This window comes from Rhipicephalus microplus, chromosome X (genome assembly GCF_043290135.1).
Source record: "Rhipicephalus microplus isolate Deutch F79 chromosome X, USDA_Rmic, whole genome shotgun sequence".
In the NCBI taxonomy this organism is placed as follows: Eukaryota; Metazoa; Arthropoda; class Arachnida; order Ixodida; family Ixodidae; genus Rhipicephalus; species Rhipicephalus microplus.
In genome coordinates, this window is record NC_134710.1 from 26,738,903 (window position 1) to 26,883,081 (window position 144,179).

At 42.7% G+C, this 144,179-nt stretch overlaps 3 protein-coding genes across 5 annotated transcripts in view; 2 read left to right on the top strand and 1 right to left on the bottom strand.

The window, feature by feature from the left end:
• The first annotated feature begins 13,682 nt into the window (after window positions 1-13,682).
• Window positions 13,683-33,586, top strand: LOC142774954 (uncharacterized). The gene is made up of 6 exons (XM_075876091.1): window positions 13,683-13,744; window positions 13,862-13,943; window positions 15,958-16,062; window positions 17,005-18,109; window positions 18,349-18,807; window positions 33,265-33,586. Exons 3-6 carry the CDS (start codon window positions 15,986-15,988, stop codon window positions 33,457-33,459), a joined length of 1,836 nt encoding a protein of 611 aa, XP_075732206.1. The 5' UTR covers window positions 13,683-13,744; window positions 13,862-13,943; window positions 15,958-15,985; the 3' UTR covers window positions 33,460-33,586.
• Window positions 33,587-50,531: 16,945 nt separating this feature from the next.
• On the top strand, window positions 50,532-116,588 carry LOC119175750 (armadillo-like helical domain-containing protein 3). 3 transcript variants are annotated; one of them, XM_037426703.2, is made up of 25 exons: window positions 50,532-50,671; window positions 51,092-51,200; window positions 51,307-51,363; window positions 51,744-51,809; window positions 51,887-51,967; window positions 53,210-53,317; window positions 56,355-56,447; window positions 62,194-62,268; window positions 62,344-62,430; window positions 63,041-63,097; window positions 63,776-63,819; window positions 65,986-66,046; window positions 68,591-68,643; window positions 73,240-73,315; window positions 75,298-75,373; window positions 79,433-79,531; window positions 82,037-82,095; window positions 82,927-82,992; window positions 84,059-84,189; window positions 86,270-86,358; window positions 93,537-93,746; window positions 101,936-102,011; window positions 109,910-109,988; window positions 115,334-115,450; window positions 116,461-116,588. In XM_037426703.2, exons 2-25 carry the CDS (start codon window positions 51,129-51,131, stop codon window positions 116,551-116,553), a joined length of 2,025 nt encoding a protein of 674 aa, XP_037282600.2. In that variant the 5' UTR covers window positions 50,532-50,671; window positions 51,092-51,128; the 3' UTR covers window positions 116,554-116,588. The 3 variants fall into 3 exon arrangements, 2 of the variants coding, with proteins under 2 accessions (XP_037282600.2, XP_075732207.1); XM_075876092.1 differs by having other exon boundaries at window positions 50,535-50,675; XR_012886589.1 differs by lacking the exons at window positions 115,334-115,450; window positions 116,461-116,588 and having other exon boundaries at window positions 93,537-93,763; window positions 109,910-109,925.
• Window positions 116,589-133,546: 16,958 nt separating this feature from the next.
• LOC119175752 (chitinase-3-like protein 1) overlaps window positions 133,547-144,179 on the bottom strand; it is a 28,562-nt gene continuing 17,929 nt past the window's right edge. The window contains exons 5-8 of the mRNA XM_037426704.2: window positions 143,705-143,822; window positions 142,949-143,134; window positions 141,317-141,439; window positions 133,547-134,108 (exon numbers count right to left, since the gene is read on the bottom strand). Coding sequence (XP_037282601.2) covers window positions 133,962-134,108; window positions 141,317-141,439; window positions 142,949-143,134; window positions 143,705-143,822 — 574 coding nt within the window. The 3' untranslated portion in view covers window positions 133,547-133,961. The remainder of the gene's footprint in view (window positions 134,109-141,316; window positions 141,440-142,948; window positions 143,135-143,704; window positions 143,823-144,179) is intronic.

The window sequence follows — 144,179 nt, forward strand, 5'->3', positions numbered from 1 at the left end:
AAGCTGCCGGGCCACAGTCACAAAATGTAGTCTCTCAAAGAGCTGGCAGAGTGAAGGTTGGGAATCTGGAGTTTCAAATCAGTTTCCTCTGACGTCTCCATTTTAAAAAAGGCTATTCCCGTATATCATATAAGGTTCATTTGTAAAGAAAGTTCATATACAATGTCTAAAACCTGTATGCCAGTCCTGAACACACAAGGTGACTGCATGGGGTGCCCCACAAAAAAAAAATAATACTTAAAGTGCCCCTAAACAACCTCTGAAAACAAGAACGAGTGCGTTATTTCCTGCCGGTGTTTTGCGTCTTTGCGAATCAATTTGTGACACCAGCCGTTTCTTCAAGTGACGTCAGAAACGAAGTAAGCTCTCGATTGGTCGATATACGAGAGGTATCCGTTTGCGAATTGTCACCTGCGCTGCTTTGCCGTGCCTTCGCATGCCCGGTCTGCCTTCTTTCGCATCGGCTATCGTTGCCCGACAAACTGATTTCACTTTCTGCGTTTGCGACTGTGCAAGCGGGCGGAGATACAGCGTGCAGTCAAATAGCGTGAAATTATGGCTTGCGCAAAGCTTACTGATCCCATTTCACGTATATTTAAAGACTATAGTCTTTCTTGGGGACCTTCGACGCAAAAATTTTGGTCTTTCTGTCTGTCTGTCTGTCTGTCTGTCTGTCTGTCTGTCTGTCTGTCTGTCTGTCTGTCTGTCTGTCTGTCTGTCTGTCCATTTGTCTGTTTGTCCACCTTTAACGGTTTTGGGAACTCTTAACAGCACCACCCGATACTCCAAACGGCCAACCCCATGTGCAGCGCCCACCGATGTTGCTCAAGGTACAGCGTTAATACTTGTGCGATTGCCAAAAGCAATTATTCCGCATAGTTGAGGCACCATAACAACACGTGTATACTCTGTATGTGCGTCTTTTACTAAAAAAGGCATACATGAGCAATTATAAGCACCGTAGCGTTTATCACGCTGCGCTGACCATGCAACGCTTGCACGAAAAGGCGAGTGTTTCCAACGCTTTGCTAAGACGACACGGTGGTGGCACCTATATACCCGCCGCCTTGTGTTCAGCCTACGTCGTCTATGACAGCCAACGTCGGACAGCCAACGTCGGGCAGCCAACGTCGTCTATGAGGTACCTCTCTCCTGCAAGAAGACGTACATTGGACAAACGGGACATTGTCTCAATCAGCAACTTGGCGAACACGTTAAAAATCATCGTCTAAAACAAGGCAGCAACATGGCACTCCATTGCAGCACGCGCGGATGCATGCCAGAGTTCGGAGACTGCAAAGTCATCGGAAGATACCCAAGCATGCACAGTCATCTTATAGACGAGGCTTTCGCAATTAAACTACGGGGCGACACATGTGTTAGTGAACCACCCATAACATTATAAGCAAAGAAGAAAGTAACTGCCTCTCATGTGCCCAGGTGCACACTTAACATTGTATCTTGTCGATGAACAAGTTTTACACTTCGCATCGTCACTAATGGCTTGAAAGCTCACGTGACTTGTTACCCTGTATCTTTCCCTCCATGTTGCATTGAAGCAATAAACAGTCAGTTGTTAGTCAGCGCTCCTCCTGTCTGTTATTTCGTCGCACTTTGTTTCTTCTAGTTTGCGCTGTTATTACCTTTTACCATGTTTGACCAACTATAGCCCAACGAAACACACTTCTGAGAAGCGTGGAACTCTTGACAAAGTTGGCATAAGGCAATGTAATGAAGTGTATTATTTTGCCAAAGACAAACAGAAAAACGAATGTTACTAATGTTTGTATTGCGCCGAGCGCACCATTACTATAGATGGTTCGGTGTTTGTAAACAAACCAACTCGAGATGAATGGGCTACCCAAGAAGACTTCGGGGCGCCACTTGCGTTAATGCTTTTTCAATGGTCCCGGTGGTGTTTTCGTGGCGCGTTTGAGTTTGCTGCTCTATTATTTCTGGTGAACGTCTAGCGGCTACATGAAGGTGCTCGACGTAGCGCACGGGAAGTGCAGGTGTGGTCACTGCTGCAGGTACCACGGCTGACGTGGCCCACGTTTGCCGTGCGAAATATTCCTATGGCGGTCCGATGAACCCGTCCCCCTGCTCCGTGTTACCTCTAACAGTGGCCACGCTTATACAAACACAAAATGCATAGAAGTTTGTCAAGCAACTTAATTGGGCCAGTTGGTTCTGCCTATCGACGATGTGGATTCGCTTTGAAGACGCGACAGGGAATTGACAGCGCGCACCTGCATGTCTTTTCCCTGTCCGCGTCTTCAAAGCACACCCACATCGTCGACATGCACGAGAAGAGTTGCTAGATTCATCGTGAAGTTGTTCAATTCAGCTTTTCGACTGGCCTACTGAAAATCTGTATCCTGTCTAAACACGAACATATTTGTGTTTTTGTCTAAGCACACAACCTCAGGATAGAACGCTTATTTCTTCACCTGTGTCACACCGGGCAGTTTTTATATAGAGATCAGCGGCGATCGGAATCGCTCGCTATTCGAAGCGTTCGTCTAACTGAGAAATTATGAAATGTACGCTTATGTGGTGGCGTCAACTGCGGCTGGGTCATGCGAACTATTACGGTTTACTCACGAGTAAGCTATTCTTATTCATGAATCAAAGTTAAACCCATGGTGCACCTAAGGATATATAGTCCATGTTCACACCAAAAGATAAATGAGCTAGAATGCGGCGATGTTTATTGGTGGCAGAAAGATAGGGGATGAGTCACTTGCTCGCACAGATGAGAACCCACTCGTCGGCGTCACTGTCGAAAAAAATCAAATGCAACAACAATAAAACGTGAACACCACAACGCACACTGTGCACGTGGCGATTCATATTGGGCGTGGCTATATACTTTGTGTTCCATGTTATTTCGAAGGGTACACATCATTGATGTCGCTCAAACTATCAAGAAACACTTTTGCGGTGCATTTAAGTGTTAGCTTCCACGTTTTTCTACCCGTTTCAAGCATCGGTGCACTTATCTGACATGGGTGGAAGATGACAGCGACCCATGTACTCCCGGTAACTGGGAACCTTCGACTAGTCTAACGCCTGAGTATCGCCTCTGTGCCATTAATCTGTGCTGATCTTAACATTGCCTTTTATGAAGTGGGCAAAATAAACCTAGGCGCTCTTAATGGGAATCTCGCGTGATCACTGCAATGCAGGCGCTCTTTTTGTCGTCTCTGTCGGAAAACGGAACGTTTTGAGTTCCATCTAAAATTATTTCAGGCTTGCAGAGTGCATCCTGACTTGACACAGCTGTGCTCGAGCTGTGAGCGCTTCATAGGAATAATTTCATCCGCATAAAACATCAAAACACAAGCGGGTGCGGCCAGCAACAAAGGCTAAAACAACGCGCTGAAAAACCTTTCTGCGTACACGCTAAAAACTGCTGTGAGGACTCGGCGACGTAGACAAGGCGGCGATAAGGCGAAAACGACTTTAATAAATAGGAGCTATGGCATCAAGTAGTGAGGGAGCCCACGCGCGCCTAGGAACGACTACGAAACGGTGTCACGGCTCGATCAACATGTATCACAGGGCTGCCAGATAACTTGCTGTTTCACACTTTTAAGGCCCAACGGGTTGGAGCTGCCAGCGACTGGTACCATTCGAGGAGCTGCCAAATCACATCGTGGGAGGATTTAGAGGTACGTTTCTGTCATACCTTTGTCGACCATGGCTCCAGAGTTTATGCGACAGGCCATCGTCTACTCTCGACCGGAAGCATGGCGGCGAAAACAGATGACGCCCCGGGTCTACAGAAACCAGAAGTCGTGCCTGCTACAACTCCCAAAGGACACAAGCTGAACAGGAAGTTTCCAAGGGTGGTTTTCCAATGAGCGCAGAATGTTGCCAGAGACCAGCAGGCACTGGCGAATTCTTCTGTTTAGTTGTTGACAATAGGTCACAGTGAAAAAAATTCGGCATACCCCACGCATTGTGGGAATCTATTTCGTGCGAGTTGGTCAGCGAGAGCCCCAGGTCTACATATATACTGTGTTGCGGTAGCGTGTGCTTTAAAATTTTTCGGGCTATGCTACTCCTGACCACTGAATAAGCGTAAAGCAATGTGCCGATGAAGTTTCAAAAGGATCACTGTATGAAAAAAAAACAATTTAAATTAAACGCAGCGCAGAAAGCGCACCCCAGCTGTTTACGCATTTCAGAAGAGTAAATCGACATTCTGTCCACACACATTACGGATTGCGTAATTAAGAGTTGTTCAATGCTTCCAACCCATTACAAAAGACTCACTACTAATTTTTCATGCTCCTCAGCTGCGGAATCAAAGTTTCTCTGCAGCACCGCGTCAGTCGCGGCAAGTCGTCTGTCTACCTTCGATTCTGCAATAAAATAGCATTTATGGCACATCCACGCCAAATTCCGCGACATTGCAACACTCGTTTGGGCACCTCCGCCGACGCCCATGCTTTGCGCGCCCTATTCTAAAACACACACACACACACACACACACACACACACACACACACACACACACACACACACGCACGCACGCACACGCACACGCACACGCACACGCACACACACACACACACACACACACACACACACACACACACACACACACACACAGTTGAAACAGGTGCATTCAAATAGGCATACTCCTTATCAGACAGATTTATAGAAGTTTCACCGATGCACCCTTCTTTTAATCTACCTTTCTTTTAATATGCCAAGCCTCCATTATTTTACGCCCTACTTCTGATAGAGACGACGTTTACATCTCGAAAAACAGGCTCACAACAGCACTCCGAGCAGTGCACTGGCAAATGCAAATCCGCGTACATGAACAGTGAACGCTACTGTTCTCTTAATCTTATAACTTCCGCTCTCCCCGATATAAGACCTCCCGAAAGTTAAAGGCACCTTATGCACAGCACCTATACAACCCATGGTACATACTGTTATTTTTCATTGTGTTGAACATGACACCGGTTTCTTAGTGGCATGCTAGCAGATTCCTTCCTTTCACTCACTAATCTGCAAACTTTTCACAGCTTGCGTGGTGCTGAAAACGCTACGCATACACCGATTGATTGATATGTGAAGTTTAACGTCCAAAAACCACCATATGATTATGAGAGACGCCGTAGCGGAGGGCTCCGGAAATTTCGACCACCTGGGGTTCTTGAAACGTGCACCCAAATTTGAGCACACGGGCGTGCAGCATTTTCACCCGCATCGAAAATGCAGCCGTCGCAGCCGAGTACCTTAACCATTAGACCACCCTGGTGGGGCCACTACGCATACACCACACTTTTTCCTTATCTTCTTGAGACCATGCGAAAGGGTGAACATAAGTAATAACTGCTGGTGATTGCTTCTCCTTGGCTTTATTACCATTCTTCTGTATCGTCATACCCTCCTCATTAACTGCACACGATAGCTTGTTGCAGATCAAGGCTGTCACATGGTCACAACGCCCTGTGATGTTAAGCCTTTCCTCCTGCTTTTTGAAACTGTCGTGTGTTGTATGCAAACATGACATCTTCAAAGCAAAAGAGCCGGCCTTTTCGTTTTATTTTCATTTTCCTTGTTGCACCATTAAAAATTACGCACCCGAACCAATTCACCCAACTATCAGTTCAACTAATTCTAGTTGCCGTATACACACCACTTATTGCTAAGACATGGATACCAATTCTATTACATCAACCAGTTGAGCTGTAAGCAAGGTATACCCATTCAAGGTATGCAACAGCGATTAGCCGAACGACACAATCGAGTAAGTGACCCTGAAAACCGACTGAAAAGCTATGACGTAAACAGTAAAAATTTAGCGAGTGTCCAAGTAAATGGCGTCTCGCACGTTGTGACCGAGATCATTAAACTATGTTAGCAGCTCCGGAAACTAGTGAACACACCCGTGACATGAAATTAAATTTATGAAACCATGAGGAGAGTTCGAGAACATATGGCAACATTTGCAGCTCATTAGTCCCATTGCATACGCGCAGTTCATTCTTAAACATCGATGACTTCAAACTACTTTCTAATATTTTTTTAAACACACACATATTCTAGTTCCGCCGAGCGTAACTCGGCCTCGAGGCAGAAAGATCGGTCTCTTCTCAACACACGCTAGCAACGCGCCGGACGGTCTGGAAGGTAAATGACCGCCACCGCCCTATGCTGCCCAAACGCAACCTACTATTGCAGTACTCTGAAATTTTACCATGACTGTACTCTTCCTCAGCCTCATTTTCATTTCCCACCTCTTGCTATACTGTACGACACACGGCCGTAACACTTTATCCCCTCCTAGTTTCCTAATTAAGACAACATTAGAATTAAATCAACTAAAGGAACAAGCAAGATTTGGAACAGGCTACTCAACAATCGAGCACATTCATACTATCAATCAGGTAATAACGAAATGCTCAGAATATAACCAACCCCTATACATAGCCTTCATAGATTACGAGAGGGCGTTTGATTCAGTAGAAATATCAGCCATCACGCTGACACTGCGGAATCAGGGCGTCGATGAAGTATATATAAACATTCTGGAAGAAATCTACAGGGGATCAACTATTACCATAGTACTTCATAAAGAAAGCAACAGAATACCAATCAAGAAGGGTGTAAGGCAGGGGGACACAATCTCCCTAATGCTGTTTACCGCGTGCTTACAGGAGGTTTTCAGAAGCCTAGAATGGGACCAGTTAGGGATAAGAGTTAATGGAGAGTACCTTAGTAACCTGCGCTTCGGCGATGACATTGCATTGCTGAGTAATTCAGGGGACGAATTGCAACTCATGATTACGGAGTTAGACAAGGAGAGTATAAAGGTGGGTCTTAAAATTAATCTGCAGAAAACGAAAGTGATGTATAACAACCTCGGAAAAGAGCAGCGCTTCGAGATAGTTAATAGTGCACTTCAAGTTGTAGAAGACTATGTATACTTAGGGCAGGTAATAACCGCGGAGCCGAACCACGAAATTGAAGTAACTAGAAGAATAAGAATGGGGTGGAGCACATTTCGCAAGCACTCTCAAATCATGACAGGTAGATTGCCACTATCCCTCAAGAGGAAGGTATATAACAGCTGCATCTTGCCGGTACTTAACTATGGAACAGAAACCTGGAGACTTACAAAGAGGATTCAGCTTAAATTGAGGAAGACGTAGCGAGCAATGGAAAGGAAAATGGTAGGTATAACCCTAAGAAACCAGGAGAGAGCAGAGTGGATTAGGGAACAAACCGGGGTTAAGGAAATTATAGTTGAAATCAAGAAGAGGAAATGTACATGGACCGGGCATGCAGCACGTAGACAGGATAACCGCTGGTAATTAAGGGTGACTAACTGGGTTCCTAGTGAAGGCAAGCGGGTTAGGGGGAGACAGAAGGTTAGGTGGGCAGATGAGATTAAGACGTTTGCGGGTATACATTGGCAGCAGCTAGCACAGGATCGAGTTGACTGGCGGAACATGGGAGATGCCCGTGTCCTGCAGTGGGCGTAGTCAGGCTGATGATGATGATGATGATGAATTTCGTCGCTCTCGCTTATGTGTTCCTTATCCTCACATGGCTTTCGCACTCCCTTCCTATATTGTATTGTACACAGCTATGTTAGGCTCTACACTCCCTCTCGTCCTTTCTTTCCTCCTCAACACCACTTCGCTTTGCCATTTCTTGCTATACTATGCTACACATGGATGCTCTTTACTTTACTGGCCTCATCCCACGGAGGAAGGAAAGATAGGAGAGGGTATGCGCCGCCGGCGCGCTACGTGAAAGGTGTGGCGGAAATGACATCATGGCAGCCATATTCACTGGGCACAATGGAGACGTTGCTATGGTTACGTGTTGCGCAGTGGAGCTGCTCTAGCAGTGAGCGGCCACGGCTGATGGCGGCATGTGTGCATCCCCAGGTCTTGTGCTGAACCATGGCGGACAATATCCGTGCTCTGCGCCGCGTTATTGGTTACGCAGTGTTCTCCTGGCAATTATTGTACTGTTACCAATGTTTACAAATCATTTTGTCCATCACGGGGTTTCAACAGTGCGTAGAACGGGTCCATATCCTTGTGTCATGCGGCGGATGACGCGGATTAAGCATTTAATGTTTAGCGAAATCACGTTGGGCACCATGACGAAGTGGAACGACGACGAACTCCTTGCAGGTCAGTGACGGTTGAGCAGTGCTCCTGCTTGTGACAACGGACGACGCCGTTGAGCCCAGTAAGACGCAATGAGGACCATTTGCACATGCGTAGTTTCGTGTTGTGTGTGTACAGTAACAACTTGCAGGTGCTATTAAAACGCTTTTTCTGTTCCACTTCGTATACTCTCCTACTCCCCCCCCCCCCCAGCATTGCATGTAATCTCAACGTAACAGCAACTGCGTTCAAGTGTCACTTGCACCATGCTCAAAGTCACCCCGGTCGCAGAGTGCTGACGCCGGTGGGTTTCGCGCGTAACACGGACACAGTGGCCGGACGCTGCATCAGCCGCGTGGCGAAATGCAACCGTTGAAGGCGCACGACCGATCGTGTTGTCTGTACAGTTGCTGAATTAATGACGTGAAAACACTCGCCGTTGTCCGTGCATCTAGCGCGCGTTCTCTTGTACTTGCTGCGTTGTTGGTGAGCTGTTACTCGCTGTTGATACTCGGACGAAATGATTTCGCCGAAGGTGTCGCGCTGGCCCAGAGTGTTGAGCTCCGTTTCATTAGTTTCAGATCGTCACGACACGCGCGTTGCGCAGCCCAGGTGCTTTCTGAGCCGGAGAGAGAGTCGTGCCTTCTGCTTTACATTCGGATGTGAACAAGAGAGGAGAATTTGCTCAGTCAATATGGCCAACTTCCGGCTTCATCGTGGCTTTACAACGAGTGACGTCAGGGCCTCTCCTACCTTTCCTTCCTCCATGCCTCATCCTCACATCTCTCCTCCTCAGCCCGATTTCCCTTTGCCATTCCTTGTTAAACTAGGCTAGACATGGCTGCACTAGACTATGCTGGCTACTATACTGACCTCACCCACACACATTTCTTCCTAAGCGTCATGTACCTTTGTACTTCTTTGTTATACTATTCTACACATGGCTACGCTATACTACACTGGCTACTATACTGGCCTCAGCCTTACATCTCTCCTCCACACCTTCGCTTTCTTGTTATACTAAGCTACACATGGCTACATTGTACTATACTTGCTATTATACAGGCCTCACTCAGACATCTCTCCTCCTCACCGTCACTTCCTTCTGCAATTCCTTGTTATACTATGCCACACATGGCTACAGTGTACTATACTGGCTACTATACTGGCCTCGCTCTCACATCTCTGCTCCTCAAGCTCACCTTGCCATTCCTTGTCATACCATGCTACACATAGCTATACTATACTACACTGCATGGCTACTATCCTAGGCTAACCCTCATATCTCTTCTCCTTACCGCCACTTCCTTTTGCCAGTCCGTGTTATACTATGCTACACATGGCTGCAATATACTACACTGGCTACTATTGGCTGCGAGATCGAGCCGAGTCGCCACCTGGCGGCAACTGGCCGAAACGGTGAAGTGTGGATTGCTCTTTGCGTCGTCTGATAGCCACGTTGTGCTTCTATGTGCGCGTACCTCATGCATGTTCTCAAGGTGTGGTTTGTCCGGTCATTTCAGCGTGAGTGTAACTGTTTCTACGTATGCCTGAAATGATGTACGAAAGCATTTGCTCTTGCTCGGCTGCTAATGAGTTGTAATAAGATCGGCGAGTGCAAGTATCCAGAGTGCTGTTTATTGTCGTCGTACCCCCATTCACCAGAATAACTTCAGAGTGGGTGCCGCTTTCTGTTTCAAGCACATCACAAATTCTCTTGGCATCTTTCCGAACAATAGGACTATTAAATGCTGAGTGATTGCAGCGTGTTATAGCGACATGGTTGTTAAAAAAACAAAAAAAACAGGCTCTAGGTCATGCACTTGCGTGCTGTAGATAAGTGTACAACTATGGCACTGTTGTTTATCGAGAAGCCTTAGTTGCGTTTATCTATCTGGCCCTGGTAACACTACATTGATATTACTATCACATGAACTGTGAGACATCGGTACTTAAAAAGTACTTAAAACGAATTAACCTGCGCAACTGTTTGTTTGATTTAAGAACGTTTCAAAAAGCCCAGACGTTGCAAATTATTTCAGACGGCATGCCTTATTGTCGTAAAATTTCTCTGAAAACTTAATCTTTTTACCCTGTTTTCAGCGTTTGTGTGGCATTGTTGATTAATTGATATGTGAGGTTTAACGTCCCAAAACCTCCATATGATTATGAGAGATACCGCAGTGGAGATCTCCAGAAATTTCGACCACCTGGGGTTCTTTAACGTGCGCCCAAATCTGAGCACACGGGCCAACAACATTTCCGCCTCCATCGGAAATGCAGCCGCCGCAGTGTGTGGCATTGTTAGTGACTGAGGGAGGACAGTGGTCTTTTTTTGTGCAAAAAAACATGCTTGTTCCTAACTAGGTCTTTGTATAGCACCGTCATGCACGTGATCCCTCGAAGAAAGCTTTCTGCTGAACTCTACACAAGATTTCTGCCCCGCCGTGGTGGTCTAGTGGCTAAGGTACTCGGCTGCTGACCCGCAGGTCACGGGATCGAATCCCGGCTTTGGCGGCTGCATTTCCGATGGAGGCGGAAATGTTGTAGGCCCGTGTGCTCATACTTGGGGTGCACGTTAAAGAACCCCCGGTAGTCGAAATTTCTGGAGCCCTCCACTACGGCGTCTCTCATAATCATATGGCCGTTTTGGGACGTTAAACCCCACACATCAAATCAAATCAAAGGTGTGATTCTGTGTGAAAGCATTAAGAGAGTGAAGCAGGCCAAGCATCCCTGTGAAGGGCAGAATGCGCTTTACTCGCGGGTAAAGTTAACGTTGCATAGGCGTCGTGCACTGATTCAGTAGAGAAGAGCGTAGATATTACAGTAAACTGTAGTCAACGCATTTTATCCGCCGACAATCGGCCCAAACCACAAGCAATGAAGCGCCGTTGCATTTATTTGTATACACGCCGCCGACCGCCTATCCACACCTGCGCGGGGATGGTGCTGCCACCTATAGCCCTATCTCGCCGCGAATACTGGTCTCACCCAGACAACTCTCCTCCTCACCGTCACTTCCTTTTTCCATTCCTTGCTATACAACGCTACACACGGCTACATTGTGCTTTACTGCCCTCACCCTCCAATTTCTCCTCCTTACCCTCACTTCCCCTTGCCATTCCTTGTTATACTATGCTACACATGGCTACACTATATTACACTAACTACTACGTTGGCCTCCCCCTAACATCTCTCGTCCTCACCCAAACTTCCTCTTGCCATTCCTTGGTATACTATGCTACGCATGGCACACTATTGTACACTGACTACTATTCTGGCCTCACTTTCATATCTCTCCTCCTCCCCCTCACTTTCCTTTGTCATTCCTTGTTGTACTATGCTACACATGTCTACACTATACTACACTGGCTACAATACTGCCTCACCCTCATATCTCTCCTCCTCATCCTAACTTCTCCTAGTCATTCCTTGCTATACCATACTACATATGTCTACACTATACTATACTGGCTACTATACTGGCCTCGCCCTCACATCTCTCCTCCTCAGCCTCACTTTCCTTTGCCATTTCTTCTTATATGCTACACATGGCTACACTCTGCTATGCTGCCTACTATACTGGTTTCGCTGTCAGCTTTCTCCTCCTCAGCCCCATTTCCCTTTGCCATTCCTTGCTATACTATGCTACACATGGCTACACTATTCTATACTGACTACTATACTGGACTAGCCTTCACATATATCCTCCTACCCTTACTTTTCTTTGCCGTTTCTTGCTATAGTATGCTACACTTGGCTACAATATACTATACTGGCTACTATATTGGCCTCGCCCTCACACCTCTCCTTCTTAGCCTCTTTTCTCTTTGCCATTGCTTGTTATACTGTGCTACACATGGCTGCACTATACTCTGATGACTACTATGCTGACCTCACCTTGACATATCTCTTCTTAAGCCTCATTTACTTTTGCGATTCCTTGTTATATTATGCTACACATGCCTACAGTATACTACACTGGCTACTATACTGGCCTCACCCTATCTTCCCCTTGCCATCCCTTGTTATACTATTCTGCACATGGCTACACTACACTGCACTGGCTGATATACTGACCTCACCCTCACATTTCTCCTCCTCAGCTTCATTGCCCTTGCCATTCCTTGTTATACTAGGCTACACCTGGCTACACTACAATATACTGGCTACTATACTGACCTCACCCTCACATCTCTCTTGCTCAGCCTCATTGCTACACTATTCTATACTGGCTTATACTGGCCTCACCCTCACATCTCTTCAACTCAGCCTCATCTCCCTTCGCCATTCCTTGTTTTGCTATGCTACACATGGCTACACTATACTATGCTGGCTACTATACTGATTTAACCCTCACATCTCTCCTCCTCAGCCTCACTGCCTTTCTCGACTCTTGTTGTACTATATGATACATCGCTACGCTAATCATGGTTTTTTGCCTGCGTGATGCCAAGGGACATGAGAGCGTACGACAGCATACGAAAGCCCGGGCTTTTAAAGCACTTAAAAACACCAAGCAATAAAAAACTGCACTAAAAATTAATCCAGAGGCCTCCGTTGGGCGCTTACAAGGGCACTTCTTCAGGCTTTGCACCTAGCCTTGAATGAGCCTCATTTTCAGTAGCTTCCACAGCATTGTCAGTTATGTTGTTCTGTCCAGAAAAAGTCAATGTCCACCGATCGACCACAGCATAGCAAAGTAGGTCGCACTGAAATGTAGTAAAAAAATATATGCTCTATATCAGTACACAAGGTTCATCGCCCAAAAAATACGAACACGCATTCAATTGACAGTCTTCTGCTTTCTTCTCTCTTCAAAACCTGCCGTCCGTGGACGCGTTTTGTACCCCAATATCCACGGGAAAGATTTCTGTTTCTGGAAAGCGTAGAAGACAAAGAAGGTGAAAGTGAGCCTTCTCACTTTCTACTTCTTTCGTTCAGAAAATTAAACATTACTCTTAATTCTGAAAATATCCTTTTCGTAGGGCTTTTTTTCTGGGCCACAGCAACAGGAAAGTCTGCGTATCAGTTAGTGAAATTCTCAGATGCACAAGAATGTTTGCTTGTTAAGTTATTTTAACTGATGAAATTCTAGTTGTTTAGAATCACCATCCATTTATTCATTTCAACAGATCCTTTAGAAAATTCAGCCTGGCAACATGGCTCTTCCACCGTATCTTGTTCACTCGTGTGAGCTGGTGGGCTGTGTGTCCCAGCGACGCCAATGAGCATTCCATGCAGCGCACACAGACACCACTTGCGTTCATGCAGGACGTGTATCGCATTTGGGCATTACGCCAATGAGCGTCCATTGGGTGAACAAGACAGGGCGGAAAAAACGTGTTTACAGTTTCGTTCGATAGGCGGCACTGAATTTCAAAATGGGTGCACTATTAGTTCTTTACCTTCTTTATTGGTAAGTCACCTGATGATTATCCTCTTTTATATTCCCCAGATGACTTAATAATTAGTTTTTCTTCATTAAAATTTGAAATTACAATTTCCCCATTACAATAACCACTGGTTTATTGGTCCATCCCCTGTAGTGGGTACGAGCCGCAGCATTTAGGAACAAGCAAGCAAGCAAGGTGCGTATAGTCTTGGATAAACATTCATCTTGCTTTTAAGAACTACGAGATACGCTTCTACTGGGCAAAAGTTTTGACCTCTATTGTTTCCATCACTTTGTACGTCCTCGCATGTAGAGAAGCGCCGTGGGCGTTCGAGGGCGTGGTCGGCGCCTCGTGACTTCTGGAGCCCGTATGTCCGGCTGGCTTGGACAGAGCCGTGAGTACACACTCAGCGTCTCGGACGTCAATCAGGGCACAGTCCGGTCTGAACGCGCTGGTAGGCTGTGTGGCACGAATGCCTCTGGGTCACTTGGAAGGTCTTTGATATCAGGGGTTTAACGTCCCAAAACCACCATATGATTATGAGGGACGCCGTAGTGGAGGGCTCCGGAAATTTCGACCACCTGGGGTTCTTTAACGTGCACCCAAATCTGAGTACACGGGCCTACAACATTTCCGCCTCCATCGGAAATGCAGCCGCCGCAGCCGGGATCACTTGGAAGGTCTATAGCACTGCGAATCGGATGTGCGACATTATGCCTAAACTTGGGTCATTACGAACACTCGGGGTGTTCAAACTACTGGCTCTCTGCCATGTCAATGCTCCGATTAGTTTAAGTAAGGTCTCGATGAGTTTCAGGATGTTAATTGAAAGCGCCCCCATCGGCACCTCCTATATGACTCTTTAAGCTAAATCAGTTCGAGTAACTTCTACGGATGCATAATGAAAAACATTTGCTTCCATCACATCTATCTGCGACAGGTTTTAAACATAGACAAGAAAATACAGCCCGGAGTGTATTTGAGGTCATTTTCATATCCTATATGGCCTCTCCCAGTAAGCAATTCTCATATGTACGGGGCGTTTTTTTTAGACGACATATAATTTTATTTAAAAGAAAGGCTTCTATGAGAGTCAGGTTCCAGTCGTAACTCATCGTGGAGGCGGAAATACTTTGCCGCCGCTAAAGTGACATATGAATGAATAATTAATAAAACTCGCTAAATTTTCAGTCATTTACTGTTGTTTATATCGGAAAGTTGTAGGCTATCACAAATAATACCCATTCTTTAGAAATCACAGAAATGACAAGTCATGTGCGATATTCATAATAGTATCTTTCAAAAACACGAACATTGAAAACTCTAAAGCTTTATTTCCCTATCTTTTGAAGAACTCAGGATGGGCAGTTTAGATCGGGGCAGTCTTCACGAAGTTCTGATTTCTCGGTCCGCTAGCCAATTCTGGTGCTCGGTATCTAATACCGTTGCAACGCGCCTTTATTCAACTTTCGTCACTTCCTCTTCCCAGGATGTTCCTGCCTGACATTTCACAGCGGCCGCACACGCTTTCGATATCATTTGCAATCCGATTGCGTTGCGCGGCGCACGACGCTTAAGATTTTTCAAAGATGGTTTTACCATAAATTGTGGCAGCGTACAACTTTCAAATGCTAACAATGACCCACACGTCAATAATGGAAAAGTTATTTAACAAGATTTTATTAATCGGTTAGTTCAATGTCACTGTAGCTGCATGCAGTCAAGTACTTCACTTCAGCCAAATGACTGAAGCTTGTCGCACTTTTGTGAACGATTCGCGTTGCCTAAAAAAGAAGCGCCTGTAAATATGCAACGTGAAAAGATGAATAAAATACATAGGCAGGAGACATTGAACGGGACATTAGGGCATACGTTGTGTTGTTATGAACTTGTTTTCACTGCCCAGTTGCGGTCGGCGTTGTTGAGTGTGGTTGGTTGTCAAGAGCGCTTTGTTGCGCGAAATTCTCCAGCGCGTTGAAGCGTTGAATATCTGGGCAGTAGGTATGGCGCGTAACCCGCTAGTTCTGATGTCGCCTCGGTTCGTTTTCGCCGAGAAGTGTGTGGCCCAGCCTGCAGGTGAAGACATTGCAGCAGCTGCAACTGCAGAGTAACAACAACAACAACAACAACAACAACAAGAATAACAACAACAACAACAACAACAACAACAATACCGCGTGAGCAAGACCTGTACGAATAATTATTCAGACGAGGGGAACTGCGTCTATTCCTTTCACTTTGTTTCAGGGTTCTGTTAGAGTTAACCAATGTTTGTTTCGGCCTCTGTGCTATTTGTGCACCTTCGAAACGCATGCGTCGGCCTCTCCGCGTTAGCCATCGTGCGTTCTTGAAAAAGAGAGACTGCATATTCCCTGCAGGGAGTGCTCACTGGTTCTTCGGTTCTGCAGTTTGAGCAGGCCCCACCGCGGAGCGAGAATGGCGGGGTCGGACGCGGCCGCCGGCAGTTCTCTGGCGCCGGGGCTCCAGGACGTGGCGTCCGTCGCCGAAACCACGTATGTCCCTCCTCCTCACCCTCTCTCCTGGCCGATCGAGGGCAAAGACCTTCTCCGTGCGTGTTTACCAACGTGCGCCTCATGCGCACTTTGGTCGGCTTGGCGTCCCACATTTCACGCGCGCGCGCGCGGGCACGCCACTGGAGGACCAGAGAGCATGCCTCCTTCGTGTTTACGAAAATCGCGCTGGAGAGCTCTTGCAAGGAGCCTTCGCTTCACGAACTTGAGTCGGCCCTTTACGATCACGACACAGTAAAGCGCTAGTCACTTTTCGCTCAGAGTATCGGTGATGCTTCTTATTTACATTTTAAAATAATTTTGTGCAGTTTCTGAGACCGCTTGCTTAAAACATCCGGGATGAACGAATGTTTTTTTTTCTGAATATACCAGCGCGGTAAAGCGCTGCCGTGCTGCGAAAATGTTACAAGTTAGAGAAAAAAAAGAAAGAAAAGAGCGATGCTGCACTGTCTGTACGAGCGTCTGTTGCATTACATGAGTTAAAAGTGAAGTCTTCCCTTTTTCACTTGAACGAAAAGCCGACGCTTATTCGGAAATGTCATCTTCGACTTTTGTATCGTGTGGTTAAGTTATCTTTCATTATCCTGATAACGGAATAACTGGGACAGTGGTCTAAAACCCGACTGTATCATCAGACGCATTCATTAAGGAATGCACTTCTCTCATAGGTCGCGTGTTCAGGGAGTCACATTGAACTAGAAAGCGTGGAAAAGTGGCGTCCGCTGAAATGATAATTAAGAGCAGCTCTTCAGACTACATTTTTTTTAGTCTGGCTCGATTGAGTTCTATCGGACCCTGGCATCTGTCACATGTCTAGTCAAAGGAATACTGCTACCGAAAGGGTGTGGGTGAAATGGGCTGTATCGCTCGTATTTCAACACGAATCGCTTGTTAATCGCCTTATGTCATGCGCTGCGTATGCAGGTCAGATTACAAGACAGTCGACAATTCTGGCCTTGAATCGTCATTCGTAAAAACCGTCTCGCAAAACTACAACACGGAGGAGCTGCGTAGGATTCTCGGTGATATATACTGTTCCACGGTGAACTCCCTAAACTTGGAGGTTATTCAGGTGTGGCTGCGTGTAGTCCAAGACATTCGCGCTTTCTTGCTTGCCCACGAAGATGAAGATTACCTGCAGCTGTGTTCAAAGTCGATGCATCTCCGCCTGACGACATGCTGGAATGAGATACTGTACGCCATCATTGGCCACGTTCGGCACGCTCCAAGTCTCCTGGGCCAGGACTTCCAGGGATCCGCTGGAAACAAGAAGCTTACAATAGATAGCTGCATGGCCTGTTTCTGTGAATTTTGCAATGAAGTTGGCCTTACCTGGAACAATGGTGTCAATGACATTTTGAACCTTATGAGGGACCTTCTCACCATTTTGAAAGATAACTACCAAGATGCCTCAATCGTAGAGACGTGGATCCGGCAGGCTGAAGAGTCACAGGTTAACATAACCAGCGCATGCACGGAGTTCCAGAAGTCGTTCAAGGTCCTCACGTCGCTGGTCGATGAAGAACAGGTTCCTTCTGAAGCCCTCCTTATGCAAAAACTATTTACCGTATGTACGGGCGATATGCGCCAAAGCTTGGAAATGGAGATGATATCGCAGTTGCAGGATGATGTTCTTATGTCTGAGCGCTGCGTGTCGAGTGCCGCCGTGCTGGAGGCGAAGAAAATAATGCTGAAGGTATGGAACGACACAGTTCGCAAGCTTCTGGCGAACTTCACGCACACGTGGGCACAAGATACTCGATTATCGGTGACTGATGTGTACATTACGGCACTCGAGTCTTTCCACGGGTCGTGGGCTCGCATTTTGTGCAGCGTGATGGTGGCCACGGACCTACTGGAGAGCGACTTTATTCGCATTGAACTCGAACCCGCCACGGTGAAGGCCGTGCAAGCAGGAATCTTAGCCGACTTGAGCCGGGAGACGGATCTGATGAAGGCACCGCTGCCAGACGAAAGCGGAGGCTCGCCATCATCGGAACCGTTCCCGTTGGTAGACCCCACGTATTGGGTTAGTATAATTTTCTTTTCGCTATTACTATCTTAGGCGTGATAATATAAATGTTTACATCTGATACTTCTGTCGCATTAGGAGCACTTGCAAATAATGCACAAAAAGAACATAGCAAGCATGTAAAAATAAAAGCATCCGTGATGTCTACCTTGCTGATTTGATCAAACACACAGGTGTGCTGTATTCTATGTCGTCTCATGTTTACGTCTCTTTACATCCATGCCACTTTCATGTAGTACAAGAGCTGGCTGTCACTGGCACATGCCGTGGAACAGTGTGTTCTCAAGCTGGGAGACCTGCTTATTCGCCAGGACAAGGCAACCTTGAACCAGGTATTCCTGAGTCGCCTCTACCAGGGTGCCGCCAACTGCCTGGAGCGCTACGAGCAGGTCTGTAGCCTGCTGCGCCACTTCGTCCTTTACGAGGCCAACACCAGCACGTGCATCTGGCAAATGAGCCTCGCCTGTGAGGAGCTCCAACACTCTGTGAATGAACACTTGGCTTCGGTGGGAATAGAGCCTATTAAGCTACAGGTCGTTCAAGAGGAACTCGATGCCCTGAAGGTTGATCTCCTGACCAGGCTTCGGGACATGCGTAAAGAGCGAGCCTTTCCCGAAAATTACGTGGGGATTTTTCAATCCCACATGACGGAATGGCTTGGCCGACTTCAAGTAGCCACAAAAGACTTCCATCAGGTAAGACACTGTCGTCGTGTTTGAAACCTGCGTGTATTGTAATTTCGCATTTTGGCATTTTGTGTTGACGCAGCAGCGATCATGGCAGTCAGCGGGCATTGAATGTAAAATATGTTCGTTTCTAAAAAATTCCCTTCGACAGAAATAAAAGCAGTTGATAAAGCTATTTCGAAGGTATTTTGACAACTCTCAATAACACGAGAAGGTAATCGCTTTCTAACGCGGCAATCGTCACATTACGCCAATTTTTCGTGGATGAAATATACAAGCTGAGTCACAGTAAATAAGATTTCTAGTTTCACCGCAACATGATTGAACTCGCGATGGGGCGTGTAAGAAATCTTTACCGGTGTGGCAAATTGCACAGCCGACCACGACCAGTTCCAATGCGGATTAATTTTTCCAACACTAGTTGACTTCCCTTTGCAACAAGCTTGCATAAAGGAGGCAATGATAACTAAGAAATGCAATTCGGTAGCAGGTCCTATAACTATCAAAAGTGACCGTGTGACACCGGTATACAAGCTGTATAGATGGTCAAGTGTTTATCGACCTCTTTACCACCTCTAAAGCCGAGGCACTAGGTTCGATTCTAATTGTCATCGGGCACACTACCTTTTTTTTTTCTGACGGGAAAATGGTTACCGCGCAGCCTGGCGTCCAGTAGTGAGGTCACCCTACCAGTGGTACGGGAACATCTATAGCACGTGGCTTCTCCATTCCGCTCAGTTCTTTCATACCCCCTCCTCCCTCCAACGACTCTTCATCTTACTCTGCTACAGGTTGAAGAATAAGTCACTTTTATGACCCCCAACCATAATCTCCACTGAGGAAGCGAAGGCGAAAATTATCTGTATGGGCAGTGAAGCTCCCCTCCTGGAGGCATATAGTGACATAATAGTCCAATAACTCCTTGAATAAAGAACCACTTAGATACAATCTTTTGTTAAACACTCTCTATATGGCGCCTTACCATTTCTAGCGCAGGCACGAAATTTGCAATTTAGTTCGGTGATGGCCCCTTCTGGATATCTAGCGTCTTCTCGGTCTTCCGTTTCTGTACAATTGCGAGTATCTTTTATGTAGAACATTGCAAACTGACACATAATCCGCCTTTTTTTTTCATTGTTGTAGTATCGATTCAATGTTCACCTCGGTTGTTTTGTGTGGAGACTACCATTTATCGTCTTCCGCATATAGGTTGAAACTTAAATGTGTGCTTGCATTTTTGCATTTGTTTTATCCGAAAGAAAGCATTTCGTAAATTGGTTTTCTTCGCCGCATGCATGTGACCCATGTCTGTGCCAGCGAGCTCCTGCTCTGCCTTCAGTGTTATGGCGCTCTTTTAGGGAATATCTTTCAATGGGATCGGTTTTGCCTCAGAGCAATACACTCACATTACAGCCTCAATGTAATGAGCCTCTGTATCGTAAAATTCTTGAGATAACAAACATTTCTTTCTCATTTTACAGCTTATGCCCTTTGAAAACCGTGAATTCCTTTGTTTTGTGATTTAACGAGGTTGTCTTATACTATACTCCCGATTTAACAAACTTCTCTCGATTGGCACGCATGCACTAGGAACCTCCTTGACAGGCAGAGGAAAATGAAAATTTTAGGCCTGAGAAACAACGCTTTACATATACGACCATCAATACACAAATTTTGCCGGTGCCACTGCAATATACGCGGAACAGAATGCAGCGTTGATGGTCTGTTGTGCACGTATGAAACACTCTTGCGCTAGCCGGAGTGCCTCGGAAACTAAAGGCATAACGCTGTGACGACACCGGCCTGCTGTAACAAGAAAGTGCCATCTGATAGTAGGTTTACAAGCAGCGTTCGTCGAGCACGTTTTCTGTTATCCGTTACATGTAATCTACTTTGCAAGGAGTTTTCCAGTTTTCATAGAATTTATAGCCGCAACCTTAGGCGAAAGGAAAAACAAACAAACACAAAATTCGGGATACTTCAGAGAATTTCAGCAATGACAAAATTCCTCTACGATGACCCAAACGTGTGGCCGTCACGGTGCGCTTTCGGCTTCTGCAATTGTTTTTGGCACATGTACCTAAAGCATAGCACTTTCATTCAGTGGCGTACCAACTCATTCGCGAGAGGGGGTGGGGGTGGGGGTGGCAGACTTACCTCACTTGTCAGCCGGGGCTTCTGCGATTGTTTTTGGCACATGTGCCTGAAGCATAGCCTTTTCATTCAGTGGCGTACCAACTCAACTCTGTCGCGAGTGGGGGTGGGGGATGGCAGACCTAATCGAAGCCAGACTCGTAAATCTACGTGTATGTATATATATATATATATATATATATATATATATATATATATATATATATATATATATATATATATATATATATATATATATATATATATATATATATATATATATATATATATATATATATATATATATATATATATATATATATATATATATATATATATATATATATATATATATATATATATATATATATATATATATATATATATATGGTGTTTCTTGAAAGTCTTCCTGGATTCCGGTCGAGTTATAGGTCACCAGAAGAAGCGAACGAGCAAACGAAAAACGATGCTTTATTGCCAACGTTACGCCCCGCCGCGGTGGTCTAGTGGCTAAGGTACTCGGCTGCTGACCCGCAGGTCGCGGGTTCGATTCCCGGCTGCGGCGGCTGCATTTCCGATGGAGGCGGAAATGTTGTAGGCCCGTGTACTCAGATTTGGGTGCATGTTAAAGAACCCCAGGTGGTCAAAATTTCCGGAGCCCTCCACTACGGCGTCTCTCATAATCAAATGGTGGTTTTGGGACGTTAAACCCCACAAATCAATCAATCAATCAATCAACGGCCGGGGACCGGCCTTCGTCAGGGCATACGCGACTTATATATATATATATATATATATAATTGCAGGGAATAAATTCTTGGACGCCGGTAAATAGTATGAAAAAAAAGAAGACACACGTCGAAAAACGGAAAGGTTTCTTTACGTTTCGGCCGTGGGACCGGCCTTCGTCAGAAAGGCCGGTCCCACGGCCTTTCTGACGAAGGCCGGTCCCACGGCCGAAACGTAAAGAAACCTTTCCGTTTTTCGACGTGTGTCTTCTTTTTTTCATATATATATATATATATATATATATATATATATATATATATATATATTGATACATACACGTAGATTATAAAAACTCTGGCTTCGGTTGCCGTAGAATTAAGGGAAAATAAGTATACGCCTCTAAAAAACTGTTTATTGGTGACGTTTCCATCGGAGACCGATCTTCATCATGATTTAACCTGATTTAACATCATGATTTAACATTTAACGTCAGACCTCCGTCAGGTCTGATGAAGATCGCTCTAGTAGTTTTTACAGGCGTATACTTATTTTCCCCATATATATATATATATATATATATATATATATATATATATATATATATATATATATATATATATATATATATATATATATATATATATATATATATATATATATATATATATATATATATATATATATATATATATATATATATATATAGAGAGAGAGAGAGAGAGAGAGAGAGAGAGAGAGAGAGAAAGAAGTGTAGTATACTTAAGGGCTCAGTTTTCCGTGTTTCAACCGAAACAGTAATGAGATCTAACACACAATAATGCAAAGGAAGGTATAGGGGAAGCTATTACACCAAATTGTATTGTAAATGTGAAGAAAAAAACGTGGGTGAAAAGATAGCTTGCCGTGAGCAGGAACCAAACCTGCGACCTTCGAATAATGCGTTCGATGCTCTACCACTGAGCTACCACGGCGGCCATCCCCCCAGCCACTTTACTAGGTATATATGTGAATTTAAACGTGGGAGTGTCAGTCAGCGCCACCAGTAGCCCTGGCCGCGAGTGTGGCACACTCTTTATGAGCCTGTTTTGGCGTCACGTAGCACGTGAACTTATTACGAGCTAGAAGCTAACCAATAGTACCTCGATCGTATACAACCTAAAGGCACCAAGTCTGCCAGTCCGAGACACTCGTTAATGAAGAGAGAAAGAAGTTTAAGGGCTCGTTTTAGCACCCTCTGCTGCGTTGCAGATCTCACCACTGCCATGGTCAGTTGCTTCGCAGCCGCTGGGAACTGCGGGCCATGAGTTAATTGACGTATGCATGTGGGAGGTAGTGGCCAGATACTTCACCAGGGTGGTCAATCGTTCTCTGGTTAGGGAGTGCGTTACCGGTGGTGGTCACCAGTGAGGCCGCGCCACAGGCCTCCTAATGCAGTTCCATCACCACGTGGACTTTTTTTAATCCCGTTGGGAACTGCGTAGTACCTGGATTCGAACCACGGACCTATATATGGTGAAGTATCTGGCTACTACCTCCCACATGCCTACGTCAATTAACTCACGGCCCTCAGTCCCCAGCTGCTGCGAAGCGACTGACCACGGTGGCGGTCAGATCTGCAACGCAGCAGAGGTTGCTAAGAATCTCTGGATCGGGACAGGCCGCCATTGGAACCTGAAATTGGCAACGTTTAATGCTAGAACCTTATCTAGTAAGGCAAGCCTAGCTGTACTATTCGAGGAGCTATAGGGCAATAAATGGGATGTAATAGGGCTCAGTGAGGTTAGGAGGACAGATGAGGCCTATTCAGTGCTACAGAATGGGCACGTCATTTGCTATCGGGGCTTGGCTGACAGAAGAGAACTGGTAGTAGGGTTTCTTATGCACAGTAACATAGCTGGCAACATAGAGGAATACTATAGCTATAATGAAAGGGTGGTAAATTTCGTAATTGAACTGAATAAGAGATACAAGATGAAAGTGGTGCAGGATTATGCGCCTACGTCCGGCCATGATGACGCGTCAGTTGAAAGTTTCTATGAAGACGTGGAATCGGCAATGAGTAAGGTAAAAACACAGTATACTTTACTTATGGGAGAGTTCAGTGCAAAAGTAGGAAAGAAACAGGCTGGAGACCAGGCACCATCGGTACTAGAAATACCAGAGCGGAGCTACTAGTAGAATTCGCAGAACGCAATAATTTACGGATTTTGAATACCTTCTACCGAAAACGAGGAAACCGTAAATGGACATGAAGGAGCCCTAATGGTGAAAATAAAAACAAAACAGACTTTATACTGAGTGCACACCGAGGCATTGTGCAGGATGTGGAAGTGCTTGGCAAGGTACGATGCAGTGACCATAGAATGGTACGGTCCTGAGTTCACCTAGACTTGAAGAAAGAATGACAGAAACTGATACGCAAGAAGCCAATCAATGAGCTAGCACTGAGAAAGAAAGTACAGGAATTCAGAGTATTGCTTCAGAACGGGTACTCGGCTCTTATCGAGGAAACGAGCCTTAGAGCTGACGCAATTAATGGTAATCTGACGAGTATCATTACGGAGTGTGCAGTGCAAGTTGGAGGTACTGTAGTTAGGGCACTAGCAAGATGTCCCAGGATATGAAGAATCTCATTAAGAAGCGTCAAACCATGAAAGCCTCAAGTACAACAGAAAAAATAGAGTTGGTAATGCTTTCGAAGTTGATTAATAAGCGTAAGGTATCTGATGTAAGAAGGTATAACACGGAGAAAATTGAACACGCTCTGAAGAACGGAGGAAGCGTCAAACAGTGAAGAGAAAACTTGGGAAAGGCAAAAACCAGATGTATGCACTAAGGGACAAGCAAGTCCAAGTAAATACCAATATGAATAGGTTAGTGAGATTAGCGGAGGAGTTTTACTGAGATCTGTACAGTAGGCAGTACAACAACGACCTTAACATAAGAACTAGCAGTAACCCAGATGACACCCCACCAGCAATGATAGAAGAAGTCAGAAAAGCCTTGAAGAGCATGAAAAGAGGCAAAGCGGCTGGTGAGAATCGGGTAACATCAGATCTGCTGAAAGATGGAGGGCAGATTGTGTTAGAAAAACCAGTGATCCTGTTTACGAGGTGTATCCTGACGGGAAGAGTACCATAACCTTAGAGGAATGCTAACATCATCCAAATACATAAGAAAGGAGATGACAAGGACTTAGGCCGATCAGCTCGCTCTCCGTAGTATACAAGCTATTTACAAAGGCAATTCCTAACAAAATTAAGACAACATTAGAATTCAATCAACCAAAGGAACAAGCAGGATTTCGAACAGGCTACTCAACAATCGACCACATTCATACTATCAATCAGCTAATAGAGAAATTCTCAGAATATAGGCAACCACTATACATAGCCTTCATAGATTACGAGAAGGCGTTTGATTCAGTAGAAATATCAGCAGTCAAGCAGACACTGCGGAATCAGTGCGTCGGCGAAGCATATATAAACATCCTGGAAGAAATCTACAGGGGATCATCTGCTACCATAGTGCTTCATAAAGAAAGCAACATAATAACAATCCAGAAGGGTGTAAGGCAGGGTGACACAATCTCCCTAATGTTATTTACCGCGTGCTTACAGGAGGTTTTCAGAAGCCTTGAATGGGAACAATTAGGCATAAGAGTTAATAGAGAATACCTCAGTAACATGCGCTTCGCCGATGACATTGCATTGCTGAGTAACTCAGGCGACGAATTGCAACACGTGATGACGGAGTTAGACAAGGAGAGCAGAAAAGTAGGTCGTCAATTCATTTGCGGAAAAGAAAAGTAATGTACAACAACCTCGGAAGAGAGCAGCGCTTCGAGATAGGTAATGGTACACTTGAATTTGTAAAAGACTATGTCTACTTCAGACAGGTAACCACGGAGTCGAACCACGAAGTTGAAATAACTGGAAGAATAAGAATGGGGTGGAGCACTTTTGTCAAGCACTCTCAAATTATGACAGGTAGATTGCCACAGTCCCTCAAGAGGAAGGTATATAACAGCTGCATCTTGCCGGTACTTAGCTACGGAGCAGAAACCTGGAGACCTGCAAAGAGGGTTCAGCTTAAATTGAGGACGAGGCAGCAAGCAATGGAAAGGAAAATGGTAGGTATAACCTTAAGAGACAAGAATGGAGCAGAGTGGATTAGGGAAGAAACCGGGGTTAAAGATATCATAGTTCAAATCAAGAAGAAGAAATGGACATGGGCAGGGCATGTAGCGCGTAGACAGGATAACCGCTGGTCATTAAGGGTAACTGACTGGATTCCCAGAGAAGGGAAGCGGGTTAGGGGGAGACAGAAGGTTAGGTGGGCAGATGAGATTAAGAAGTTTGCGGGTATAAATTGGCAGCAGCAAGCACAGGACCGGGTTAACTGGCGGAACATGGGAGAGGCCTTTGTACTGCAGTGGACGTAGTCAGGCTGATGATGACAGCACAGGCATACTGTGCTCAGACCTAAGTGACCACCTACCTATCTACATTTCTATACAAAACCTGCTTCATAAAGACAAACGACCAAACTTCGCATGGTATAGATGTGTCAATGACAAATCACTGCTTGACTTGCTGAGTTCACTGAATACGCCGCCGACTGGTCACCTGTGTATATACAAAACGTTGGCTACAGCGACGATTCACTGTTCGAGTATATATATATATATATATATATATATATATATATATATATATATATATATATATATATATATATATATATATATATATATATATATATATATATATATATATATATATATATATATATATATATATATATATATATATATAGTCCAGTAGATCCTCCGTGAGCGGTCACAACGTGGTTTATTTCGACGTTTCGGCCTAGAGTCCGGCCTTCATCCATGAAGGCCAGACTCTAGGCCGAAACGACGAAAAAAACCACGTTGTGACCGCTCACGGAGGATCTACTGGACTATATGCAACGCTACGGCCACTCAACCACCATGCCTGCCTATATATATATATATATATATATATATATATATATATATATATATATATATATATATATATATATATATATATATGCATTATTATGCATTATTATATGAATTCACATACACAGAGGTCAGAGGTAACATGACGCGACGCGCTTCCTTAGATACAACGAAGTTCATTCTGTGGAATGGCCCCTTAGCCCAGTTTCGACGTCCAGTATGCGCGATGCTCAACTTGCTATCACGCCCCTCTTTCTCTGATTATGCTTTGGTGGTTAACATATACAGATACTACAATAGTGTGTTCATTAAATTTATCATAGATGTTAGTCGTCGAGATGGAGATGTACCAAGCGTCAACGAGGATATATGTGTAAACGTTAAACAGGGCTATAGCTGCCAAACACCAAAACATGCATTCGGCAAACCCACTCGTTTATCAATGTACAGTAAATATTCAATTACCTCTGTAAAGGAGCGTTTTACTTCCTCGTTTTACTGCCGCTATAGCTCTGACTTCCAAGTTATCATAAACAAGTCTGATCAGGTTTATCAGAGACTAAAGCGGAAAGAATTTTTGCCGTTTCAGTGCGGAAAACCTCCGACATGAAAAAAAATTGTCCCCGCATCTGCTTGTTACACTGCAAATGTCGTCGAAAGACTATTGTCGTGCGTCTAGAGAGAGTGAACAAAACGTTTATTCGATGTTCTGCGCAAGAAAATCGGTGATTGGTATTCTGTAGGCGCTGCGTCAGAGTGCCTCGAACGTGCAGTGAAAGTGAACGAGCGCATCGAGTCACGTCACACGTGAGCAATGAGCGCTATCTGGGAGTTATCTTGGCAAACTAAGTGCGCGGCTTGCGCGCCCGTCTTGGAGGCGATAAGGTGTAGAACGCAAGGCGACGGATAGGTGCCGCCACCGTGTCGTCTTAGCAAAGCGTTGGAATCACTTGTTTTTTCGTGCAAGCGTTGCAATATACACGCAGCGTGCTAAACGCTACGTTCTTTAGAATTACTTATGTATGCATTTTCTAGTATAAAGGCACACATACAGAATATTGACGTTTTGTAATGGTGGCTCAGATATGCGCAATAATTGTTTTTTAATTGACAATCGCACAAGTATGAACGCTGCATCTTGAGCAACATTGGTTGGGGCTTCGGATGGGGTCAGCCGTTTTGGGTACCGATTGGTGTCGTTTGAAGTACCGTCAAATTCGGACAAACTAACCAATGTACACACAAATGTTGAGACAGACCAAAATTTTTGCGTCGAAGGTCCCCAAGAAAGACTATCGTCTTTAAAAGCGTTTGGTCGCGCTCATCGGCTCGCAACCGCTTTGACAGACCAGCTGTGATGATATACCCTTTTCGAAGAACATTATTTTGTGGAAGCCGCGAATGATTTGACCGGTCCCTAAATAGTTTGCTCGTTCCAATTCGTAACTGCATCAACAAGTCACAGCAGAATAACAGCATGAACAAGTGATGTAATATTGTAGGGCCCCTATTCAGCGCTTGCCTGCTCTTCATTACTACAGCGCAACACGCGGAAACGTCGCATAGGAGACCCGCACCGCAAAGAACATACAAGGAAAATCATCACAGTGGAAATGTTGGTAAAATTTCAATGTGTTGTAACATTGCCTCGTAACATTTTCATTCTCACGTAAGAACATAATTGGGTTATTACTGTTGTGACGGAAAACTTCGCCTTACTTGTTGGTTTCTCCAGCGTGCAGTCAAGAGTGACCACTGTCGAAAGTTAGAGAGTGGGAGGGGGGGGGGGGGGCTCAGCCTTGCCATTTTTTTTCCGAGTGGATAAACTCGCGCCCCCCCCCCCCCCCCCGCCAGCTGATACGCCTACGTTTTCATTCATTTCGGGCAATTATGTGGAGCGATTTCCCACGCACTTCGGGCTTACCTCTGTGCAGGGAAATATGCTAGGATATTTTAGACGCTTGTGGGGAAAGAAATTAGGCTAGAATTGATAATTTTATGTCTCTGAATGTGAATGCTTTGGTGCAGTACGAATGTCGCTGACCATAGTTTTCAGTCATTGCGCGTATAGGCTGGCTAGCCGAGCATGCACAGTTGGTGGTGTGATGTGGTGCATTCCAAGAAGTAAACGTGGAAATTGGGTATCGAGGTTGCTCCTTTAGGGGGGGAGGGTAACTAATCTGCTATAGCCATTACTCCCTTTTGGGGGGTAATTGCTAGGGGACGAACTGTTACTTCACTCTCGTGGTTACTCCTTACCACTTGCTCTTTCCTGATAATCCTCAAGGGAGCAACAGTTCTTTTTGCGCTAAAAAAATCAGTTCCTGGCTGCTATTCTGGACACTGTCGAATTCTGCCATATTGTCAAATTTTGTAGTGACGGCAATTTAAGCCAATGAGAGAAGTCGTAGCAGCTCACTCGGCCACTTCGCATAGATCAATGGCGGAATCTGACAACATGGCAGCATTCGACAATGTCCAGAATAGCCCCCCTGATTGACTTAACGAACATTTTGAGGTTTGTACACGTATGCGATCAGCTGTGCAATTGATACAGAGACATCACATTGGAAAATAAAGTTCAGAAAGACGCTAACCACTACACCACGCCACGTTACTACGCCGTTTGGACGGAAACGTGTTTATGTAAGCACCGATGGGTCGTGTGGGCACGGTGTGAACATTTATTTGTTTATTTGTTTGTTTATTTATTTATTTTCAAGATACACCCAGTAAGGGTCCAAGCAAGAGGTACAGAAAGTACAATACAAACAGATATAAAAGAAAATGAAAGAAACAATAAGGTTAGACAATTAACACAATAAATTGACAGGATGAAAAAAATATATTGCAGAAATGAACAATTTGAAACAGAAATTACAAAATAATTTAAAAGCACCACAATACTATACATCTGAAAATTGTATTATCAGAATAACAAAAGGTGCACAAATAGCAAAGACATATTCAACAACTAATAGTATAAATAGCGTCAGTGCTGCATAAACTAGCTACGGATAATTTGTTCTAATCAGCTATGCCACGGAAAATTAAGTATTTGAAAAGGTTAGTTTTCGAGAGATACAGCGGCAAAGATTCAGCATGACGATGTCTCGTTCGTCGAGCTGCAAGTGGCTTCAAGAAAGGATCTGGACTAATGAAAAAAATAATTGTTCTTCAGCAAAAAATGAATTTAATTCTGTGAATTTTCTTCGTAATTGCAATGTCTGAATGTTATTAGCTAGCATAAGACTGGCTGGGGAATCGGTTGAGCGATATTTAGAAAAAATGAATCGGACTGCTTTAGGTTGGATTTTTTCTAAAGCGTCACTGTTTAGTTTGGAATAAGGGTCCCGCACGATACACGCATACTCCAATTTAGGATGGATGAATGAGTAATATGCTGTTAAGCGAGTGATAGGAGGAGCCTGTTTTAATTTATGTCTTAAAAAACATAGCCTCCGGAAAGCTGCCTTGCGAATGTTGAAAACGTGAGCATTCCAATATAAGTTGCTTGTTATTGTCACACCAAGGTACTTGTATTCACGAACTTCTGTGAGAGGTGTAGAATCAATTATGTATGGAAACAATATTTTTTTAAAGTTTTCTCGAAACTTTCATTATAACTGAATTGTTCGCATTTAGTTCCATTTGCTACTTGGTACACCACGATGCTACGTTGTTAAGGTTTGAATTTACAGCTCTTTGGTCGGCGTCACAGGTTATTTCGTTAAATAATACGCAGCCTTCTGTGAACAGTCGAATCTGCACGGGTGATTTAATTACATCAACGATGTCATTAATATGAATTAAAAATAATAAAGGTCCTAAAACGCTGCCCTGTGGGACACCTGAGGTCACAGGAAGCTCACCTGAAAAATTAGTGTCAATTTCAATGAACTGTTCCCGGTCAGTCAAGTAAGCAGTAGTCCAATTAATAAGGTGCGATGGCAGCTGAATCAATTTAAGCTTTTTGACTAGACGAGGGTGCGAAACAAGATCGAAAATCTTTCTAAAATCTAGAAAAATTACATCAATTCGCCCAGACTTATCAAGCACACCTGCGAACTCGTGAATAATTGTGGTTAATTGGGTAACAGTTGACAGGCCTTTACGAAAGTATTGCTGGCGGTCAGACAAAAAACTCTTATCAGCGAGAAATTGATTAATTTATTTTACAATAACATGTTCTAGTAGCTTGCAACAAAACGACGTTAGAGGAATTGGACGATAATCAGTCTAAAGTGTAGCATCACCCTTTTTCGGAACTGCAGTTACTCAAAAAAAAAAAAAAAAAAGAGGGGGGGGGGGCGCTTTTCTTCCCAAAGGAGGAAAGCACCGTTCTTGTCGTGCCGTGTGCGAACTTTTGCACCAAGCTCGTCTCTTTAGGGAGCAAAACGACTTTTTCAGATTAACTGTGCAGTTACTCCCTAAAACTTTTTAGAGTGATGCATTGGTTGTGCTTTCCAGTTCAAAAGAGGAGTGGTGCTCTTCGCGAGATAAGAGCTTTGTGCCTTAGTTGTGTAAACGTCAACACTATCACCGAAGTAGTGAGCGGCGGAAGGGCGGCGGCTGTTGCTGAAAGATACGGAATGTTATCTAGCTCGCTCTCCACAATTTCAAAATTGAAGACGTAATTATAAGTCTCGCCTGTTCTGGCGGCTCAGGCCAACGAGGAACAGAGGGTAAAGGAAGTTCTTGACAAAGCTGTCAGCCCGATTGCGTTAAGGAGCTCCTTTCGCAGAACTTCCGGCGTCGGCGTCGCTGTTTGTGAGCGAGAAATAATCATCTTGTCCGTGAGATAAAAATTGCGAGAAATGCAAATAAAATTATTAACTAAAATTTTCGCGTGTGAGTGACGATCAAACCCAGGCTATTGGCGTGGCAAGCAGTCGTTCAACCGCAACGTTACTATTGTATTTCTCTTGTAGTCATTATACTGCGTGTTTCAAATCACAAATGCCTTTACGTAGTGATGAATTCACTCTGCCACAATAATCACAGAATAACTGCATAAGCTTACACACATATATACTGCGTTAGTCTGGAAAAACAGGAATGTTTCTTCAAAACCTATCACACCAGGAGATTTGTTGAAACTTGTTTGTAAAAGAAAAAACGCTAAATTGATGTCATGTATACGTGAAAGGAGTCTCCTTAACGTATGTTGCATGGCAGAGGCGTGGAATCACGCCATGCATCAAAAGATGCGAATTTAGCTACGAGTGGGAGTTTTTAGGGCCCACCCATACAAAGCGCTCAGGCATAGTTCATCATCATCAACAGCAGAACCATCAACAAAGGGAACAGCTGCGTAGGTTCGCGGGTTGCCCTACGAACACGTAGTAAGGCCTTGGCTGATTCCCAAGAGGAATAACAATGACCTAGTGGGTAATTAACAAGTGTACTAGGCATTCAACGATACTTTGAAACGACCAGTGTTACGCGCACAATCCTTCTTTTCCTTCCGGCACAGTTAATTAGGACATGCATCGAAAACTGAAGCAGGCTAATCAGTTCACAAGGCGATGCGTTAGAGGCCAGATTTTACGCTATCGCGATATACTCTTGAGGGGCAAGCTCATACCTCCTCCAGTGTTTATTTCCCGAGTTTATTGGTTATTTTCCCGATTGTGTTCTCCACAAGGGTCGGTATGTTCCCAAAGTGCTGTTATCCTCATTTCGAGGTTCGACTGCGCGTGCGTTTGCGGTTGCACTGTATACAGCGCCGACAGTCAGAAATCGCTCAATCGACAGTATTTTCGATACAACTTGCGCAACCACCGACACCGTGACGTTATTCTGCAAGTTATGTACAGAGGGGGGGGGGGGGGGGGGTGAAACGTTCCCAGGTCACGCTCCCCATAGGACTACGTGAGATAGTGACCTGGGAACCATTGACCCCCCCCCCCCCCCCCCCGCGGTACTTCAAACTGCTGGGCGACGTTCTTTTACTTTAGGAGAACGGGCTGTCGTATTCTGTCGTATGCTGTCGTTTGTTTTGATATGATATCATATTCACTGGGAGTAACGCAGGCGAAACCGCATATAGCATAGCCACCTGTATAGGATACTGAGGCCCGTATTCACAAACGCTCCTCGACTCGACCCTTCACTCGAAACGCTCCTTGAGTGGCGTTTTTCCATTCACAAACCGCCCTTCACTTGAAACGCTTCCTTCACTTGAGAAAATCTTGGGCGTTTCCTCGAGATTTCCAAGGAAGCGATTGAGCTACCTTGAATCGTCCCTCGAGTGTGCCCCACAAAAGCCAGTGCCCGAGCTATAGTATGCTGTCGTATTATGTCGTCGTAATGCAGTCTAAAACCCGTACAACATTTGAAAAGGGGGAATCAGAACAGAAAGATAAAGATAATAGGAAAGATAGAAATGAATGGATATAAGCAGAAGTAAAAAAAAAGCTGGTTAAGAGAGAACAAGAAAGAAAGAGAGGTGAAAAGAAAGAGAAAAACAAAGAAAAACAAGTGAGGCCCCACGCTTCCTTCAGGCCTGGATCCCCTATGGCTCGAAGCTGCCCTAATTTTTTTTTTTCATTCTTATTTACCGCGATCTCTTTGCAGCGCAACAGCTCTGTTCGTGTCCTTTCACTCACTCGCAGGAGGTCCTCGAAGTGGCGACGCGCGTTGGCGACAGCAGCAGGCTGGACGAGTGCGTCGCCGCGCTGCCGTCGCACCTCGAAGAGAGCTACAAAGGAATAGAAGCCCAGCTGCAGCGCCTTTGTGCCGAGGAAGCCTGGAAAATCGACGACATCGGTATCCTGGCGCATCTTTCTAAGACGCGGCGCCACATCTAACGGCTCAAGGCGGCCCCTTTCCCACTAAAAAGGAACGAGACTGAGAAGAAAAAGAAAAAAAAATTGAGCGAGAATGGCACTCCAATACGAGAAATTCTAGTCGAGGTTTCAATGAAATAAATTTGACACGGACAGCCTCAGATTTATAGTCTGCGACGAGACCTCCTCGAGTGCATGCGTATGACGTATGCTACCATGAAGCGAACAAAAAAAAAAAAAGATAGCGTCGGTGGATGGTTGTTTGGACTCGAGTAAATGCGTCAGGGTGGTCGGGGTATCGCGTCAACGTTGCGTAATTTGGTATGGTTTGGGAATGCCTAATTGTTATTTCGTCTTTATTATTCTTATTCATTGAGTGAAGGAAAAAAAAGCGTTGCCTTCAACGAGTGGTGGGACGCTGATGTTGGGTTGTGCCCCACAACTGGTTGAAGGTGCTGTTGCTTCTATCGCATCTACTCGAGTCAAGCGAAGCGTCAAGCCAAGCGAAAGCCAAGTGAAGACGCCCTCGACTGAATTCCAAACACGTGATCCAGTGCCTACATATAGGGTGTGGCAAGTTAACGGTTGTGCAGCACGAGCAGTCGGTTTTTACTAGCAGAAACTGCCTGCGTTGACCTTGTGAGGAGAGAGAGGGGGAGGGGAGGGGGTGACAGTTGGCACGAGACGCGAGCATGCGCAGTGGGGATGTGGACGACACCGCCAACGCCGAACTTGTGAGTAGGTGCGACTTTAAAAGGTTCCGCATTTAAAAGCACCAGGTAATAAAGAAATACACATGAGCGCTACGCGCCTCCAATTAGCGGAGTATTGTTCTGAGCTATACAGAGCATGTCAGAATACTTTTCCCCAAATCTTGGAAGCTTGGCAGTTAACAAAAATTGCTTAGTTAACTTTTTAAATAGTGACTATCGAGAAAAAGCTTCGCGACAAAACATGCAGAGCTTATTCGGAAATAATAAAATTTTCAGCCGCCCCGCCGCGTTAATCTAGTGGCTAAGGTACTCGGCTGCTGACCCGCAGGTCGCGGGTTCAAATCCCGGCTGCGGCGGCTGCATTTCCGATGGAGGCGGAAATGTTGTAGGCCCGTGTGCTCAGATTTGGGTGCACGTTAAAGAACTCCAGGTGGTCGAAATTTCCGGAGCCCTCCACTACGGCGTCTCTCATAATCATATGGTGGTTTTGGGACGTTAAACAGCACAAATCAACCAATCAATCTTGTCCCTGTCTGTTTTCTTTCGGAGGCGTCCATCACGGCCAGACATTCCATGCGGAACTCGGTGAGCTGTGTGGCACGGTACTTTTAGAAAAACTGCTAATTCATTGCCAGCCGTCGCCGTCAAGATAACGCCGACACACGGCGCTTTCTTTTCTAGGCACTGAGGTGAAGCGACAGTCTCAGAAGGTGTGTACCGTTTCTTTTGATTCTCCTTTATTTAGTGCTTCGTCATTGCATGCGCCATGGCGGAACTTTTGAATTCCTCAATATAGCGAAATATCGGCTATAGTGAACTAAATTAAACTTTGGTTAGCCACTCCTATCAGGCTTCATTTATTTGTATTTGTATTTAGACATTGCGGCAACAACGAGGAAATACTTAAGTGCAACGAAAATATCAGGCCGAAATGGCTTTCAATGTGATCTTCAAGGCGCCCACAGTTAAGAGAGTCTCCTATAAACCACTGGTGTCCAGTTGCTGCATATGAATAAAAACTTGTGAAATTCCGCCAATCATTCCGGCAAAAGATGTCGCACAGTGAGTTTGATTGAAAATGGAAGGTTCATAGAACGCAATAATGCCTCGTGGGAAAGTACCCATTGATAGCCTTAGCGCAACCAGGGGGGGGGGGGGGGTTAAATGCCTTTGAAATTTTTCCAATTTTTCATGGTTATATAAACAAACGCACAAACATGTACTCATAAATGACCGGGGATTAAACTCTCGCCCCTCCCACCCAAGCAAAATTTATGATTGAATTCACAAAATGTCATAGAACGTACATGCCTCTTCTCTGGAGGGTTCCCCAGATTATGTTATCTTTGCTTTTTTTTATCAACCCCGCAGATATCTTGCTTACAACGTGCGATGAAACATAATATACTTCTGTCGAGTATCAATAGTCGAAGAAATGAACCGAGGTCTGGGAGAAAAGAACAGCCTAATGGTTCACGCTCCTGATATATAATACATTTCCTCGTGACGTGACCGTACCGGTTATATGACGTTCCTTAACCTCCTCGGTCCCTGGGTACCCAATTGGGTACTGCTGCTTTAAAGGCTACAGATCATCACATTTCGGTATCCGCGTGTTCAAAATTGTCTTGGCACAGTAAGGATGAGTCACTTTTACGAAGCTCTGAGATGTGGCACTGTGTGTTTAGTCATATTCGCAAAACAATCGAACGAAAATGACTGAGTACAGCACGAGCGTTCACCTGCGTGCTCGTGATAAGTGAAAGCTTTTTTTTTTCTTAGTTGTAGCGTGAACGACAACGTCTATAGTAGACTCTTTTTAACTGTGGACGTCTTGTAGATCATATTGAAAGCAATTTCGGTATAATATTTTTGTTGCACTCCATCTTGGAGACTTCAAAAGATCAGGAGTACGCAAATGGGTACCATCACATTTTGAGAAAACCGTTCAATTTTTCGGATTCATAATTTTTTTGCAGTTAAATTTAAGGGCAGGGAGTCAAATAACACAGTTTTTCAAAAGATTTTTTGTTGCTACATTCTTGGGACTGAGGAGGTTTAAAAAAACGTGACATCTGGTAACGTAGCAACGTCAGCGCCATTTGCCCTAAGTTACTGCTCTGTTCAGGAGTTTCGAAGGTGCAAACCCAAGGCAGCCCAACGCCCTTAATTTCCTTGGCAGAGTGGCATGGTCGCGAGGGGGGATTCTGCTAGAAAGGCGTTGTGGTGCGGCCTTTATACCAGGTATCATATATGGCAGATAGAACTTTATAGAGTATACATGCCATCAGCGTGCTACCCCTGGCTACGACATCTGTTTCGCTGCTGTAACTGAAATGTCACAGTTTTATCTGTCCGAATATTGCAGAGCTTCATGTTAGTACAATTGATTTGTGGGGTTTAACGTCCCAAAACTTGTTAGTACAATTGAGCTTCGTCGTAACGAACATTGATATAGCTAAATATTGGCTATAGCGAACTAAATAAAATTTTGGTTAGCCACGCTTGTGATGTTTCATTTATTTGTATTTAGACATCGCGGCCGCAACGAAGAAATATTTAGTTTGCTTGAAATTGAAAAGGTAGCACACGCACGCACACAAACAAACAAAATAATTATTAAAAGACAATAATCATCTACATTTTAAGGCGATAGCGTTAAAGAGCTTGTTTAGCAGAAATTTCGGCATCAACGCCGTTGGTTGTGAGCGAAAAATGATAATCTTGTGCATGACCAAAACATCGGCAAAGCTGCCAATAAAATAAATAATAAATGTTTCCGCGTCCAAGTGCGTATCGAATCCAGGCTGTTCGCGTAGCAAGCAGATATGTTCTAAAACACATGCAGTCACATGTCTGCTTAGAAATATGATGAAAGTAAACTTCCCTGCTTGACAGTGCAGTGAAAACAACATTCATGATTCACAAAAGCGTGCGTCCCGTATACAGGTAAGCGTCACAATACAACATGTAATATATATTACAGTAATATTGCGTGGTAAAAGCGTACATTACTATCGGGCATCAGAACTATGTGGTTATCATATGTTCTTTATGGTTAGCCAGCCACCCATAAGGCGCACACGTTACGGCGCATATTCCATTAAGTGGGTGCTCAGCAAGTTCGAAAACATTTCCTGCGCATAATTGCTCGTGGTCTAAAGCATATGCTACCAATTTCGCAGAATGAAGCCATATGAAAAAGCTTCCCTGGCACACGCCACTTTAAACTTCCTCGATTACATTCTACTGATCCACATCTTAAACTTATCGATTAACATATATTACAATAAAAAATATGTAGTAAGGGGTTGAAGTAAAGGTGATGTTTAAGGGTCTTCCATTTTTTTGTATTAATATGGTGGTCATCACAAAAACATTGTTAAAAATGTGGTCACATCCATCCTCAAATGAATGTAACGCACACCTTTTCATCAAACTTTCGTGTTTTGTTTTAATTTCGCTTTCATCACATTGTTCAACGTGACGCAAGGAGAAAAAGGAGGCATTTTTACAGTTGGCAAGGATAATTTCTGTTCTGCTATTGCCGATTTCTATATCTGCTGCTACAACGAATATCGGATATGACGAGCTAATTTAGCCTCCATGCTGCTTTCTTACAACGAGGTTCGATTGTGAATTAAAGCATGAAACTTGGTGCTCAAGACTGATTGATTTGTGGGGTTTAGCGTTCCAAAACCACCATATGATTACGAGAGACGCCGTAGTGAAGGGCTCCGGAAGTTTCGACCACCTGGGGAAACTTGAGGCTCAGGCTGGGGCATTTCGTCGACTGCTAGTTTTTCCAGCTGCCTTATCACTAACAGTATCGCCTGTCATAATGACACAGACATTATGATGGGCGGTACAGTTTGGCTGTCGCCATGGCTCTCACTTGGAAGAGTTATACGCTGTGACTGGGGAAGTAAGAGAATCTGCAACGATACCAAACGCGAACTATTTAGCCATGTTGCAAGTCTCGGCAGTCTCGGCGTGTTCTGTGTCTCGGCTGGCAACATTGGCTGTTTATGGCCGGTTTTGCTCATGACCTACTACACTCCTGACCTGCCCAGAGAGCACCTCTTCCAGCGCCCACGTTCTAGTTCATACCTTCTGCCGCTAGGGCCGTCACCTACGAGCGGCGTGGCGCTAGGCAGCACCTGTTCGCTGTCGTCTGCTTCAGCCATCGCTGTGGCAGTGCAAATCGTTCTTATTGTGCATGAATTGTGTATGAATGTGTAAAATATGGCAAATAAAGCGATATGATTCCTCGTCAGAGTTGGCTGCATTCGTGTGGACGTTTGAAGCAGAAATAGAACCGTAAAAAAAGCACACAAAGGGTCACAGTGGCAAGCAGACGGGAACTTTTCTACAAATGAAGGAAAATTTATTATGAAAATATTTCTTGAATGAAAACGTAGTCCAACGAGATAAAAAAACTATTGTTAGGCATTCATTGTTCACACTGAATCACGATGGTTCCAGACGATACGCATACACAAATTGCAGAAGATACGCAGAAACACAGTAGGTCGTGTGCAGAAACTTGCAGACGGCAGATAGCTGCAGTAGTCAGCTCTAATAGTGGCCGCGTGCAGTTTTTTTTTTTTAGATGAGCTGACACCTCAAATGTAAGTATGGTGTATTGCTGCGTGCCATATTGCAAATCGGAACAAGGCAAACAAAGTAAAGTAAGTTTTCACGAGTTTCCTGCCACAGACATACGGGAAGAATGGATCGAGGCAATTGGAAGAAAAGGTGAGTCTTGTGTTTTTGAGAGTCGTTTCAATTCAGAACGAGTTGCAAGCTAGCAAGAAGCACCAGGGTGCTTTAGTAAACTTTATTTCCGTGTGTTATGCTAATTCACTGAGCTAAAAAACATGAAAGCTTTTTTAAAGTACCGCGGCTAATATGGCAGGCTCCACAAATAGTGCCAAGAAATTTAAATATAGCACACAAGAAAAAAGTAAATATACGAAATCTGTAAATTATGTAAAAATGCGTAGCGGTGGGTTGCGAGGGGTTCGAGCACCCTTCCCGAAGGCTGCCTCAACAAATGCCGCCGAAATCCATAAAAAAATTAATGATATGAAATATTTACGTGCTGCCTCCACAGTTTGTCTCTCTCTGTGTGTGTGTGTGTGTGTGTGTGTGTGTGTGTGTGTGTGTGTGTGTGTGTGTGTGTGTGTTTAGCGATGGACAACTCTTGAACACTGGGTGTCACTGAAGTTAGCGACCGAATTTGGTCAAATGTATTTCTCATCTCAAACCTCTATCTTCCCATACAGCTTTGTTCGTTTCTGTATAAGCTTACTTAAGGTAATTAGAAACGTTACGCCGGTAACGAAATGTGGCGATTAACTGTTCACTCTATATAGGGCTGGCAGGCGGTCGGGTATAATGACATAATTGAAGTCCTTCGTGCAATGAGCCCATCGGCTCTGTGAGGGTTAAGAGACCCAGCCGGTGAAACCGAAATGAGGAACCTGGAATAATCAGCGACAGATACTCTATTTATGTGCGTGCTGCATCTGAGATTACATCATGCATGACAAAGATTCGTTTTGGAGAATGCAAAAGAACAAAAACCACTGAAGTCATCGTCGTCAACGGCGGAGTCATTGTACAGGTTAGAGGTTTGCGCTCTAAACCAAGACCAAGGCGCTCAAGTGCGCCTCGGTTTCGGCTCTGTCGTATTGGGTCGCGCTTCGTTACTGAGCAGCCATTAGGAAATTCAGCTTTGTTATGAAACCTTGTATAGCCAATGAGCTCTTCGAATAAAGGGCTTCAAGTATGCCACTGGACTCGACCACGTACCATCACTAAACATCAATCGACGAATGTAGTCATCTAAAAAGACATTTACAAAGGCTGCGAGAAAATATGAAAATGCACTAAATGGGTATACAGGTACTTCCCCAGAATAAAATCGTGGCTATGCTTTTTCTTAACCTCCCCATTTGGCTTGTTACATTTTGGAAAAATTAATTACAAAAAAGGTGTTATGGACTGTTATTTTGCAATCTTGCTAGCCATGCGTATACGCCTTTACCTTTGATGAAGGTTCAGGAAAGCATCGCTGGGAGCCCAGCGACCGGTCGAAGGTATGCAGCCTGCATTTTACCGCTGAAGATTACAGAACAGTGACGAAAAGGAAGATGTTGAAGCCCACAGCCGTGCCTTCCTTATTTCCCGCTTCTCCTGATCCACGTGGGCAAGATCCAATGCCGCGGAAAAAGCGGCTAAAACGAACGCAGGGGGAAACAACGCTGGCACCCATACAAGTAAAAATACTGTAAGTAAAACTTGAAGTCTAACACAACAACGGATAAGAATAATGTTAGCAGTATTCCCTTATGCGTTTAGCGGGACAATATATCTGTCATGCTTCGCTATTTTTTCGGCTTAACAGGGGAACGTCCAACGCAGATTCTTCTCAAGAAGAGCGAGCATCAGCGGAGCCTGGGGAAGTATATAGTTCTGAAAACCCAATTGAAACTGCACAAGAGGCCGAGTGGTTGCATTTTCCATCAAGTCAGGACAACATGGAGGACTGTAGTTCAGTTATACAAGGGGAACACCAGAAGAGGCCAGTGCGGCGCTCCATGACGTCGCAAACGTCGATCGGTTTGAAGAAGATGCGCTCCCTGGTCGCGGCAACTAAGACGTTGCGGCGGAAGTGCAGCAGGCTGAAAGAAATGAACAGTAATTTGCATTCACAGCTAGAGAAGCTAAAGAAAGATTTTTTCGAGATGAAAGCCCTCGCCGAGGCGAATGGCGCTCTAACGCTGCAGGTACGCAGTTACGTCAGTGGACGAATGTTATATTAATCCTTTTATATTCGCACTTAATTTTAAATGACTCTGAACATAATAACAATTTAGGAGTAAGTCAATTCTATCAACATCACCCGTACTACGAGAGGACGTCCGGTGAGCGAAGGAATTCTCGAAACTATAAGAGATTGTAAAGGTGGCGATGCTACCCTTAAGTTCTCGCGCATCGGCTAGCAGTGACGTCATACTTTGACGGCCTCAGGTAATGTCTAAGACTGCTGTGTTAGTAGATGCAAGGTCTGAAGTAGCAAGTTTCAAAGAAATGTTCTCAGCCAATGCGGCCAAGTACACAAGGAGCGACGCAACATAAAGCGACGTGCACGTGTCGAAGATTGTTCGCCAAACTCAGAACATTAAACCTAGTCTTAATTTTTTCTGTTCTAATAGTCGTATGATCGGAACAGGAACGATAGAGAATTATCAGGTACTCATTTATCAGTCTATTAACTTAGTGTCCCTATACTTTTTTGTAAGAAACGTCAGAAAGGGGAGGATGGAAGCTTGCAGTAAAAAACCTGTGAACAGGGGTTGTTCCCATTCTTTAATCGCTGTTTACACACACACAAACACTGAAAATAATCATGAACCAACTCGCTTAATCAGTAGTTTTAGCAAAGTTGTTTCGAGGCGGCGTTTCGACAAGCAGGCTTGTTTTCTGAAAGACTGAAATACAATTATAGCCTTAAGGATGACAAGTCCGCTGTCATGATGTCTGCTCGAGAGAAACTCTGTTTATAGATTTTCTTCTTCATATAAATTTACGTGACATTTTAGTGTACGCCGATGCTGGCAATCTTTCTGGTCATACGAAGGTGTAGGCCTGACATAAGGACACGGAATAAAAGAAGGTTGGTGGGTAAGCGCGCACATGAGCAAGTGTTTAAGATACGAAGGTCGGTGTGTACCCCCTTGCGTGATTGGCGCACCCCGAGTTTATTCCTTTATCCTGCGAACAACGAGTTCAAATTTCTGTCGTCGCAAACAATTAGGGACATTGGACTGACAACTGGAAAGACAGTAATTTGCAAGCTGTGTTGTGTTGGTGCTATGGGCCGATCGGTTTATGCTCGTACAGGAAGCCACGCTTGACGCACATGTGATGTCTGCCTTATAAACTTGAGCGAGCAGCATTGCATTCAAAAAGGAAGGAATGGTTTGGAAAGTGTAAGTGAACAGTTTCCGCTAGTCCGTATGTGTGAGTCGGTGGCCGGTTACTGAACATGACGCAAGTCTGAAGTTGCGCAATTCATTAATGTAGCATAGCTGCAATTGAATGTCCACGTGGTGACATGAAACATCTATTATTGTCTTAAGAGTAAACGCATATCTTTTCTCGCGATTATGAATTGTTGAATAAGGAATGATGCCAAATGCAAGGTTTCGACAATCAGGTGCACTATTCTTTGTCAGGACAGCAACAGCCTCCTTTAGTAGCGTGTGTGTGAACGTTTGCTCACTCTCCCACAACATCTAAACTTGTCTTGACAAGGGCAAGTCCAGTACGTAAATGTCGAATTGTTGGATGCGCCGGCATTCCCTGCTCTACGATGTTTCAGCGGGTCAAGCTTCCATTCTCCCCTGCACTTCCGCTTTCTTCCAGTATGTTATCTTGCGCGTGATTTACGCATTTCAACTGCCCTTTCATCATCAGGAAATGCTGGACGAGAACGACAAGAAGGCTGAATTTTTGAAGGAGCAATTGCAATGCCTGCGTGAGAAAAATCACCGTTGGAAAGAGGTGACCATCAGGCAGGCCATAATGTGGCAAGCTAAATCACCCTGCGGGTACGAAATGTTGCGGAGGTCTGGGTGCCTCACCCTTCCAAGTCGCATGACACTGAAGCGTTACATTGGCTACTGTACTGGAGCAGTTGTTTCGTCGCTAATGAAGCAAAGGCTGCACACGGAAAGCACACACTTGTCCGAACGGGTACGTTACTTCGATCAGAATTATTTACAATATGCACGCGAATAACGAAGGAAGCAGCGCACGCGGCAGTGTTTGACTGATCAAAATACATGCTAGTATAGCCGAATGAAAAGTGATTTAAAGTGAATAAACAGGGACCAGACCTGTGGCAAGGATTACTCGAACGTAAGATGTATTGTTTAAGAGTATACGGCAGTGCGCTATGTTTGCTCTAAACCCTAATCATTTCTGTTAAATTATGGGTCATGTACGGAACAACAAAGAAGGTTATTTATATAATTAACTGTCTCCGCCGATATATAACGCATGTCTGTTAACAGTGAATTCCCCCCCCCCCATTTTTTTTGTTAGGAAAAAATGGGCTCTTTGATTGTGGATGAAATGTCTTTAAAGCAAGCACTGACGTACGAAAAAAAAGGAGACAAAGTCCATGGCCTAGTCGAAATGGGAGGCCTAGAAAAAGAAGTGGGCATTCAGAACGAGCTGGCCACACACCTTCTCGCCTTTGTATTTGTAGGCTTATCAACGCACTACACGTAAGTGAATCATCACTTTGTCTATCACTATACGTTTCGCTGTGACTGAAAGACTAACCCCACCTATAGATATAAAAAGAAAACGTTGTCTTTAATTAACCAATGATGTGCTATTCCGCGACCAGGGCTGAAAGTCTGGGGAGGGGCAGGGGGAGTCGTCTTCTATTTTTTAAGGAGGGCTCCCCCCCCCCCTTTCCCCCGGCAAGTCAACTTTAGCATTGTGCACTTATTTGACAAGCACTCGAGATGAGCAATTGGCTCTCCTCCTCTCTCCAACGGAGTGAGATTTTAAGCCCAGCTGACACCGACGCTACAGAATACTGCTAATTTTTATCTTTTTCAGGCTACCCGTGGGATATTATTTCACGCAGTCAGTAAAAGGAGACCACCTGCATCAACTAACACTTGAAGTAATTAAGTCCATCGAAGAAGCAGGATTCCAAGTGGTCCGACTTGTAGCTGACAACCACGCTTCGAACAAAAAGATGTTCACCATGTTAGGGAATGGTCGTATGATGCCAGTTGTGCCGTAAGTTGCTAAGTATATATTTTTGCTCTCAGCTCGCATTAAGCTGTGCGCAATGCCTAGTGTAAATATTTTTTTATATGTATTCGCAGTGTGCCCTCAATGTATGCATGGATCGAATCCCAGCTGCGGCTGCTGCTTTTCCGATGGAGGCGGAAATGTTGTAGGCCCGCGTTCTCAGATTTGGGTGCACGTTAAAGAACCCCAGGTGGTCGAAATTTCCGGAGCCCTCCACTACGGCGTCTCTCAAAATCATATGGTGGTTTTGGGACGTTAAACCCCACATATCTATCAATCAATGTATGCACGCGCATGCATGCCGTGTTTGAGTGAAAAAAAAAACAAAAGACTTGGTCGCACAAAAAAAAAAGCCTGTATCAGCATCAGAGCCCCCCCCCCCCCCTTCTTTTTTTTTAATCAGCGCTGCCATATAAGAAAGCCGTGTCCATAACAAGATTGCTATCAACAGTACAATCGCTGTAAATAGCCCGTCTTTACAAATCAATTGACGTTACGCGTTTGCGTAATGTATGCGCACCTGCATGCGACTGTATGAATGGGTGAGTATACTTAAAGTTTCGGAAGATTTAAGGTGTAGGTAATCTCAATAAAACACACACACAGACCTGCAGGATCATGGCATGAGTGGAGAAATTTTATAATAAGGTAATAATTAACAACGCACACGTCCTTCGAATGGCTAACATTTACATTACTTTGGTAAAAAACAGAAAACCGTATATGCAACTAATTATTCACACCGCAAACGCCGCCTTTCTCCAATTTATTTATTCATTTTTTTTTGTTGTTGTTGCAGACATCCAATGGATATGAATCGGAGGCTCTTCCTTTCTTTTGACCACTGCCACATCCTGAAAAATCTCCGCAACCAGATGTTGTCCACCAAACGCGTTCTGTTCAACAATGGGCATTACTACAGCCCCACGTATTTGAGAAAGTTGCTGGACATAACAGAAAAACAGTCGTCGTTCAAGCTTGTTCGGAACCTTACGCAGAAGCACGTTTACCCGACGAACTTCGAGAAATTAAGCGTGAAGAGGGCCGTTGAAGTGTTCTCTCCACAGGCATGTATAAGAAAAGGTGTAAACCCATTTAGCGTTAGTGTCACACACTCCCAGATTCTCTGTATTCCTTGTAGACATCACAATGCGTGACGCACACAGGTCATGCAGGAAATGCCTTTTCGTTAGCTGTAAATTATGTATGCTTCCTGCAACCTGTATTACACAAAAAAATACATCTAATTGAGCTAGAATCATGCTCGCAGTTTTCTATCAGTAGTGACGTTTATACTTCTCAAATTCTTTGGCGCGCTCGGGCAAACTTTTATGCGCTAATATTACGCCACAACTCATTTTACATCATATTACGTCAAGTGAATGTTCATGCAGAAGCAGAAAAAATTTTGCAGCTTTTCGTTCAAATGAAGCAGTACAAAAACTGCCTTTTAATAGTAATTCACCGCAAACGATACGTGAATATTCATGTTAGTTTCTGGTTTATTTGCTTGTAGAACCCAAACGGAAGCAAATGGTGAAAATGTAATTCAATACGTATATAACTGCTAACATATTTATCAGTATGGTCACATAAAAACATGCACATGAGCTGCTGCTACTGCTGCTGCTAACAGCGCATGGTTATCTGAACATACAATTTCCCTTTCTTAACGAATGTACCTGCGCGTATTGCTTACCACACAATAATTACGTATCATTAGAGCTTCTATAAATATATGTTCACTAACACAAACTCACTTAAAAGTGCACGTTATTGATGACTGCAGTGCCACTTGTAACTCGTCTCACTTGCTGTATACGAACGTCCAAGCTTAGAAACCTCTCTCTAAATAATTCCGATCATTTTTAATATGTCGCGTCTCCTTGGTTTCTAGGTGACATCGGCCTTACGATACCTCTTACAATACGGCCGCAGATTTGGCATTTTCGGGTTTGAAGACTGCCTGCCAACCATCGAGCTGATGGAAATGATATTTAAATGGTTCACCATACACAACATAAGAAATACAACCTTCCACGTAGTAAGCCGGGACCAAAACAGGATGCCGTTCAGTTCCCCAGATGATGACAGGTACATTCCATTTATCCCGCTAGGTTTCATATTTTCTACAATAAACTGCTTTATTTTCAGGTTGATATGGCTGGAGCAGGAATTTCTGCCCTTTTTCGCAGCATGGAAAGCCGCGGCACCACATAAGAGGGCATTCATATCTCTTGAAACATACGAAGCTCTCCAACTGACCACAATGTCCACAGTACAGTGCACACAATTTCTCATCCGTTCAGGTTTCCTATACGTGTTGACTGCCAAATTCTCCAGTGACCCTGTCGAAGCACTTTTTTCCACCATCAGACAGCTTCAAGGAAGCAACGATCAGACAGACGCCCGTGCTGCGCTTTCATCACTGCAGAAAGTCCTCGTGATGGGAATGATGCACTCATCACCAAGCGGCAGTACAGAGCAAACAACGTCTCCTCTTGGATCGCCCAGTGCAAGGCAGGCGTCGTGCTCCACAGCAGTAAAGCAAGCCGGACAACCTCTGGAAATGCACTCGCTAGTAAACCAGAATCAAGGGTCGTCAGGCGAGTGCGCGGCATCGACATCTGCTACTATAACCCAGACGATGCGGCCACATCTAGAAGCCCTGCAGACTTGCCGTGGTGCGCTTTTCATATCTCGTTGATTCCGTGTAATGGAATGATTTACATTATTTAAAAATTATTACACACCGTCCAACAATTCCCCACTATACGATATTATGCATATATTATAAACTCTGCGCTGCTTACTGTGTTACATGCAAGCCGCGTGAGGCAGCGTTTGCGTCAGTGCACGATGTAGATGAAAACATGCTTCTCAATCAGTTATACTGTGTATGTATGTAACGATAAGTCCATGGTACAAGCAGGTACTATGGCTTACATTTAAAAATATAACATGCTTTCACCAGGCGCCCACACAACTCGACTAACCGACGTCCCTTTCCCGCAATCGGGGAAGAAATTTTCGGCGGTTTTGAATCGCTGTCATAACTGGCACACAGATGATGGCATGGCTCGTTTGCGTTCGCCTTACTCTCTTGAGATGCTGTCCCTTCCTAATCCCGTCGTCTTTCTCTTGCTTCTTCTCCTAGATTTTTTTTTATTTTTAAACGTTTCTCCCTCAGTTTTTTTTATGTTGTTGTTTATACTATTCTCCGGACTTCTTCCCTCCTGTCGTGACAAGCTATAAATCGACGCGGAAAATGTGTAAATATTATTATACCTTGAAAAAGACGGGGCTCTCCCGACGCAAACGTCGGCTGAATGAACAGTTATCTTGATGATATGTGGGGTTTAACGTTCCAAAACCACCATATTATTATGAGAGACACCGTAGTGAAGGGCTCCAGAAATTTCGACCACCTGGGGTTCTTTAACGTGCGCCCAAATCTGAGAACGCGGGCCTACGGCATTTTCACCTCCATCGAAAGTGCAGCCGCCGAAGCCGGGATTCGGTCCCGCGACCTGCGGGTCAGCAGCCGAGTACCTTAGCCACTAGACCACCGCGGTGGGGCAACAGTTGTTATCTGAAAGCGCATTAACATCCATATATATATATATATATATATATATATATATATATATATATATATATATATATATATATATATATATATATATATATATATACATATATATATATATATATATATATATATATATATATATTTCTCATATTTTGTATACGGACACGTGTCGGTTTAATCATGCATGCTTATCTATATACTGATAAAATTCTTGCACACTTTTCATTTCTACCTTCCCACAGGTGCCCCACAGCCAGGCATAAGGGCCAGCACGCTTGGCCTTATAGCGGGCTTCCTGGTGAAAGCAGCTGAGGATTGCATTACTTGCGACGACTGCATCGGCAAAATCAAGGCTCCCAGCTCATCTGGACCAGCTACTGCTGTGATATTTAATTTAGACAGGGGAGGGCTTTCATACCCAACGATCTCATTTCTTTCCTTTGTGAGCACTCTAGAAAGGGCCGCGGAAGCATTTGCGCCATTGGCCATTTCCAAAAAGAGGCCGATGGCACTTTTTGTGCAAACTGTGCTACCTGCAGTGGCCTTGAACCCTCTTTTCAGCCATAAAGGCGCTACTAGCGAGCACCGAGAAGCCATGGCGCGGCTAGTGTTGCAAAAATTTAGCCGTCCTTTCTTCTCAAACTACGTGCGGGACAAAACAGCCAAAGAAGGAAAGAGAAAGAGAATAGCCGAAAAGCCAAAATCTCGCAAGATTTTAAAAGTTTAGTTGCATGCCTCCATTGTATCATGTACGCGCCCAGAACCTTGCTAGCACATTTTATTGAACTATGACCCAAATGCACGCAGCTCTGTACGCGTACATATGTTTTTCTTTATTGCAGACACAAGCCGTCACTGTGTGCCAGCAAGTAGGATATTCTTCGAAAGTGCAGAAACTTTGTTTGAAACATCAGCTTTAACTGGCATATTGTGGCACGCATAAGTAAAGCGACAAATGTGTTTTGTTTCATTTTGAAGTGCTGTAACATTGCTCGAATCACACGCATACACTCGCCAAATTCTTTTAGCAGAAACCTTGATATCACTTTGAGGGATCTGCTTTTCATTGACAAACGAGTATAATGGCACATTTTCAGCATGTGTACGCGCCCCAACTGCGGGTGTCGCCCTTGGGCGCTATCAATCAAACATAACCACTAGTACAACAAAGGCGGTACTATTCCGCCCTAAAAATAAGTCTGTTAATGAAAACATACATTTCAAGTATGGCGATACTATTATTGAGTTAGTAAATTGTATAAAAATTCTTGGAGTTACATTTTCGAGCAATATGCTTTGAAACGATCGCATTTACAGTGTGCTGGGTCAGTTATCTCGCGTAGAGGGCACGGTGTACAGTGGCAAAACTGTTCTACTATACAAGGTAAAATTCTTACTTTATAAATGACTGTTCTGTTGGCATCTTGCTTATTGTTTCTTGGTATGAAGGACTACGACTAACACGCGCTTACAAAAACTGTACCTGATGCAAAAGACGTATATTAGAATAATTTTTTACTGGTCGTATGATGCTCGCAGAAGTGAATTGTTTCAACAGGCTGGAATACCACCCCTACATCGTCTCTACGATTTTAAGTTAGCATTGGTGGTCAGGCGTCAATTTCAAGAAAGTCGACATTATTTGTACGACCTCTCGAAACTGCAGCCAAATAATTTGTTCGAAACATGACATAAAGAAACATGGAAAATAAAAACTTCGAGAACAAACTACTCCACAGATAGGTTGTTCTACACAGTTTCTACGTTAATTGATAAATATGTGAAAGCTGGCATAGATTTCTTACTCTGTACCCGAACTCAATTGCACGATATACACATGTATAGTTTTCAAGATTTCTTTGCAGTTGCTACATTGTTATCATGGTTGCTATTTTTATTTTTAGAATTTGAACTTGATATTTTTGTAATTGTTGCTTAGATAACATTGCTAACTGTTTGCCAGTGCTGTCGTGCTAAAGGCGTCTGTGGGCCTATGTCAAGCTGCCTCTTTCGAAGAGCAGCTTTTACCTGCCGCTGTCCTTCATCAAACTATTGATGAAAAATAAAACATTATTATTATTATTATTATTATTATTATTATTATTATTATTATTATTATTATTATTATTATTATTATTATTATTAACTATGCTCGACAAGATGATGATAATGATGACGATAAAAACTTTATTGGGGTCGCAATGTGTTGCCCTCGATAGGCACATCACTGCCTTTACCATATCGTCTCATCGCACGGACATATAAAATCATAGAAACGCGCATCGGCCAGCGCTCCCCGTTCCAGCAGACAAACTCCCGTAGCGAAATTTGACGCACAATTTTTGTTGTGTAGGTCACAGTAAGAGTTAAAGCTTCAATTCCTGTGTCTCTCCTTGATATGCGTCCGTGGGCGTATGTGCATTATTCTCTTCTATCAATTGACTACAAGTGTAACACCTGTCCAGGGCGAGTGTCCAAGGTAAGTGCTCAACAGGGGCACTGCGTTTCACCTGACGCGTCCTAAACAACCTAAAATCAGTTTGATATTCTATTACCAATGAGTACATTATTAGTCAAAAGCTTTATGAATACTAAATTGAAGTTTTTTTAGGCTGGAATGGCAAAAACAACCATGCAGCAAGACATTTCTACGCAAATATACAGCTTTAGAAGTCAATCAACCAGTATAGCCTAACTACTAAAATGTAACACATAGCACACGTTAGCCTTTTCAGCAAAAAACAATCACACGTATAGGCAGTTTGTCACAGAAGCAGACGCATGGTATCAGTCCGTCGCCCTCCTGCCGGCCGCACAGTAGCAGACGAACAGGTTATAGGTAGCGCCACCTACGGCGAGCGATTGAACGAGAGCGGGGACACGCGCTCCCATAGGAACCCCGCTATCTGAACAGGTCAGGAGTGTAGTAGGTCATGGTTTTGCTCATGTTTCTCTTGCGGAGATTCGGTACCTATCTCTCGTGAAACGGTTTCGAAGAAAGAAATAGAGAAGCTCTTCGGCGCTGTAGCTTGAGAAAAAACGCCGTCGGCAGTTGAAGAAAATGCGACCAGAAAGCTGAGGAGTACGTACGTACAAGTATACTCACTGTCACTAAAGCCAGTCGTGCGTATGCATCTACGGGTGGCATGCGAAAATTATTCTTCACAAAATATCAACGACGCTTTCTGCGTCGACGCTTCGTCGATTTATGCTGTAAACCTGCCGAGCTTGATTGGAAAAGTAAGAGTGCTCACGAAATGTGTTACACCATATAAACCATACGAAATTGGCGCGCATTGCATCCACATCCTCCAGCGCTCACTTTCATGGGGCATTTGCTTCTTATAAATCTGTAGTTGGAAAACGTTTTTGCTTGGCAGCGAAAGCTATGTGCACTGCGTAAACGATAATTTGGTAACCCCATGCGTGCACTGTTTCGTAATGTGTGAATGCAAACTCGGTTGTAGAAAGGGGCGTTTTCATTCACATGTTTCCTGCGTAGTTCCTCGATGAAGGTCTGGTTTTCTATATGAGACATCATGATCGCCAAACAAGCATCTAGACAGCCGCTGAAAGAAAAGTTTGTTCAGATCTACGAAGGATTTTTCAAGGCAAGTGCTACTATGAGGTGTTTTCTTCGGTCACTAATTGTGTAAACCAAAAAATTGTCAAACGTCTTGCCCTTTTATAAACCATCATTTGCATTCTTTTATGCAGGGCGTCGATCCGTCGGTGAATAATCAAAACTTTTGGGACGAACTGTTCTTGTTAAAGGTAAAAGAAGGTCGCCGGTTGCTGCTACAGTCGAGTAATAGAATATACTTTTACAGCGCAAACATAAAACGATCCACAAAGAAAGATTTCATCACGTATGTAATACACGGTTTCATTTCTTTTGTCAACTCTGATTGTTCCTCTGAGTGTCTGTTATCTGTCGAGATGTGTGGCGCATGTGCGGTGAGGTTGCCCAGGAGGTATTTATGCATTGACATATCCCGAAATAAAGTCAGTTGTTAGTCAGCGCTGGTGTGTGTCGTCGCTTTCTTTGTGGATCGTTTTATGTTTGCGCTGTAAAAGTATATTCTATGGCTATGAACCAACTAGGCCCAAAAGAAGTTTTACTTACAGTCGAGTAACCAGCTGTTTGTTTCTAGGTCAATGTCAACTTTATACAGCAACAATTTGACAACCTGTCAGGGGAAGATCTCGTGAGACTGAAGGTACACGAAAGCAATAAATCTCTAAGGCAACAGTGCCATCAATTTCTGGATGCTTTTGTAATTGTTTTTGCTTGCAGGATACAATAAACAGCCTGTTTTATCACTGTGTACAAGCCTTGCGAAGTGACCATCGTATACGAGTAGTGAATGCCTTGCAGGTGAGGCTTTAAAATGAAATTGATTGTTAGTAGTTGTTGATTCCTTGTTCTGGCATTATTTAGCATATGCAATTCCTGTTTTCAATTGTTAGTGCAGGCTAGACAATAATTTGCTGAAACTGCTGTTTGAAGCAATTTCACCAAGTTTGAATCTGATAAGAAGACTAAAGGTTTCACCAAAAGCTATGGTGTGGCACTGGTACGTTATTAGGAAACGCAATAGTTGAGGGTTTACGGAGTATAAAAAGATAAATACTGCTAAAGTTGATTTCAGTTTTGGGACCTCTTCATACTTTAGGTTATTCTTTACTCCTCTGTATCACTAAAATAACATAGATGTGACAGCAAGAAGCAATATAGAATGTTGGCAATGTGAAATGGCTTTAATGCAAATTAGTTTAGACGCTTTTCTGTTGCGAGTTTCAAATCTGTACCACATTCTTATGAGTGTTTGCTGTACGCTGTCATGGTTTAATCATGCTTTATCAAGGGTTGGTGTCATAACTGTAGTCTTAGATGCTTTTGCTAGTGCTCCATCGCTAGCTTTACATCACTTAGGCTTACCTAGTTTTTCGCTGGTTAAAATTGTTCATCATAACTTTCTTTCTATTGTAAACATTTTCTCAACTGGTTGAACAAGCTAAAAAACAATATTTTACTTCTTGTATGCAAGGACCATTGTGCACTATAGCAGACTGTGAAAATGTGACCAAGACTGTGAAAATTTGTTACATATGTGAAAAATTTGTTACAATTTTTATAGCATTGCTACACATTAACACAGTGTCTGATTTAGTGTACTTGCATAGTCAAGGGCTCTATCGAGCAGAGGAACCTGCAAGACCCAGTACTTTGCAAAAACCTGACAGCAAATGCACCCTGGTGGGCAGCTTTAGTTTGTTACAAAGGGTAACTACTTTTAGAGCAATTATCATGAGGAAAAAAAAAAAACATCCACGTACTCTTCTCTCAGCTACAATGAAATACAAAGATAAGGAAATACTGATTGGGTTGCATTTTTATGTAATGGTGCTTCACTGTGTAGGAATAGGAGCACCAAGAACGGCTTCGGGTTATTGGGCGTGAATGTTAAAATAAATTTTGTTATCTTATTGCTTTACTATAAAAGGTTGCTGTGCACTACTGAGCCGTGCTTTGAGCACATAATTTACACAGTTGCTGAATGCTGTACTTTCTTTAAGTTTGATTCATCACGTCAACTTTGATTGCCTCCTTTCGCAGACACTGTGCGCCCTCATTCAAGGCGTGTACAGAAAGTCTCATGGGGACTATGGCTTTGATATCATCAATCTCCTCATTGGATTTGACATGGCTGAAACAACAATGCAGGTAAGTTTTAGAAAAAGATCTATTTTTTGTTATTATATTACGAACGACAAGTTTTAAAGATTCAGATGGAACTAGAGTTTTGCGTTCTGGTGCTCCAGTATTGCTGAGGAAAAAAAAATAGCAGCAGTCAAGGGCATTGATACGTCATGAGGTCGTTTTCAGGCGGGTGATATGAAGTGTGCTAACGCCGTTTGCACCACTAAAATGTCATTTTAATTCAAAATGCGCATTTCCTATGCACGACAGTAGCACTAGGAGGTTTCTGGACTGCTATTTCAGTAATCGTCGACTTAATGCTTGCCTTTTGGGTCCCTTCAAGTTCGCATGACCTTTCGTAATGGTATCCATGCACTGATTTGTCGCTAGAACAATACTGTTCACAACAACCGTGGTTTTTGAGGCCTGCTACCTTCACCGCACTTATTACTGGACGATTAGTTATAACAAAAATATTTAAATATTTTGAACCTCACCCACATTTAGTTTTGTTGCCTTAATCCTCGCCTTTACTTCTTGTGCTTTTCTACGCAGCGTGTATTGACTGATGTGGTATGATGCGAGAATGTTGCAATACCTACATGCATCGCTTGCTCAACTTTTAATTACAATTATCGTATCTTGTTTTCAGTGACTCTGGCATCAACCAATTCATGTGCCAGTACCTCATTGCATCATGACTGATAATAGAAAGGGAGATGTCTAAATATGCAATGCAAAAGAGCAGTGTTAGGACAGAATCATTTTTGCTGCCCTTGTGCTGCAGAGAGCTAGAAAAAGCCTACCGGCGTGGCTTGAATAAACATGGCAAATTCCTATGTGTACATTCTGGGAAGTCCCCCGTCGTACTCATCAAAGGTTTTAGCCCCAACGCAGTACACAAATTTTTTTAATCAAAAGTGTTTGCTGCATATGCGATAATGAATGCTGCGTTGCCTCCCCATTCTTGGCTGTATCGAACATGCATCCGGCTGCTTCTTGGTTTTAGAGTGTGCATAGAAACTGAATGAGCCGTTTCTTTAACCATACAAGGATTGAGCAGAATGGTTGCTTTGATCCTACACCTCAGGAATTGTTCTTTTCAGCCTGGTGCAAATAAAGGTAAATTCCTATGCGTTGAGACCCGTGAAGTACCCCGTCGTACTTGCGGAACATTTTAACTCCAATTCTGGATGCATAATCTTTGTGGATGCATGGACGCTCCAAAAAAAAAAAAAAAAAAAAAAAAAAAAGTGACCGCTGAGTGAGCTGCACACCTGAAGATAAACGCTGAATTGTTTCGCCGATTTCAGTTTTATCAGTCTAGTATATTGCTGCCGTGACGTTTTGGAAGGGTTCATTTACATTAAGCTCACTCAAATCTGTCTGGCACTGCGGTATCGATCAACAAACCTGTAGGCTAGAAAATTAACTGCCTCAGGATTGGAAGCAAATGCGCCGCACTGACAATGGCACAGGAGAGTCATATGTCACGTGGTGTCATTTACTACATTGCAGCGCAGCAGCGCCGCACTCTACAGGGGTTGCCCTCGAGGCCAATGGTCTTTATCGGTCATTTTGTGAGAAAATGCCATGACAATACTAGTCAACAGTTGTGAAAGGGTTAGCATTTACAGGCCTATTGACCGTTCATGCATTTTAAATATAGCTTCTATATTTTGGGGTCTTATGTATTACTTAAATTAGGGTGTAAAGATAGAGTGCTATTTCTTAAGCTGATAACCTGGGAGTGACTTTTTTTTATGGCACCAACCAAAAATTTGGGTTTTGGACTGTTACAGATTTTCCAATGCATAACCAGATTGCTGTCATAATTGCAGAAAAGAGTTCGGCTCGCTATCAGTCAATAAGCCAAAGTCAGATTTAGGCATTCTCGTAGGGTTGTTTGTCGAGAGCTGTGTAATATCGACAGTGCAGCATGCAGATAGTAGAATTAACAATGATTCACTGAAGTTAATACAATGGTACCTCTCTGTTATCCCTAGGCAGGGGAGTTAGCTGCACTCTCCGGCCTCTTGGCACCATAAAAAATAAAGGTGACATGGTTTTGTAATTAGAGGAGACATAGGGTGTAACCCTGTACTCTTGTAACATGCTTGGGGTGGAATAATCGAGTGAAATCTGGTTTTACCTAGAAACGAACAACCCTAACTACAAAGGACCCCTGGTATAGTATACTTAATTTTCACTGTTGACATTATGTGCAGAAACTTGAATATACATGTGGGGAGTCACAACATAGGTTAATAAAGACACGATATTGAAACAGTTAAATTATGTTAATTAAGTTGAGGAAGTGAAAAAAAAAGCATGATGGGGAGAAGCCCCGGCACTCATGCTCTTCAGGGCTCTTGTGATTCCTTGTACTTTTTGCACCATTCTTTTCTCTCTTTTTGCTATTCTTATTTATTCCATTAATATATTGTGCCATCTGTGCACTAAAAAGCGAGACATGAATTACTAACATGCCCAAGCACATGCTCTTTAAAGATAAATTGTGTATTTATCACCAACACTGAAAAATTCAAGTACTTGTGTGCTTCTTGTATTCAGGGACACTTCTTGTTGTCAGTGACGATTGAAAAGGTGATGTTTTATCCTGAAAATGGCTGTGCTGAAATTGAGTTTTACTGAAGGGGGCAGCCAAAGTCCCAAGTCTTGTACAGTGGCAATCCTGACTTCTGTTGTAGGTAGGCTCTGAACTGATATTGGTGAAGTAGCTTTACATTGATGGATTGTAGAAGTTGTTTTGCTCATCCCTTTAATAGTTGATGCCTTTCAGTGGTGCTTTCCAAGGCTTCTGAATGTGCTTTGAGAAACACTGGTGTATGTCATTCTTTATGTGTTCAATAGTGCAGATGATCCAGGATACCTGCCTACTGGGCAAACGGGGCGCCAAAAGGTCAATGAGGGACATGGTTTCTTTCAGTAAACCCACTGCCTGATATAATTTACTATGTAAAGAAAGCATATGCAATTTCCAGGTGTGCTCTGCTGTGGAGTTTTTGCTCTTGATCTCATTTTATTTTTTGTCCCACAGGAGCTGATCGAGTTGATTCGTGGTTTTCTGGAAGGGGATTACAGTCACAGCCTTAAGTCTTTGGTTCTCCGATTTCTGCTTGTGCTTGTAACCGTAAGTGCATGTCTACAAATTCTCTTTCCTTGGGCTTATGTTGTCCACTTGTTTGGTTCTTGTAGGTTATGTGAGACAGTTGTACCTCGTTATCATTGAAATTTTATTTGAAGATAACATAACCATGAGTAAAATATGAGGGGGTCTTATGGTAGATGACTTTAAAACTTACGGGTGCATGCACGTGCATACATGCATACGCACACATGCATGTGCGTGCATGCACGAACATATACACACGTGCATAAAACACACATGCGAAAGGGAATCATTGATATGTCAGTCTGCCTTATTTGAGGACATTATGGGTGTGAATATTACAACAAACACAAGAAGCTTTCACAGTGAGGATTCCTGTGACAAAGAATAGCTTGAGAAAAAGGAGAGTGGAGGCATGGTTATGAAACATGAGGAAAGATGGACAGACCAAGACAAGGGTTAATCAGCAAGCACACATATTCATGCTCCCTTTGAGCAGCTCCCTTTGCCACTGTATTCTTGAGAAGTTTTCATTCTGAAAGGTTGGCTTTACTGTTACCCTTAAACCCCGAGTGGCTGAGCTTTTTACAGTATATGAAGGAGGGAAATTTCAGCATGGGGATGATTTCACCATTCAGTACTTCTTATCCATTGACAGGTTGATATGAAAAGAGCCATTATATTTATTAGCTATTAAGTGTGAATGTATGAGGTGGTAGCCTGCAGCTATAAAGGAAGTTGATTCTTATTATACAGTAGCTACGTTATATGTGCTGCATATTTTTTTCATTTATTATTATTTATAAAATGATGTGTACTTCAGTTTTGGTTATAAAGGCAGGGCCCCGTAACTCACAGAAGGGCTGTTAAGGGGGTCCTTATGTCACGTTCAGTTGTATACTTCAGTTTTGTTATAAAGGCAGGACCTCATAACTCACAGAGCAGTTGTTAAAGGGGTCCTTATGTCACGTTCAGTTGTATACCAGTTTTGTTATAAAGGCAGGGCCCTATAACTGACATAAGTGTTGTTAAGGGGCTCTTATGTCACGTTCAGTTGTATACTTCAGTTTTGTTATAAAGGCAGGGCCTCATAACTCGCAGATCAGTTGTTAAGGGGGTCCTTATGTCACGTTCAGTTGTATACCACAGTTTTGTTAATAAAGACAGGGCCCTATAACTCACATAAGTGTTGTTAAGGGGCTCATGTCACATTCAGTTGTATACTTCAGTTTTGTTATAAAGGCAGGGCCTCATAACTCACAGAGCAGTTGTTAAGGGGTCCTTATGTCACGTTCAGTTGTATACCACAGTTTTGTTATAAAGGCAGGGCCCTATAACTCACATAAGTGCTGTTAAGGGGCTCTTATGTTACGTTCAGTTGTATACTTAAGTTTTATTATAAAAGCAGGGCCCTATAATTCACAGAAGAGCTGTTAAGGGGGCCCTTATGTTAGGTTCAGTTGTATACCTCAGTTTTGTTATAAAAGCAGGCCCCCATAGCTCACATAAGAGTTGTTAAGGGGCTCTTATGTTACGTTCAGTTGTATACTGTGGGGTCTGAAGTTGGTGAGTGCCACCACGCTCTTGGAGTGAACGTACACAGCAGACGCGGTCGAAACAAACCAAACAACACATATTTATTTAACTGCTTTTTGATTGATGATATCGTCAGCTGAATTATTATACATCACTCGTGATCAACACGCTAAGACATCTTTACACTATTAAACAACACTCAACAACGACATGACAAACAAGGTGGTGTCGTCAACGCCTGACTCACCACAAGGGCCCCTGACGGACGGCCCGCGGTGCCGTGCACCGGGGTCCCACTGCGAGAGACAACCGTTCGCGCCAAACGCCACCAGCCGAAGAGACTCGCCCGATTATCTCCTGCCGCCAGGAGTCACCGCTGGTGCTGCCAACCTAACCCCTAACCATGATGATGATAGCGGTAATCAACACTCGCGAACACGCCACCGGCCGCTCAATAGTTGTGACTCCGAAATACGGCTTCTGAGCGAGACACGTGCACTACGCGGCGCAAACAACTTTACAGGGGGTGTCAGCACCTTCACAGTTTTTCAGTTTTGTTAAAAAGGCAGGGCTCCATAACTCACAGAAGAGTCGTTAAGGGGGCCACCTTATGTCACTTTCAGGTATACAAACACTAGAGCGCATAAGAAATTAGTTCAACGGCGGCAGAATAGGTTATTTTATTCAAACAAGTGGAGATAGCATGAAACAATGTAAGTTAGTTTTGTAAAAGGCAAACGACTGGCGTTCTGTTAAGGTCTGCGGGTAGTTTGTTCCAAAGATGTGATGCGGTATGTGTGAGTGTAAATGATCCATAATTTGTGCGAAATTTTGGAATGGTTAAAGTACTGGAGGTAACTAATCGTATCGGCTATGGGTTGTTTTGGTAATTTTTGCTGAAGGACACAGTACAGGTTTCTGCATGATTTTCTACAGCGATACGAGAACGTGGTAATCAATGTAGCTTTCACAAGAAGAATATTAAGTAATGGGTATTATGCAAATGTAATTCAGTCTGTCCGTGTTAGAAAGAGAATATTTGGTGATAAAGTGGTGGGGTTTGTGAGTCTGTAATGGTAATGGCGTATGTACATGATTATCGAATGTATGAAACTGATATAAAGGGTGGGAAGGGTGTGCAAAGGAAAAAATTAAACACAGTTTATACAATATTGGTATTTTCTTATATATAGATAGTGCTTCATGTATATGTTTATGCCAGTTTTATTGACTGTCGAGATGAACACCCAGAAATTTTGTGTGATTAACTTTTTGCAAAGGAAGGCTGATGAAGTTCTATAATGTAATGTTTATTAGTCGGGTGTTTTTGCATGGAAGATCATATAGTTACTTTTTGTTGTGTTTGCATGAAGGTGATTTGTTTGGAGCAAGTTAGGTAGCTTTAGCAGGACATGATTACTTTTTTTTCCCATTTCAGCTATGAGAAAGATATTAGTACAGTCTGCGTATAAAATGCAGTCTTCTGAGATATAGTCGGGTAAATCATTTGTGTATACCAGAAAAAGGAAAGGGCCTAAAATGGAACCCTGAGGAATTCCTTTGTTATCATGTGGGATGATGTCGTATGATTCACAACCACATACTCTTGCCAGTTTCTGAGATACGTGCTAATTAGGCTTAATGGTGCTTCACGAATACCATACTTGTCAATTTTTTGCAGCAATATGTCATGGTCTACAAGATTGGAAGCATTCGTTAAGTTCATGAAGATACCCATAGTTATTAGTTCTCTTTCTAAACTTATTAATATTTTTTTTGCGACGTTAGTTAACATAGGAAAATTAAAAGAAATATTTTCTGTTGCTGTCATGGTTGTCTTCTGTGGGATAAATTTGTGATAAAATTAAGCTTTTATACAATAAACATTTAGTATATTCGCATAACGTTCATCTATTTTATTTATTACTCTAACAGTACTGTATAGATGTGTGTGTTTCATCCATGAGATGGTTCCAAATTATGGCACTAGAATAATACTTGATTTATGGCATTATACCTGTTTAAATTGTGCCTCACCTGTGTTGCCCTGAGGCAAAGTGTTAGTTCCTAAACATTTTCTAAACATCTTGTATATGTGCAAATCTATAAAGATGTTCATGCGTTCAGTATGCCTAAAGGGACACTGAAGAGCAAAATGGTTTTCTGCTAATTAGTGAACTATAATTTCACAATCCAAGAAACTCTACTGTTACTGCGACATGATGCTTGCTGAGCTAGAAAATGCACTGAAACCTTGAGATTCCCTCGCCGAACACCGCGACGTCATAGATTTTCAGGCGTCTACTGGAGCCTACGTAGCTTCTAATCGAACCAGAGACCTTGCATACGGTGTTTCAGAAAATTTCATAGAGCGAATGTCTCAAAAATGTGAAAAATACATTTTGAAATTTTCTACGTCACACACACAGATTTAGAATGAAACTTCAACCTTGATTTTTGCCGTTAATAATCCACTTATGATAGGGAAGCATATGGCATTAGAGTTCTCAGAGTGCAGTTTGCAAATCTAAACCAAGTCATTGTTTCTCTTTAGTGTCCCTGGAAGATGTAATGGTGGGCTAGTTGGTTAGCCATTACAGCTTATAGCAGTGAACATCAAAAAACAAGGACTGCTCAGAAACATTAGAATAGACAGGTGGCACTGTCTGACAAAGAAATGATTTTGTTACTGAATGTGGAAATGTTACTGTCCTGTATATTATCCATGTTTGCTCATGTGTGATGAATTTCTGTATATATCTTAAATTTTGTAATCTGTGCATCTCATCATGTCATTAGGTTTATCACAAAGTGATTCAACACGTGTTTAAGAGAGTATTTGAGCTTGTTCGACAGTAACAAACATCAGCACTTGCTTTGTTTGTCTATTCTTATGTTCCTGTGTCGTCCTTGTTTTTGATGCACGTTGCTATAAGCTGTCATGCTTTGAAGCTCCGTTGCTGACCTGCAGGTCGCGGGATCGAATCCCAGCTGTGACGGCTGCATTTCCGATGGAGACGGAAATGTTGTAGATGTTGCTCAGATTTTGGTGCACGTTAAAGAACCCCAGGTGGTCGAAATTTCCGGAGCCCTCCACTACGGAGTCTCGCATAATCATAGGGTGGTTTCGAATCATTAAACCCCACATATCAATAGATCAATCAGCGAACTTATCTGCGTTTTATAAGTGCCCTGCTCGCCCTTTAACTCTTTCTGTGCTAACCTTTTTTTCTAACTTTGACTGATTTATTGTGAACAATGTGCATTATTTAATATCAATAGTTATTATGTTATTTCTCACTGTCATTTGCTGTCGGTTATTTTTCATATTTACGTGTTGCTGGTAAAGCAGGGACACAGAAGCAGTCTGTATGAAATGTGATATTTCTTGAAACAAAAATTAGCATCTTTTTGTTATCTTCACAGTGTGGAAAGGATGTTGCAGAGGTGCTGACATGGGGCGAAGCATGTTAGTTGAACAGTGAAAATAATGAGCATGGTATTAGCATGTGCAGGTAAACGCAAACTCATCTCACTGGATCACTGTGATTACTAGTTTCACAACACTATTGCAGAATGAGCTGCACAAACGGTGTGAGCAAACACATCAAGCTTCTTCTTGTTTCTGTTTGATATAATTTGAGCTTGAACATCAGGTGTGGAGAGATGTGGGAAAAGCAGTCAAACGAAGTGACCGACGATCCTGGCTTGCTCAACCTTTGGAACTTCTGTGAATACTTGCAAACAAGTGTGGACCATTAACTTTTCAAGCTTGCTACTCTATACAACTTTGATGCCTTGTGCCGAGCTGACTTGAGGAAAGACACACATTTCACCTGCATCTAAAGTATTGCATCGCGTTTCATCGGCAATATTTTGAAGGTGCCTTGATGCATCTGAAAGTTAGCACAATGAATTTTATTCAAATTGGCTGTATAAACATTTGAGGTAGGCCTCCTCGGATGGCACAGTGGGCTCCTTTCACTTCAGTGATTTGTGGTGAATAGACAATCATTTAATCTTAGGCTTCAGTAAGTGGAGATGAAATATAGTTTACGTTCTGTGTGTTATTTCTGTGGCTCAAGCACTTGCTAAATGGGGGCACATGCATAGCTTCTTTTTTAAAATAATTAATTAGATGATTTAACGTTAGTGCTCATGAGTTTTTGTTGTTGCCAGTGAAGATAACAGCACTGGAATGATTTTGTGTGTTGGTTTTTTGAACTTGCAGGCTACTGAAAATGTTAGCAATAACACGCTTCTGGAGTACGTAATGATGAACTGTGTTTTTGAAGCCATTCTACAGGTACAGTTGTCATCATTTTTTCTTGAGCCAATTTTTACTTTATTTCTGTTCAGCAGCAATGCTTTCTTATTGCAGCTGCTCGCAGACAAACACTCTCGAGCACATTGTGGCTACGATGCTGTTTTAGTCTTGACAATCCTTGTGAGCTACAGAAAATATGAGGTGAGCACTTTTTTGCCATGAAAATTTTGGTTTATCCAATAAGTGGGTATTATGGTTGACTTGCAGTCTGGGGCAGCCCTACACTATTAGGTGCCCTAAGTTTTCTTTGGCCAGGCCTCACCCCACTTTTTATCTTTCTTTTTAATAATTAAGGTCCATGCCCCATACAAAATTATATTTTTTGCAGACCCAGAGTAGTTGCTTAATGCGAGTGTTTTGTCAGTTACGAATCTCGTTGCTTGAGAATATAGGCTCAGGATGTGTGCTACGCTGAACTAAAGAAATCTAAAAATGCTTTGGGGTGCACAGGGTGCCCCCTTATTGATTGTGCCCTGGGTGACTACCCAGCTGGTTAACCCACAAGGCTGGTTATAGTAGTTTCAAAGCAAAGGGCATTGTAGTGCACTCTGGTATTTACCCAAACCTAGCCTGACCTAGAAAGCTACTTGTCCAACAAATAGAATGAGATAACTATGCAGTCTGCAAAATAAATTAGGACATGAAAACATTGTGAGGAGTTGCACAAATATCAAAACATTTTATGATAAAAGGGAGAACACAAATCTGATTGATTTGCCCATTTGGAGTGACTTATCCTTTTTATGTGCAGGCAGCCAACCCGTACATTGTAAAGCTTTCTATTGTGGACAATGAACTGGCATTGAATGTGAGTAAGGCTGATGTACATTTCCAGCTTACAAAAGGAACATTTCTTAGATTGTTCTTTCGTGCTTAGAAATCTGTTGTTGGTGTTGTTCTAATGATTTATCAGGTTGCACAGGCCATAATCTTAACCTAAGGGCTTCATCATCTTCAGACCGCCTAACTAGGGTGCTTTAGTGAACTCACTCTAATTTCCGTCATGGTAGATTTAATGTGATTGTTGAAGCCACCGTGCAGGGTTGGAAGAGGATGATATTGCTATAAGCAACATATCAGGTTGTCACCTACTGTGGAAGTGCTTTGCCATCTAGTTTTTGTTTTGCCAGACAATTAGCCCTTGATTTAGTGGTTTATTTAATCTGATAATGTAAAAGGTGAATTTGCTAATAGCCTAAACTTCTGACCAAAACTTGGGGATCACACCATACACTTACGTGTGTAACCTATTGCATCTAGCTGCCTGTACATTGTGATGTTTCAAATAGTTTGTGCCCGAATCCAGTTTTTTATTTGCTGGTATGATCTAAAATTTCTCTCAAGTGCCCATTTGTATATTTCACGGCAAAATATCAGTATTCAAGGATTCTCAAAATGTGAGCTAAAGTTATGGAAGTCTTGCTACATTCTTCTGTAGATGTAAATTCTTGTGCTTTTTTTTTAAATTGATTACTGCTTATTACAGGGATATGGAATGGTTGTATCCACAGCTCTCGCCGAATTTAATAGGTGAGACAAGTTGCCATGAAATAATTATTTTTCTAGTGTCTCATTGTGAAAGCTGGTAAACATATTTTTGGTTGTAGACATTTGTATTTCCAATGATGATGTTGGCTGAAGACTAGCGGGTCTATTGAGTTTTGCCTTTCAATTCAGCATAGATGGAAGCAGATGCACACGTGCAGTACATATAGCACAGACTAATTTTTCTGCAGTACGTAGTAGGCTTGGGCGAGTAATTAAATGTTTCTATATGTTAAATCAAGTTTTACAAAATATATCATTGGTATTCTTTTCAGTTATAATTTTAGTGTCAGAGCTTTTGAAGTATTGAAATGAACTAATATAAGTATTTTCCACAAAGAATGTACCTGGAAAGGTGGCTCACATCAATGTGGTGTGCGCTGCCATCAGACTACTTCTTCAAGCAAAATTCTTGACTTCCTGAAGCCTCACTTAAATGCACAGTTTATGTATTACTTACCAACTTTATTTTCAGTGCAAATTCTTTTTGAAAACATAAAAAAAAATGTTTTTATTACGCTTAAACAGTGGCAAGTTTTAAACTGGATTGCATTTTGCCATGCATAATTTTCACTCCCAATAATAGGATGGAATAGAACGATCTCTGCTTTTCTAAATAACTGATGTTAACGACCGCATACATCTTGAAATATTTGCGCAGGCACATGGGAAGAGAGAAGAGACACACAAATGGGTTCAACACAAATTGTATACAGTCACATTGCATTTGGCAAGCATTTTCAAATCATGAATGGTAATCTACCACAAACCCTCAAGAGGAAGGTATATATAAGACCTGCATCTTGCCGGTACATACGTACGAAACAGAAATCTGGACGCTTGCAAAGAGGGTTCAGCTTAAATTGTGGACACCGCAGTGAGTGATTGAAATAAAAGTGATAGGTGTAACTTTAAGAGACAAGAAGAGATCAGAGTGGGTCAGGGAACAAACTGGGGTTGAGGATATCATAGTTGAAATCAAGAAGAAGAAATGGGCATGGGCCGGGCAGGTAGCACGTAGGTAGGATAACAGGTCGTCATTAAGGGTAACTGACTGGATTCCCAGAGAAGGCAAACACACGAGGTAACTGACTGGATTTCCAGAAATGGCAAACGCACGAGGGGGTGACAGAAAGTTAGGTTGGCGATGAGATTAAAAAGTTCACGGGTATAACGTGGCAGGAGAAGCTGCAAAACCTGGTTGATTAGTGGATTACGGAAGAAACCTTTGCCCTGCAGTGGGCGTAGTCAGGCTGATGATGACGATGACAGTCAAATTTCTTATGTTGTACTTCACTTGATTTTTCAAACATGTCTGCATAAGACATGAAATTTTTTTATGTTTAGTCTAATCCCACTGAACAAGCTATTCACCTCAAATTTATTTTGAACCAAAAACTGATGTTTGCACAAGCTAAGTGAAGTGTTTTTTTACTCTGCTGCTACCACTCCTGCTTGTCACCTTGCAATCAAGCAGTTATATGCACTCAACTGTACAATATCTTGTACTATACTGGATTATAGTCATGATTTGATGTTATTTTGCTTGCTTTTTTCTTTATTTTTTTCCCCATGTCTGGATATTCATAGATAGAACCATGAGCTTATAATCAACTGGAGTTGCTGAACAGTCAGGAGGATAGCATAACAGAGTACAGTCACACTGTTATAAGCACTTTGTACAAAATGCATTTTCTCTCATTTTGCTCCTAGTGTGGTACAGATTGAACGACAGGTTGAGCACCTGATAAACAGTTAGAAGCTTACAGTGTTGTGTAGATGCCTGCAAACGTCTAGAGGACACAGGTTCCATGAAAAATACTTAAATTAGGCTTACTTAAGATGCGGTGCCTTTAATGTGATATACTATCCATGTGCAGGTTTCAAAACCTACTACAGATTACAGCTTAAAAATTGACCCTGTGTGCCCCATACTTGTGAGAATTCAGTTTTTTAGTCTATCGTATTTTGGTACAATAGTACCATGTGATTTCTACTCATTCATCTTGGATGGTTGGCATTTGTTCATAAGGGAATTTGCTTAATGTTTTGCATGTGGTTGTACCGTTGTGCATGATTGCTAATGTTATGCTAGCTGTCTCTAGAACCTTTTTTGAAACTGTGACATTTGTTGACTAATGTGCGTTTCAGGCAGTTTGTGCAAGAACAAGCTGAACCTCAAGCTGGTCTTTTGTCTACAGTAACCAACTTTGTAAGTTGAGAGCTTTCTATTGAAGTGGCCAACAATACTTGATGAATTTAGTCCAAAAATGCTGCCAATGGGTAGTAAAAGCTCTTGCGAACATGTAAGCCAAATTTTATGGCACTGCACACGACAGGAGATTTGCCATTTTGTTTCAAAATTAGCCAAAAGTAGCTCACTCTCCTCTCGGCTGACTAGGTACATAGATGAAGGGACCGACTATTTATTATTATTTTGAATTATTTATTATTATTTATTTGAATATACTGCAGCCCTAATGCAGGTCTATAGCAGGAGTGGATGAGCTATACAAAACTAATACAAACAGCAACGACAATAAAACAACAATAAAACAACAATAAAACTGAAATACATTACGGCAATACATAAGAAAAAATCACTATGGTATTGCAAACACGATCTTTACTAATTTTCTAAATGGGCAGTAGTGGCATCAATGAAATTTTGTAATGATAGTGAACGAATACTGCCCGGTAGGGAATTCCAGAGGTCTATAGTACGTGGGAAAAAACTAAATTTGAATGTGTTAGTACGAGCAAATAAAGGCTTAATGTTCAAGATGTGGAAGCTGCGGGTGCAAGATTCTTCCATAAATGCGGTGTAGTTACCACCAAAAATGCCAGGAGAGGAGTTGATGACTGTATATAATAGTTTTAAAGATTTGATGCAATGACGAGAATGTAATGGTACAATGTTCACTGATTGCAGAGCCTGTGTTGGTGAGAAGTTGTGGCTGTAGTTACGGCATATGAAGCGGATGGCCTTACGTTGAACGCTATCAAGGATTTTTAGGTCACCTTGTTTGTGAGGGTATCAAACAACAGATGCGTATTCTAGAATAGGGCGAATCAACTATGTAGTCATCAGGACACGCAGTCATTGGCTGTTGTCATTATTGCAAAAAGATCCCTTTATAATATTTGTATTGCTTGTTTTAGGCTCAGTAATAAGAAAAATATATACAGTATGACCTCATTACAACAGACCTCCATAGTGAAGAGGATTGAGGTCTGGTGTAAAAGGAGTATGTAAAGTCCATGTACTGTTTGTTACAACAGACCTTACACTAATGCGGAATGGGTCTGTTATAACCGTAGAGAATCAAGAGTCATATAGGAATTTATTCTCAACGGGGCATAAAAAAGTTGAGTTTTTGGAAATTATTCTTCAGTGTCTGTACCCTTTTTTCTACCCGATTCCAAAATAGTTTCTCTGAAAACTATATAGAAGTGCTGTAAAAAAGCTTTTTGCCCCTGCTGAGGTGATAAAAATCATCGTGGAAGTAAAAAAATAAATAAATTGGCCCCGTATCTGCATGTTACACTGTAAATGTCGTCGAAAGACGATAGTCTTGTGTTTAGAGAGAGTGAACAAAACGTTTATTTCATTTTCTGCGCAAGAAAATAGGTGAATGGTATTCTGGAGGTGCTGCGTTAGAGTGCCTCGAGCATGCAGCGGAGGCGAACGAGTGCATCAAGTCACGTCACACATGACACATGAGCGCCGTCTGGCAGTTATCTTGGAAAACGAAGTGCGCGGCGTGCGCACCCTTCTCGGATGCGATAAAGTGTAGAACGCAAGGCGACGGGTAGGTGCCACCACCGTGTCGTCTTAGCAAAGCGGTGGAAACACTTGCCTCTTTGTGCAAGCGTTGCATCGTCAGCTCAGCGTGATAAGCGCTACGGCCCTTAGAATTACTTATTGATGCTCTTTGTAGTAAAAAGACACACGTACAGAATATTGACGCGATGCTGTGGTACCTCAGATGTTCGCAATAATGGCTTTTTAATTTACAATCGATCAAGTGTGAATGCTAAATCTTGAGCAATATTGGTGGGCGGTGCGCATGGGGTCGGCCGTTTGGAGTATCGTCTGGTACCGTTTAGGTCTTGCAGTATCGTTAATGGCGGACAAACAGACAAACGTACAGACAGACCAACATTTTTGCGTCGAATATCCCTTAGGAAAGACTATTGTCTTTAAAAAGGCGTTTTTCAGAAATTTATAGCTTCACGACGGCTTAATTGCCCACCACCATTTTGGGCTCGTGTGTTTTTGTGCACGTGTACAATAAGTTTGTTTCACTCAAGGATATCAGTGTTACATTAAATGGCACTGCATGCCGAAGACTCAACATAGCCTCTGTTCAATATTTATTTCGTCTCCTGTTATTCCCCTCCGCCCCCCCCCCCCCTCTTTAAAAGCTGTTTTATTTTCCGGCGAATGGTGGTAACCTTAGGCGTGATGTTAGCACATAAAGGTTGCTGTGTCCTTTCGGACCTGCTCACTAGATAGTTCAGAAAAAGACGAAGGCTACCTTTTAACTGCTTTATTTCGAAAGGCAATTCAAAGAAAAGCTCGAACATACTACGTATTTATTTGCTTGAGTGCTCCTGATGTAAAGACGTGAAGCTCTAACTATGAAGCATAAAGCTCCCGCATTGTAATGCCTATTTGTATAGCATTACCTGTGTTTTTTTTTTGTACAAAGAAATTTTTTTGTTATTGTAACCATTCACATTCATGTTTCAGGTTGGCACCATGTTTCTTGCTGATGAAGCAACTCCCATGAAGGACTCTGGAAGGTTGGTTGATATTCCTTCTATGCTACCTTACATTTGTCCATAAACATGTGCAAGTTCAGCTGCATCTAATGTGAACACCTCATTAGTAGAGGCCGGATATTTAGGCACTAAGGAAGTGTGGTTCAAGCGCCAAAAGTAGGCAGGCAAGACAGGTTTCAAGCCTGCGGTGTTGTAAATGTAGATGCAATATACTATACTTGCACACACAAAAATGATTTCAAAAGAAATATGTGCATGAACTGCATCTACCACAGGGAAGCAAGAAATTTTTTATTAATGATGCCACAAAGGTGGCAACAGTTAAACCTAGCCGTGCGATTGCGGCGTTCATCTTCGGAAGGAGCCAACATGAGAACGTGAAACTAAGTTTCATGAAAACAAAATACACGCCTTAGTATCTTTCACACTTGGCATTTGTAATCAAAAGTGAGAAACTCCTGATTGTAATTAGGACTCAAAAAAGCAGTTTTGATTAAAAGATTACCCTGACCCTGTGCCTGTTTAAATTAATCTGAGCTATATTCATGAAAACGGAGCGCGTCGACAACCGTTATCAGTCTGCCGCGGTGGTGTACTGGTTATGTCGCTCGGCTGCCCAGCGAAAAATTCTAGTTCGATCCCAGTTTCAGTATTTTCATTTCTATAGAGGCGTAATGCTAGAGGCCCGTGTACTGTGCATGACCGGATGATCAAAACTTCAGAGCTGTTTACTACCGTATCCGTCAAAATCATTTAGGTGTTTTGGGATGTAAAACCATAGATGTTATTTAACAATCGTTGCCAAAACAACTATTGTGATCTCATCCAGTCTGTTTCATTGGTGACCTTGTAGCTTCGTTAGCGTGCTTTCGCTCTAAATTTGATTTTTGGGGGCAAGCTTGTGCTTACTGAAAGACATGGTATTGTAGGGCAAAACTCAATTGGGAAAAAGTAGGAGGCCAACTTTGGTACTCCTGCCTGTTTGTTAGCATTTCCTTTCGAGGTTTGCACTACAGTACCATATCCATGTTTTGCTCAAAGATGGTATACAGTAGACTCTCGGTAATTCAAACTGATAATTCATACTTTCGGTTAATTCAAACAAAATTAATTCAAACTCCATCATTTGGTTAACTCATACTTTTTGCGGTTCTGTACCAAAAAATAACTGCTACTTTCCCACTGCTATTTGAAAACTTGCATACTATTAATCCTAACAGTCTAAAAATGAAAAATAAGTACCTCAGGCTTTCAAAAAAAAAGGCTTCGCTAGTAAACAAATGTTTGTGGAAGACTGCAGCAATGAAGTTCTTATTGGGCACCAATATAACAATTGAAAGAAGAAGCCATTCTAAATGGCACATTGTAAATCCAGCTTAGAAACAGCTAATAAGCAATACACGAAGTGAGGCATGTCAAGGACAAAATAGTTCTCCTGTTGCCTGGAAAGAACCACTCGCTCTTCAAGTGTGTTCATTGACATTATGCTCATAAAACAAAGAATGACACCAACAGAAGCGCAACATTGTGTCAAATTTGTCACAAAATATTGCTACATCGTTCATGATTGACGCAGCACTACAAACAAGGACAAAAGGAACACAGAGTGCACAGGACGAGCACTGTCTTGCTGCTGAAATATTTATTTCGAAAAATGAAAAGGGGAAAACGATTCCAGGCATAGCAGACATGCACATAAGTCAGACAGTAAAGCTAATCATTTAAGCAAATTCAAACAAGTCACCTATTTCATGAGCCAAGCCAATAAGCAAACTCGACGTCTGTCTAGAAATTCGATGCATGATAGACAAGGAGTCTCCTTATATGCTTGGCTCATGTAATATTAGGTGGCATGTTCGAATTTTTTTTAAGGATGCGCACATCTTGTTGCTAAGTGATTATTTGCTTTACTGTATATTACTTGAGTGCATTTCTGCTACGTGCCTTGTTACTTAGGTGCATTTCTACTTCTGTTTTCCCGTTTTTGTTTTTCAAAATCTTTCAGTTGCGAGACAGCACTCATGTGCACTCTGGGTTCTTTTTCTCTTCCTTTCAAGTGATGCATCATTCATGCAAGCATTCCAACTAGCCCAACTTTCCATTCTACTACATGGCACATTCGCTGTCATTTAAGAATACTTTTTCAAAGCCATTTTAAGCCCAAATGAAATGTTTCAGTCTATGACAGCCATATAAAAATTTTATTTCTGAATACAATTGGATAGTTCACTATGTAGATTTTTGCTGCAATATAGGTTTCAAATTCATTGGTGACAGGAGCACACTGGAAAAAAATTGTTCGAGCAAGCCCGACTGTATTGTCAGAACTAAACAACAACCTCGTTTTTCTGATAATATATGGTAGCGCAGACAAAGGACACGGACAGGAGAAGGCACATTCATTGTCCGTGTCCTTAGTCTGCGCTCCTGTATATATTATTATGCTACCATACCAACAAGCTCAAACCGCTACCCTCATTGACCCCTTTTTTCTGTTTCACTTTAAATGGACCTGGCTTAAAAAAAAAGAAAAGAAAATGCCACAAATCTCTTTATCCTCCCAAAGTTCACAGAATCTGATTTATTCCTTTATTCGCTAGCATGGCCTGTCAACTCTTAGCTGTCGAATCGGCACACTCCTGCGTATCGTTCTTTTTGGGTATGGCTGAGAAGGGCAGTATATTTAGCGGGTAGCCAGACCACTAAAAACAAAAGTCATGTGCAAATGACATTTTTCTTTTAATATTTAGTCTCCTTTCCCGTGACAGCCCTCCACGGTTTTGTATTCGCCATCTACTTCCGTCATTGTTGCACGGCAGCATATGGTGGCCAGCGCGTCGCAATTTGACTCGTGCAAGCATTTTTCCAGAAGTTGAATGAATTGAAAAACTAGTGTCAACTTCACAGATAGCTGAATAGTCAGTGTTGCCTAGTAAAATGAACAACGGCGTCCAACTGCACTCAAAAACGAAATTTGAAGTTAAATAGTGTCCATATAGGCGCCGATGTCGGAAATAAGCATTTATAGGCACTTACGGGCATTTAGGCATTAACGCCGAAAATGGGCATTAATAGGCACTATAAAAACACTAGCCTTACTTAACCTTTAATTTGTGCTCGTATGTCATAATGGGGCGATAGGAACGCAAGGAACAAAATAGGCATTTGTCTAAAATTCAGTCTCTATTCATTAATATCGGGACTCGTAAAACTAAAAAGTATTTCATGTACAGTAAAACCTTATTAATTCAGACTAAGTTATTTCTGAATTCCACTTAATTAGAAGTATTGTGTGTATTTGTATTTGAAGAATTGTTGGGTATTCATTAGCTAAACAGATCTGTTAAATCATATCTGCCTGCCAGAATAGACATACGTATAGGGGCACTAAAGCAAAATATTGAGTTAATATCATTCCAGAAACCTTGCTGCACTGGTTAGTGCCAGAGAGGTGCTAAATTTAAGTGGATATTACATTTGAAGTATCCACATACCCTTAGCGTAAGCCAGATTACTTGCCCCAATTCCGAAAGAATAATGTCACATCCACCATCACTGCCCTTTACTGCATCACAGTGCTATGGTTTCTTGCTAAAATGCAAAAGCGTAATTGAAATTCGTGCCAGCAACATCGCATGGATGCGGCATTTTCTTTTACAGTTAGAGTTCACTACCGAGCACGGTGATTGAAGCATGCCACGTTAATAAACTAAATGGGAGTGCATGGGCGATGAAGCATTATGCCCACCTGTGTCGCTTTATCGTTGCCGAAAAAATGGGGCCTTAAACTGGGGCCAATGACGTGTTTTTTGCTCACGCTATTAAATCTGACACTCACAGTACCCAAAAGAAGAGCCTTTGAGATTGGTGCTAGTTACTTGAATGAAATCATCACAGGGATGAGAGTTTGTGCACCATTTATGCTTAGTTGGGGAAGGTACTTACACCCAAAAAATCGAATAGATATTCATAGCCAGCAATTTATGCCATTTTACAGTGTGCTGCAATGATTTTTTATTATGAGTGGTTGCATACTGGTGACAGAATTATAAGTAGCATGTGCTACATCATCAGGCTTGTACTGTGATGTCTTGCTGCAGTCTCATTTCGTATGATACAGTTGCTTTAAAATTTGTTAGTGAAGCACTTTCCAAAACAATTTTGATGTTTCAGACATTCTCAAGCATATCAATGTTATCAGTCAAGCCTAAATTGTTATTTGCCTTTGGTGTTATTTCAATGCATTATGCAATGGCCTGCTTTCCTAGATCATTGCAGCAGTAGTTACTGTCACTGAGGCTAGAGTTACGCTTACATTGAGTCATGTTCACTCACAGGAAGCGTGCTTGCATAAGCTGAAATCGTTGTTCGAAAACTCACCAAAACATTAGCATAGTTTGTCATGCTTTGGTAGATTTGCTGTTTTTTAGATAGTTAAGTAGCCATTTCTGTATTTTACAAACTACTAAATCAATTAGTAATGTCTTCAATATATTTTGGACATTCCTAAGAATTCCAGACATTGCAGCCTAGCTGTGTCCGATTCTCATAAGCTAAGATTTGTTTGTTGTCAATATGAACTGAGGTAATATTTGCTTGCATCATTCTTTCTTTCAGAAGTGATGATGCTGTTCTGCTTGCCCTGTATGAGGCTGTTCACTTAAACAGAAACTTCATTACGATCCTGACAAATGTGAGATGCTGTGCTTCCTAGCTTTTTATTTAGTGGTCATTGAAATGTTTTTTTTTTAACTTGGGGTGGAGCTTTTGTGAGACGGGCCAGACCATCTTGCAGACCCCCCTCCTGCCTCTCTCTGACATCCACTCTATCCTCTATATTGATGGATTACCACCCTTAGACATGTTAATGTTCAATGAAAAGTAATAGGCCATCATAGAATGTATCATTAATCATTACTGATCATAATTGTTTTTAGCTGCGTGCTAGGCAGTTGTGCCTTGTGTACAGCAACCGTGTGCGAGGCACTATGATAGCAGCTGGGGCAAAGAAGCTATATTGGACCTGTTTTTTTTCTTACAAGAAAATCTATGAGGCCTTAATTGTTGTGCACTCTTAAATTTCAGTTTTTTTTTTGCATCAGGTCTGCCATTAGCATAAACAAAGATGCTTTAAAATTGTGCTTTTCAAAGGATTAGGCAATAATAACCAAGGATGCTAACAAATGTGGATAGTCTTAGTAAAGGCTCTTACATGTGCACATCATGTGTTCCACCTATTTAAAAGCACGCATTTTTTTGACCACTGCTGAATGATTAAACAAGGGATGTGTGAATAGTAAAGTTCAGGTTTGAAGGAAATAGTGATTTGGTCAAATAATTTCGAATCGAATATTTTGAATAGTATATAACACATATTGTAAAGAAAAATGGACTTACCTGTTGTGACCCCATGAACTTGCACAATATTTTTTTTTAATTGTGACAAAGAATGTGAAAATACTATTTTTTTTGTTCAAAGTGAAGTTGACGCAACTTGAAATAGTAACAGAAATTGAATTTCCTTAGGATGCAAGTAAAAACTCATAGAATGCGTTAAGTTTTACAGTGAAAGCTGTTATGAGATCACAACAAAGGTCGATTCTGGCGCCGTAGTTGTTCTCTGCTGCTGCTGTTGCTGCCACCAGTGTCTGTAACCACTATATCACACAAGCTAAGAAAAACCTAAATAAATAAAAAATTCTGAGGACACAGTGGGAGCCGAACCCAGGTCCTCTGTGCGGCAGCTCAGTACTCTAACAGAGAGCTATGCTGGTGCTTGAAGCACCGTGGCAAATTGACCCTGTGCAGGCTTCACGTTGGGTAAGGAATTGCATTGACATGTGTAATGAAGCATTTTGGGACATTAAAGTAACAACTAGGTGTCACGAAATTTGGATTAGATTAAGAGTGGGTGGTTGAATGCTCCAACCCATTATAGTGCCTCAGGCACAATTCGTCATCATCAGCCGCAGCATCAACAAAGTGCATATATTGCCTTACAAGTGCCTAGCGGGTACCACGCTGTTCCAAAGGATGATGAATAATGGCATTGTAGGCGCTTTCTCATTACACAAACGTTTTGACAATTTACGGCGAAGTGGGTACCATGCACGTGTGCTTGCAAAAGTTGCTCCAAGTGGTCGCTCTTTCAGCTTTCGTTGTGACTGTGCTGCATGTTATGCACTGGCCTGGCGTTCTTTTTAAAGTTTATTACACTTATAGCATATAAGCCCCATAACAAGCTTTTATAAGCTTAAATGTTGATTAATCATTTTGAGATAACATGCCTATTTAACCTTGAAGTGAAGCTTCACGGCTGTGCAGATTTTTTTCAATAGGTGTTTTTACAGCATAGCACTTTCATGCTGCAGTGAAATCACTTTTACCATGTGGCAAGGGGGGGAGGTTTACATGCAGTCTAATATTGCTAATTTGTCCGCACTTTAGTCATTTTGAATAACTTAAATTTGTGTAGAAGTGAATTTGAATACTGTAATATTTGCACTTTGAATATTCGTACATGCCTGAATTAAACCTTTGCTCTGCTTAACAAAAGTCAATAGGAATCAATGGTTTACTGCACTCATATAATGGTTCCTTTCTTTAGTAGGCTGGAGGGGCCTTTGTGCGTCTTGCTTTTCATCTATCCTTGCAACTGTTGCCTTGTTCTCTCAGTCTCAGACAGAGTCCTGTGCAACTGCAACTGCCCCAACCAGTGGTGCTGCATCTCCGACTGAACACTCTCCGCATGGTGAGCCAGTTACTAGTAATGTAGTATTCTGGCTACTCTTCTCGCTTGAGGACAGCACATGTTGCGTTTTATGATTGCATGTTCAGTATTTGTTTCGATGACTGTGCAGCCAAGTGCAACGATATATTGAACCTATTGGCATCAAGGTATTCATTATATAGAAAAACCTCTCAACATTGGTCAACTATAAAGATAATACATTGCAAAATATACAGATATGGGAAGTGAAAATAGTATCCACACCACACAATTCAAACCTGTGAAGTAACGAATGGCCTTTGTATGTGCAGGTGTCTACTATGCTCGCCATTGAGAAAAAAAACAACAAACAACTTAATTTTTCTTATAATACTCATTGTGCATGAATTACTCACAGAACAGCAGTTCACTTGGACATGCTCTGTGGGGAAGTTAAAAAAAAGATGGACTTGGGGACCAGTAGGACAAGCTTGATTTATCTTCATTGACAATGCTATCTCACTCTCTGTAGAACAGTGACCTCTTTTAGCTCTTTCTTGTAAGCTTCACTAGTTTCTTGAGCTCTAAGTGAATGTTTGGCACTTGAATGAATGAAGAATTTTTGTGATGTAATTTACTGAGAGAATCACAAAATTTTGACACAAGATAAAGTAACACAAGGAGTCAGACAACGTATTAAATAGTTTGACATCTTGAACCTGCACAATAGGGTGTAAGAAATGCAATAATGAAGGCCTTTGGATTAGCTTAAAGGGACATTAAGGAGCAAAATGATTTTTCTCGTAATAGTTAAGTACCATTTCACAATCCCCAAAACACCGCTCTTACCATGACACGATGCTGGATAAGGGAGAAAACGTGCGAAATGAAAATGCTCGTGGAGACGCCTCCATAAAATTTCCGCACCAAACTCCGTGACGTCATGCATTTTGAAGGCACGTGTTGGGTTCTACATAACTTATAATCGATAAAATTGAAGTACATTGTCATATGTGGGTGCCAGAGACTTAGAATACGAAGTTTGAGAATATTTCATCACGCTAATGTCGTGAAATATGACAAATACATTTTGAAATTTCTTACATCATGCACGCAGACTTGGCTGTGAAATTCAAAAATGAAACTTCAACCTTGATTTCTTCTACTAATAATGAACTTATGACGGGGGAGATGAATTGCTTTAGAGCTTTCAAAGTGCAGTTTATCAATTCAAACCGAGTCATTGTTTCTCTCCAGTGTCCCTCACGTAGCCTCACTTAGTAAACAGAACATCTTAATGGTTAAAGGGACTCTAAAAGGGACTCTAAAGTCAAATAACAATTTACGGCAGAGTGAAATCTCAATGTATGACAGCATCTAAAACTACAATGTTATCAACAGCAGTGCCCCACTTACCGAGAAACTAAGGTAAATGCACAAGTACACAAGCACCGCAGTAGGACATTTTCAAAATGATCCTGATGACATCAGACGGAGCGCTTGCAATTCTTCACTAGTAATCGATCTAACTGCACTAAATAAAGAACCCTTTGTGCATAAAGAGACGCAATAAAATGCTGCTTGTTCGTTTCTGTTTGATTCAAGAAAAAAAGAAGCGCCGAACGTTACTATGGGGAATGGCGCGAGTTGTTCAAAAATTCAATTTTTGCGCGTTTACACGGGACAGGTAATGCCATCTAGTGGGGCGCAATTGAAACAAAAGCGTCTGCAATCTCAAAGCCAATGGTGGGAAATTGATCAATAATAGCGGCTAGAAAGGTTTTTCTAGTATTGTGAACGAGGCGGCAAAGCTGAAAGATTTTACGATACAGCATCCAGAGGGTGCAACCGCTCGCTGGCGTGTGGCATATACACGTCTGAGTCCACGCTCTTAGGCATTTCTCCCTTAAAAATAGGCTTTGTGGTAACAGTACAAAGACGCTGTGCTCGTCACACAGGGCACCAATAAATTGTAATTGAAGGGAAAAAAACTGATCTTCAGGGTATACTGCCAGGTTATCTTCATCTGAACAGCACATACAAAATTTAAGCGGGATATATAGCGTGCACAGAACAAAGATGTAGGAGATTCAGGGCTTTAGTCTCAGCTTATTAACATTCTTTTCCACACAGTTGCGCTTGAGTATAGAGTTCAATATCCATATATATTTATAGCTGTTTACAGATTTGGGTGCACGTTAAAGAACCCCAAGTGGTCGAAATTTCCGGAGCCCTCCACTACGGCGTCTCTCATAATCATATGGTGGTTTTGGGACGTTAAACCCCACATATCAATCAATTTATAGCTGTTTATATATATTTATAGCTATCACATAAAAAATAAAATACAATACCAGAGATAGAAACACGCAAGGACAAGTGTTTTGATGCAGAATGTTAGTGAACAGTGAAAAGAAAAAAAAAAAGAAAGAGAGGTATACCTCAATGAAAACGAAAATGAGCATCAGCAGAAATTAAAGTGAAATTCATGCACACATGAGGAAAATAATATTACTATTAAGAAGCTGCGACAAATGAAATAGATGTACTTACTTTAGTATAATAAATAAGGAAGAACAATAAGTAAAAGCCAAGCAATAGCTGAAGGGAAATGTCGATTTCTCAGTGCCCCTATCTGAAACAAGACTTTGCAAAAACAAAATCAAAATTCCAACAGGATCACTCCCCCCCCCCTAGTAACGACGGCTGTCCAATCCTCTTCCACGTACGACTTAAGCTTCACATACTGGTCTTCAAATAACTTTATCTCTGCCCTTTTTTTTTTGCATACGCAGAAGAGCTCAATAATGCGGGTGCTTTTTCAAAATTAACAATTGGCAAAGACAATTAACTCAGTTGAAAAAAAAAAGGTGCGGCTTGTTGCCTGTGTACTTTTTTTCCTTGTTGCTTTATCCGTGCCGCAGTTACTATATATGACCATTCCAGCCTTTCACAGCTCAAACATCCACCTTGGAGGAGGGCGGAGGTTCATCGCAGCAGCTTCCCTCCCTATTAATTTAATGTATGGAGCAGATTTGGCGCCCCCCTCCCCTCTTTTCCACCTGCACACACCTAAAAAATGACACGCTGATTTTCAAGGAAGTTTGTCGCAGCTAGTTTCTGCATGCTTAGAGAGCACAATAAAGCGGGTATGTTTATCAAATTAACAATAATTGGTACAGACAGCTCTAAATAAAGAAAGGCGCGTACTCTGTTGTGTACTTTTTTTTTCGTTGGTGCTTCATTTGTGTAGCAGTTATTTGTTGACCATTCCAGCCTTTGTCAGCTGAAACATCCACTTTCATTTGGGGGGGTGGGGGGGAGGAAAGACAGGTCAAACTGCATTGTGAGGTAGATGCCATCTTAAGACAACTAAAATTGTGTGCGCGCGGCAAAAATACGTCGAACTCCTAGTTTGTGCATCGTAAAAGGCTATATGAATAGTAAAAATTATTTTTATTTTCTTGTATCGCTGTCGCGAAGATAACTAGTGATAATATCTACAGGTAAAATATAAGTGTTTCGGGAAGCAGTTTTGCGGCAGGGACGCGGTTTCACTGCCGCCAGCTGCAGCCCGTCGTCAACCTCCCACGTCACTTGCCAGTGCGCCAGCAACAAACAGCGCCGCGTTGCGGTGCATAGAATTTGATTTCTTCGCCCCCGCTTGGGAAGGCGCCCGGGTTCACGACACCAGAAAAACCTTTCTAGCCACTATAGATCAATGGCCATTGTTGCTGCTGTGGCTCCCGCTGCTTTCGGTCTGCTGCTACTAGCCGGGCAACGTTGAGCATGGCAACAGTGACGCGAGTCGGTCCGGTCGGTCTGCTTCTTGAGGCGGGTAATTTGAAGTGCGCTAACCTGATGCGAAGCACTGAGACATGATTTTATTTCAAAATAGGCCCTTTCTTAGCACAAAAGTAACACTACAAGGTTTCTGGAACCCCATTTCAACAATCAACTTCGATGTAATAGTTGATTTTAGTGTCAAGAATAGTTACCAAGGACAGGAATAGTTAACCAAATTTATTTGTTCACAGTCTCTTTTGCTTGAACAGTTCTGTGACACTGATTGCTCTTTTTATTTACTTGATATGCATTCAGACCTAGTCCCTGTTGATGTGAATACCATGGATCAGCCGCCGTCCAACCTGCTTGTCACATTTCTGGAGTTTTGTTCTATTGTAATGCAGAAAACAAAAGGTAGGTCGACTTAGCAATGCCGTTGCATATGTACCAGTAAAGTGGTTCATAAAAATCATTACTTTAGTCATGAAAATATCCTGCTGATTTGCCCAATTAATTACTTTTTCTGAATGGGCATGTATTAGTTTTGTAGCTGCTGGCTGTACTACAGCGATGCCTAGTTCGTGCTTCAACTTGTAGCAAGGCTTGCGTTGTTTATCAGCGATGGCACTTAGTACATTACTCATTCACATCACTATGCGGTGAAGCTGCAACCAGTCTACTAATTGCTTCCTTTTAAAAAGAAAATGCGAGCGCTTGGCTTGGGCTCTGCAAGTGCTTTTTGGCAGCCATATGAACTACCTAGTGGGGGAGAGAATCTAGCTGTCACTTGACCTGCCCACTAACATGAAAGCGAGTCAGAGAGTTTTTGCCCCTGATAGACGAAGAATGGAAACGAGGACATGAGGAAATGCGAACGGACATGGAAATGCAAACGAGGAAATGCGAACCACACGAGGGGATAGAAGAGATGAGACAGAGCGCTGATGTCTTCTTTTTTCTATCCCCTCCTGTCGTTAGCACTGTTAAGTACTTTTCTTCATTTTTCATCTACTATGCAGCACCAACCAGCCCAATCAAGCACTTTGTTGTCTTACCCCTGATTTTCTTTTTTTTTTTAAGCTGAATTATGTTCTGCATGCAAAGTCGGCATATCCTTCCCCTGTGGTGGATCTATTTAGACTGGCCCGGCCTTACCTGCTAGTAGATTTGTAAAATGGCATTGCTGCGAGCCGTTGAATGCGGTGGTTATGCTTGCACGACCTCTGTGTACGAGCAGCAAAGTGTGATTTATCTATGAAGCAAGGGATGAATGCCAACCCGCCACGGTGGTCTAGTGGCTAAAGCACTCGGCTGCTGACCCGCAAGTCGCATGGTCGAATTTTCGATGAAGGCGAAAATGCTAAGCCTGTGTGCTTGTATTTAGGTGCATGTTAAGAACCTCAGGTGGTCGAAATTTTCGGAGCCCTCTACTATGGCGTCTCTCATAATCATATGGCCGTTTGGGGACGTTAAACGCCAACAATTATTATTATTATTATTATTATTATTATTATTATTATTATTATTATTATTATTATTATTATTATTATTATTATTATATGGGATGAATGCCCATCAAAATTTGCTAAGAAAGGCAGCGCATGCTTGGGAAAAGGTGTCTCACTTTGAGATCTGTGAGGGGGGGGTGTTAGTTTGCAGAAGGCTGTGAGAACTTGCTAACATAACCTCGTATAACTATCCAGCTAGATGAATTTTACCATGGGGAGCATTTCAAATTTAGTTCTGCTATGGAACAAACATCTGAACTGGTGATGGTACTATGTGGAAGTATAGTGTAAGTTACATAGAAGAGTGCTCAAATTTGTGATTACCTTTGTGTACCTTATTTTGGCTAAGACAAATTGGGGTAAAGACTTTCTGGTTTGCCCTCGTAGATTAAGGCTGAAAGCAAACACGCTTCCTCCCGCTGCCACTTGCTTATGCTCAGGCCATGTGCATGTGTGTTCCCATTCATAAAAGACTTTCCTGCACATTTATGACGTTTGCGCATTGATGAAACTGATGAAGAAAATTGAAACCAGGAAATTCCTTTCTGGGTTGGTGACTCTGCTGTGTGAGCTAACCAGGACCACTGTGAATTAATGGACATTAGAAAGCATGAGGCTTGTAGCTATAATGAGTTAATGTGACTACGGATTCCTACAGCAATCTATAGGAAGAGGAAATGCCTCTTTTCTGAATTGCACTTCTACTAAACCGTTGCCTAGGAGCAGAAGAATGTGTGCGAGGTAGATGTTATCACATGATCTATGTTGCAGTATTTTATGTTACTTTTTTTTCTGCAGCATTATCTATCATGGTAGAAGGACAATACAATTAGCATGTTATGGAACACCATCTGATAGAATTTGCGGGTTTGTCATGGATCAGTTTTGTGCTGTACTAGCAGTATTTGCAAAGTTATGCTGTGCAGTACCAGAACACCGTGTGCAAGAACTTTTCAGATGAAGTATTGATTACATGTATTCAATAGGACTATTAATCTCTTCAACATTAATTTTGTGATAATGTAAAACTATGGGACTTCCTGCTGCTTTGCCATCTGTAGTTGCAAAACAATGGAGTTACTGGAAAATTTACTTAGCATGGCTGCAAATCTTTCTTAAAAAATCTTAGAAGTTCATGCTTCTATGTGATTGCTGACTGCCATACAGAATAGGATTGTGATACCACGCAATGATTTAGTGACATTTGTAAATGGTTACGGTAGAAATGGCATATTTTGAAGCATATTGTGCTTTTGCATACTATGTGAATTGGGAAGTACAGATGTAATGAGTGGGATGTTTATAGAATATATTGCATGTAAATTAATCATTATTTGAGGGTTGCTATTTTAAAATGTGTATGATTTGTTTGTTTGCTATATGACACACTTGCAAAAATTTTGCTTTCCAGTTGAAGCCAACGCAAACACCACCAAGCTTGGTTTCATCATTCTTACCTGCATCACTGAAGTTAGTGCTTGCATTTTATCTAATTACTTATTATGTAATACCATTATTTTATAAAGCATTATGCATGACTGTTACTATTTAAGTAAAGTGGTGATGCCTCAATCCCATTTGCTGAGGGGACTTTTGATGCTCTGAATTGCAATGATACTACTTGATGTTGCTACATTGATGATACTACATTGCATGGATTTTTCTTAAAATAAGGTGTACTGCATGAAAGGGGTGGCTTGCTGATTTGCCAAGCATTTCACATTTGAATACCTGACCTTTTGCTGCTGCAAATTGATTACTCTAATGCCATATTCAGCTGTTCAACTGCTTCTAATGCTATACAGGCCTTGCAAAAGAGGTTTGTAGTATCTCAGGTCAGTGCATGGATCTCTTGAGTAGCATATGCTCATCATTTCAAGTTTAGCCAGCACTGGATTTGAGTTGGCAGGCTGAGTTACGGTGCCGAGCTATCACGCTGTGTTACCATGCTGAGCATTTGCGGAATAGCTACCACGGTATGCTAGCTTTCTCTATGTGTGTGCAACGAGATGCTGTTGTTTGATGCATGGCAGAGTGCCAATAGGAGAGTGAAATGTAGTAGTGGAAGCCAGAGAAATTTCAATAGACGACTTGCATTATTCTAGGCTATTTTCTGTGATTGAATTTATGTCTTTCTTAAAATTCTGCTTTTAAATGCATGTATAAAAGTGTTCAAAAAGTTTCTTTGGTTCTTTTTTTTTTGTAATGTGCCTTTTTCATCATAGAGTATGGCAGCTGATTTTAGTAATCAAGAATTTTCTCTACATATTTTAAACTCGAACTCTTATGTGTTTTTTTAAGGATCAATATGCAAATTCCATGATGCATGATGTCAACATGGTCTTCAAGGTTCAGCTGCATAGAATGGTATGTGTATATGTATACTTGTGTAAATTGCCTTATCTTTTAATGCTGTCTGTCATGGATTGATTGTATAAGTAATTATTATCTTTATGAATTTTGGCTTAGTTTTAATGTATGTACGTACAATTGTTCCCTGGCAATTCCAGCGCTCACACTGTGACAGCGTTCGCAGCGCTCCCACTGTGACAGGAGATGGTAGGTGCATGTGTACATAATTAAGGAACATACATAATGTCCAGGGACGTTTGCTCCTTTACATTCTTAGTATGTTTCTCTGCAATACTTGCATGTGCTTGACCTCATAACGCCTATTTATTGCGGTAACACCTCTTCATTTACCACGAAATTTTGTGACAATGAATTTTTTCACATGTTTTGTGAATTTTGTTGTAGCGGGGGTGACTGCATCAGCAGTATAGTGTAAGGGAATAATGAGACCTGTCTAAAAAACTGTTTTTGAAATCTGGTTTATAGGATGTGGGGTATGGTTTAAAACAGCATATTGACCATCGAATGTCTGAAGATGGTCTTTAATGTGTGCAGTTGCTAACACATGTGCCTGGATGCACCACACTAGACTTTCAGGGTCTTAATTACAATTTCGGCTACATATGAAGCGTTTATTTGGCGGTGTTTAATATACCTCCCACTTGCTATCTTAACACGTGTAATAATTGCCAGTGAAGCTATATTTACACCATAGAACTATGTGACAATTTTAGAGAAGCTGAGCTAAATTTTAAAAATTAAACATCGGTGCACCCTGCTACCGCAAGGGTTGATCTCAACCACTTCTATTTCTTAGTTGCATAGAATGAGCTATGGAAAAGTAGTAATTCCCATTGAAATACTTCCAAAAATGTTATGTACGAAAATATTGAATTTCTACCGGGCATACTTTGTGAAAAACCATATCTGTGCACCCATGCAGTGTGTGTAAAAAATTTCCCCAATGAAGGGCTAACGAATGTAAGAATATCAGGGAAAGGTGAAACGTTGCCTTTGTATGAGTGACATCAACACAGGCAGATAATTTTCTATCTGAAAGGGAACAATATTTTTTTGGCAGCCCATGCGTCATCGTAAAGTGACACCTCTGCGAGATGTTCATTCTCGGCCCCTTGCTTGTGCGCTCTTGGACCTCATGGTGGAGTTTATTTTCAGCCATATGAAAAAGAACCTTTTGATTGACCTCTACCAGTAAGTCTGCTTCACTTCTTTGAGAGTGTATACTTAGGAAATTGTGTATGATTGAAGAAAGCACTTGGGAAACTGCTGCTATTTAGCATGCGAATTTGGACAGTAAATGTAGCGAATGAATATCTTCATGCCAGGGATGCATGCAGATCCAATCAGCTAGCATGGCATGTGAGGGTGCGTAAGTAAGCCTTTCTTACCTTTATCGCAAAGGAAGTTTTAATTTTTAGATGACATCAGCGTGAACAGTTGGTGATAATGGTATCTCTGTTTTATGTCACATGTATATAGTATATTTTTTCTATATTAGCTCTTTTATTACCTTTGTAACACTTGTCCTCTTTTTTGTGTTCCTCTGTCCTGTTTCGCGCTGCACCACCATAAAATTATGGAAAACCGACTAGTAGCACCAACTGTTACCCTTCCAGCCAGGTAATACTATTGCAGCTTTGTAAAGAGTATTGTTAGGCACTTTCTTGACAAGAACCAAGAACTTGTGGTATAGTTGTGGGTAGCCGTAACTCAGAAATTACCATTCGAAGTTTGTTGCCGCTGCTCACAGCAGGTAAGTGCAGCAGTGCTCGTTGCACTGAATGCTTAGGTGGACAAGTATCTCTGGCAGTTTACTGCATCACGTTCAAATCAGTACATTACAAGTAATCATTGAATAAACCTGAATTTGGTGTTTCAGGTCATATTGCTCACATCGGTAGATTTTGCACTGGATCAACAAAAAGTAAATAGCTGTGTCCTGGCTATAACTTATCTCGGGATACTTAGTAGCTGCCTTTAGGAATGCAGCCTTCAGAACGTTGACAAGCCCCGCCGCGGTGGTCTAGTGGCTAAGGTACTCGGCTGCTGACCCGCAGGTCGCGGGTTCAAATCCCGGCTGCGGTGGCTGCATTTCCGATGGAGGCGGAAATGTTGTAGGCCCGTGTACTCAGATTTGGGTGCACGTTAAAGAACCCCAGGTGGTAAAAATTTCCGGAGCCCTCCACTACGGCGTCTCTCATAATCATATGGTGGTTTTGGGACGTTAAACCCCACAAAAAAAAAAAAAAAATTAGAACGTTGACAAGGTACCCAGTTTTGCCAGCATAATTGAAATAGTGGTGTGTGGTCTGCCTCTGGCTAAGATTCTGCATACAGTAACCAATTATAAGTGGTTAGTGATTGATTGATATGTGGGGTTTAACGTCCCAAAACCACTGATGATTATGAGAGACGCCGTAGTGGAGGGCTCCGGAAATTTCGACCACCTGGGGTTCTTTAACGTGCACCCAAATCTGAGTACACAGGCCTACAACATTTCCGCCTCCATCGGAAATGCAGCCGCCGCAGCCGGGATTCGAACCCGCGACCTGCGGGTCAGCAGCCGAGTACCTTAGCCACTAGACCACCGCGGCGGGGCCAAAGTGGTTAGTGGTTCAAAGGGGGTACAAGGGTGCACATGCTAGCTGGTTGTTGTCATAACCTGGTTAGAAAACATAACAGGAAGGGACCATCATGAATTTATTTATTTGTTCATTCACAACACATTACAGGCCCATTGAAGGGCATTCAGCAAGGGTAGACAGAAAAATCATTACCATTCAATGAGCAGGTAGTAAAGTTGTTTAAAAAAATTGTTTTCATGTTTGAAATATTGACAGCAGGTGTTTGCCATGTGGCTAATTTTGTTTTTGCTTTGTTGATATGTAGCTATGTTCGTGTTTTGGCGTTATAATTGCTGCAGTAAATGTCGCATAGCAGTCAGTGCTAGGCCCGGTGTCCTTTAGCTGTCATCTTGTGTTTTCCACTGTTCCTCCACTCTGTTAGAGAGGTGTGTTTTTTGTTTTCACAGTTTTGTTTGGGAAGGTTTTTTTTCTTCTAGGAGCAGAAGGTTTTGGGATGGTTGCTTTGTATCACAAGACTTTGTGCTTGTGCCTTCAAGGCAAAGTAAATGAAGGTGGTATCATCATATCTTGTTGAGGAGCAATGTATGGAATAGTAGCTGAGCTCTTGCAGTTGTTGATTAATTCATTATTATGATTTGAACAGTGCTTGCATTCGTACACTCAATGTTAATATTATTTTTGTACAGACGTTGCTTGGGTGTAATTCACCGGCTACTTTGCTACCAGAAGAAGTGCCGAGTGCGGCTTCAGTACAGCTGGAAAGAGTTGTGGACATGTAAGTTGCCCTGAGCTCTGTGAGGGTCGTATGGCGGGCTTCTTGATCAAGCTAAATCAACTATAGGTGTAAATCACAGTTTAGCACAGTGAGCACTGTCACTTCAATTGGAAGGGTGCATTTTCATAGTGGTGCTTTCATAGTGTCTTTTAAAGTCTGTAATTGCATTAGGTATAGTTAGCATGTCTTCTGTCTTAGTTGCTATTGTCAAATTTAAATGGTGTTTAGGTAGCATGAAAAATCTTGAAATGGTACTATATTGGGAAATGAGCAAGTGGCGAAAGGTGGGCTGGTTAATACTTAGGCAGACTTTTGGAAAAATTTGCGATTTATTCACAGAAAGTTGTAAAGATGCTAATTTTCTGGTAAATTTGGGGGATTTAATTTTCATGTCAACAAAAGAACCAGTCACTGTTCCAAAAGTTAGGAATTTTCCTTGATATTTTCAAGACAGTGGTTTCAAAAAAGTTGAATTTTCGTTGTTTCTGGTGCCATACCACACATTTTTCTGATCAACAGGGAATTATCAACTGAATATGACTTGTGGAAAGCCAATAAAGGAAAATTTATTTATTTATCAAAGTCCTCCCTAAGTCGTGGCTGACAAAGATTGCCAAATTTGTGAATGCAAATTTTATGTAAGAATTGACATTGTTTGAATGAAATGACTAATAAGTAGAGCTGTGCGAGTAGCAAAATTTTGGGTGCAAAGCCAGTACGACTGTTGAAGTGTGTGTGCAAATCTAATAGAGTATTTCTCGAATAATTAGAAGCAAAATTGTAAAAAAAAAAATTGCCCGCAGCTTCCCTCGGGGGAACACTGAGGAGGATGCGGACCATATAATTGGTTAACGGGTTGTTAAAGTGCGACTTACTTGGGTCGATGGCTAAATTGGTTAACGTGGTTGTGAAATGGGGTGTTAAATTGCGACTTACTTGGGTCGATGGCTAAATTGGTTAACGTGGTTGTAGGAGGGGGTGTTAAATGAGTGAACACGTACACACGTATGCGAAAGGGCGGCGCTGGTCGAAGGGACGTCGATCATTGTGTTTGTGGATTCGTTGGAATTCATTTCACCGCGACCTTGGACGTCGACGCGCCGTACAAACCAACCGACGAGCGGCAACTGAGCGAGCGAGCGCCGACCTTGAGTATATATACAGCACGACGGCGCATGCACTGTCAGCTGTTGAATGTTCTCGAAGCGCGACGCCACATGCGCGTCCACTGGAGAATCAGGAGAATTGTAGATGTCGAACGCGGTGTGTAGAGGAGGAAGGGTGCACAGATGGTGGAGGAGTGAAGCGCGCGCGGTGTGTAGAGGAGGAAGGGATGCACAGATGGTGGAAGAGTGGGCGACGGCGCGACGGCGCATGCGCGCGCGTCAGCTGTCGAATGTTCGAGAAGCGGTGTGGACGGCGCGGACGACGCGGACGGCGCACTACAAGGCGCGAGTATAAGATGCTCCGCGTCTAAAAAAACTTGGCGAAGTTTCTCAGGCATATTCTTCTGAGATGGCTCCATGAAAGTGTTTCTTTTGACTAGGTTGATGAAGTGCTGGCAGGTTGGTGTTTTATAGCTATCTTATCAAGGATGAGGCAATGCAGGGGCTGAAATGTATTTATGCAGATGATTTGGATCTACTAAAGTGTTTTAACTCTTTTCACATTAATGGCTATGATGCTATTTCCTCAGCCTCTCCTCTATCAGCTTCTGAGGAAGCCCAACTGATGTGGCAGACAAAGGTGTGCTCCTTTCGAATCCGGAGCTCCAAATCTGCTTCATAGAAGTCGACATATAAGAACATCTGAAATTTTGGATACTAAGAATCTTTGACATCTGATTTTTATCAGATTTTCTGCCCAAATTTCAAGTCCAAAAAATTGAGCTTTCACTTGTGCCACATCTCTCATCTCCATGTTGGAAACAGCGTTTTCTTGATTCAATACATTTGAGACTGTAGCAGAGCCTGAAAGACAGCTTTACCACGATACGAGACTATGATGGGGTAAAAAAAATTGATAACTGTAAAGGGGCAATGTCAATCTGATATTGACTGTATCTGATTTTGGGAAATTTGAATAGTTTTAAATAAGTAAATTCCAGTGTGAATCAAATTGAATAGCAAACATTATTACAAAGACATTGAAAATTTTGAATATTATTTACATACCCCTACTAATAATTAGACTTGTTTTATAAAATTTGGGATCTGTGTCTCTCATTACAGTTTGTCCATAAAATGATGAGTTCATCATTCTGAGTGAGTTCAACTGTTTTATAGTAATGAAACCACTCCTATCAGAAAGTACATCGTTCAGAACAAATTGACAGGAATTTCTGGCTGAGTTGATGGATGAGGGCTAGTTACAGATGGTGCCACTCAGGTCTCGGATTGTTCAACAATACTTTTCACTGTCTGAACACTCTTTTCATTTTGCATGCGCCTTTATTGGCCACTTTGGGTGAACAATAAGAAAACAATAGAAGAAAGCAAATTGTCAAAATATATACCATATTTGCTCGAACCTAGGCCGAACTATATTCTAAGCCGACCCTCAAACGTCCGAAGCCCGGAAAAAAAAAATATCACCTGATATTGTAGGTCGAACAAAACAGCGAAGACAGCGTTCATGAAAAGACATTTATTGAACATGAAGATCAAACAAAGCAGTTCGTTCATGATGCAAATAGCTCTAAAAACATACAGCCACTAGTCGTCTTCTTTGTCGTCATTTTTTTCACACTGCTTCTAGTTATTTGCATCATAAAGAGCCTCTGCTTGCCGATGCTGCGCTCATTCCAAGCAGTCGCCGCTGCTTCTCTCGTCGCTGACTTCTTTGTCGCTGTTTTCAAATAGTGTGTGATTCTCGGTGCCATCAAGGGCATTCGATATGCCGCACTTCTTGAAAGAGCACACAATCAAAGTTCCTGAGGTGTTGTTTCACGCTTCAGCCCCTTCAGTGACACATTTATTTTATTTTTTTCACTCTAAAGTCTCACCTGGCTTGAACGTTGCATGACGACTCCACCGCTTGGACAACTTTCCTTTATAGGCGGTACTATAATGACACCGCCTGTTAGGCGCCATTGAGCTATGCCACACAGGGACCACTCGAAGCGCGACTTAAAATGACGAATGGCTAAAGATCAAAATGGTGGCCTCATGTGTATAGTTAAGCCAGGTGTTAGCTCCGCTACTAATGGCTACAGTGCCATCTAGGTGGCGCTAGTTTTGCATCACTTTTCTCGATGAAGAATAGCTTGTTTTTCAAAATCCTCGAATTTAAGCTGACCCTGGAGTTTGATACAAAGAAGTCTGGAAAAAAAACTATTGGCCTAGATTCTAATAAATACGTACGACCGTCAGTCTGCTGCCATTACTTGTAACCTAGACCACTCTTAAGCTTACGTTAAAACAGCGTGGAGTCAGTTTGTAACTAGAGGTGCATGTTGTTATGTGCCGCTTAGCTAGAGGACGAAGAAAAAGAGGACTATGTGGTGCCTGCTCTCGCCATCTTGGTTGTTTTTTCCCGCACTACTACTAATTGTAAATACACCCTTTTTCTGTCGTCCCCCCCGTCTGAATATGCTCTATCCCGAAGGTAAAAGAGTTGGACAGTATTACTCGGTCTTAAAGAAGGTATACCATGTCGAGCAGTTGTCTCAAAGGGCCGGTGTTTGTGATCGTTTTGAAAGAGGTCAGCGATAGAGTGCGAGTGAGTGAGTGGGTGAGTGAGCGAGGAAGCGAACGAGCATGTGTTCTTCAATGACCAGTGTAAGTGGCTTACCTGGTGGCACGCCTAGCATGCTACTTCGGATGGGCTTGCCCAAATAATGATAGCATCAAGAGTTGATTATTTTCATCATACACCACAGCATGGAGCTAGCTTGTAATCAGAGGTGCATATTTAGCATTTGAAACAAGGCCAGCATGTTAGGTTGTTATGTTTAGGGTGTGAATGTTTCGGGTAGTGTCAACACAGTTCAATATGATGAGAAAGCACACAACATGATACTACTGTTGGTGGAACAAATAAACATAGTGTAGTATTGTAGTGAGATGAGTGTATTAATGAGATTAATGAGACAATGCCAAGGAAAGTATAAAGGAAGTTATTAGGTCGAATTCTAATGTAGATGTGAAGAAAGAAAAGTGGACTAAAAGATAACTTGCTGTTAACCGGGGTCGAGCCTGTGACCTTGGAATAATGCATCCGATGCTTTACCGACAGAGCTACCATGGCTGCTATCTCCCCGTTCACTTTATAGGGTATATATGTGCATTAAACGTGGGAGTGTCAGTGAGCACCACCTGTAGCGATGAGAGCGAGTGTGGAACACTCTTTATCTGCATGCTTGGCGTCACGTAGCGTGTGAACTTATTCCGATATGGCAGCTGACCAATAATTTCTCGTATACTACCTGAAGGCACCAAGTCTGCCAGAACGAGACCCTCACTATGAGTGAAGCGGATACGCTATGTTATACTTCTGCCTCTCGCTTTCCAGGGTCAATAGCTGATGGTTAAAAAAATAAACATCATGGTATCGCATTCATTTCTTCGTTTTGGATGGTGGGAAACTGCGTCGCTCGAAGGGTGCAGTCGCTGGCATGTGCTATATCGAGGCATCATGAGACTTCTCGTAGACATTCTGGGTTATTAACATCTGCTTCGCATTTAGATGACTGACAGCACGAAAACAGCTTAAGCATCTGGAGTGGTCGTAGCCCGTTTAACCAATGTTCGGTTCAGTTACATGATATTGGGTCCAAGAGATATATATGATTTGTTAGTTTCACTTGAGCTCTTAGCAATGAATATGGTACCAACATATTGTATTGTTACATCAAGTAAGGCTTCATGTCACCTGCGAGGAGCACTAGCGGTGGGATAGCCATTTTAAAGGTCCACACACTCGCCGCATGTTCACGTGCTCTGTTCGATATCCATACGGTGACTTGGATGACTAGTGACCCCCGAAACAACTCTTGTACGCTGATGTATGTAAGCATGAATGGTGCATATGAATGGACCTCCAAAATGGCGTTGCGAGGGTGTGGCCACCTTGTGATTAAGGCTTAGTACACACCCCTGCTTGGCCACTCCAGAAAGTGAAGCACTTTTCGCACAGTCTGTTCGCGTTAAGATTAAGTACAACATGTAAAAGGGTATCCGTGCTCTCAAAGTAAAAATTCACATTTGCTGCTTTAGGGCCACAACTCCTCCCCTGCCCTGCATTACTTCTTGCTCTTTGAAGACAGACGGCACGCTCCTCTCTGTTTAAGCAGTAATTGATGGTAGACCTGTACGCGGGGTGATGTTATTGCATGCATCCTTTGTGCAATGGGAAGATAGGTTGGCTATTTTTATCTATGCTTCAGCAGCATTCGTGGCCACCGCGCGTGCTCTTTCCCCTGCAGGTAAAATATACGATGTGCGGAGGTATGTTATCGATTTATACATTACACAAAACATGAGAGTGATGGTAAAAACCAGTTGAGAATGTCCTTATAACTGCTATCGCAATAAAAACAAAATGGCCTTTGCCTTTGAGTTGTCCTAGGTGTATGCATAAAGTACCCTGTGAGGTTTTTTTTCTAAAGATGGTAGTCTTTCTTACGATACTTTGAAGCAAACATTTGGTCTGTCTGTTGGTGTCTGTTCATTAATTCAGCCATCCGGCCAAAGTTTCAGCCTGTGATCAAGTCCACACATCTTGATCTGGTGGCTGCGTTCATACCTCTGAACTTTGTCAATAAGAAGGCAAATATTGCACATATTTGGGGCACAACATCAATATGTAAATGTTAGGCAGTGTGTTTTTTTATATAGAAGATACGTAGATACATAATTCTAAAGACAGAAGGCTTCATTACGCTGCGCTGACAATGCGACGCTATGAATGAAAAAGCGGGTGTTTCCTACGCTTCACTGAAAAATTCAGGGGTTTTAACTAAAACGAAGCAGTGCTGCCAGCTACCAGTGGCTTTACATTTTTAAAAAAACTTTGGTTTCTTCACATTACTGCCACATGGCGCCATATCTCACGCAGCACCTCCAGACAGAAGACTCTCGTACTTCGACGTCTTTTTCAGCAAAGCAACAGAGATACGCAGCCAAATTTTTTTTTCACTGCTTTCTAGAGGACGCTTGCGGTTTTTTTGTGTAGAGACAAAATGCCCTATCTGTATAAAACTTCGCTGTAATAGCAAAACGAGGTTTGTTAAATGAGGTAGTCCCAGCTCAGAGAAGCCTCAGAGAGATGAGAGTGTCGGAGGAGGTTGTCTTTATGAGGCTAAGTGACATTATATTACGTCGAGCAGTATAATTGATAGCGAAAAAGAACCTCTCTGTCTCCTTGGAGTCATCTTAGGGGAATGCAGTTGGGAAACTGTGAGTCTGTAGCATTGTACATGGCAGCGTTTGTCTACCACGTGTGTTGGTAACCACATAGGTGTACTTAGAATTTTATTTCATGAAGTACAATTTTATTGCACTAGTATTCTGTTTTTGCCACGAAAGTAATCACTGGACAAGTTGTTCCAGAATGCTCAGCAGCATGACGACATTACTTTTGCATCACCTTGTGAAATAGGGAGTGCTTCTAAGATGTTTGGCTCCATGATATTTGCTATGAATCAAAATATTTTCAGCTCTTCACAAGAGCCCCAAAATAATTATTCATGTCCTTGAATGTAAATGCTACTTGCTTCTCCAGTGTACTCCAGGATGTGATGTTAGCTGCTCCAGAGTGCTCCAATATAGAATATTTTGCTGCTATAAACTGCTCCAAAATCAAAATTTTGCTGCTCTGAATATTCTCCAAATCAAAAGATCTCGGTAGCATCACTGTTTACTGAGAAATATGTATACGGTGACAGCACCAGAAGGCAGAACAAGCCAGCTTAGCGGCAGTCATTCTGCTTAAGTAGCAGTACAATTCAAGCTATTTTCATTTACTGAGATTGTACTGTATACTTCCTTGTAACTTTGCTATAGCGTAGGCTATGCATTTATGGTTGACTTTTAAGAAAAGTCCTGATCTTTTTCTTCCCCTTGTGTCGTTGATCTGGTTTTGGTTGGCGTTGTTTTAGTATATGTTTTGGGATTATAGTCCCTCATAAGGGCACGACTGTCTTCCCCTGTGGTACATGTGGTTGTTCATATTTGCAGCACTGATCAGCCTGCTCAAGTTCCTGCTGAGCCGAGAGTCAGACTTTGTCAAGAAACATGACATCTTTCAGTTGGCTAGTCAAGTGGTGAACATCTTCAACCTTTTCATTACGTATGGAGACACCTTCCTGCCCTCACCTGGGAGCTATGACGAACTCTATTATGAGGTCATTCGTATGCACCAAGTCTTTGACAGCATGTACTCAATGGGTACGTAATCATTGCAGGTAGGGGTGTGCGAGTATTCTGAACTTTCAAATAATGGCCGTTCACACTGAAATGCTGCTGGGGAGCAGCAAAAAGCATCATTTAGCTAGTAGAATGAAATGCACCACCAAGCTATCACTTTTTCTCACATGAAATGACTGCATTGATTCATTGTGAAGTCAAGGTCACACTGTGCATCAAGAGATTTTCCACATTTTCACTTGTGAAGGCTAGCTGACTAATGATAAAGACTACAGTACAATTCGTATACAGATAAGCATAGGAAATACACAATGATGTGATGGCGACCACTGGCAAACGCACGAGCACTACTTATTCTCGACACTCCTATCGCAGAAAGCGTACTCAACTATCTGTTGGGGAGCATGTGTGATATAGGGCCTTGTTAAGTTTATTGCACATTTGTAATAGGTGGCAACCTATGTGAACTGTGCCACTGTTCACTACTGCCTAATTTTGCAAAATAGTGCAAGGAGGCAGTCACTGCTACAACTGTATGTCACCTGCTGGAATGGTTGGGTCGGGGGTTTTAACTTTGCAAAGAGACTCAAGTTGTGAAACTCTCTCACGGTCACGATGAGAAATCCAGAGTGCTTTCAGTGCTTTTAGTTTCATCTTGGCTTCTGTGGCGTGCAGTCGGGCTCCTCTGCCTTTCAGTATTATTATTAATGAGATGTAGAACTAGTGTGGACACCTGCAAGTTGCTGCTGAAAGAAAAGAACCCCTACTTACCTAAAAGGGGCCCTGCAACACTTTTCTAATCAACTGTCAAAAGTCTTCGTTAAAATAGTTTATTGCTTCACGAACCAACTGCTGCAAAAATGTTTAGAATCCGTCAAGTGCGAAACGGAGTTATACAAAGATTTGTCGCACGCTGTAGTTGCTTTCTCTGTTCTCTTGTCCTGATGACTGCAATGGAAGCTCAGCAGGGAGGGATCACACGAGGAATAGAAGTTACCCCATGTGTGCATCACGACCATGGGCACATTTTCTTTTTCTTGTTTGACCACACGGCCTACTCTCAGTGCAATCGCGAGCGCATGGCGGCCTCCCTTGGCTGCGGTCACTAGGCAGCTCACAATGCTCAAATCAGCCAATGGCCATGAGTTTGGGTATATGTCATCATGTGTAAAAAGAGGAGGGAACGAATTCTTGTTTGACTTTGAGAATTCAATTTTGAGAATTCCTTAGAATTTCGAGAATTCAATTTTGAGAACGAGTTTGATTTTGAGAATTAATTGTCAATTACAAGCTATCTGCACCACTGCAGTCGAATTGCATTAATTCAAACACACTTAATTCGAAATTTTGGTTAGTTCGAACTCGCACTGTGGTCCCGTCAAAGCTATGTGTATTCCAGTGGGCGAAAACGCCCTCTAATTCGAACGCGCAAGCACTTGCCACAGTTAATTTGAACATACCGTGCTCGGAAAAGGCTCTCAGCACCACGGCCAATCTCGTGACGGCATCTCCGACACCACAACGCTGCCCGCGAAGAAGGGAAAGAAGAAAACGAAAGAAAAGGCTGCGGCGAAATGTTTGCTCTCTCTCAAATGCCGATCTGTTACGTGTCTGTGCCACGCTTCTCCCCTTTCCGTCCCTGCCACGTAGAGACCTTTGTCCTTTCAACGCCGCGCAAGGAGAGCAAAAAAACAAAAACAAACAAAAAACAAAACAAAAAAGAAGCTGTTGCGGAGTGTTGGTTCTCTCTCAAATGTTGATCTGCTTCTCTTCGCGTGCAGACGCGCCTCCTTTCTCGTCATGTGCTGGCTACGCTCCAGCTGCGGCGCAGAGGGTAGCAGCAGAGACGCAGTCGTTGCCGTCGTCTTTAGAGAATGTTGGCGCCAGACGTTGCCGCACGCAACTTCTGCCAGGAGAATGCTGAAGCCGAAATAGAAATGGCATACTGCGTGCGAAATTGATTGACTCACTGCTAGGCGAACATGTGCAGACACGCATCACCGAATACTTCAATTAATGACAGATGTCCTGTGATTTGTGAATAAACGCAAGTCTTGTGAAACTTCCCCCTCATGTGTTAGCTCAATGCACATGTGCCACTGCATGGTGAGCCTTCCGTTCATTTAGCTTTCATCAATTCGAACTTTTTTTAATTTACACAAATTTTTCGGCCCTTCCGAGTTGGAATGATCGAGATTCGACTGTATAATGTTTGGCTTGCGTGTTCTTAGGAGCCTCGGCCACCGTTCAGCAGCATTTTCTGACAATCTTGAAGAAGTGTTGCAGGGCACTTTTAACAAAGTTTCTGATATAATGAAGCTTTCTACTGCAAGTATGACTTTATTGTAAGGTTTAAGTGCGAGGCCACTCATATCACTTCAGTCAATATTCGTTACTTTCACTTTTGTTAACACAAAAAAATTAAGACATAATTTGGAATTACCCTTTGGTTCTGGCACACATATGCATTACTGTTAAAACTTGATTTAACAGAACCTGATTTTACAAAGTTTATTGTCTGTTAGTACTTAATAATATTGTGTCTAATAAAGAAAAATAATAATAATTGTTTTTATTTAATGCCCCGAAACCACCATATGATTATGAGAGATGCCATAGTGGAGGGCTCCGGAAATTTCGAATGCCTGGGCTTCTTTAACATGCACCAAAATCTAAGCATACAAGCCTCAAGCATTTTTGCCTTCATTAAAAATGTGGCCGCGGTGGCCGGGATTCGATCCCGCGACCTGCAGGTCAGCAGCCGAGGGTCCTAGACACTAGACCACCGTGGCGGGTGAAATAAAGAAAAACAAGCCCTTAAATTTACACTTTATTTCAATCTACCGAAATTTTAATTTCCTGGCAAATGCCCCTTAAGGCACGGTATTGTTATCAATTTGAATTAGCACATTAAATGGACCACCAAACTCAGTGTAACGAAATTTTTCCTGAGAAAGTTGAGTGATAAAGTTGGGATTTTTTTCTAATTTTGACAGACGCTGATTTTCCTTTGTGTGTCTGCTCTGATGCTATTGCATTCGAAACATGTAGGCACCCTAGTCACAGTCCTAGCTTTATTTTGATGAGGCTGCATGCCGCACCCATGCACTGAACAGACTTTTTTTCTTTTTTTGATTTCGAAGGTCTTTCAACAACGGATTTGGCAGTCACTGCTGTCTTACTGGCTGATGCTAGGAGTGGGGGTGGTTGCGCTTGTTGTTTCATGGTTTATGCATGGTGTTTTCTCGCATGGCCTGCTCGCACAGTCGCTGTATATGTTCTGTCTTTGCATATCGGTAGCCTGCAATCAATTCACGGGACGAACTTGCATTCCTCAGACATGTTGGCCCCTAAGTCTTGGTGATATGGGCGGCTCTATGTCGAGGCTGCTCTCTGGCTGGCCTCGTGAACTGTTTACACTTGCAGCTGTGGGTTGGTGGCAAAAATAAATGCCATTGTAACTTTCGGGTGTCGCTATGCTACATTTTTAGATTTTGAGTTATCAAAAAACTTGTTTCTGGATTCTTTTTGTTTAATGAAATAATTTGAACACAGTCATCATTGCATTAAATCTAGTTGCACTTGTATTTAATGACACCAAACTTTTGTTTGTGTGTGTTTGTCTGCACTCTGGCTGATTCGAATAAGTCCCGTGTGCTGAGTGAAGCAATGCAAATGGGCGATGCAAAAAGGAAAAGCAGAATTGGTGGCCAACTACAACAGAGTGGGCCTGGGCCTCTTCAATGTTGCACCTTCGGTTGCCCATGGGCTGCCAGAACGAGTCGGAGTGTGTTGGCTTTTTGCAGCCCACCGCGTGGCATGGCATGGGATCATTATCGGAAGTGTTTCCATCCAGCTTGCACTCATTTTTGTCAGGAGGTCACTTTTAGCAACTTGTGGGTCGCCAGGAACTGCCAGGGCATGTGGATCTGGTTGGTCCCTGGAAGTTTTCGGGCCAGGAAGTTACTAGATCAGAATGAGTTAGAACGAGTAGAACTAGGCCAGAGTGCAAGCACAGAAATAGATTTGTACCACAGCCCAATGAGTGGTGCGCTAATTCAGTATGTCTAAAATGTGAACAAAAAGGATATTTTAGCTAGACGGATATGACAAAAGTTATGCCTAGGCTTGTGCAAATAGTGAATTTTAGGTTTGAAGTGAATAGTAATTTTGGTTGAATAATTTCTAATCAAATTCTCAAATTCGATCAGTATATATCACATGTTCAGTATATATCACATGATCAGTATATATCAGGAACTTACCTGCTAATCAAAATAAACCATGGTTTTCGAAACTTTTAATAAGGCAGGAAAATAAAAAGAAACGTCTCTTTCGTACTGCGAAACGTAATGGTACTGCGTGCGCATGGGAGAAGTACTATGCTGCAGAAGACGCATATTATGCTGCAATTCGAAGTGCAAAACAGACGTTTTATCGCATTGACTTACCTAAAATTCTAACAAATAACCCTAGAAAGTTCTGGGAAGTTATAAACCCGCAACCGCCGCGTGAAATAACGCTTACTGACCAATATGGTGAGGAAGTTAGCGACGGTGATTGTGCCGACGTTTTTAACATCGCGTTCTGCTCTGTGTTCACAAAAGAAGCCGATTCGCCACTTCCCTCGCCACCTACTACGACGTTACCAATAATGACTCCAGTGGAATTTTCTGTTGCTGGAATTTCGTCCCTTATCGACAGAATTAAACTTTCATCATCGGCTGGCGTTGACAACATTAACTCTAAACTGTTAAAAAACACTAAACAAATTATTGCAGTGTATTTGTCGATGCTGTTTTCATTGTCGCTTCAAACAGGAATGCTGCCAGAAGACTGGAAAGTGGGAAAGGTCATTCCGGTCCACAAATCAGGTAACAAACAGTCACCCCTAAATTACCGCCCCATTTCACTAACCAGCGTCTCATGCAAAATCATGGAACACGTCATATACACTCACATAATAAACTTTCTGGATGCTAACAATTTCTTTCATTCTTCCCAGCATGGATTTCGTAAATCTTTATCTTGTGAAACACAACTAGCTATATTTACTCATGATTTGCACGCTAATCTTGACCGTAACTTCCAGACTGATGCAATCTTTCTAGACTTCGCTAAAGCTTTCGATAAGGTACCACACAAACGCCTGTTACTAAAACTTGCCCAGTTGAATCTGCACCCCAAAATTCTTGCATGGATTTCAGAATTTCTTGCTAACCGTTCCCAGTTTGTCGATATTAGAAATAAACATTCCAGCTCCCTCTCGGTAACATCGGGAGTCCCCCAAGGTTCCGTCCTCGGACCCCTTCTGTTTCTAATATATATTAACGATCTACCCATGCATGTATCTTCTCATATCCGCATGTTTGCCGACGATTGTGTTCTATACCGCAAAATTACTAACCCCTCTGATCAAACTGCACTTCAAAATGACCTTCATCGTGTACAGCAATGGTGCGACCTGTGGTTGATGGAGCTTAACCCCTTTAAATGCAAACTCGTTTCTTTTCAACGCCAGCATAATCCCTTGCATTTTTCTTACGTAATAGCTAACTCTACTCTTGAACAAATTAAATCCTATAAATACCTAGGCGTCACCTTATCCAGTGATCTTTCATGGCACACGCATATCACGAACGTCATATCATCAGCGAACCGAACTCTGGGTTTTTTGAAGCGTCATTTGCGTCATGCCCCACCTGACATCAAACTTCTCGCCTATAAATCTTTAATCCGAACTAAACTAGAATATGCAGCTCCCATATGGAGCCCGCACCAGGTATACTTGATAAATGAATTAGAGTCTGTGCAAAACCGCGCCACTAGGTTCATACATTCTTCATATTCATATAACATAAGCATATCATCCCTTAAACGTGAAACTGGTCTTTCGAATCTTTCAGTGCGCCGCCGCATTACCAGTCTTTGTTTGCTACACAAGTTCTTTCACAGCCCTCTTAATCAAGCACCCTACATCGTCCCACCGACGCGCATATCTCACCGCACTGCCCACGCGTTTCAAATTGCCCGTCCACATGCTCGCACTACTACTTTTTCTGCCTCTTTTTTCCCCCGTGTAGCAGTGGACTGGAATGGCCTTCCCTGTGACGTTCCAGCCATCGCGTGTCCAGCAACATTTAAAGAGAAGGTCACCACGCACATTTCCATTTGAAAACCTGTGTGCATTTACCTGTAACCCACCCCTTATGTAATACCCCCTACATGGGGGTCTTTAAGGTATTAAAGTGATGTGATGTGATGTGATGTGATGTGATGTTATAAAGAAAAATGTACATATTTGTCATAACCAAACTAACTTACACAATATTTTTTAAGAATAGAAACAAGGTCTGTGCGAATGCCATTTTTATGGTTCAAAGGAAGTGGAAACAACTTTTAATAGTACCAGGATTTGACTTTCACTGAAATAGAAGTGGTAGCCGATAAAATATGCTAAGTTTTAATATTTACTCTACTTAGTGCATATAAACTGGTTTAGCAAGCTCTTAAACTTTAAAAATGATGAATTGGTATGAGGGTAATATGTTCATTTAACTTTGAAGTGGGTCAAGGATGGTTGCTTGCTGGTTTAGTTAGTTTACTTCAACATATGTAACGGCGCATAAAACTAGAAAAGACGTCACGGACAGAGAGTAAACCGCACTTCAAAACTTATGTTAAAGTGGGGCTTCGCAGCTGTGTGGATTTTTCCTGGGTAGGTGTTTTCCTGGCTTACCACGCCCTTGTTGCAGTGAAACCATCTTTACATGAAGTTATACTCAGGCTAATATACCGTATTTACTCTTGTATTGAACCCACTCGCATAATGAGCCCATCCCCCACCTTGGTCCTTGAAAAAAAAAAGCAACGTTTTAAAAAATTTATCTGTTCATTTTATTTTGGTATGATGGCGAGTGCCATTGACGATAGAAACAATGTTAAATCAAGCCATTATATCACAAATTAACTACACAATAAAAGTAAAAACATAGTTTAGCAGTTGTGCTAAACAGTTGCGAGCAGCGTGAGCACGGACGATGTCAATTAAAATTTAAAAGTTGCTCCTTTTGTGGTAAAGCACCATCTGTCGAATGCAGGAGAAACCTCTTTGCTGATAGTGCCACGCAAGCACAGCGGCACAAAAACAAAGCTGGTGGCCTTCAAAATGGTGGCCGCACGGCATAAAAACACACCGCGTGCCCGTCATCTCAAAGGCCACTCAAAACGCAACCGCAACGACGGGGCCTCGTGCACCCGCAATGTCTACCGCAACGTCTATCGCAACATTTGTGTGCCACCATCTAACGCTGCGTTTTTGTTGTCGGGTTTGTCATTGTGAACTCTTTTGGGACACCTGCTGCGCAAACCGTGTTCAGCCGGTACGCTAGCTACATGGCGGGCTACAAACAGCATGTACTGTATAGCATGGGAATCGAGCGGCTGGACGACACTTCGGCGTCGATTTGTGCACTTTCGTTATGGGAGAAAACAAAAAGAGCTTCCGGCTTCAAAAAAGATTTGTCGCGCATTTCTCGGGCCAAAACAAGCAAAGCTGTCACACGAAATTTTCGTTGTTATAACTCTCGTGACTATTTCTTCCGCGTAATCAACCCTCCCCCCAAATTGGCGCCAACTTTTCTGAAAAAAAAAGGTGGGTTCATTACGCGAGTAAATACGGTACACTTAAATAGGCGATTTCATTTTTAGCACTTCACTGCCGTAAAACCACATCCCGGCTTCGGCGGCTGCATTTCCGATAAAGGCGAAAATGTTGTAGGCCCGTGTGCTCAGATTTGGGCGCACGTTAAAGAACCCCAGGTGGTCGAAATTTCCGTAGCCCTCCACTACGGCGTCTCTCATAATCGTATGGTGGTTTTGGGACGTTAAACTCCACATTTATAGGGATGTTACATGTGGACTGTACACCTATTTGTTCATTCTGAATATTTACAAAATTCTATTAATTTGAATTCGAATTGAACTGAATACAAATACTGTTCAATATTTCAAATATTTGAAGCATCCGAATATTTGCAGAAGCCTAGTTGTGCATAATTCAAAGCATATACCACACATGTACGATAGAACAAGTGACAGATACTGAAAGTGCATAACCCATATGGGAAAGGAAATATCAGACGATGTGATTGGTGGTAGATGAATTTTGTCATTGCTTCTGCTCAACGCATATCTGCAAACATTTCCAGCACTACGTTATACAACTGGAGACAGCCAGTGGAAGGATTCTGCAGCCAAACTTTCCAATCACTTGGTAAATGTCAGGTGAGCATGATCTTCCCTTCTTATTTTATAGGTTTACTTAAGTGCGGGGACAATGGATATTTTTTTTTTTGTTGTATTGTTAGGACTTTCCCAATCTATCCTTCTCGAGAGTAACACACTCTAAAGTCTGAGCAAGGCCCCCATCCTCATGCTCTGCACCGTAATCACACACCGCATTCAGATGCGATCTCAAAGCACCTGTACCCTAAAATGGTTGTCAAAGTGCAATTTTCTTATGCCTAATGACTCAGAACTGGGTGCATGACACCCATGGCTATTTTGCAGTTTGACAATAGTGTTTTTGACATGCTAGTTAGCACATATTCGGGTGATCTCACTTGTAAAGTAGGGCTTCTGAGATTGTGCCTGTGGCCCAGAGTTGTTGCATTGGCATCGGCTCATCATCAGAGGTGTTTCTATGCCATGCTTCCCACGGGTTGATCGCATTTAGTTTGCTTGTAGTGTGTTTCTTAATCATTGTAATACACTGTGCCATGAACAAGAACTAAAAAACTTTTTTGCAAGTTCATGTTCTCTCTTTTTTTCTGGTGGCAAGACTTTGCCGCCACCATCTTGAATCACGGAGCCATTCTGAGAAAGCCCCCCCCTTCCCATTTGCCGGTAATGTTCACGAGGGGGGGGGGTACTTGCTCAGAGCTTCACGATGATTCTTAGTGGCGTACATATTTAGGAATAGCGGCAGAAATTTGGTACAGAAAATTAAAATTGCTGTTCCAGTGAACAGCTGTCCTTTCTGCCTGTGCACTGGGGCATCACATTGGTTCTTCCCTTAACCTTCTTGGAATGGTTGACGACTATAGTCGTCATGTGATTTTCTAACAATAGAACCAATGACAACTATACATCAACAAAAATTGGTCTCACATGAAACCAATTATACTACTATATCCACCATAGTTGTGTTTCTCAATGTGAAATAGTCCCACTTCTCCATGTTTCTTCAATAGTTTATTCTTCCTTCTCCACCTGTGTCTCACCTTACATTGCATTGTCACTTCTGATACCGTGCCTGCGGTATCTTTGTATGCAATCAGAAAAATAAAGAAACAATATTTCATTGAAGTAATGGTACCGTTTTATTCGGAAAAAATCTACAAAGTGAGTGAAAAAACATTTGCGGTCATTTTGCCTGTTTTTTTTACTTTTTTTCGGTCGCGAAAAAGATAAATGAAGAGTTTTGAAAATAGTACTTTTATTTCAATATATTTATGAGCTTTGAACCATGCGATGGGCTGGCTTCAAAAAAATAAAATCTTTGATGTTCTGCGTTGTTCACCTACTGGCTTATATATTTATCAATTATTTATTTGTTTAGATGATTTCATAGGCCTTAGGTTGCCCATTGTATGAACTGTGCTGATTAAACCTGTGGGCTTCATTCGCAAAAATAATATACATGTACGTACTGGTAAATCAAATATAGCGAGAACATATAGAAGTGAGCGTCATCATATGTTTATAGTATTAAAAAACCACCAGGCCAGCGCCCTATGCACAGCACAGTCACTGCGAAATCTGGAAAGGCGGCCTTTTAGAGCCTTTTTTAAGCACTCTTTGGGCCACTGCTATAAGTGCACTTGCAGGGTACCTGCTATGCCATAAATCATCAGAACTTTTGTGTGGGTGGGAGGCATTCACTGTGCCATCCTTTGTCATTCTTTGTAGAAGCATGGTACCCTCTTAACACTTCTAACGAATTATGTGCAATTTTTCATGCTGTCAGTGACGACGAAGAACTACACCAGAAGCTTTAGTAATAGGTTAGAGCATTCGACGACCCACTCGGTACGCAATTTGCATTGTTTGAAGCCTTATTCTTCTAAGGCTGTTCTAAAATGCTTTATCACTCTTAACGCGATTCCTTTCCCTACATCAAGTCTGCCTAGGGTCAGTTTGCAACAGAGTTTCAAGCACCGGCGTGGCTCTCTGGGAGAACACTCGACGGGCATGCAGGGGACCCGGGCTTGAATCCCATTGTGGCCTTGGCATTTTTTATTCTCTTAATTTTTTTTTTCTCATTTCGCAAGGTATTGGTTAGAGACACTGGCGGCGGTGGTGGTAGCGGCGATGGACACTACGGTGCATGCGACCCTTGTTGTGATCATATAACAGCTTTCGCTGTTAAACTGTCACCAATGATTACAATACTTCCTGATGGAAAATTTGAGCACAGCAGGATTCGTGCATCCGTGGCACTGAGTATCTGCTCAGGCAGTTCATTCAGCACCAGCGAAGCACTTCCACTGGTTGCATTTATCAGTGTGTAGGAAGAAAACGCAAATACAGAAATCCTGGGGAGCTCATTCGGCGCAAGAAGTTACAGTCAAACTCGGCTAAAATTGAATATTTTTGAACACGTCAATGCTTTTAGGGGGACTCGGCTTAAAAAAAAAACAAAAAAATCACAAGTCAGTTTTTGGAAAACCATACATTTGGGTATTAATTGTCATAAGCTATCTCTGGTGTAAATATCAGTGCCTAATTCATCCTTAAAGTTCTTCAAAAAAAAAAAAAAAAACATTTCGCAAGCCACGGCAGCTCCTGAGCTGCGAGCAATCGCCGAAAATGCCCAAACACTGCGGGCACGCTGCTTCTCTGCTGGTAGTGCTGGATTCACGCGACAAATTGCGATTTGATCCCGGGGATCGCTTGCTATGTTACCATACGTCGCCCGTTCCTGCACTCCTTCTTCGGTCCGTGGGCAGCGATTTGTGAAACGGCGGAGACCGAAATTACAGTTGGGATCACTTGAGATTTTCGGTGAAAGAAAGAAAACTCCCAGCGGGGAAACGCTTTCGGCTGCCAACCGCCGTTCTTTCTAGTCCAATACAAGTTGCTTTTGCTATAAAGAGCACACAATATGAAGGCGACGCTACTTTAATCTGAACTGTGCGCGCAGTATGCAGCTATAGCTTAAAATGGACAAACTTATGGCGAGTGTCGCAGGGCCAGGGCTGTATGGCTCCAGGCTCAACGACGAGGCCACGTTCTTTTTTATTTTGTCACTAGTGGAGCAGTTTCCTGCTCTGTGGGACCTTAGGTGCGACGATTACGCCAACAGTATTGCTCGATGTCAAGACGCAGCAAGTGCTTGTACTGTTCAGGATCGCTGGTGAGTAGCTTTTCATACAGCTGGTTCTGCATCCCAGGAGATTTTTCGGTAAGCCATGGCTTAACCGAGACCGCTTTCTTGCACTGCAGAAGTCGCTCTCCTCGTCGTCGTCTGCTGACTCTTCGAGAGCAACAGCTATTGCGGCAAGGTGATGTTAGCGTGCTACGCCCATTTTGCGCAACCTCGACAACAGAGCTGTCGCGGCCGTCTGCACTGTCGCCTACGCTCCTGGGAGCGAGAGTAGGGCCAATCTGTGCCCACCATCTCCGCTGTCGTGTGAATGCGAGGCGCGGAGGAATCCCGAACACGTCGCATGCCACGTCACTGATCCGTCCGTGATCACGTCTGTCGTGTGAATCTAGCAAAAGTGTTCTAGAGATGGGTAGTGGGCTGACTGGAGGCTGTGCACTGATGCACTTTATGTCTCATTGTGTAGATGGCGCAACCACCACCTGCAATGTGAGCGACACGTTGTTACCCTCAGCCTGCTTAGTTTGGTGGTGCTTCAAACACAAAGTACTTTTATGCAACCCCTGTTCATAGCCATTTTCGTTGCCTTTTTTCTGTTGCGTGAGGATATTCTTGCTTTGGTCGTTCTGGCGCATGAACTATCGCTTAACATAAGCGTGTTATCAGCGTGCGCGGGATGTAATATATGCTGTAAACCGTCAGTTTTGTAGGTAGCGAGCTGTTGCTTGAAAAAAAAAAAAGATCTCACATTTTTATTACTTTCAGATAATTAATTTATTTATGACATTTTATGTGCCAAAACCACTTTCTAATTTTGAAGCATGCCGTAGTAGAGAACTCCAGAAATTTCGACCACCTGGGGTTGTTTAACGGGCACTGACATCGATTGCCTTCAGGTAAAAGAGATTAATATTTTCAGGCTAGCATTTGTATTCGATAGCAACCTCAAATAATGAGGTCGTTCTCTTGCTAAATAAAAAGTATTACTAGAAACTTAAGCACCTTACGTGCTCTCAGCTGATATATTCTCCTGAAAAGTGCAAGAAAATATGTAGGAGTGCCCGGCAGGAAAGACCTATCCTTATAATAACTGGCGAGAAATCTTACATAGCGACAAGTGTGCACTAATAAAAAGGCACATTATAAATACCTTTTTTATCAACCTTGCCGAGACACTTAAGGCTGAAGTACATTTCGTTGCGTGTAACCACATGGTTCTTTAGCTTTTTCGTAAGAAATTGTTCTTCACAGTCTTCGTGAGATATTGCCCCAAAGCAAATGCACATACTATCAGTTGTTTTCAGCACTTTATCTGCTGCTGCCTCTGTTTCCACGGTGCCTTCTTTCAACAGGGTACCTCTGATGAACACTTAGCAGTAGCTCGCATTGTGTGACTCAAAATACATGACCGCTTTTTCCGATCATACAGAAGAATCTTGATGATACGATAATGGTTGATGCGAATTTCGGGATGATACGAATTTGAAGGTTGCTTCGGACGAACTACATTATATAAAATATGCTGTGATTAGGTGTTACACGAACGGTTAATCCAGCAACCGTGTATGATATGAACGCGCAGTTGACCGGTGCATGCGAGCGACGCAACGCGGCTTGTCTGTGGGAGGAAGGCCTGTTCACACTTGACCTCAAAGGGACCGAATGCAGCAAAGCTCACCTGAATTTTTCTCGCTTCTCCGCCGGAAAAGTGGCCGGTAAACCATGCCGCAAGGCCGACACGAAAAAATCATGCAAGAGCAATTTTGCCATCATGCGATAGCGGAAAATGGCAGCCATTGCGTCGGCGAAGGCAGCGGCTTGCGTCGGTGCAATCGCGAACTACCCGCGCTGCATGACAAAGCTCACGACCTTGAAAAAGACGCGTTCGTCGAGAGCCTGGTATGGATTACGATCACTGCGAACACCGGAAGTAGAAGAAGGTGCAGCAGCTGCGAGTCGGCATGCCCTAACATGTCTCTCTTTTTTGCACTGTTGGCTGAATCCGCTGCCACTGCGTCTGCTCGTGTCATTTCTTCTGACGTATCTCCCGAAACAACATTTGGAAAGGTGTACACAGTTCTTTTTTTTCCAGTGCTTTGTGCATAACTAGAACTCTGTAGGTATTTTAATGCACAGGAGTAAATTCTCAAGCGCCGAAGACGGCGGCGGTCGCATGTATACGAGGGGCAGAACGAATGTGAGCATCTTCGACTGGCGTGGACGTGCTTTTGCGGCTGCTTTTGGCGTTTTCGCTTGAATTCTCGAGTGTGAATTCTCTTGGACTGATTTTTTTCGTATCGACTTCGTGGCACATTTTTTCATCCAGTCAAGCGGCAAAGCGAGTGAGAACATGCCTTATAACGCCAGCAGCATGAGTGAGGAAACGGCGGCACTTTATTGAGAGGCGGGGAAAGCAGGAAAGTTCAAAAAAACATCATGGACTTTTTCAGCAAAAAGTAGTTGACCCCAACAAAGTTATTGTACATCTTCATGGTCAGCTTTAACATGTTTTGGTTCATACGAATTCGGGATAATACAAATATTTTGGGTGCTTCCTTCGAATTCATATCAACGAGATTTTACTTTACTTCATTCTTCAGTGTCCGAACGAACGCGCAGTACACAATGCCTTTGTGATCTGGAAAGCTGTGCTTAGTTCAGTGCAGCGATGGTACCTCAAGACAGCTAACTATGGACATAGACTTGTGGTCTTCCTGTGAATTTTCTGGAGAAGAAACTTCTACATCGATGGCCAGCTGTTAGTCTTCTGGCCTCGATGCTGCAGAGGCTGAATCTGGAGTACTTAGTACAGCGTTGTGTGCAACACTGTCGTGTTACCACACTCGTGCACAGCTGGCGCTTCACTGGCAAAGCACGACTCTCAGACTTCTTTTTTGAGGCGACTTTTTTTTCACAGCTTTTTCGGTGAGATATGATGGCAAGTTTGACAAAATAGTGCGAACAGCGTCAAAGCACGACTCTCAGACTTCTTTTTTGAGGCGACTTTTTTTTCACAGCTTTTTGGTGAGATATGATGGCAAGTTTTACAAAATAGCGGGAACAGCGTCACTGCTCAACATTAGGTCTCCCCCATGGGATTTGCACTTCTTTCCTGCCGATGGTGTGTACATAATCGCGAATAATGTACCGAGGCTCGAAATGAAGTTCACAAACTGCACTTGGGTCTTCGAGTGGCTTACCTACACGGTGTAAATTATTCTCCCACAGTCTTCTGAGCCTCTCATCCCTGGGCATGAAGAACAGTGACGGTTTTGGAGCATTTTTCATGTGAACGTAGCCCATCTTGCATGATTCAATGGTTCTGGCAATGTGGTGCCATTTGGCACGAAGAGTCAATGACCGCAGGATGTTTACTACAAAACTACATTATTCACTACTATAAGAACTGAACAATGAAACGTACTGACGAAGCAATGCTCGGCCGAAAACCTACAGCGGTGACCAAACACAGCAGCTGCACTACAGTAGCGGGACAAAGCAAAGGCGAAGGCTCTTATTGCGAACGATAGTAGCGCCGCCATGCGGGTACTTTGGAAAGTGAAAAGTTATTTACATTTTTTGCACCGCGGCAACGTACCCTCTCCCCGAAGAGTGAGCCCACTACCCTCTTCTGGAACACTTTACCGCCAGGTACCCGAATGCCACCATATTGGTCTGGTATTGTTCCTCAATTCTCATTCTTTTTTTTTTCTTGCCATCAGTGTGAGGCCTGACGCCGTGGCTGAGGCATAACTCGCTTGTGATTGGGGAGCTCACAGGGTGTTCGAAAGTCCCGTTTTTCAAATGCGGAGCTACGCTTGGATGAAGTGCATGCTCCTTGAGGACGGGAAGCAAGTGGCTGCTATTGGCACCCTGCCTGCGCGCACGTGTTCGGCTGTCAGCATTACCATTGGCAATCGTGTGTCTTGCTATCTGTGACATCTATGTTGCAAACGCTCTTCGCCTGCTTCTTTATCTCTCGTGATTTTTTTTTTCAGCACTGTTGTTCAAACCATCTTTACAAGACGATAATCATTTGATGCAGTCTGCCAATTGTTGCGCGATTGACGTGTTCTGCACATTCTGCCGAACACGTGCCCGGCGCGGCTATCCATGTCAAAAAGGCTTTTCGGAGGACTTGTGCGCATTCTGTTGCGACTCAGATTTCACATTCGAGAAGAAACGCAAGACTCCGCTCGCTTACGAAAAGCGAAAGCACCAAACATACCTCCACCAAGTCGTTCGGCAATCGCCAAAAGTGATGTCACTATAGACCCTCAGTTGTCAAGCAATGCAGTGAACAGCACAGACAAGGAGCGACGCCTGTGTCTATCAAGCTCGAAAGATGAGGACATTGATGCTACCATAAATCGACGTGAGGCCAAGAATGCATGGTTGAGAAATCGGTTTGTTCTAAAGGGGTTCGCTGTGCATTGAACAATCTGTCAGAAGTGTGGGTTACCTGGAAAATGTGGGATGCATAATGAGGATTTCGCATTTACCTGCTTTAAAATAGTCGGTGACAAAGATTACCGTCCTCCATTTCACAAAACTTCTGGTTTAGTTAGGTTAGTAGACAACTGTAATGGCTTTTCTATATTTTGGTTAATTGTATATATTTACTTCTAGTGACCTGTATCTTTTCTTCCTCTGTAGAGCAATATTATAAGAAAACTGTTTGGCAAAGAATGTGTATGATTGTCAATGAGTGCCAGTTTCTCCAGCATTTTTTCACGTTTTTTCACCCTCTTGACTGTTCATCTCAACACATCACTTTTCTTGTGTATCTTTGCAGGGCAATCGTGAACCACTTCACTCCAAAGATTGATTCTTGGTCTGCAGCTAACCACATGTCAGCATTGACAGAAAAACAGGTCTGGTCAAAAATTGTGTTCTGTCTCTACATTCTGTGTTTTGTACACATACTACAGGCGAAGAGCTCAAGCTCTGGCAAGAGTGTGATGTGGCATTCTACACATGTTCCCAAAGCATCACTAGTGTGTATATATACAGTCTTCTGTCATTACAAAAGACTGTCATGATCTGGCAAAATGGGTCTGTATTATCCGAAGTCTATAGTAATATCCAAACTTTGCATGGGGGGAGGGAAGGTGCGCATCTTGTGACAATCGTTTCGGTTTCGGCCAACTGTATGGGGCAGGCTAGCTCCGCTGATATATGTTTCATTAGTACACATTCTGCTGATACGCGAAAGACTTCAACCACCAGCAGTGGTTATTAAAAAAATTGCAGTGCAGGTTCTAATTAATGAGTAAGTGCCATTACAGTTGGTGCCGGAATGCTGTGCAGCCCCTGCACATCATCAAAGCTTAGCCTGATAATAAAGTTTCTAGCAGGCTTTGTTGTCGGCCACTTTTGTTGATCGGCTCGAAATAAATTTTCGGATTTTTTTTCAGAGGGGATTTTTTTCAGAGGGCTAGGCATACTTGCTTAATTGGGTCGCCTATTGGTACTGTGAGCTGTTGCTCTTGTGCAGTGTCAGCGACTCACTGGTAACTCCACAGTTGGTCTGAGAGTTCTGAACAGAGCAGCACCAAGGCACTTCTCGCATTAATATTCTAATTTGACAATGGAACTCACCTGCGAGGAGCACCAGCATGTCTTCCTTTCAAAGCTTTGGTCACAATGCCTGACAGCATTACCACAATGAGTGACAAATGTCGAATACAAAACACAAACTAAATCTTTTATTTATACTCAACTCAAAAAGAAAGTTGGGGTAAGAGATTGGCGAGCACCTTTGAGCAATGATGCAATCACCACCACCACATTTCAGTCAGCTGCAACTCTAGAAATAATATTGGCGTCACCAACTGTTTTCACTGGTTTGGCTGAAAGCTTCTAATGTTGGCAGCCACAATTTAGAATCAGCATGGCATTAGCGTGCAGAGTGGCACAATCAAGTCTGTTGTGAGCCTGCATCAACATGGCAAAAGTATGCCTTATGCACCCAATTTCGAAAAAAAAAAAAAATGCCACTGATTTTGTCCACTGTAGCCGATAGTTTGTTGTATCGCAGTCTGTTAAAAGTGAACTTACTTCATTAATTTAATACACAGGTCAAACTTAGGCCGAATAATGGTCTGTTGTATCCGAAAGTCTGTTGTGTACAGGTTCGTTACAATGAGTGTAGACTGTAATAGAAATATGGTAGTGCTTCATAACCATTTTCCTAAGCGTGAGAACCTTAAACAATACTTTTGTGATAGTTGTGAAACTGCTGACACGTTTATGATGGCTGGTCATTTGAATATAGTCATTCACCTTAAGCCTGCTGGGGATTTTGTTTAAGTGCACTATTGGGTTGTTGCAGTGCTGCCGTATGATTTTAAAGCAAATTTCTATTAATTTTGTGGTGCCTGTTCTGTTCTGGGGGTGTTTATGAGACTTGGTGGACAGCAGTGGTTTAGTATGGTGAATATAGCCTTCAGTGTTTTCCAATGCTTGGCAGCATGTGAGGTTACCTACCATGAAATTCTGAGCAAGCACCCCTTTAATTTTTTCGTTCCTAATTTCAAACTCCCGTGCTCTTACGGGAAACAAAGCAAACACCCATCCCCCAACACACATATTTCTGTTGCATTCCACACCCTGATCATACACACAGTGACGGAAGGGCTGCTCCAATTGCTGCAAACTGCTCCTAAAGAGCAATGCTGCTCCACGCTGCTCCAAAGTGCAATATTTACTAGTAACTGCTCCATACCTGCTCCAAAGTGGTGTTGGCAGACTAAAAACAATGAATTTGAACCGTGTGACCATTGAGTGAGCCTAAACGAAATTAAAAGCAAGCTGGACACACTATCTTCCTAGTATGCTACTCAGTGGCAGGAAAAGAGAAAAATTATAAGGGGTGACACAAATCAGGCCGTGGTGGCCATTTAGATTTTCAACATAGGTTGTATATTCATTTATATCAGAATAAAAAATGCTTTGAAATAAATTTTAAAAAACAAGCATGGGGTCCGAGCTTGAGGAATAGCATTGTTCTGTTCGTTCTCTTTTTTAACCTTCTTCCAATTTCCATAATTCAGAAAGCTGAGCGAGATTTAACACAGGTATGCAGTGCCTGTGCTGGTAAATAGGCTCCAAAAAGTTGATTGCGCTTTACTTAACTTGTGACTAAATTATATCACGAACTATATAGCTAAAGCTCAAAGGGGACACTTGCAAGGGTCGTCCTCCCCAGCCTGAACAGAAGGGAAGTCCGAACCCCTCTGACGCCCCCATTATTTACCCCCAGTGAGGTGAATCTCAGTCCTTTCGGTCTATCCCTTTTTGTTTCCGTATTACGCCTCACGCTACAAAAATTCTTTCAACTGCTTCACCAACAAGCCCACATTGCAACTCTCAGCGACTGTACTGCTTGTATACTAGCCGCGCACTTGTATGCTATATGTTTAATAATAAATTTAAATATTTATGAGATGTCTAAATGATGCTTTAGACTTAATGAGTCGTTAGGAACATGCATCTGCTCCGGAAACACCAATAGCAGCCCTAAGGTAGAAGCTTTTGTGCTCGGAAGACATTCAAGGCTGCTCTAAAGCACCATTTTTTCTGCTCCAGAGTCTGCTCCAAAAAGCAAAATGTTGCTTCCATCACTCTACACAAAATCTAGGCCTGATTTCAAGGGGCCTGTGTCTGAAATTCGACAAAATTTTATTATATTTTCTTTCCTGCATAATAATCGCACCCAGAACTGGGCACACTGCACTTGTGACAATTTTTAGGTTCCCGCAAAACATGCGATATGTGTCTGTTGACCAAAGTTGTTGCGCTTGCGTTGGCTCATCATCTGAGGTATCTCCATGCCATGCTTCCCACAGTCTGACTGCGTTTTCTTTGTTTTTCTTGTGGTTTTGAATCATTGTAATGCACCATGCCATTAATGAGAGCCACAGGGCTTCTGAAGAAGTCCATGCCGCCCCCCCCCCCCCCCTTCCGGGAAGACCTTGCTGATGCCATTTAAATTCTGCACCTTCTTCTGGAAAGTGTCCCATCCCCATTTTGCAGGTAATTGGAAGCTGTTGTACTTCCAATTTCACTGCATGTTGGCAGGCTGCTGCAGGAGAATTAGTGAGGCAGTTTCGCTTGCTTACACGATTCCCGGTTCTTCTTTCTGCGTGAAGACGACGTCATTGGTGCAGCGTCAAACCATAAACGTGGCTGTCGGTTCTCGGACTTAACTGGCATTTTACTGACTTCATTATATTGAGTTTTAGCTGTGCTTGGCTGGTTGGTTTCTATGTTATGATGTGAAATTCTGTGTCAGCAAGTGTGGGGATGGTGCTCTCTAGCATGACTACAGTTACTAGGTGCATCTATGGACAATTTCAGTAGAGGATGTTGAGAACCCCTGTGTAGGCTATGAAATAGTGGGTTGAAAGTGTGCACATGCAAGCAGCAGACAAAATGAGCTCAGCACTCTAGTATATCTGTCTAGGTGTCTTTGTGTGGTATATGCAACTGAGGTTACGACATGGCCGGGTGCAGGGCTTCTGCTTTAGCCATATTCGCTGGAGCCATTTGCTCATAGTCTTGAATGCGTACGCGCACGCACCCACGCACTCTCAAACACGCACATTACTAATAGGCTGAAAAAAAGGCTGTAGGTTTCATTCTTTTATATGTAACACTGCCCTTTCTCATGTTACTGTCGAGGCACTTTGCGACTTGAAAGCATATATGCTATCTCAGATAAAAGGAAACCATTCTGCCCCTGGTTATCTGAGCTGAGCTAGCTCTACCATCTGACAAAATTGTCAAACACACCGGCATCATTATAGTAAATGCTTTCAGTAATAATCTGCACAGTTATGTGTCTTATGGCCATGTCTCACACTTTATTTTTATATCCACTAATATAGTACCTTGAGAGAGGATGAATAAAGATGACAGACATGGTGCTGGCCTTTTATCTTTGCCCTGTCTTAAGTATTGTTTGACTTCATTCTAATAAGCTACCAATCAGCCCATCACAGCACCCTTTTGCCATACTTTGAGAGCTCTGTATGTTAACAGTACTTTTAAAGGGGCAATAAAGGGAAGTAATAAACAAGATTAAGCTGGTAATGTTCTACTTTAAAGTGCCATTGTTTTGCATAAGAAGCAATAGTTGCAGGGTATAGTTCCCAATTCGAAATTTTCACCTGAACTGTCGTCACATGAGGGACACAGATTGATGTGACTGTTGATGTTATTGCAATTTTTAGAATTTTACCAGTTTTTATGCTCAAAAAGTTACCAATAATTACAAGCATGCTGTGTATTATAAAAGTGATGTGATCCCCCATGTAAAGTATTTCTCACTGAGGAATGCTTTACAAGCCTGGAGCAGAAGCTCTCAAAATTTGTGATGCCACTGGATCTTGTATGGGAATCTAAATATAGCATTGGCACCTGTATTTCAATTCTGCATTCTCATTTAGCGTGCACTCTCTTTGTGTGTATTTAAGGGACATTAAAGAGAAACAATGACTTGATTTAGATTGATAAACTGCACTCTGAGAACTCTAATGCCATACATAACTTTCACTATCATCAGTTCATTATTAATAGAGAAAATCAAGGTTGAAGTTTTATTTTTTTTATTTTGTGCTGAAATCTCCATGTGTGACATCAAAAATTTCAAAACTTTTCCTCTTTTGACACTGGCTTGATGGAATTTTTTGAAACATCATATGCTGTGTGTGTGGCACCCACAGATTACAATGTACTTAATTTTTTTTATTGATTAGAAGCTACTTGGGACCCAGTAGATGCCTTCAAAATCTATGACATCACAGTGTTTGGTGTGTGAATCTCAAGGTGGCTATCTACTTGCATTTTCCTTTTGCATGTTTTCTCGCTTGCAAAGCGTTGTATTACGATAAGAGTGATGTTTTTGGGATTGTAAAATTGTACTTTACTAATACGTGAAATTTATTGTTTCTCTGTAGTGTCCCTTTCAGACAGACCTGTCTGGTCTTCTGGCAGTGTAGTTTGACCTTGTTGTTTTCTTCAGGTATCCCTTCATTTCATTGTATAAAGCATTGCTCTTCTTATTGTTAGAACCAGCAATAAATATAAAGAAGGATCAGGAGTATCAAGGCAAGAAGGCCAGTGAATAATTATTTACAGCACAATAAAATTTTTGCGTCTTGTTTGCCTTTTTAGTGAGCTAATCCTATTTATGCAATATTTTGCCATATTGCAGGTGTTAGATGTCGTGAGGAGCAACTATGATACATTGACACTAAAGCTTCATGACAATCTGGATCAGTACGAGAAGTACTCTGAAAAACCAAAAGAGTCTCCATTCTTCACCCTCATGGTGAGTTTTAAAGTTTTTCGCTCTATTCTTCGTATCTATTCTTTGTCGCATTAAATAGACCATGTGATGGCATCTAATCTGGATGGAGCCTAACCCGGATCGGCCCTGATTACAATAAAAAGTGCGTACTCCCCCAGAACATTCCAGAAAGTTATTGTATCTAGACACATTCTTCAATGCTATTAATGCTCTGTCGAGTATCGCAAAATATATATTTTGTTTTTGCAAGAGCTCATTCTTCTGGTTAGTATAATTGTGAAACGTTACCTGAGTGGTGTAAATTGAGCATGTTTACTCAGGTTATATTATCTAGTGAATATCAGCTAGTAATTTTAGGCAAAAACAGGACTTGAAATCGGCAGCAGCTAAGTCACTGAAGATGTTATCATGATTAAAGCACTGTGTTATTTGTTAATTTCTGCCACTTGAAGCTTGTGTCTGGGTGTCATGTCTAAAGGTAAATACTTGGTAATTAACTGTGTCCTATAAAATTTTTTTTTCAGAGACTTAAAAGTTTCTGCTAGCCTGATCTCCCCCCTTCCCCCCCTTTTTTTTGGTGTGGTGTTCACAGGCATCAATACTAATTTTAAACTTCACATGTTGACAGGTGTATTATACAATGACCTTAGCATTTTGAGTGGTTGTACTATTTTAAATGAAATGGGCTCCTATTGTCGGTGAGTCGAGATGAAGTTTATACCCATGTGTTAGTGGTATGGTGCAATGGAGGCTGCTTGTAGGGTGAATTTTCTCTCTAGAATGTTTTCTTTTCATACAATTTTGCCCATGTGTGTCAGTACTTTTTCACCCATGCTTGAGTTTCATGGGGTAATCTTTTCATAAATACATTTAGCTTATGACGCCAAGACGATATTTACCGGTACTCTCTTTTGGGAGCATGTCAAATTGCTGTTATACCGAACATAAAAATGATATATTGGCTTCATGAAGTTCGCAATGTAAGTAAATTTTGGTTACCAGTATCTTATTTGTTTCTCCCTCCCCCCCAGATTCGAAATGTGGTCTCGGACTTCAGGCAGAAGCTTACACGGTCAGGTTTGGGCCAGGAAAATGTCTTGAAGGAGTTCTCTACCATAGCCTAGAATAAATTTTTCAATTATTTAGGGTTTATCTCCAGCTTCCGGATCACGTTTGCATTTATGCTCAGATGGAAAAGAGGCAAGGTTGAATTTGGAAGAATTTGTGAGGCTAACATTGGCGATTGAACTCAACCAAAAACTTACTCTGGTATGTGTGCGGTAACCTGTGGTGTAACATACGTGTTTAAGTTCTCATTTGTTGACTCATGCAAGGGGTCTTTTCTCCACCTGTAGCTCAGCAGCTCACGCACCTCAACTTTCATATAATTGTACAGATATGGGAGCTGGACAACGTCAAATGCTGCTTGTTTGCTAATTTCATATGCTGCATCTTTAGATGCAGCGTATAAAAGCATATTAGATGCAGTGTTTTCATATGCTGCATCTAATCATTTTCGGTGTGTTCTTCATGAGTGCATTGAAGTGGATGAACATACTTTGTGAACCTTTGGATGTTGCCTTAGTACTTCTGCAAAAGTGAAAAACATTATAGTGGAATTATGGAAAATAAAAAGGGGGGGAATGTTTTCATTATGAGGCCATTTCTAGATATTACGAAAAAATAATGCACTAGTACCCTACAGGTTCCTGCAAGTTTAGTGTTACAACTGTGTCCACTCGAGTTCAGATAATTTGATTAAACTTAGCTGTGTTGCTGATCTTCTACCTAATTCACAGTTTGGAAATAAGTTTTGCCGCCGAAAATATTGCCCACATTCAAAAGAAAAAGAAAACATACCCGAAGTCGCTGAGGGCCATCTTGGTGAATTTTTTTATTTAATTACTATGACATTTATTACATATATACACAAATGCTTAAAAGATAGGCATCTCAAGTGTTTCTCATTTCATTTTTACAGAAGTAGGATTTGCCTAAAACTTTGTCAGATATTATAAGGTTATATTAGTATATTGTGCAATTTCGACACGTAAGTTTAATATGGATGGTTCAGTTCTTGAGTTGTAATTTTTTTTTTAAATTATACTTTACAAATTTCTTTATCTTATGCAAAATCCTTGTCTCAAAGTTTTACTTTAAGTGAGCTTCGCAACGATTGCTTCTAACTGAAGATTTTTTTTTTCAAGTGAAAAAGTAATTTTTTCATATTGGGCAAGTTTCAAATCAAGATTTTTGCCTTATTTTGTCTAGTTGCTGCAAATGTAGCTGTTTTAGCTTATTTATTGTGTGCAGATACCTGGTAGCAGATCATCCCAGAATATTTGGTGTGTCGCACACACTGAGAGAAAAAGCATTATAAACCCATTATAAACATGAAAGGGTCATTTAAAAGCACACTCTGCTGTGCCGTTTAAATTTTACCCACACCAAGATGTTTCAAGTACAGAGAGGACTTTTGTGTTGTGTTTTAATTCTTTGTGCTAGTATTGGATTATCTCTATTGGTAATCACTGAAAGCCTTTTCAGTACTCCTAGTTAGTGATTTATTTGAATGTTCCTCTCTCTGTGTATATTTTTTAATAATAATAGTTTTAATGTCACCATAAACTGCGCTATAGTTATCTTTTTCGTTCAGTACAGGTTTACACTTTGGTTTCAATTATGTAATATTACCAGCTTGCCTAGCATACCAATTCTGTTGTAGCTTTAACTCGAGCATATTAGCCACATTTAATACTTTTCTTTTGTTCGGTGTTGTTTTTATGAGATTAAATGATGGATGAAGATTTTGCCTTTTTTGTTTTTATTAATATTTATGTGAACTGGTTGTGGAAAGTTTTTTGTGTGTGTGTGATAGATTATAAGCATTTAAACATCAGGCAATTCACTAAAAGACCACTGCTGGCCAAATGCTCCTCATTCTTCTACAAGTAGGTGTAATCCTTTTACAGAAAAGGAACTGTATTGAAAGATATGTTGAGGTTCAAGATCTGCAGGTTGCGAAATCTGTGTCAAAATCTGAAATGATTGCTGAGCGTGCTGGTTCAGGCTTATATCAAAATTCCCTGCATATAGAAATTCTCATCATGTAAAGCACTGAGCTATTTTGAATTCTTGTTTCATTTATACGGTGTGGTGCAAGAGATAGTGGCTTGCTCGTTTTGGTTGGTGCTGTCAATTTGTAAGCATTTTGAGGGCAGTAAGGCCCAGGTGAGAAACACAGGTGTGTGCATGATGGCTTGCAAATTCAGTGATTCAGCAGACTTCATTGGGAGGTGGCTGCACAGATGACATGTTTGTTGCATTATTCAACATTCTTGGCTTATTTCATTTGACCGGGTATAGTTAACTGAGCGACACTGAGATCTTGTATTGCAAAGGTGTACTGAGGTTTGTCAAGTTGGCTGAATGATTGTCAATCATACTTTACCAGCTTTCCACCTCTGATTGGCTTTTCTTGTCATAAGAGAAATAAAGTTTGTGCCTTTGGGGGTTCGCCTAAAGTGCATTTTTTTGTGAAGTATAAAGTAGCGATTTTCATGGTGAACAAAAAATGAAGTTTGTTTTGTTCAGAGTGTGTACCTTCTTGTTGTAAATGTTTTTCTTATGACATGCTTGTTGCTTTGTATTTATTGACTTTCATTTAACAAACAGCCAGGTCTTAGTAGTGGTTTATTGACTGTTTTATGAGTTGTTAGTAATTAAGTTTTTTATCATATTGCTCTTTGTGTGCTTTGGCATCACAGAGGAAGTGGTCGGAAGATTGCCTCTGGTGCGTTTCTTTGTTTCAAGCAGTTTGGTAGTTTAGTTCGTTTAGTTCATTAGACATCAAAATATATCCCAAAAGCATGCATTGTGGCTTAAAGCAATGCAAAGTTGGGCTAAGTGGTGGGAAAAAAAAGGTGGTTCTGCAGGCAGTGACATAAGTGAAAGGAAGCAGATAATACGATTCCCATTTGTATTATCCTTTTCTCTTCACTTGTGTTCTTCTATGCATGCCTAATTATTTCTTTGTTGGATGTGACTGGCTTTTCTTTAAGCATAAACAGTGCCTAACTTTAGGTGTTTTTTTTTATGCATAACAGTGATATCAGCATTTGGTCTTTCGAAGTGCGTTTACACCATCCTTGAGATGCTTCTACTTGTGCTGTTTATAGAGGTTGCTGCAAAATCCTAATCATCAGAACAATTTATTGCTTAATTTCTGCATTATATACGTATGGCAGAAGCTTAATGTGAGACTTTTGGACACTTGAGATACTCTGCTAGTGTAAGTGTGGAATATTGTTGTTTTTGTAGTGAAAAAGAGTGTTTTCAAAAACAACTTCTGTGTGCCACATTGCCTTTGTTTACGATAGCCTGGCTGTGCAAATAAACACCTCTCTATTTATGCCTAGCAAAGTGTTAATGCACAGATCATCTGATAATATGCTATTCTGGACTGGGCTAGCATACGTTTGTGCTTTCAGAGGTGGCTGCTCATATCATTTACTTGATAAAGTAAAAAGTTGTTTTGCAAACCATTGTGGCACTTTTATTTTTGCTGTTTTTTAAAGTTTGTACAGTTTAGCTTGTTTTGCTAGAATTTGGGGGGCAGTGGTTCTTTCTGTGGAGGAGCTGGTATCAATAGAAAAAAAAAAGAGAGCGAGCTGTAATTGATTGGGCATAAGCAGTGTTGTCACAATATGTGATCACCTCTTGCCTCACCAATAGCCACTTCAACCATAAAAAAGGATGAGTTGCACTTGTTGCGCTTACTGTAGTGCAGAACAAGTGAAACTCCAATTACGGATGCATTCTCTTGGCCAGAATACATGCAAGCACCCGTGATCACTTAGCCATGGGCTCCAGTTCAACTTCATTGTCTCACAATTTGCTTATATATAAAATGAGTGCTACAGCAGTCACTCATCTCACCAGTCACAATGCTAGATGAATGTTGTAAAAGGAAGCCGAGGTTGCTGTAAGACATCACTGTATAGGGATGAAGTTGAAATAACTTGTATTAGTGATGTGCTTGGCAAATGTATGCACTGTTAGAAGTTTTGTATAACCCTAGAGGCGTAGTAAAAGAGTTGTATAATTGATGCTGCTGAAAGAGTGTAGTGTGAGGAGCTGTCCAAATTTCTTTTAGATGCGGAGCATCTTATACTCGCGCCTTGTAGTGCGCCGTCCGCACCGCTTCTCAAACATTCGACAGCTGACGCGCGCGCATGCGCCGTCGCGCCGTCGCCCACTCTTCCACCATCTGTGCATCCCTTCCTCCTCTACACACCGCGCGCGCTTCACTTCTCCACCATCTGTGCACACTTCCTCCTCTACACACCGCGTTCGACATCTACAATTCTCCTGATTCTCCAGTGGACGCGCATGTGGCGTCGCGCTTCGAGAACATTCAACAGCTGACAGTGCATGCGCCGTCGTGCTGTATATATACTCAAGGTCGGCGCTCGCTCGCTCAGTTGCCGCTCGTCGGTTGGTTTGTACGGCGCGTCGACGTCCAAGGTCGCGGTGAAATGAATTCCAACGAATCCACAAACACAATGATCGACGTCCCTTCGACCAGCGCCGCCCTTTCGCATACGTGTGTACGTGTTCACTCATTTAACACCCCCTCCTACAACCACGTTAACCAATTTAGCCATCGACCCAAGTAAGTCGCAATTTAACACCCCATTTCACAACCACGTTAACCAATTTAGCCATCGACCCAAGTAAGTCGCACTTTAACACCCCGTTAACCAATTATATGGTCCGCATCCTCCTCAGTGTTCCCCCGAGGGAAGCTGCGGGCAATTTTTTTTCATGCCACTGGGGCATTGCTTGTTACTAGTTGTAAAAAGCAGGCTTTTGCTGTAATGTGGTTGTCTTTCTTCCAGTCAGCCCGAGGCTGTGGTGAGCTGCCCTGGTAGCTCGGTCATTATATGTCTAATAATTGGGATTTCAAAGTTCACAGGATGCACGTGTGCTGCCTGATTTCGGTAGCCATAGAACAAGATTAAGAAGTGGCTTTCTAGCTCTAATGGGTGAACTTTTATAGAGCAATGTATAATAATATTTAGGAAATAAGGAGCTCCACATTGTTGAAAAATATCCAGAGTCCCTGACTACAATGGCCCTCCTGATCCTCCATGTAGGTGCCTCACACTTTAACATTACGGCGCATTCCATCAGTGATGGAAATGCGACTCCTATTGCTCCAAACTGCTCCGTGAGAGAAATGCTGTTCCATGCTGCTCCAAACAGTAATTTTTATTAGTAATTGCTCCACACCTGCTCTGAAATGACACTGAGAACGACAAACTTCTGTTTGACCGACTCATAAGTCCTAAAAAAATTGGCAGATCCCACGTACAGTGGGAATCAATGATATGCGAAGCCCGAATGAGAAAAGTTGATATGTCGCTTTAAAATCAGTACAATGTCACGACGGGGAGGTAAATGATGCCGTACATGACTTCCGTGTCATGATTATGTTTGGATGTGTCATTTACCTTCGTCATCTATTCACGTCACGTGATACCAAATTTAGTATATGTGGAGCTAGCGCAACGGCCGCGAGCACACTATGAGTGTGGTATGTTGTCATGTTTTTACATGACATGCGTGTCAGGATTATTATGTTTGCACCAGTCATACATATTGTCATCCATTGACGTCGCGTAACACCAAACTTTGTATATATGGAGCTAACAAAATGGCCGCGAGCGCATCATGAAGGGCCCAGTATACTCCAATATAGCGTTGACGGGCGCGCACACTGGGCACAGCGACGCTATGTTAGCAAAACGCGAGCACTCTATAGTCTGACGCCAGGCGCGACAGGCGCGACCAGCGTTTGTCGGCAACCGGTGCAAAATGCCACATGCTGCATTTTGCGCCGATGCATTACCCAGACAACACTGCATCTCCCTCTTTTCGGGACGGAGAAACGCCAGAATCGCTGAAACGCGCATGCGTCAAAGCTACGCAGAGCGGTGTGCGCCTGCGAGTATATGGCAGGACCGGTGCCTAGCGTCGCAACGTCAGTGTGACACGTCGAAGTGAACGCCGGCGAGTACGTGCATCGCGTCACGTCGAAATGTATTGGCGCCTTGACTGTGGCATGTAATAATGTTCTCACATGACACACATCTCATGATTATCATGTTTGCACCAGTCTTATACCTTTGTCATTCATTGACGTTATGTAATACGAAATTTGGCATGTGTGAAGCTAGCGAAACGGTTGCGAGCGCATCATGACTGTGGCATTTAGTCATGTTGTTACATGACACGCATGTCGCGATTATTATGATTGTTTATGTCATTTACCTATGTCGTCCGTTCGTGTCGCGTATAGTATCGAGTTTGGTACATGTGAAGCTAGCGAAACGGCCGCGAACGCATCATGAACGTAGCATGTAGTCATGTTGTTACATGACACGCATCTCATGTTTATCATGTTTATATAAGTCACATAGCTTCATGATCCGGTCACGTACCGTAATGCCACATTTGGTATATGTGACGCTACTGAAACAGCCGCGAGCGCATCATGATCTTGGTATGTAGTCATGTTGTTACATGACACGCATGTCATGATTTTCATGTTAGGGCCTGTCGTTTGTGTTTGCCACGCAATCGTGTCATACCATACCAGTTTTGCAACGTGCCATGTGAACGAAACCACCGCAAGAGCAGGAGGACTATGAAATGTAAATCATTACATTCATGATGTCCATGTCATGATTTTCATGTAATTACTAGTCGAATAGTTTCTTCATACAGCCATGTTATGCCATAACAAGTTTGGTATCGATACCATTATCGAAACGGCCAGGAGAGCTAAAAGTCATAGGCGGCTAGACAGATAGATAGATACGTTCAAAGTCGCCAAAATTCGCTAAGGAATGCTTCGTATTTAAAAAACAGAATAATCTAATCGATGTACTGTCAGCTTAGTGTGCTACTAGTGAGCAGCATTGTCGGCTCTGATCTCATTTGTGCGACAAGAACTGACATATGAAGCATATAGCTCATTTGGCTGTTTCTTTTTTGTCATCTAGACATGTAGGTTCATGTGGTAAAATGTGAAAATGTGCAGGATTGCTTTCGGAGGAGAAAAAAAATGCTAGTTTAGAGTAGCTGTTGGTGTTTTAGGAGCCATGCACCATAAGAATCGATGTTGTGTGAAGCAGGGGGGGCAAGTTGGCTATGCCACTCTATGGATGCACACTGCGTCTCTGTGGCAGATCGCGTAGCTGTGCTTTGCCTGCACTGCATGCCTTTATGTAAGTAGAGTAGAGTGCATCACAAGAGCTTACCATGTGCGTCCACTATACCTTGATGCCTAGAGAGAAGGTTATGGCCCGTCGCGGTGGTCCAGTGGTTATGGTGTTTTACTGCTGACCTGAAAGTCACGGGATTGAATGCAGGTCGCACAAGCTGCATTTTTGTTGGAGATGAAATTGCTGGAGGCCCTTTTACTTCTATTTACGTGCATATTAAAGATCTAACTTTCCGGAGCCTTTCACTGTGGCATCCCTCATATCGTGGTTTTGGGACGGTCAAACCCAACAGTTATTTTATTAGTGAATTCTTATGCCAGTCTACTATCGGCACTGATACACTGAACACCATAGCACTATGCTAATCAGCAGTTGGGCAACCACTCTTGTTTTTAAGCGTAAAAACAATACACATATGTCATGGCATATCTATGTCGTGTAATTTACGTTGTGTCATCTGTATTGAGATGTATCCCAGCTTGTATACCGTACACTCATGATAATTCAAACTTTGATCATTCATATCCTCAAACAAGATTAAAATTTTTGGTTGGCCCTCTATTCTTTTAATGTACTTAAAAGCCTGTCAATTCAAGCTTCATCATTTGGTTAATTCATACTTTTTGCAGTTCTATACCATAAAATATCTGCTGCTTTCCCTCTACTCTTAAAAAATTTGTTTGTTTATATAATTCTAACAGTCTAAAAATAAAAAAATAAGCACCTCAGACCTTCAAGGAAAAAGAATTTGCTAGTAAACAAATGTTTAAAACAATCGAGTCTGTTATCTCTTCATCCACATCGTAGATAACTCCTGTTGTCGTTTCTTCGTCGTACGCGGAAAATGCGCGAACCGGAATGTTTCCTAATCGAACAATCGCTTTCAGCGTGTCCAATAAGGCCTTCGTAGTGACCTCCACGGACAGTATGTTATTTCGGGTATTTATGCGTATTTCTACGACTTTCCCTGGAGCAATGAGCTCAAAGTACTCACAGGCTCTGCCTATTTAGAGAGTTCAAGATGTCTGTCTTCGATGTCTGCACATACGAAATGGTGTACGACCGCATGCTACTCGCCTTTGTCTGTGCTTGCCGGCTAGTGGGCAATGTCCGGCTGATTTTCTTCAGGCGTCGGCTTGGTATGACCACGTAGTCGCTGTCCGAAGCCATATCTTCAACGGAGGAGTCATCAGAATCGTCAACGTGGGCCACGCTTGGGCTGGGGTGAGAACTTGCGTCAGACGCACTATGATGTAGTCGGCCCGGTCCCGGTTGATGGATGGAGTTTTGATCCCCCATTCTAAGGGGGACGCCCCTTCGAGGTGTGTCGATTATTGAAAAACCTTGGCAAAAGAATTAGGAAACTCACAGAGCTCGAAGCAGAGGCTGTTCTCTGTGACAACTTCCCCGGACACCTCCGTTGACACTAAAACTATTGACAATAAAAAACTGAGTTAGAAATTTTGATGGAGATGAATTTCGATGGAAATGGAGAAATTCACATGATCTTTAGAAAGTAGTAGCAAGTGGTCGAGCGGGCGCATCTGAGATTAAAGCTGTTTGCATGGTTTTGTGCCTACAAACACTGAAGACATTGTTAATAGGAGCGTCACGCCAAACCAGCCGTGGGACCATCACGCAAAACCAGCCGGTGCCGCTTTTCTTACAAAAAGCACAGCTTCTGGACTGAGCACTTGGCTTCAACGATCTTTCGACGGCTGCTTAGGCCAGGATAAGCTATAAAACCTGTTTGGCATAATCAGACAATTACGAGGAAGCAATGATCACCCAACAGTTTCACAGTTTTTCGTGACTGTAAATTTCCTAGCGTTTTACAACCTTGCAGAGCCACCCAGAGAAGGCGACTGCGCCCCAGATGGCACGAAAGCATTGCTCAGCCCAAATGAGTTCTCCTGAAAAACGAACCTTGTGGTGGGAACAAATGGCCTTCTTGACCGTGGAAGCATCAATGATGCAGATGATATCATTGAGTCACTTTTGTCTAGTGACCATCAATCGTACACCGAAAAAAGAGAAACAGTGCGTTGATGTATAATGTCAGAGGCTATGTTGCTCGAAAGATTATCAGCAAAAACTCTTGTCCACAGTGTGCAGGCTGCCTTTGTGTAAGTAAAGCTTAAGCCAGTGCCGACGCTGCTTCATACCTAACAAATCATTTTAACAATGGAGGCCTTGTGTATCCTAGCAAGAACTTATCAACCGCGTTAACGACCACACCTAAACCGTCGCAGCACCTTCTTTTACATTTCTGGGAGTTTTTAATCGGCACATTGTTTTTACAGAGCCCTTTCTTCCCACAAGTATGGCATTTCGCCTTTGAAGCAGCACAGCTGATGCGGCCAAGTTTGTCATGTCCACCACATCTGCTACATTCATGGTGCCATTTTCTTTGTGTTGAAGGACGTTTTTTGTTGTGCAGCTCTGAAAGAGATCCTTTACCGGCCTTTTATGAGGCATCAACAGATGCTTCTCCGAATAAGAATTCCTGCCTTACCACAGCTTGCTGCTTTCGAACTGCTTCTGGCTGCCGCACTTTATGTACGGCTTCCTCCAATGTAAGATCTAGATAGCCTTCTAGCGTATCTGACAGACTTGCTTCCTGTAAGCCCGCAATTAGGCTGTCGCGCACCATCTCACCTTTCGGTGCATCGTATCCTAAGTGAGCTACATATCTGTACAAAGCCACTTTACAGCTTGTGTTGTATCGGGTTCGGGCCAGGGGCGGATTCAGCGACTTATTTTAGTAGGGGGGAGCGGTCGGTTAAAGGAACACTGTAGGTGTGGGGAGGTCCTGAATTTTTTGTATTTTGTAGCACGAAAATGTCATCATATCATATATACTCTTGATGTGGGCGCACAGTAGTGCAACACGATTGTTCTAATTGGTGAGAGGAGGCTGACGAAGAGCACTGAAAATAAGTGGGTGGGGTGTTCACACAGACTTTGGGGGGGGGGGGGGCGCTCGGCCTATGGCCCCCCTCTCTCTGGTTCCGCCACTGATTCGAGCAGAAAACAAGACGGAGACACAGAGTAGCACCACAGAACACGTTTTGTCGCGCTGTGACGCAAGCGGCCCCAACATCTCTTTATTGAAGCTTTCAAGCCTTTTTATCCCACAAAGTTCGTGACGTTCTTGGAAGCAGCGGTAATCTTCCGGCGACGACCCTTATCACCCGCGGCCAGAGAAGAACCTTGTGTAGCCGTACCAGTTGGTTGAGACTTCGGTGGGAGGCTCTCGATGAACCACCTTTGGCATTCGGCGAGCTCCACTCGGACCTGCAAGTCAGCGAGAATCTTCGCTTCTTGTTCCTTCAGCTGTTCGTACTGCTTGAATAATTCGTCAATTCTTCCCTGGTGCTCGCTTGCGTCCACCAGCTTGGCGTGTGCATTCTTCAAGATGTAAGCGTCGTTGGTCGATATTTTGCTCAGGGAGACGCACAGCTTGAGGACCTCCAGTCTATGGTTTAAGTGGGCGACATATTCGTTCAGCGTGCTATAATGGCAGGCAGGACTCACTGGTCTCAATGGCTGAGAGAGATCGCCGGGTTAACGAATGAACTGGACCAGAGATAGTTGAGCGCGAGGCTGAGCCTCTTCCTCTTTTTCTACTTTGTAGACAACAGCTGCAAATGAAGCACCACCATCACGCCACCACCGGACACCTCCGTTGACACTAAAACTATTGACAATAAAAAACTGAGTTGGAAATTTTGATGGAGATGAATTTCGATGGAGATGGAGAAATTCACACGATCTTTGGACAGTAGTAGCAAGTGGCCGAGGGGGCGCATCTGAGATGAAAGCTGTTTGCATGGTTTTGTGCCTACAAACACTGAAAACATTGTTAATGGGAGCGTCACGCCAAACCGGCCGTGGGACCATCACGCAAAACCAGCCGGTGCCGCTTTTCTTACAAAAAGCACAGCTTCTGGACTGAGCACTTGGCTTCAACGATATTTTGACGGTTGCTTAGGCCAGGATAAGCTATAGAACCTGTTTGGCATAATCGGACAATTACCAGGAAGCAATGATCACCCAACAGTTTCACAGTTTCTCGTGACTGTAAATTTCCTAGCGTTTTACAACCTTGTAAAGCCACCCAGAGAAGGCGACTGTGCCCCAGATGTCATTAAAACATTGCTCAGCCCAAATGAGTTCTCCTGAAAAACGAACCTTGTGGTGGGAACTGATGGCCTTCTTGACCGTAGAAGCATCAATGATGCAGAGGATATCATTCAGTCACTTTTGTCTAGTGACCATCAATCGTACACCGAAAAAGAAGAGTAACAGTGCGTTGATATACTTTGTCGGAGGCCATGTTGCTCGAAAGATTATCAGCAAAAACTTTTGTCCACAGTGTGCAGGCTGCCTTTGTGTAAGTAAAGCTTAATCCAGTGCCGACGCTGCTTCATACTTAACAAACCATTTTGACAACGCAGGCTTTGTGTATCCAAGCAAGAACTTATCAACCGCTTTGAAGACCACACCTAAACCGTCGCAGCACTTCCTTTCACAATTCTGGGTGTTTTTTGTCGGCACATTGTTTTTATAGAGGCCTTTCTTCCCACAAGAATGGCATTTCACCTTACCAGCAGCACAGCTGATGCGGCCAAGTTTGTCATGTCCACCACATCTGCTACACTCATGGTGCCCTTTTCCTCGTGTTGAAGGACGTTTTTTCGTGTGAAGCTCTGGAGGAGATCTTTTACCGGCCTTTCACGAGGCGTCAACAGATGCTTCTCCGAATAAGAGTCCCTGCCTTACCCCAGCTTGCTGCTTTCGAAGTGCTTCTGGCTGCCGGGCTTTATGTACCGCCGTCTACAACGTGAGATCTAAATAGCTCTGTTGGGGTTTCGGCAGATTTGCATCTTGTAAGCTTAAAATTAGCCTGTCGTCCACCATTTCATATTTCAGTGCACCGCATCCGCAGTGAGCCTCCAATCTGTGCAAAGCTGTCACAAAAGCTCCCACTGTCTCTCCCGGCACCCTACACCTCTGGTTGAACCTTGCCCTTCCGTATATTAGCTTTCTTTTTCCGATGATATTTCTTTCTAGCATGTCAATCACTTTCTCAAAGTTCTGCTTTTTCTCTGTTAGCGTCGACGCTGCTAGAATATCCTCCACGTCTCTCGCGACAAATAAATCAAAGCGTCTACTTCAGCTACTTCATCTTTCTCTGCCTGACACGACACCCGTCTGTAATGCGTGAAGCGTTGCCGCCAGGCTGTCGATTCTTCTGGCCTCTGGAAGTCCAACAGCGTCGGTGGTGCGAACCCAACGCTAAGCTCGTCTGTTGGGGTCCACCTGTTGTCATCGTGATGTTTCCTCGCCGTTGTTGCCGTAGTTACCATAATTGCACTCGTTGTTCATGCACAGAGTCAAATCTTTGTTCGTTTGTTCCGGATGCACTCCAGATGCGTGGTTTGCGCCATAGTTTTCGGCTACTCTGATGACGCGAGACCACTGCTTGGCCACCACGTTGCTTCTTCTTCCGCGTCCACCGGCGCCTTTTGACTTCGCCACGAGTATGGTGAGTGAAACCTCCTGCGGCAATGAATCTTCTTCGACTTCTGTCGTTCCCGATCTCATCACTTGCATCTCGCTTCTGATACCACGTCGTAGCTTGGTTTGTACGGGGTTTGAGCCAGGGGCGGATTGAGCTACTTATTTTAGGGGCGTAGCGGTTGGTTAAAGGAACACCGTAGGTGGGGGGAGGTCCTGAAGTTTTTATATTTTGTAACATGAAAACCTGATAATATCATAAATACTGTTGATATGTGCGCACAGTAGTCCAGCACAATTGTCATGATTGGTGATAAAAGGTGGATAACAAGCACAGAAAAGAGTGTGGGGGGAAGGTGTTCACAAAGGCTTTGGTAGGGGGGGAGTTGGGCCCTATTGTTCCCTACCTCTAGATCCGCCACTGGTTCGAGCAGAGAACGAGACGGAGACACAAAGTAACACCTTAAAACACGTTGTGTCCCGCCGCGATGCGAGCGTCTCACAACGCCTCTTTATTGACGCTCTCAAGTTTATTACCACAACGTTCGTGACGTGCTTGGAACCAGCGGTAACCTACTGGCGACAACCCTTATCGCCCGTGGCCAGAGAAGAACCTTGAGTAGACATACTGCTTGGTTGAGACTTCGGCGGGAGGCTCTCGATGAACGACCTTTGGCACTCGGCGAGCTGCACTTAGACCACCAAGCCGGCGAGAACCTTCGTTTCTCGTTCCTTGAGCCGTTCGTACTTGTTGCATAGTTCGTCGACTCCCCTCTGGTGCTCGCTTGCGTCGACTAGCTTGGCGTGTGCGTTCGTCACGAAGTAAGCGTCGTCGGTCGATACCTTGCTCAGGGAGACGCACGGATTGAGGACCTCCAGTCTACGGTGCAAGTGGGTGATATATTCGTCCATCGTGTTGAAGTGACAGACAGGACTGGCTGGACTCAATGGCTGAGAGATATTGCAGGGCCGTTGTTGTTGTTGATGTTGTTGTTTTTTTACCTCTGCAAATGGATCGTACCCAAAGGAGGGGATTGGCCAATTATAAGGTGAATTTACCCGATACTTTCTGCACTGCGTCATTCCTAAAAAACTTTTGTTATTTAATTATGATTTGATGTGCAGAATGAACTGTACCAGGGATAGTTGAGCGCTAGTCTGAGCTACTTCCTCTTCTACTTTGCATACAACGAGCGCAAATGAAGCACCATCGTCACACCACCACCGGCAACCTCCGTTGACACCAGAACTACTGACATTAGAAAACTCGGTCAGAAGTTTTGATGGAGAAGAGGCTCAATGGGGATAGAAAAATTCACACGGTAAATACATGAGATTTTGACAGTAGAAGCAAGTGCTGTAGTTTATTGCTGTAGTTTATAAAGTGCTGTAGTTTATAAAAGCTGTAGTTTATTGAAAAATGAAATACTTTGGCTTATGTCACACAAGCGTGCACCTATAAGAATGTTGGCAGTAATGGTGAGAGGCAAGGTCGATTCATGCCAGTCGCGCATGTTGGAACGTATAGACGTCGGAAACCCATTTCTACAAACATCCTTGACGGCCTTACGTTTGAAACGCCACTAGATGAGTTAGAGAAAAATAATTAAAACTCTAACCCGAACAGAAAATTTTCACGAATGTTTTCAATTAAGAACAAACCAGCAATTTATTTAAAGTTATGTGGCTTATCTGATATCTAGCTAAATTACTGGGTGAGCGAGTAAGTGAACTGCTTTATTAAAACCAACGAATTGAAATCTGGGCCTACAGGCCTCGCCAGGGGTGGTGGAGAGGCCCGGCAGCCGCCTCTTGTGCTCGGTGGATGACCCAACTTGTCGACCTGATCTGATCAGCGGAGTGTGCCACCGCATCCCAAGCTGTTCTGAGGAGACTGCATTTGCATCTTTTATTTTCACGCATGTTGCCTTCTTAGTGAGAATCGTCAGAAAGGGGTATTTAGGCCTTGTGCCAGTGAGCGACAGGGATGCGATCATGTTCACCTTCTGGACTGTTCATTTCGGCCTCTACTGATTGGCTGGAGCTCGGCGAGCAGCATGCCTCGTTTGCGGTACTTCTTCTGCAAAGTCATTTAGACCATGGTGAAAACGCGATAATAATGAAATGCGTGTCATGTAAGAAGATGACTAAATGCCACCCATGACGCGCTCGCGGTCGTTTCGCTAGCTTCATTTGTAACAAATTTGTTGTTGCGTGACGTGAATGGATGACGAAGATATATGACTGGTGCAAGCATGGTAATGACGACATGGGTGTCATGTAAAAACATTGCAATATACAACGCTCATGATGAACTAACGACCGTTTCGGTAGCTTCACGTATACAAAATTCGGTATTACATGACGTGAATAGACGACGAAGGTATACGACTGGTCCGAAGATATCATGACATGTGTGTCATGTAACAATATGACAACATACCTTGTTCAAGATGCGCTAGCGGCCGTTTCGCTAGCTTCACATATACCAAATTTAGTAACACGTGACGTGAGTAGACGAGGAAGGTAAATGACATCTCCGAAAATCATTATTATACCATGCGTGTCATGTAAAACATGATTACATGCTGTGCTCATAGCGTGCTCGCAGCCGTTTTGCTAGCTCCACATACACCAAATTTGGTATCACGTAATGTGAATAAACGACAAAGGTAAATCAGACGTCGAAACGTGATAATCATGACACAGAAATGATGTACGGCATAACTTACGGCCACCTCGTAACGTTGTGCTGATTTTAAAGTGACATGTATTAACCTTCCTCATTCATTCGAATATCATCACTTCCTACTGTACGTGGAATCTGCCAATTTTTTATTGAGCGAAATCTTGCGAAGTGACGCAAAAGATATGTACAAATTTTGTACGCACTGGCATAAGTTTCACAGTCGAATATTTTTCATATAACCACCTGCTTACAGTTTGGTAACAATGCCAACAGCAACTTAGTTATTACCAGCACAAGAATCGGTAAGCTGAAATGTAGCGCTCGTGCTTGTGAGGAGGGTAGCCCTTAGAGTGCTACGTCTATAGATTAACTTCAGTGGATGGCGCATAAGTGTACGATTGACGTTAACCCCACGTGACGGCTGTATCATAGGAGTACATATGTAATGTTAATAAACTTGGATAGCCCTCACTGCAACTACAATTCATGTTTCACGAACTATATGGTCTACTTGAAAGGGAATTCCGACACCTGGCGTGGCTCTGTGGTAGAATAGTTAATTTCCTCGTAGAATGCTGGGGTTCAATTTTTTGCTGGGACCCTGACATTTATTCTTTGCAGTGTCGGGTGAACAAAGCCGATGTCGGGTTTTTTTTTCTAACGCTGTCGCGTTAGAATTACCGATGTCTATTCTCGTCATTCCTGGGTAGATATAAAGTGTCGATCAGCCGTGGCACGTACCCACATACCTGTGGCGCATACCCGTCCGTCGTACACGGGAATGTGCCACACGTGTCTGGCGGAAACGGTTTGGCGACATACGCGATGAAATTGTCCTATTATTCATGTCATGACCAACGAGTTATATGCGTCAAACCATCTTACCCTTTTAAACTAATTTTGTGTACCTGAAGCTAAAGGTGTGATCACGCCAGCACCCAGACGTAGCCGACTAGATAGATAGATAGATAGATAGATAGATAGATAGATAGATAGATAGATAGATAGATAGATTGATAAATAGATAGATAGATAGATAGATAGATAGATAGAAAGAAACATATCGAATTTTTTTAACCATAGAGAAAAATGTTCCGACCACTATTGACATGGTGAACAAAAAATGCCTGACCACGTCACATTTACCTGTTCCCTACATTCTAGTATCTCAAATACCTCGTAAGTCTTGGCGGGGAAACCCTTGACTTTAATCAACGTGCCAACGTAAGAGGATAAGGTGAGCTTTTAGAGGAAACAAAGCTACGACAGCACAGTGACACGCACACACACTTACTCAGCCAATTTGTGCGCTGCATCTGAGACGACGTCATGTGTTGGGCAGGCGTCACGAATCGGAGCGTTCGCTTTCCAAAGCACCATGTTTGACGCTCGCTAATAGCTCATTTCTTCCACCATGATACAAGCACAGTAAAGCAATCCATCATTAAGGAACTGATTCGTAAAAATTCTTTCCATGTAACACTTCCTTGATGGCCCCACAAAAGTGTAGCCAAAACCTGCATTGTGCATGGCCGCATCAGGGAGTGTTTGGGAAACCTTTCCTATTTAGAGAGACACTCATGTTTCTAAATAATAATTTCACTGATAAATGACTAATGTTGGTTTTCGTTTATTGTGTACTACTGTATTTTTACAAGCCCATTGTGACTTTGGTTTACAACGTATGACCGCAGAGCTGCTACTAAGAAAACAGGTTGGCTTGTACTTTGAGCACTTGTTGAATCAATCTCAGATGAAGAGCATGTGTTCGAAGGTGCTCAGCTTGTAGAGCATAATAAAGCTGAATCAGTTTTGTGGTTCGTGCATTGTAACACCATACGATCAAAGAAAATAGCAACTAATAACGCTTTGACTGGGACTGCATTTGCACCTTTAGGATAACCCTAAGGGATTCGTAACAAAATGGCTAACATGCTGAACTAGAAAGTGTTAGATCTTCGGTCAGACCACACCTCTTGCATTAATTGAAAGCTACTTCAGTTTTATGCGAAGTCCTAGCTGTTTCTATTTAGGTGCTTTCGTCTTCAGTGCCTAGGAACTCTTTGGCGGCTGTGTTCAGGATTGGAAGGGGATCTCCACAATTTCCATCGAAGTCGTCCGTATCCAGGGTGACGATGGCGATTCCTCCCAGCTGCTTCTCACGAGCGAATGCGGCCTGCAAAACGAATGGTCTTGCTGTGAGAACTCCCAATAAAAAAAGTTTCTGGTGAGCGAAGAAGAAAAGTCTAACGAAAACTTGACGGCAGCACAAAGTAATAATTCTGGCCGCATCTATCGAAGTTCTGATACAGAGCATTCCTATACGAAATTCTTATGATACTTTGCTGAGTTCTCGCTTTGATGAAGCGAAGACCGAAGGCCGTATGCGGACCTAGAAATGCGTTTAATTTTGTTAATTTGACCATTGAATGCGTGATGTATATATAGTTGTGAGGCCTAAATGGCTTGTACACAATGCGTCCTTGGCATAGGTCGCCAAAGAAATTGGAGTTCACTCAAACTCACCCAAGAAATATGTTTTGCTCTGAGGACTCATTCGGACTCCGACTCACCAAAATTTTTCTCACCTGGACTGACTCGGACTCCCACTCACTGCTGTTTTTCTCGACCGAACTCACTCAGACTCACGACTTCACCTGAGTCTGAGTGAGCCGGAGTAAGTCGACTCATAAGTTCGTTAGCATGACTTTATTAATCGTTGTGCGAATGCTGTTTAACGCCAATACCTCACGTAATTAGTGCTCTACGGTACGCCGTTATATTTCGTACCTTCAAATACGAGTCATCAGTGGTTTCAATCCAGTAAGGACATTTTTTACGAAATACGCGACTCACACAAGATATCCTTATCAAGAACTCCCCCTGAGTTTGCGGGAGAGGTCATGGCAACCCCCCCCCCCCCCCACACGTTCCCCCCTAACTCACGCCTCGGCTAAACAGAAGATATCTTTGAATAGGCTTGAGTGCACGCTTAAGCCAATATAACGCATATAGCAATGCTTAAGATGATTAGATAGGACCATACAGGTCGGCAATAAAGGCGGAGCTCACTCAGACTCACTCACAAAATATAATTTGTGTTTAGGGCTCACTCGATCGTGCTCAGCCTCGCAAATATTACATCAACCGGGCTCACTTGGGTTCGCCAAATATTACTCACCCGAAATCGCTAGGACACAGACTGAAGGCCCGATATGAGTTCGAGTGAGCGTGAGTGAGTCAACTTGCGAGTGAGTTTGCTGACCTCTTTGGCACACTTGCTTCCGCTAGGGGCTTTAAACTTGATCAGTTATGTGCCAGTGGCGTAGCGACTAAAGCATCGAGTTTTAGGGGTGAAGCTCCTTATGGCGGGGGTCTGTCGCTCCTCCGTATGTATGTATGTATGTATGTATGTATGTATGTATGTATGTATGTATGTATGTATGTATGTATGTATGTATGTATGTATGTATGTATGTATGTATGCATGTATGCATGCATGCATGTACGTACACATGTATGCATGCATGCATGTACGTACACATGTATGCATGCATGCATGTACGTACGTACGCATGAATGTACGTACATATGTATGCTTGCATGTACGTACATATGTATGCATGCATGTACGTACATATGCATGTACGTATGTATGTATGTATGTATGTATGCATGTATGTATGTATGTATGTATGTATGTATGTATGTATGTATGTATGTATGTATGTATGTATGTATGTATGTATGTATGTATCAATTTGAATGTAAACTTTCGACAGAAGTCTGTCTGGTTGTGTATTAAACTGGGAGATGATTTAGACTCGAACCAAAAGTTTTTAAGAAACCAGACGTTTCGAAACTGACTTGGTTCCTTCCTCAGGGGTGACTGCGGAGACTACGTAGCAGCGGCGTCTTCAAAGCACTCGCGGGGCAGATAATGACCCCTCTCTCTCTCGTTTTGCCATGGACCACAGTCCATGTGTATACACTGGGGAAAGGGTTTCGCGAGAGCGGTTGATGTTATGGGCTGTCTTCTGTATGTGCCACGACTCGAGCAATAACCTTCTTCTCTTTCAAGGATGGCTGTCGCTTCAAAATTTATCCGGTGATCCAACGTCTCAGCATGTTCGGCGACTGCGCTGCGCTCTTTGCGGAACTTCCGCACATCGTTGGCGTGTTGCTTCAGTCGTTCCGGTAGGTTTTTCGTTTCGGCGATATACAAAGAGGGGCACTCGGCACACGGAATTTTCGTAAACGACACCGGGGGTCCTGTCCATTGTTGGCCGGTCTTCCGGGCGGGGGAGGAGGCGGCCCAGCGTACACGAAGGCACGTGCACGATTCGAACCCCTTCCTTCTTGAATAATAATAATAATAATAATAATAATAATAATAATAATAATGCTTTTACGTCCCAAAACCACGATATGATTATCAGAGACGCCGTAGTGGAGGGCTCCGGAAATTTGAACCATCTCGTATTCTTGAACGTCCACAGACATCACACAGTACACGGGCTTGTATATCATTTAGCCTCCATCGAAATGCGAGCGCCGCGGCTAGCATCGAACCCACGACCTCCGCGTCAGCAGCAGAGCACCCTACCCACCGTTCCGCAGAAGCGTGCGGGGGGGGGGGGGGTGCGCCCAAGACCAACAATTAAGTAAGTTCGTCCCGAAGGCGGCAGAAATGCGGGTTAATCGTGATTTTTGTGTTTACTATGTCCGCTGTTGGAGCGCGTATAAGGGAAGGGGGCCGGCGAAAATTCTGAGGGAGCGCCAGCCCTCCTTCCATACCCTCCGCTAGCACCGCCCCTTGCTTGAAGCGTATACGGGCATATATGTAACGCTATTGCCAGCTCGGGAGACTCAGTGCTGATGATGCTTAAACACCAGATAGATTGAACTTAGCGTGGAGGACCGTCCCACTTCACTTCGTTTTCGCCGTCAAAAAAAAAAAAAAAAAAAAAAACGCACTTCTCGCTCGGGCTGCGCATGTGGTGCGAAGATAGCAGGACTGCACTACTATGGTAATAATGCTCCTCGACTGTGCTTACGTGTAATTGCTGTTGCAATAAAATGATAACTTGGTAGGTATACCTGAAAATAAATAGTGGGGGCAATGTATAGGCCCATGGTTTCTCACGTCTATTTTGTCCTGCTCTGTTCTAACTGTATTGCTGTGGAGAGGTTGAGGTCCATATTGCCTCGGCTACTCCATATGAATAAGTGCCACAGCGTAAAAAATAAAACAATAATACTGAACGGTACCTAAATATGAACAGGCAGCAAAACAAAAACATAACAGCACACTGAAATCAGTTGAAATACCATGCCAATGTACAGTTTGTTGCAGCAGTTCACACTGTCATAAAATCTTCACACGCACACCTTTCTCTTTACACTCTCAGTATATGCATTAACACACCATGTCATATATCTGAGCCCCTGGCTGTCTACTACAGGTGCTTATCCAGCCCGGTCTAAAAAGTCTGTCAGAAAGATGTCCGCCTTTTTCTGAAGATGCATCTCAGGCCATGGTCCGAGTAATTTCTTTATTGTGAGGGGCCGTCTGTCCAAGCTTGCTAGTTTTTTCCTTGATTTTTCTCGTTCGCTCGCGCACTTTACGAACTCTAAACGAGTATGGCGAGCATTTTCTTCTGCATGAGCACAATGACATTCTGAAAAGTTGTATTGATGTATTTTGAGCAGGAAGCTGTTTGTATATGCTACTTCCAGTCGAAGTCTGTGGATTAATGTCTCTAAGTGTCGTGGGAGATCTGTCGCTATTGAAAATTTTCTGAGCGGATCGACTTCGTAAAGTACTAATTCCTTTGAATTGGGGCTATCAAACCACTTCTACATAAAACAATGGTAAGCTCCTTGCGCTATAAAATGTTCAGTATCTGCCCCAGACGTAGGGATTGCGCAGTCCCGTCCTTCGTTCAATGCTTTCTTGGCGAGGCTGTCTGCATCTTCATTTCCTTTTTTCCCCAATGTGACTGGGTATTCATTGGAATACGATGTTGTGACCCTGCGCTGAGGCATATTCCACAGTTTATGCAATACATTGTGCTATTTCGCCGTTTTTGTAAAGCGATCTCACATTTTTCATTAGCATAAAGGCAGGTTTGCTATGTCTGCATATTGCCCACTTTGGTGTCTCGGAATTCTCACAACTTAACTGCTTTCAAATAGCCACCAATCCTGCTGTGGTTGATGAAGATTTGTGCGATAATTTGTACATTCTCTTTTCTGAAATTTCAGGTATACAGACCGCTCAGGCGGTCTCACAACGTGAAAGAAATAGGATTGTGTCGAGCGCCTGGCTGAAACAGATTGCTTGTAAAGGGGCCCTGCACAAAAAAGTGCTGCCCATCGGTATAGTCGAGGCTTCTCAAAAGAGCAACCAAACATTATAGCCATAGGGCGGGGTTGTCACCTAAGAGGGGAAAGTCTGCCCCACACATTAGGCTGATAGGGAAGGTGGAACTATGACAAACTTTTGCACCCCGCCGCCCTGGTGAAGGGGAATCCTGCACAAGCTTATCACTATATTTAGCGAAGCATGTGGCTAGAAGTCAGAACCTTTCAGCTATTCCACGAGAACTAACCACAATAAGACAATACGACTGCCCACAAGTCACAACAACATTCACAAAAACTCTGTTTTTCCGTCATCAATTGCATATTGGAATCAACTTCCATTAATAGCTGTGAACTGTGACACCGTAGAATCCTTTATTGAAAAGATTAAAACTATAAGTTTTGAACAGTAGACGCAAATGTACGAATAGGAATTTATTGTGAGCAGTTTCTTTCCCTTTGACTGGTTTGTCCTTTTAGCATGATTCTGAACGTTCAATTATGACACTGTTGTTTTGGCTACTTGGAATTCAATAGTTTTTTTTTTCTCTTTTCTTGGATTGTGTCGGTGCCTTTCTGTACGTGACATCATTGTTTGTATATCCTTGTACCACTCCTGCTTGGACCGAGAAGGTCTGCAGTATACTTAAATAAATAAAATAAATAAAAAAATTGAATTCATCGCATCTGCTCTCGGCAAATGATGCTACAAACCCAAATAACCCCGCCACAAACCCAAAGAACCCTGCAATTGGTTTATTTGAACATTTTTAGTTGCATAGTTACAGCGGCTGCCACTGGATGCCGCTACGTTCCCGCCGCGCTCTCGCGATCGCACTCAAAGTCGGTCGTGCGTGCGTATATAGAGTCAAAGAAAAGAATGTGCTCTATAGGTCATGAAGCGCACTGTTGAACGGACACATTTTCTTGCCCTCTTTTCAAGCCACACCCCTGCATAGCTTTCAGCGTGCTCGCTGGTATGAAAGAAGAGAGAATCAGTGCTTGAAGCATGTGACGAATTCCTGTTATTACGCTCGTACTCGACGGATTCTAAATGATATTGTGGAAGTCGACTCGTGAAGATATAATCTTGTAATGAAGGCATTCGCTGATTACTGGAAAAGTGTTGTAGGGCTTCTCTAGGAGTACTTGATTGCTAAAGATAGAGTACCAGTTCACTCCGCACGAGGAAAAAAAAAAAAAAACGAACAGCAAACAAGCCAAACTTGACGGTGTTTTCATTTCCATTCTCAATAAAAACACTGAATATTCGAACAAATGTGCCTCCAGAAGCTAAGACGGCAAGCACATAATAAATTACTTGCAGAAGCAAGTAAAGAAAATAAGGGGAGGGTTCAGAACGTCTTCTGATGTGAAACTGCATTGAAAGCTTCTTCAGTTTCCAGAGCTACGGAGCAACTAATCTCAAAGGGCAATTATTCTTCCAGGGCACGTACCCTTGGCGTGTTCAGGATTCTCCATCAGGGGGTGGGGGGACGAAGTGACACCCCCTTCTTTGGTTGAATCCGCAATAGGATAAGCTTCAGAACTGATGCAAAAAAGAAAACCAAACGACGACGTGCTTCTGACCACGGCCAGCCCTTGGTCCCCGGCTTTCCGTGGATGATGATTGGAAGTAAACCGTTCTTTCAAAATGCATCAGGTGTCATTATCATTCAACCACCATTATCGTCAAAAATGAGAATTGCTATAAGGCTGCACTTTGAACAACAGCGGGACAGGTCTTAATCTGTAATGTATAGGGAAGAATTGGTGCCTTCCTTAGATGATAGGGAGAGGGGGGCCCGCTCCTCTGTTTCTAACACCACTCCCCCCCCCCCCTTTCTCCTAATGCACACGCCTATGGCGGAAAACATGCTACGTTCCCCAACTTAGCCCTAGCGAAATAAGGTTACCGTATGTAATAGCTTAAATAAACAAGAGAATTAACAATCCCATGGGCACGCACGCAGTGAGTAAAGCTGCTTCATAAAATACTGCGCACCCAAACAGTGAAGCAGAACTTTTCTTGCAGTTGCCACCGAAGCAAATCTGAAATTTCAATCGCACCGCAGAGGCTCGAGTTCGATTCCAAGTTGAGATGGTGGGTAAAGCTTTACTTTATTATTCCTCATGATGGTCTGAGGATTTGCAGTATCTTCGTTGTGAGTTGAAAATTGGACGACGGCGAGCAATAAGCTCCAGAAGGACGCCCCGGACTTTGCCTAAATCTATTAGCTGCTTCATCTTCAAAAAGATTGTTCAATTGCCCCTGTGATTTGCCGAAGTATGACTAAAACGTACACTGAATATAAAATCAATTTTACTTGGGTCAGCGTATAACCTTTTTCAAGTACCAAGAAAATTAATGCTCGAAATAAAATGGGAGTGGCACCGCCACCATTTGGTTCACACGCCAACGAGCCGTGACGTCATAGATATTGTCAGCCTATATGGTATGCCTGCATATTTAAGATTTTATCAGCAAAATTTCATTGTGTTACAAGGGTCCTGACCATAGAGCATGCTTCAAGAAATTTCATTGATATATTTTGGTCAAATCTCGAAGGATGAAATATTTCATGAGTGAAATATTTCTTCACGTGCTTAGAGCAAAACGTACATGCCCCGTTGTAAACAAAAAATCCCCACGCAGCATGAACGTTGCCACGAAAAATTGGATCTGTAGATTTGGTATGACCTCTACAACGCAACAAAATGCATTTGGGCCTCAATTGCAAACTAAAAATTTTGCATAATTAATTTTAGTCATTTGGCTTACACAGCAATACAGCAAGTACATTAACAAGCACCAAATTGCGGCAAACTTTATAAGTTATTTGTTTCATTCAGTCGCAGTTAAGAACTTTTTTTAAAAATTCTTTAGTTTTGTTATGTGATACGTCACTTGAATCTTCTCACACAGATCTTGCTTTGACCGGGCCACTGAAACAAACGTTATGCCGAAGATAATAAGGCAATGAAATGCTTTTTCGAGAGAACACAACAAGGGTTCACCTTGTCTTTGGCACTTTGAGGATCCTCGTAGCTGATCCATGTCGGTAGCAGCACTGCATAGGACGCCTTCAGACCTTTGTCGTAGTTGACGACCCATTTATCCTTCTTCATTGACTCGCAGATCTGCAAAAAATTATCGGCGCCGCATACGAGAGGGCGTTAAAATTCCAGGATTCCCGGCCACGTGATGGTGTACCGCGGAAATTAAAACAGGTATTCGAGCGCTTTATGGTAGGATCGAAATTTGATAGTGCATAAATAGGGCGTACCGATTGATCTCTGTGAGCAAGCATACCGTGGAAAGTAGACGTTGTTGTGAACAGGTCAGCCAGACCTTGTGCAGCAAGGAGAGCTCACAGGTGTAGCGCGAAGTTGCCACTTCTCAAGCAGCCCCACCGCAGTGGTCTAGTGATTAAAATACTCGGCTGTTGACCCGCAGGCCGCGGGATCAAATCCCGGCTGCAGCGGCTGCATTTTAGATGGAGGCGACAATGCTCTAGGCCTGTGTGCTCAGATTTGGGTGCAGGTTAAAGAACCCCATATGGTCGAAATTTTTAGAGCCCTCCACTATGGCGTCACTATTAATCATATCGTGGTTTTGGGACGTGAAACTCCACATATCAATAAAGCGAAATAGCTAGCTTTACGTTTGAACACACGATGTGTGTGTTCTTGCTCGTACACATTAAATCTGCTCGTAGTTTTTTCCTTTGATAACGATTATCTACTGGTGCAGGAATTCGGTGTTTTTCATTGCGTGTGAAATCTGAAAACGCCGCACCGGCCCAATTCCCATCTAGTGTTGTGATCACACACAGAGATGAGCAGCATTTTCCCTTTGCGCTGATTGTTATCGCACCGAGTGCTCTGGCCTATAATTTGCTAAAATTTAGTCACAACACTGACGCGCTCCGACAGTTCATCTAGAGAGAGCAATCGTGTTTTATGACGCGAGCGTTACGTAGGTGCTTCTTTCCCCCGAGACATGCCTCCCTGGGAAGATTCGAACGCGCTTGTCGGGGAACGGAGAATGCGCTTAAAGCGTGCAACAAATTTCTCTTACTGCAATGGTACTAAAACGATTCGAAGAAAAAAAATGGTGGCGATTGATTTGTGAATCAATGAACACCAATTTTGAGCTCATGCAATAGATTATTACAGCATGAATAATTCACTTACAATAATCTCGGCTTATTTTATCTATGGAAATTTCTTTCCAAATTCACGATGACATACGGATTTTGTATCTGCTTTCTTCCGCCGAAAAATTGCGACTTATTACGCAACATGTTCGTGTTCAGCGATGACTCTTTTAAGTGAAAAAAAGTCATGTCTGAATGCCTTCACTGATATAGTTTGTGTGTAGTGCGAAACAGCAACAGCCACAACAACAACAACAACAACAACAACAACAACCACAACAACAACAACAGTGACAACAAAAGAAAACAGGAATCTGTAGTATATGCGTCTCCTTGCACTGCTATCTGCGCACTGTACCACATGCAGAGAGGTAGAGAAAACAAACATCTTCATTTTATGACTGAGGCATCAGAGGAAAACCACTGCTGTACACTTCACTTTAGGACATACGAGGGACTACAAGCGTGCCGCATTTACTGCTCCGCTCACCTCGTTGTAGCCGAGAGCGCCGGACGTCTGGGTGTAGTTGCCCGCCGGGCCGCCTTCCGAGGTGAATGCGCCGTAGCCGACGTTGGAGGTGTCGTTCAGCGTCCAGGTGCGACCCAGCGTGGTAATGGCCAGCACGATCTTCGATCTCGGCACACCTGTCTTGAGGTAGCTGTTGATACTGTACGACTGCAACAGCACGGCGGTCAATGATTGGATACATTGCTTTACAGTGCAAGTCTAATTACGTGCAAGTGTAAATTTTGGGTGAATCAGTAGTCGATCGCCATGCGACAGTTCACAGAGAAGTTGACCATGTAGATATATTGCATCTATCGTCACCCACAATCTCACTACAAAAAGAGAGCCTTCGTACAATCATGCAGTCGGCGCCAAACGCTTTGATACACTGGGATATGAGAAAACGTCAAATTATGGAGCAGTTTGTGAACTTCTCATTCTGACTATCTGCAACAGACCTGAGAAGTTGTTTGGTGTGTATCGGAAGCCATGTACGTATACCGTTTGACGAAGGAATACCTGACGGACCACTGCATTTTTTTTCCCGCTTTCGTCACCAGCTTTGCGTCTTTTGCTTTTTCCTATCCTTTGTCTCAGTGTTCAGGGCCCAAGACTGTAGCCAGGATAACTGCCCCAACGATTAATACACACAGTCTGCTCAGAGAGCTTGAGATTGGTTGAAAACGGCTTCTTGGAAGAGCTAGAAGGTGTTGGCGAGGATCGTTGAATGTATCTTACCACGCTGGCGGTAGTGTAGTCACTTTCCGACAAGCCGTGCAAGGGAGCGACGGGACCAGTTCGGCCGGACCAGACGCCCCAGTAGTCAAAGGCGTTGACAGTCATGAAGTCCACGTTCCTGCCATAAGCAAAAAGGGACGAATGTCATCGTATCGGAGCTCTGAAGTATACGAGTTCTGGAAAGCTGCAAACATAGCGCTTCCTGTTAAAAGGAAACTCCGAAAACCACCCTGAATCCCCACATATGCGTAAAGGAAAATGAGTGCTTAGAAAAATAAGAGTGCATGTTGTGTTGTAACATTGTTTTATTTTTTTATTTGCATTTTTTTCGCATTCAGCTTTTGCGTTCTCTATCCTCTTCATCACTCATTATGCTCTCCAGCTCGTGATTTGTCTCCTATTTTTCAATTAATAAAATATTTATTTGTGCCCGTTTAGCATTCATTGTGCACGGGGGAAGTTCCCTGGAAGTTCG

What these genes read in the sequence shown, in the direction of transcription:
- LOC119175750 (XM_037426703.2), top strand. Translation starts at nt 51,129, where the DNA reads ATGATCGCCAAACAAGCATCTAGACAGCCGCTGAAAGAAAAGTTTGTT. An exon ending in ACGAACTGTTCTTGTTAAAG is followed by an intron (nt 51,364 to 51,743) that starts GTAAAAGAAGGT and finishes GTTTGTTTCTAG; the next exon opens with GTCAATGTCAACTTTATACA. An exon ending in AGGTTCAGCTGCATAGAATG is followed by an intron (nt 82,993 to 84,058) that starts GTATGTGTATAT and finishes TTTTTTTGGCAG; the next exon opens with CCCATGCGTCATCGTAAAGT.
- LOC142774954 (XM_075876091.1), top strand. Translation starts at nt 15,986, where the DNA reads ATGGCGGGGTCGGACGCGGCCGCCGGCAGTTCTCTGGCGCCGGGGCTC. An exon ending in GCGTCCGTCGCCGAAACCAC is followed by an intron (nt 16,063 to 17,004) that starts GTATGTCCCTCC and finishes CTGCGTATGCAG; the next exon opens with GTCAGATTACAAGACAGTCG. An exon ending in CCACAAAAGACTTCCATCAG is followed by an intron (nt 18,808 to 33,264) that starts GTAAGACACTGT and finishes ACTCACTCGCAG; the next exon opens with GAGGTCCTCGAAGTGGCGAC.